This window comes from Schistocerca cancellata, chromosome 2 (genome assembly GCF_023864275.1).
Source record: "Schistocerca cancellata isolate TAMUIC-IGC-003103 chromosome 2, iqSchCanc2.1, whole genome shotgun sequence".
Taxonomy (NCBI): Eukaryota; Metazoa; Arthropoda; class Insecta; order Orthoptera; family Acrididae; genus Schistocerca; species Schistocerca cancellata.
Genome location: NC_064627.1, coordinates 1,107,492,258 through 1,107,636,436, shown reverse-complemented (window position 1 = coordinate 1,107,636,436; position 144,179 = coordinate 1,107,492,258).

Sequence of the window (144,179 nt, the reverse complement as noted above, 5' to 3'; positions counted from 1 at the left end):
ATTGCAGTAGTTCGAGCAACGAAGATTTTTGTGAGGTAAGTGATTTCTGAAAGGTATAGTTTAATGTTACTCAGGGCCATTCTTTTGCAGGGATTTTTGATAGTCAGATTGCGTTGCGCTAAATAATATTGTGTGTCAGGTTAAGCACAGTTTTGTACAATTGTTCTAAGGGGACGTTTCAACAACTCTCTTTCACAATAAATGTTATCTCTGGCCGACATATTAGTTTGGACTTAACTTTCGTCGTACTGATTTGCAATTATTCAAAAAATGGTTCAAATGGCTCTGAGCACTATGGGACTCAACTGCTGTGGTCATAAGTCCCCTAGAACTTAGAACTACTTAAACCTAACTAACCTAAGGACATCACACACATCCATGCCCGAGGCAGGATTCGAACCTGCGGTTCCAGACTGTAGCGCCCTTAACCGCTCGGCCACTCCGGCCGGCTTGCAATTATTACTAAGATGTTTGATAGCTAATTAAAAATAACCTTTCTTTCTTTCTTCCTTTATATCATGACATACTCAGTAATTATTGAAATTAATGTTCATCAAAACGTTAAGGTGTTATATTATTGTTAAAGTTGTCGTACCTGTCAGGATAACACTGTTCCCTAATATAAATTATCTTGACATACTTATTTGGGTTTTCGGGTTTCTTGGGGTGTTACAACCTGTAGAGATGCAGTAAAGTCGATAGTTAGGGCAGAATGTGCTGATAACTGGCGCCTTTGTTGAAGATCAGAGGCACCGACGCACATCGCTGTGGGACATTAATCTTAAATAGCCTCGAGAAACAGCCAGATGACCTCTTCCCCTTAAAACCCAAAGTGAATGCGAACGAAATAATAATAATACACACAGTTAATTCATTCCGGCCACCACTGCCGACATCTGACTGACGCTTTTAGCGGAATGTAAATACTCGCGCCGTCTGTCTGCTGCGAACATTATCCTGGCTCTCATCAAAATTAATTCGCGTAAAAGCCCGTCCGCGGCGCTAGCGGTCGTAAGCCCATAATTAAGAGGATGAGGGCAAGCGCCTCCCACCGGCTTAAGCCGGTCCCCATCAGCAGCTCGCCAAGGCCACGGTAGTAGAGGCTCTGCTGCGTCGAGGGAACTGCAAACACACTGACAGAGAGAGAGCAGAACCATTAAGGAAAAAAAAGAGTTGTCCATAAACACGACGCCTCCTTGCTGCAACAGACAAACTCTTGCTGCGTATCCAACTAATCATTGAATTTCCCTCTGGTTTCTTAGTCAGATATCTTTTGCGCAGTGTTGTATATACAATTCCCTTTCATTTAACAATACGTGAGAATAACAGGCTCAACACCAAACCTACAGCTAATCATCTTAAAATCTGACACGTTTCGAAAGGCACCATCACACCATTTCGTCTTTCCTTTACAAGTTTCTGTCCTTGTTCTCTTTTATTAAATTTTCTCTTCTTTGCCCTTTCGCGTTACGAGGTGGGGCTGTAAGATAACGTGAATTAGACTTGGCCACTGTTTCAATGTTTCGATACAGTGTATCGATACGTGTTCAAGTGTTTCGGAACGGCTGTGGTTCACTGTTTCGAAACAGCGGTGTTTCATTGCGCCCTTGTCTCGATCTCGAGCCAGACACAGAAACTGTATCGTTGTTTCAAAATAAGGCTGTTTCAGTCCACCTGTGCTTGGAACGGACTGATTGTATCGAAACAGTGGTGTTTCATTCCGCTCTGTGTCGGACGAGATTCGGGCTCGGCACAGGTACTGAAACACAACATACCACTTCGTGAAACACTTTCAAGAGTGTCGAAATCTTTTTGACAAGCAATAGCATGAAGGTTAAGATGTCCGAAAACAAAGCTTCGTTTCTAGCTGACTGTCCTATTCCGAAATGGAGTAACATCTGCTTTGTAAACACTAACAAAACAATAAAACAACGCATACTATTCACATTCAAAATAATAAATATGTGAAAATCATTCAGTTAAATTACACTTTTTTATAACATATTCTTTTCTATTCATGTACTGTAATCATATTAAGAAACGCAAGTAAGCCTACAACATTTTGCATAAAAAAGGCGTAGAGTGACAGTTATTAGACATATACATAAATTTGATGTAGGTATAATTGCAAGCATCTGTTTGACATATCACTGATAGTGTAATGGTGAACGGGAAGGACTAGGAAGCATGGTGAATGTATAGTAACGGTTCGAAACACCTTGAAAGACAAATTTTTTTTGTTATATTTTGTTATTTATTCGAATTATTTGGCGTTATTTGTGAGTCTATAGTGACTGTGCCTATTATCCTCAATGATTCCCTTTGTGTGCATGGAAATAAGCAGGACGGGTATATTACCCATACTAATGGAATGTGGGAACCCCAGTAGCATATCCGTTGTTTCTGCAGTTTGCTCCCACCTCCAGTTCTGTTCGTGGTGGTTCTTCTGTCTTCAGCTATGGCTGTCCTCAGCCAATCGAAAAGTATAAAAGTCACACGACACGAAAGCAGTGCATTTGCTGCAGGAAATACGAAACTGTCAAGACGCCTAAGTGATAGTTTCATACTTTCTGCGACATGATTAGTGCTCTCGCACCTCATTTGTGTTTACATGGACATACTTATACAGTAGACATTCAAGGTGATAAAATGTGTAGGTTTATTAGATTACAAAACACAAATTGTTTCACTGTTTCGAAGCAGCGTATCGAAACATTACATTGTACTGTTTCATTTGTTTCGAAACAGTTACGTGTTTCAGTTTGCCCATCTCTAACGTGAATGATGCTGTCACACAGTAAGTACACATGCGGCGAAGATGAACGACTAATAGCTGTGAAACGCGAAGCCTTCTCAGTCGAATGCGGCATCTTTATTATACACTGCCGGCCGTTGAAATTGCTACACCACAAAGATGACGTGCTACAGACGCGAAATTTAACCGACAGGAAGAAGATGCTATGATATGCAAATGATTAGCTTTTCAGACCATTCACACAAGGTTGGCGCCTGTGTCAACACCTACAACGTGCTTACATGAGGGAAGTTTCCAACCGATTTCTCATACACAAACAGCAGTTGACCGGCGTTGCCTGATGAAACGTTATTGTGATGCCTTGTGTAAATAGGAGAAATGTGTACCATCTCGTTCCCAACTTCGATAAATCAACTGGCGTGATGGTATGGGGTGCCATTGGTTACACGTCTCGTTCAGCTCTTGTTCGCACTGACGGCACTCTGAACAGTGGGCGTTACATTTCAGATGTGTTACGACCCGTGGCTCTACCCTTCATTCGATCCCTGCGAAACCCTACATTGCAGCAGGATAATGCACGACCGCATGTTGCAGGTCCTGTACGGGCCTTTCTGGATACAGAAAATGTTCGGCTGCTTCCTTGGCCAGCATATTCTCCAGGTCTCTCACCAATTGAAAACGTCTGGTCAATGGTGGCCGAGCAACTGGCTCGTCACAATACGCCAGTCACTACACTTGATGAACTGTGGTATGGTGTTGAAGCTGCATGGGAAGCTGTACCTGTACACGCCATCCAAGCTCTGATTCAATGCCCAAACGAATCAAGGTCGTTATTACGGCCAGAGATGGTTGTTCTCGGTACTTATTTCTCAGGATCTATGCACCCAAATTTTGTGGAAGTGTAATCACATGTCAGTTCTAGTGTAATATATTTTTTCCAATGACAAATCTGCATTTCTTCTTGGTGTAGCAATTTTAATGGCCAGTAGTGTATGGAGAAAAATTTTGTCTGTGTAAGAGATGTTATTTTATTTCTCCGAAAATATGGTAAGTGTAATGACAGAGCAACGAATCGTCGTGAAGTTTCATATGGAACTTAGAAAAAAACTGCCCGTGACGCCTACCTGTTATTAAAAGAAGTGTATGGCGAAAACTGTTTATCAGCTACGCGAGTTTTTGATTGGTTCCAGCGTTTCCAAGATGGCCGAGAAGAAAGTGATCATACCTCACGCCCAGGACGCTCTTCAGCCTCAAAAACCGATGAAAATATCGGTAAAATCTGACTCTATCTGACCGTCGATTGAGTATTAGATCGATTGCTGTAAATATAGGAATTGACAAAGAATGCGTAGGGCAAATTTTACATAATTAGTTTATCACGAGAGAAGCATGTGCCAAACTGGTGCCCGAAATTTTTACGATGGAACAAAAAGGAGCTCGCGAAAGTGTTCATACCGAAACTTTGAGTAGCGCTGGAAACGATCCAATTTCTTGGAAAGAGTGATAACGTGATACGAATCTGAGTTTTTCACTTATGTTCCAGGAATTAAGTGGCAATCCAATCATCGCGAAGGTCCAACTTTACCGAGACCGAAAAATGATCGAGCAAGCAAATGAAGATCCAAAGTGAAGATGATATTCATGGAATTGTATTTCCTCACTGGGTTCCTGAAAGTCGAACTATTAATCAAAATTACTACCTTGAGATTCTTTCTCAACTTCGTGAGAAAATAAGGTTCAAAATGGTTCAAATGACTCTGAGCACTACGGGACTTAACATCTGTGGTCATCAGTCCCCTAGAACTTAGAACTATTTAAACCTAACTAACCTAAGGACATCACACACATCCATGCCCGAAGCAGGATGCGAACCTGCGAGGTAGCGGTCACGCGGTTCCAGAGTGAAGCGCCTAGAACCGCACGGCCACAGTGGCCGGCGATGAGAAAATAAGGGAAAAAAATCGAACTGAATTTTGGAAGACCAAGTTATGAGTTCTGCATCAAGAAAACGCACCGTCTCATACCGCATTGTCTGTTAAGAGGTTTCTAGCGATGTATAGCACCGCACCGTTATCCCACCCATCTTATTGAAACTTTGTATATTGAGAACGATTGACTCGAGTTGTTGACGAGAGTAGTACACACCAAGTCGGAAATTATTTATTTAAAGTTTTGCGGGTCCATGCCTTACAGTCAACCAAACAAAATCACCATCTTTAACACAAGCAGCTCCACTATGTGCCGTAACATGCCACTTTCAACAATAAATGAAACCGCCTTTGACAATTCTAACTGCAGATGTATGTGAGTTTGAGGAATTTTAAAAGTGGACATGTTCACAATGTCTGTATCTCGTATTCATGTGGTTTTATATGTTGCGTTTTTTTTCAGAGTTGTGAGTGTTGTCTCCAAATTTTCATGTGCAAATGAAGTTTTTCACGATTGTAAAACTTCAATTCTTTCAAAACACTTCAAAGATTTGGTCGACAAACTAAATCTGCTCTTATGAGCCAAAAAATCGAATTAAATAGAAAATATGTCTATCTTTCCATCAAGGAGCACCTTGTGCTAAATATGCAGGCATGGAGCACGTGATGAAATTGTTGTTATGAATAGTACATTCTCTGCAGTCGCGCGAATTATCAATCTGTAAGTTGCAATTGTTTTCGATGGAACTGAACGGAGAATATCGGGACTTGATATATTACTGAAAAGTATGTTAAGTCAAGGGGCAAACCTGGAAGACTTTTCGAATTAAAATTCGCATTTGTAGAACTTGTGAAGGTTAAAAGAAAGCAGGAACGAAAATTGCAACATCCGGAATGGATTGCAGACCTCACGTTTCAAGTTGACTTGGCTGAACACTGCCCATAACACGAGACTGCAAGATGAGAAACAGCTTCTTTCTGATTTGGTGTGGATGCGTTTAAGAAGAAAATCTCCCAGTGCCAGGGACACATTCTGACGAAAAACACTGTCCATTCCTTAAGCTCACTGACGTTAAGGAAAACGCGAGGTTTGAAGAATCCATTGTGGCTTTGAAAGAATTATAGTGATAGTATTCCAAATGTTTGGAGCACACTGCCAATCTTTCACCTGTTTTAGAGACAGTTTGCCGTTTCAGATGAAAGCGTCCCTGTGTACGTATATATGGAGCTATTAGATCTGCAAAATAGCTCCCATTTAAAACACAAATTCTCTTACGTTAAAACTCTCCAGGAGGTCTATTTAGAACAACATGTGTGTATGAAAGGCTTTTTTGATCATGAAACTAAATGATTGATTGCGAATTCCTTGACTTCAACTGTATTAGGTATAGCTCTACTACAAAAATTGTGACATCTGAAAATTTGTGTAGGACGGTAGCCTTATTTATTTATTTATTGTTCCGTCGGACCAAATTAAGTAGAAGTTTCCATGGTCATGGAACGAGTCAATTACTATTAGGCTACCTGTGCACGCTCCCCCGACCGACGAACTTCCATATGTCACAGTGTCTACACCTTTCGTAGTACACTAAGAATTTAGTGGACTTCGGTACAAGGATGTGGAGACATGCGGAAGTTCGCGTGATACATTCAACAGATGAATCTGCAGTTCAGTGCAGTTTCATATTTTGAAAGTATCACTTACGAAATAAAATCATCTATATCCCATGTATGATTATGGGATCTGTGGACGTTACTCAAGTATGTCAGGGTAGTTCTGCTTTGATAAGCACTTTTAGTGCAGGTCTGGCTGGAAAATGAATGGCTACGTTGAAAACTAGTTACCAGTATGAATTAAATGTAACTGTGAGGGAAATTAAATAAAGAAATACCTTTCTTTTATTGATTATGCAATTATTCCAAGAAGGTATTTAGAATCTCTGCCAAGACGATGTTTCAAGTGCACCAATGAAACTAATCATTCACGATTATTCAGTTTTTTTAGTATTTCTTTCAAAATTAACGGAAAGAATGCGTGCTAAGTCCTCGCCCGTCATGTACAGTCTCTCTTCGTCCTGGTGTTGCTTTCGTTAGCAGTCGCAAGCAATGTTTGCTGACAGCTCAAGTTTGTTATCTTCAATATTTATTAACACTGCCGTACAAGCTGAACTGTGGTGATCGAATGCCTGAAGAATGCAACATGAACTATAATGTATTAAAACTAAAACATCTTAAAATGAAAAAGTAAACTAATAGTAGAGAAAAACATTATCTCGTACAAATGATCAGTTGTTACCAATAAAATTTCTGTCATTTCGAAAGGAAACAGGTGCCAGCAATTCCCGATAGTACAATTTATTTCACTTTGTTTGCTTTATGTGATAGTATTGGGTACTATAACCTTCAAATACAGCAGTTCTACATTTCCGAGCTGGCAGGTAAGCCATTTTCATTCATTTTTATTCTCCCCGAGATGATAAGTGCTCTTTCTGCGTCACATTTGCTCTGCTAGTTTTATTCTCGTTGTCTTTGTCGTTGCGACAAAGCAATTCATTTACTCATGTCCCCTACCTACACTGTTTCTTTACGAAAACAGGTTTATTTACGCGAAGGTAAAAAGTACTCTAAAACTGTATATATTTTTGTACACGTGGTTGATTGTTTCTCTTTTATGAAGATTCGTATTATTTTTCAGCTGTTGTGGCCGGAGTGGCCCACATTGGAAGCTTTTTGGCTTTTTGTGTTGCTAAATACACTGGAATTCATAATTCTTGACTAACAAAGAAACAGGTCCATAAATAGTAGCTATTCTTTCCTTAAGAGCAAACATATAAAATGGCCATTATCTTTCCTTTCTAAATCCTTATCCGGCATTTCTCGAAACCATATTTGTCGCATGAAACGAATTCGGGGGAAATGTGTCACAAAACCGGTTTCAGAATTTTTGTCACGTAATGAGATTTGGAGTATTGCGGCCGAAAAAGTTTGATATTGAAGTATAGTTTATTTTTATGTAGCCAGAGTGTATTTCTCGTGGACTTGTGTGACTGTTCCCGTTAGCAGAGGCAGTGGTTAATATTTACCGGGATGAACTCGAAGTTAAAAAAAGTTAGAAATGACCTCAAAAAACGTTGTGCTGGAGCAAAAAGACAACTTGATACGTATCCGTCGAGACAAAGTACGTTTAATGGTGAAAAATATTTTCTGCACCCTCTCATCACATTGATAAACATGGACTATTCGCTACAAAAACAGATCACCAACAGTATGGAAGTTTCAAGAGAAATTTTAAAATTAGCTAAATCTACTAAATAGTGCTTCAAAGCAGGTCCACTTCAACAACAGAGTCGCAGTTGCCTACGCAGACGATTTCTTTTCTCGCATCGATATATATATTCTCACATTTCCGTTAAGGTTTAACATCTAACAAGTTTATGGTATGAGTAGCACAGCGTTACAGATGAAGTGCTGCATTTATCCTAGATCTGTTTCTGGAATAAATATACAGTCACAGAAACAACAAAATCAAACAAGATACATTAGGGATAAGCATACTACAAATATTGACGATAACCTATTGCTCTCAGAAGGACAACTCACATAATTTCCACGACTGTATGTTGAGAGGACGTAAGCGAGCGCCGACTAATTACATCACAAATATGGTGAAAATGCTTGGGTATAGACACATGATAGCCGACCGTGGTGGTCTAGTGGTTCTAGGCGCGCAGTCCGGAACCGCGGGACTGCTACGGTCGCAGGTTCGAATCCTGCCTCGGGCATGGATGTGTGTGATGTCCTTAGGTTAGTTTGGTTTAATTAGTTCTAAGTTCTAGGCGACTGATGACCTCAGAAGTTAAGTCGCATAGTGCTCAGAGCCATTTGAACCATTTTGCCATAGACACATGATAGTGGTTTTATTAGGTGGACCCCCTTAGTCATAATAAAGAATATCAGTAAACCCCTATGTATAAAACAGCTTCTAACATCTGATTACTTTACAAATGAGTTCATGTGTCATATATTTGACTTTAAGCATGTAAACGTGAAAAATTTTAGGAAAGATTTGAAATTATACTTACAGTCTATTGCAGCTTAGTAAGTGCTATTATAAAACACTGATCGAATGTAGTCTGGTTCATCTGCGTTCCATTTCAAGCAAAAGATAGTTTTTCACGCATCTAAATGTTTATGACGTAATATCTCCAGAACTGCGTGTTGTCAAATGATTAACTTTTGCAAGTACTTTCAGTGCTAGATGTGGATACTGTGTGCAAACTCTATTGCGAATAGAATTAGTAGTGAACAAGAGGGACTTGTAGAGGGCAAAAACTGTAGAATAAGACAGAGGTTGAAATACATCCAGCAAATAACTGAGGACGTAGACTGCAAGTGGTGCTCTGAGATGAAGAGGTTGGCACAGGAGAGGAATTCGTGGCGGGCTGCATCAGACCAGACAGAAGGCTGGTGACTCGAAAAAAAGGTAAATATATAACAAATTAAAAAGTCATGCCTAATGCTGGAGGTTTACTGTTCGCTATTTTATTTTTAGCTAAATCTAGTTTTTCATGCATCTAAATGTTCACGACGTCGTACCTCCTGATCTAAGTGTAATGATATAACTCTGCAGGTACATTCAATAGTGTTAGGGATACGATCTGCAAATTATGTTGCAAATGGAGATAGTGGTAAAGAAGTAATAAATTAAAACATCATGCCAGACACTGATTTTGACTACATGACCAGAGAAAATGTAGTAACCAATAAACTTTTACCCTTTCGTATTTTTGTTGGGTGTGCCACCGAGAAAAAGTTTCGTGAAGGTTTGGAATTATGAGTAACGTTTGTTGAAAGTCGCTAGCTGCTCTCTTTCTCAAACCCTTTACAAACAAAACTCCCGGCACTTGAACGCCTACAGTTACCCTGTCTCACGACCAACACGCAGTTTCTAACTTTAATAACTTCCTGATTGTGTTAAATTTTTAACGTGAGATTACGGCTCTTAGTGAGTAGATTATGACAATACCTCAAATTTTTAAATTCGGTCAATAATTGCGCGAAATATTAAAAGTGAAAATTTTTTTCGCTGCTGGAGGCCATTAGATACACAACCTGCAAATGGAACCGGATTCCGGTTCAGCCGTTTAGTAGTGTTTATACACTCAGGTGACAGAAGACATGGGATAGCGATAAGACATACGCAGATGGAGGTAGTATGGCGTACACAGGATATAAATGGGCAGTGCTGAGGTTTGGACCCAGGTGATTCATGGCAAATGGTTTCCGACTTGATTACGGCCGCACGACGGGAATTAACTGACTTTGTACACGGAATGGTAGCTAGACGCATAGTACATACCATTTCGGAAATCTTAAGGGAATTCAATATTCCGAGATCCACAGTGTAAAGAGTATGCCGAGAATACTAAATTCCAGACATTACCTCGCCGCACCGACATCTCAGTGTCCGACGGCGTTCACTTAACGACCGACAGCATCGGCGTTTGCGTAGAGTTGTCGTGCTAACAGACAAGCAAGTCTGCGTGAAATGATCGCAGAAATCAATGTATTCGTACGACTAATGTGTCCATTAGGACAGTAGGGCGAAATCTGGTGAATGGGCTACAGCTGCAGACGACCGTCGCGGTTTCAAATGGTTCAAATGGCTCTGAGCACTATGAGACTTAACATATGAGGTCATCAGTCCCCTAGAACTTAGAACTACTTAAATCTAACCAACCTAAGGACGTTGTAAGTAGGCTGTTTATGTTTTCTTATTGGCAATGTTACGTAGCGCTCTGTATGAAAATCACTGGCTGTGCTGTGTGCAGTCTCTGGCTAGTTTGCATTGTTGTCTGCCATTGTAGTGTTGGGCAGCTGGATGTGAACAGCGCGTAGCGTTGCGCAGTTGGAGGTGAGCCGCCAGCAGTGGTGGATGGGGGAGCGAAATGGCGGAGATTTGAAATTTGTAAGACTGGATGGCATATATATAATGATTATTAAGGTAAATACATTGTTTGTTCTCTATCAAAATCTTTCATTTGCTAACTATGCCTATCAGTAGTTAGTGCCTTCCGTAGTTTGAATCTTTTATTTAGCTGGCAGTAGTGGCGCTCACTGTATTGCAGTAGTTCGAGTAACCAAGATTTTTGTGAGGTAAGCGATTTGTGAAACGCATAGGTTAATGTTAGTCAGGGCCATTCTTTTGTAGGGATTTTTGAAAGTCAGATTGCATTGCGCTAAAAATATTGTGTGTCAGTTTAAGTACAGTCTTGTGTAAATTGTTCAAAGGGGACGTTTCATATGGCGACCCTGCCAGGATACCACAGGGAATCTTCTGATTTTTTCTTGGAGTTTGTGTAATTAGTGTAGATTTTGTTTATTGCTAGTGCGTAATTGTAGAGAGAATCTCCTTTGTAGTTGCAGTCTTTCATTGTTGTACAGTAAAACAGTTGTGGCATGCATGTAGATTTGCACCAAGTATTTCTCAGCTGCGCTTGCAATTAACTAGATATTATTTTCAGTGCTATGTTAATGTGTTCCCCTATTTTTGCTCTTCAAATTGTGTTTTTCTGTGTTGTCGTGTGAAATATTGTGACAATAATGGCGTGTGAAAAACGTAACACTAGGCTCCAAAGTAAACTGAGAAATAATAGTGACGACGAGCGTAGCTTATTGACACCACTGTGTAGTGAATTAACAGACATTTGAAGTAGTAATTTGGTAATTGTGCATAGGGAAATGGAGCGGGCGGCAAACAATGGCGGAGGCAGTGAAACAATTAGTGAACAGGGAAGCATTATCGATCGATCGATCGGCAACAGCTCGCCTCAGGAATCCGAAATGACAGGACACAATTTTGCAAATACTGTAGATTCAGGTTTTGCATCCTCACCGTTTTCTCAAGTAAGTCAAGACACATTTTCTGCTTGTCAAAATGTGAATGTTGCCGGTGCAAATTCACTGACGAAAAGCACTGAGGAACATATTCCTGACACTAATGCATTGTTATTACAGCTAATGCAACAAATGGAACAAAATCAGAGACAAACACAGCAAAGGCTTCAAAAGTTAGACACAATGGAACAACACCAGAGACAAACACAGCAACAGTTAGACACAATGGAACAAAATCTTCAAAAGTTAGACAACAATGCAAACTAGCCACAGCCTGCACACAGCACAGCCAGTGATTTTCATACAGAGCGCTACGTAACATTGCCAATAAGAAAACATAAACAGCCTACTTACAACGTCAGACACAACCAAGCCCGAGGCAGGATTTAAAACTGCAACAGCAGCGGTCGCGCGGTTCCAGACTGTAGCACCTAGAACCCCTCGGCCACTGCGGCCGGCGTCGCGAGCTCCTTTGCTAACAGCACGACATTGAATGTAGCGCCTTTCCTGGGCCTTAGACGACTAGACAACTGTGACCCGGCCAGAAGAGTGCCGACTGCAGTTGGTAAGAGCCGATGGTAGGGTTCGAGTGACCCAAGTTGTCAACAATGCACTGTACTCGCTGTCGGTGGTTCCACGATAGTGCGAAATGTGTTTACATAGGACAGACTGGGCCCTCTGATCTAACTGAACCCATCATTGACTGGAAATGGTTATGTACTTCTACTAGGACACCATCCGCGGCAGTTCGTGGACTTCATGTTCCCAATCAATGATGGAATTGTCACTGGACGACAAAGCGATTGCTTTGAAAAATGTTCAGGTGATGATCAAGAGATTACTTCGTGCACAAAATCTTGCACCGACGACACTTCAGCAGGTATGGGCGCCTGTAGAGTCAACATGACTCAATATTTCTGCGGGGACTTCCAACAACTTGCTGAGTCCATGCCACGTCGAGATGCTGCACTTCGTTGGGAAAAGGATGCGCGACACGCCATTAAAAAGTACCCCATGTCCTCTACATCTACATCTACATTTATACTTCGCAAGCCACCTAACGGTGTGTGGCGGAGGGCACTTTACGTGCCACTGTCATTACCTCCCTTTCCTTTTCCAGTTGCGTATGGTTCGCCGGAGGAATGACTGCCGGAAGGCCTCCGTGTGCGCTCGAATCTCTCTAATTTCACATTCGTGACCTCCTCGGGAGTTATAAGTAGGGGGAAGCAATATATTCGACACATCATCCAGAAATTCACCCTCTCGAAACCTGGACAGCAAGCTACACTGCGATGCAGAGCGCCTCTCTTGCAGAGTCTGCCACTTGAGTTTGCTAAACTCCGTAACGTTATCACGCTTACCAAATAACACTGTGACGAAACGCGCCGCTCTTCTTTGGATCTTCTCCATCTCCTCTGTCAACCCAACCTGGTACGGATCCCACACTGATCAGCAATACTCAAGTATAGGTCAAACGAGTGTCTTGCAAACCACCTCCTTTGTTGATGTACTACAGTTTCTAAGGACTCTCCCAATGAATCTTAACCTGGCACCCGTCTTACCAACAATTAATTTTACATGATCATTCCACTTCAAATCGTTCCGTACGCATACTCCCAGATATTTTACTGAAGTAACTGCTACCAGTGTTTGTTCCGCTATCATATAATCATACAATAAAGGATCTTTCTTTCTATGTATTCGCAATACATTACATTTGTCTATGTTAAGGGTCAGTTGCCACTCCCTGCACGTCACCTTAGTTAACATTTAGCTGACCACAGTATATGATGACGATTCTGGGGGTAGAAGAAATGCTTATAAGTCCGTACACGGTGGATTGTGTCCAGAATGATCTTAAGGGGCTCCGGAAAGGCTCAAAATCATGAAAACTTCAATTCTTACTTTTTTTGTGTTTTCTGAATCTGCAGACTATTACCTTTTAATAGATATATAATTTATTCACTTCCGAAGACTACAACTATTTTTAAATTTTTTTTTTGAAATGTGTGCTACATGGGCGTGACCCACTGTGGCGCTGTTAAACTGCTGTCAAATGGTGTTATTATTAACGTCCGTGTTCATCAGGTACATTATAGTGATGTGAGATAAAGTATGTGTTGTGGCTAACCTGTGATGGTTCCACATATATCGCTGGTGTGATTGTCGATTGTTTCATGTTTATTTACTCGTCGTTATCTCGAAAATATTCGTAATTAATTCTGTTTCTTGAGTCTCTGTTTTGTTGAAGTATAATAATGAGTAAAATGATGGCAACATTGTAAGGTGCAAGGTATTTAGAAATATGGGAATTAAGATAGGTTCTAACATGGTACGAGCGATGCTTGCTTTAGACAAGGAACGCCTTCGGGCTGCAGATAGGGCTGTAAAGAGTCTAGAAATACAAGCAAGAGTAAACAGGAGGAGGAACAAGAGGAAGCTGGAGGAGGAGTTTGCAGAGGAGGTCTAAAACGCAAGGATGTGGGGCAGTTGGGATCACGACATTGTATCTCTTCAGCATCAATTAGAAGGACGTAGATGCAGATGAACAAATGAAGATAGAGAGACAAGTCCAGGCGCAGAACTCTGGACTGACATTCTTCGAAAAGTATTTGGGACACTCATGGAGCACATAGTGCATTGCTAGTCGTGAAAAACGGTCGCGGCATGTGTCCGCAATAATTCAGAAAGCCATAATATGAAACCCGTTCGATGGTTTTTCGCCGTTCCACGACTGTATGAAAACACGAGACTTCCTGGTGGTCAAAGGCGGGTTGTGATCCACGGGTAGGTGAGTTTCGAAGCCTACTTGTCCTTGTTGTTCTAAGAGTTTGTATCTAACCATAGAGCCGCCACATATGCAGAAACGCTTAAAATCGCCGCATCTCTAGTAGATGTGTTTACAACTAGTTTTCTGACCTTTATTTTAGGGGATGAACTTTTCTGTAACAGTTAGTCACATTAATGATACCTCATTCTGTAAATTCTAAAGATTATTTACAGTTGCGCTAATACTTGCAATGTTTTCATGCAGCAAATTAAAAATTACATATTTTCTTAATTTCAAAGTAAATTAACTTAACTAAGGTAACACTTCGTAATATCGTCAAGATGTATTTTCCTAAATATGAACATTTCCTCATCAGAAAAAAATGTAATCGATAATTTAGTAGTTAATTGTGGTAAAAAAGGATACATTTAATTATTTACAACCTTACATATACACATAATGTAATCCAAAACACTGTGCCCGCATCTCGTGGTCGTGCGGTAGCGTTCTCGCTTCCCACGCCCGGGTTCCCGGGTTCGATTCCCGGCGGGGTCAGGGATTTTCTCTGCCTCGTGATGGCTGGGTGTTGTGTGATGTCCTTAGGTTAGTTAGGTTTAAGTAGTTCTAAGTTCTAGGGGACTGATGACCAGAGATGTTAAGTCCCATAGTGCTCAGAGCCAGCCAAAACACTGTACAAACTCCTTATGAAGCCATAGCCTCATAATATCATTGTAGCATGTTTTGTAAACAAACAGTGTAAGCGATGATTTGCGTGTGTGTCATATTCTGTGCAATGGAGGAGGCACAATACCTGTGAGTAAACAAACAAAAATACCGCCAGCCGCGGTGGCCGAGCGGTTCTAGGTGCTTCAGTCCGGCACCGTGCGACTGCTACGGTCGCAAGTGCGAATCCTGCCTCGGGCGTGGATGTGTGTGATGTCCTTAGGTTAGTTACGTTTAAGTAGTTCTAAGTTCTAGGGGACTGATGACCTCAGACGTTAAGTCCCATAGTGCTCAGGGCCATTTACACAAATGCAAAAATAAACTTGTTGTAGCTGGGATTCACAGCCATAAATTTTTTTTGAAGGACGTCATCTTTACGCCAGTGGCTGTTATAAGTTTTTATCACACTATATGCAATTTCGGCCTTGGTCCTAATATCAGCACTTGAAAATGGCCTAAGGCTGAAATTGCAATAGAGTAATAAAAATTTATGACAGTCACTGGCGTAAAGATGATGTCCTTCAAATGCAAAAATGCCCTAGAAAACGAGAATTAATTCTCGAAACGCGTTGTGTTAAGCAGCAAAACAAAAGTAAATGGTGCAGCTATCATTATTTCAATCTAGCTTCTCTTTCTATCTCCTAGTAGCTTTTTTTTCTTTGTAAGAGTAGTTCTTTTTAGTGGCTGTCAGCGTCTTTGACATATGGGAAATTGGTCGCTTAGTATGCTGATCGTTCCTGTTCACCAACATTGCACCAGTGTCACATGGACAGGCATCTATGGCCAAAATCAGTGGACATGATGGGGCATAGGGCTTCTTCTCAAGTGGTTGCACGATATTGGCTGCGTGTGTGTGCGCAGGGGAGATTTAGAATAATAATTCACCTTTCCCAAAAAGCTTGCAGCTCCCGCAAGTTGGGGACGGGGAAGGGGGTCAATAACTGTTACCTTGCGATCGGTGGGCGGGATGCCTTCCTTGCTGAGCAAGTTTCGACGATATTCCATCTGCTCCTGAAAAAAACTGGCATTCGTCTAAGCAGTACTTTAATCCTATGTCACGCAACGTAGTATGAGGTTCATTCAAATGAAACCTGGTCAGTGTATCTACCTTCGCTTCACAGGCAAGGTGGCGCCACGTACCTGCTGGTATGGTGGCGCCATCTATTGGTAGAGAGATTGACGCGTGCGCACCGTTTGATGTTGCATGGTGCCAGTGTGGTCGCACGCCGAAGAGAAGGTGGTCACACAAGTTATCGTCCACTACCGAACATGCAGGCGAGTAAGCAGCAACAGCGAGGAGTTATTCTGTTTTTGACGGCGGAGGGAGTTGGAGGCTGTGAAGTGTATGGACGGGAACGATGCCTCGAGGGTCGCGAGTCACTGGAGAGAAGTTTTCCGAAGTAAGAGTGATATCTGGTGTGCCGCAGGGGAGTGTCGTAGGACCGTTGCTATTCACATTATACATAAATGACCTCGTGGATGACATCGGAAGTTCACTGAGGCTTCTTGCGGATGATGCTGTGGTATATTGAGAGGTTGTAACAATGGAAAATTGTACTGAAATGCTGGAGGATCTGCAGCGAATTGACGCATGGTGCAGGGAATGGCAATTGAATCTCAGTGTAGACAAGTATAATGTGCTGCGAATACGTAGAAAGAAAGATCCCTTGTCATTTAGCTACAATACAGCAGGTCAGCAACTGCAAGCAGTTAATTCCATAAATTATCTGGGAGTACGCATTAGGAGTGACTTAAAATGAAATGATCATATAAAGTTGATCGTCGGTAAAGCAGATGCCAGACTGAGATTCATTGGAAGAATCCTAAGGAAATACAATCCGAAAACAAAGGAAGTAGGTTACAGTACGCTTGTTCGCCCACTGCTTGAATGCTGCTCAGCAGTGTGGGATCCGTACCAGATAGGGTTGATAGAAGAGATAGAGAAGATCCAACGGAGAGCAGCGCGCTTCGTTACAGGATCATTTAGTAATCGTGAAAGCGTTACGGAGACGATAGGTAAACTCCAGTGGAAAACTCTGCAGGAGAGACGATCAGTAGCTCGGTACGGGCTTTTGTTGAAGTTTAAGAGAACATACCTTCACCGAGGAGTCAAGCAGTATATTGCTCCCTCCTACGTATATCTCGCGAAGAGACCATGAGGATAAAATCAGAGAGATTAGAGCCCACACAGAGGCATACCGACAATCTTTCTTTCCACGAACAATACGAGACTGGAATAGAAGGGACAACCGATAGAGGTACTCAAAGTACCCTCCGCCACACACCGTCAGGTGGCTTGCGGAGTATGGATGTAGATGTAGATCCTGGAAAGGCTCATCGTGTCGTCATACCGGAAATGGTTGCGGAACAGAATGCTTTAGTCTTGGACAACCGCTGAATCACCTCTAAAACAAGCTATTCGCGGACATCGATTCGCAACGGACGACGAAGTGTGTGCCTGGGTCCAGGTCTGGATCCGACAGCAGCCTGTTAGCTTCATCAAGGATGGAATCGGCGGGCGAGTGTCGCAATGGAATAAATGTGCCAACAGTTTTGGCGACTATTTTTGAGTATGTGTACTGTGCATAACTACACTTTTGAGTTAATAAAATCGTTACCGTTATTTTACACTAGTGACTGGATTTCAGTTGAATGCCCCTTATAAACCTGGTGCAGAGCTTGCGCAGTTTGTCCTGACTATACTGTATACATCTTCGATATGGTGTATCGTGAAACACGAAAAACTTCAGGTACCTGGGCTTGCGGCAGCAGCCACCATAAGAGCACCGAAATTTAATTGCGATCGAATTCACTTAGCTACGATATAATACACAGTCTACCACAAAGAATGCTCTTCCGACCACGGATGGCACTTAAGGCCTATTTACGACGGTGCACTGGTGGCGTTCGTGGTCAAATGCAACAGCAGAACCTGCCGGCTTTGCTAGCATATGCAAATATATATTGCAGTATTGAATTTCTCACGGTGTTTCCATATTTTTGTGAAGCCTCTGTTGTTTCTGTCGCGCTTCGTAATCAGTCAAAAACGTCTCCACTTTTATGAACTTTGTGTTGAGCGCCGCTTATTAGCGACTCTGTGATATCATTGTGATCATCGTACCTGTCACTACTCTTCCTGTACCGAAAATCTCTGGCCTGTTCGTTGCCAAAAGATTCAGTGAGTTTCTTTAGGCAATAAGCCGTCTCACCAACAGTTTTGGCGACTAAGTAAAATAATCTTTGATAAGGCTTCTATGAATTGACAACTGAAGTCCCACTACATTATACCTGCAGTCGCCTGCCTCTTGCGTTGCTTGGTACCCGCGTAACCGAAACTAAATTGAACTGGTTGTCACTGGAGCTGAGGTCTTGCACAAGCTTCGGCTGGCATCTCATATTTCTCCTCCTGTGAGTCCCAACTACGTCATACGTTCTGCCACAGTGTTTTCTAGGCCGCTAACATCATGTACTGGATTATCTTGTATTACATTGTTATTCCGATATCTCCTGCATGAGTCTGATGAAACATTCATTATTCAGGAAAGTGTAGGTATTTGTCTTCTCTCCCCCTCCCCCCACCCCGTCCCCCATAGTTTCCTTTCTCTACTGATGGAAGCTGGGCAGGCACTTGTAGGACATTGTTCTGTTCACGTAAATACATTAGAAGGGTGAGACTTGGTCCAGAGGGTCCCCAAATAGAAATATTTACGCAGTGCATGACGCTTCGCTAATCTTTGTAATCTTCACCACACGATTCTCAAGAATGCCTTACAAGGTACTATCATACGGACCACGTCAACAAAGACTTTTTATCGAGTTATTAATCCTAGCATTTCTCCTTTCGCAATCAGGCAATTGTGTCAGATTATGGAAAGAAGAGGCTTCCTTACGCATCCATCGATGATGGAGATGACTTGTCTAAACATTTAACAGCAACACAGGGAGTCAGAAAAGTATGTGGCCCATTGCCAAATCTATTCAACTTCTTCATAGATGATACGGTCAAGTATTGGAAACAAAATATCTCCTATCGCATAAACATGAACAGGGAGAATTTTTTTTTATATTAGACTATATGCATATCATCAAATAGTAATTCAACAAAATGAATGAAATCTTCAAAGTGCCGTTTATCATCTTAATGTATTGGCTTTTGAGTGCAACAAGAACACCACTTATGATACAGCATTCAACGGAAAATCGCCTACAAGCTCTAGAATATAACAATTAACTTTTAGTATCTCCGCTGTGAAAGGACGAATTTCGAGAACGGAGTTGACAACAAGATATTAAAATTTAGCTCAACCTGTGAAACAATTAGGAATATGCTTCAAAAATAAATTAATAAATAAAAAATTAGAAACTGCAACGAGGGAGACGCCGACGAATTTATACAAAGTCATCGCAGGAACTGCTAGTCTCTATGGATCTGAAATCTGAATTCCCACGGAGAAGGATATGGTAGGACCCAGGCTGCGGAAACGAGATTTGTCCCTACTGCTAAAGAGTACACCAGAGAATTTCTTCACAAATGAAGACATCATAAACGAATTACGAGTTGATTCACTGGTAGAAGATAACTGCAAAACAGATCGTGATAAGATGTAGATAGAATGCATGAAAGGAGACCTCCAGAACTAACTCTTGACAACATATCTGGAAGCTCAAGAGCGATGGGAAGACAACGGAATAGCTGGCTGGACGTAGATGACAAGAACAGGTGATATCACCTAATCAATGAAGGAAGGAGAAGAAGAAGAAAAAGATGAAGAAGGAGAAGAATCCAGTTTTTATTGTCCCCTATATATTAGATTAATGATGATTCACAAAATTTTTATTTTGTTGTGCTCTGACGAAAATAAATACTTTTCTTTTCTTTCGTTGTTTACCAGAGTAATTTTCGTAATTAACTAACAACATGCAGTGTACATTTCTGAATGTAAAGGAAGTATGTTCCGCGAGAAAACAACTGACGACTGTGACATTCATTTTTCTGAAGCAGCTTTCCTCATTTTGTACCGGTAACATTAAGACAATTTAAACCAGTTGGAGGCAATGTTAAAATACAGTGGTGTTGCTAGAAGAAGAAGTATTTTTTTTAAGTTAGTTCGACATACGGGCACCTTATAAGCGCAAAGAAAAAGGAGACTATCACTTTATGTCGACTGTATGTGTTCACAAGAAATTTTGATGATTAAGTACAATAAAAATTGTGTACAGGGCTACCCTATCTAGAACTGTACGTCTACATTTCACAAAAAGAATTGCAATGAGGTGACAAAAGTCATGGGATAGCCCTATGCACACATATACTAATCGAGGCAGTATCACGTACACAACGTATAAAGGGCAGTACAACGGCAGAACTGTAATGTGTACTTAGGTGATTCATGTGAAAAGATTTCTGACGTGATATGGCCGCACGACGGGAATTAACAAAGTTTGAATACGGAATTGTAGCTGGAGCTGGACGCAAGGGAAATCATTAAGTAATTCAGTATTGTGAGACACACAGTGTCGAGAGCGTGCCGAGAACACCAAATTTTGGACATTACCTCTTACCAAAGACAACGCAGTGGGCGATCGAGAGCAGCGACGTTTGGTGAGAGTTGTCAGTGCTTACAGACAAACAACACTGTGCGAAATAATCACGGAAATCAATGTGGGACGTACGGAGAACGTATCCGTTAGGACAGCGCCGTGAAACTTTGCGTTGATGGGCTATGACAGTAGATGACCGACGCCACTGCTTTTGCTAACAGCACGGCATCGCCTGCATTGACTATACTGGGCTCGTGACCGTAACGGTTGGACGACTGGAAAACAGTGACCTGGTCAGATGAGTCCCGAATTCAGTTGGTAATAGCCACGGTAGGGTTCGAGTTTGGCGCAGACCCCAAGTTGTCAACAATGCACTGTACAAGCTGGTGGTGCCTCCATTATGGTGCGGGCTGTGTTTGCATTCTGGAATAATGTGATTTCGCAACTAATACGCTTTGTAACCATGCGTCTTTATTTGATGGGAACAACTCAATACCATTTACGTCTTCATCTACCAAAAAATGGCTCTGAGCACTATGGGACTTAACTTCTCAGGTCATCAGTCCCCTAGAACTTAGAACTACTTAAACGTAACTAACCTAAGGACATCACACATATATATGCCCGAGGCAGGATTCGAACCTGCGACCGTAGCGGTCGCGCGGTTCCAGACTGTAGCGCCTTTAACCGCTTGGCCACACCGGCCGGCGTCTTCATCTACCACTCTAGGCTGAAATGCATAAAATAATATCATGGATCATGTTGTGTACGACTTCGTACACAATGGTGGACTATAGAGCGGTGTGGCAACTGTCATCAGAGAGGGATCAGAAATGATCAGTGAACAAATAACCAAGCAAACAGAAGATTTACTTCATTTGTGTTTCTCCAAACGTACCAAGCCTCATTACAAATGAAGCAACAAGAAATAGAGTGCAGCTGTCCATTTCACAAGGAAGAAGCATGATAGAAGGTGTCATAGCGAAGTGGTTTCAACCGAGAGAGGGCTGAGCGGCTGCCGCCGTCCATACAGTAGAGGGTGATTCAAAAAGAATACCATAACTTTATAATGTGTATTTAATGAAGGAAACATAATATAACCTTCTGTTATACATCATTACAAAGAGTATTTAAAAAGGTTTTTTTCACTCAAAAACAAGTTCAGAGATGTTCAATATGGCCCCCTCCAGACACTCGAGCAATATCAACCCGATACTCCAACTCGTTCCACACTCTCTGTAGCATATCAGGCGTAACAGTTTGGATAGCTGCTGTTATTTCTCGTTTCAAATCATCAATGGTGGCTGGGAGAGGTGGCCGAAACACCATATCCTTAATATACCCCCAAAAGGAAAAATCGCAGGGGGTATGATCAGGGCTTCTTGGAGGCCAGTGATGAAGTGCTCTGTCACGGGCTGCCTGGCGGCCGATCCATCGCCTCGGGTAGTTGACGTTCAGGTAGTTACGGACAGATAAGTGCAAATGTGGTGGCGCTCCATCCTGCTGAAATATGATTTGTTGTGCTTCTTGTTCGAGCTGAGGGAACAGCCAATTCCCTAACATCTCCAGATACTGTAGTCCAGTTATAGTAGCACCTTCGAAGAAAAAGGGACCAAAAACTTTATTGGCTGAAATGGCACAGAAAACGTTCACCTTAGGCGAGTCACGTTCATACTGAGTTGTTTCCCGCGGATTCTCAGTGCCCCATATACAGACATTGTGACGGTTGACTTTCCCGTTAGTGTGGAAAGTTGCTTCATCACTAAACACAATCTTTGAAACGAAAGATTCATCTGTTTCCATTTGAGCAAGGATAAAATCACAGAAATCGATTCTTTTAATCTTATCAGCTGCAGACAGTGCTTGAACCAATTTCAGACGATAAGGTTTCATAACTAACCTTTTTCGTAGGACTCTCCATACAGTTGATTGTGGAATTTGCAGCTCTCTGCTAGCTCTGCGAGTCGGTTTTCCTGGGCTGCGAACAAATGCTTGCTGGATGCGTGCTACATTTTCATCACTCGTTCTCGGCCGTCCAGAACTTTTCCCTGTGCACAAACATCCATTCTCTGTAAACTGTTTATACCAACGTTTAATACACCACCTATCAGGAGGTTTAACACCATACTTCGTTGGAAATGCACGCTGAACAACTGTCGTCGATTCACTTCTGCCGTACTCAATAACACAAAAAGCTTTCTGTTTAGCGGTCGTCATCTTAGCATCAACTGACGCTGACGCCTAGTCAACAGCGCCTCAAGCGAACAAATGTACAACTAAATGAAACTTTATAGCTCCCTTAATTCGCCGACAGATAGTGCTTAGCTCTGCCTTTTGTCGTTGCAGAGTTTTAAATTCTTAAAGTTGTGGTATTCTTTTTGAATCACCCTTTATATTGCGGCAGTAGGGGGTGCCCTTAGTACAGAGCTGCTGGAGGTGTGGCTCAGCGGATGTGCACCATTGGGTCCACCAGATATCAGGAGGAGGATATTGGTGTTTAACGTACCGTCGACAACGAGGTCATTAGAGACGGAGCACAAGCTCGGAGTAGGGAAAGATGGGAAAGGAAGTCGGCCGTGCCCTTTCAAAGGAACCATCCCGGCATTTGCCTGGTGTGATCTAGGGAAATCACGGAAAACCTAAATCAGGATGGCCGGACGCGGGATTGAACCGTCGTCCTCCCGAAAGCGAGACCAGTGTGCTAACCACTGCGCCACCTCGCTCGGTCCACCAGATATCACGCAACCATTATCAGCATCAGGTGGAAACTTGCGATTCCATTATCAACTTTGATACGCTGTTGGATGGTGTCGATACATAACACCACAGATCATACTACTCCTGTGGCTAGTAAGACAATCACCTAATAACAATAGCCGGCCGTTGTGGCCTACCGGTTCTGGCGCTGCAGACCGGAACCGCGGGACTGCTACGGTCGCAGGTTCGAATCCTGCCTCGGGCATGGGTGTGTGATGTCCTTAGGTTAGTTAGGTTTACGTAGTTCTAAGTTCTAGGGGACTTATGACCTAAGATGTTGAGTCCCATAGTGCTCAGAGCCGTTTGAACCATTTTTTGAACCTAATAACGATCATTTGTTTTGAAATAGATTTTATCAATTTCCAGATGGTACACAGAAACAGTATACAGAAACAGTGAGTGTAAAATGAGTATGTTTGAAGCTTAGTTTTAGGATCAATATAAGAAGTATGTTTCAAGTATAATCATCCAGAAAATTTAGACACAAAATCTATGGGGACTTGTCGTATTCTCTAGTTTCAGTGAATATCGACTCCATGGTCTCAGATTATCAGGCATCTTGAATACAAACAACGTGTCTACATCTACATAGTTGCTCAGCACTTCACACTTAAGTGCCTGGTAGAGGGTTCATCGAACCATTTTCACACTACTTCTCTATCATTCCACTCTCGAATGGCGCGTGGGAAAAAGGAACACCTAAATCTTTCCGTTCGAGCTCTGACTGCTTTTATTTTACTATGATGATCATTCCTCCTTACGTAGGTGGGTATCAATAAAATATTTTCGCATTCGGAAGAGAAAGTTGGTGATTGAAATTTCGTAAATAGATCTCGCCGCAAACAAGACCGCCTTTGTTTCAGTGAGTGCCACCCCAATTCGCTTATCGTATCAGTGACAATCTCTCCCCTATTGCGCGATACCACGAAACGAGCTGCCCTTCTTTGCACTTTTGTGATGTCCTCCGCCAGTCCTACCTGGTAAGGATCCCACACCGCGCAGCAATATTCCAGCAGAGGACGGACAAGTGTAATGTAGGCTGTCTCTTTAGTGGGTTTGTCACATCTTTTGTTTTGCCAACAAAGCGCAGTCTTTGTTTCGCCTTCCCCACAACATTATCTATGTGGTCTTTCCATTTTAAGTTGCTCGTAATTGTAATTCCTAGGTATTTAGTAGAACTGACAGCCCTTAGATTTGTGCGATTTATCGTATGCCCAAAATTTATAGGGTTTCATTTAGTACCGTTGTGGATGACCTCGCACTTTTCTTTCTTTTGTGCCAATTGGCACTTTTCGCACCATACAGAAACTCTCTCTAGATCATTTTGTAATTAGAATTGATAGTCTGATGATTTTACTAGACGGTAAATTACAGCGTCATCTGCAAACAATCTAAGGGGGCTGCTCAGATTATCACCGAGATCATTTATGTAAATCAGGAACAGCAGAGGGCCTATGACACTGCCTTGCGCAACGACATATATCATTCTGTTCTACTTGATGATTTACCATCTATCACTGCGAAAACTGTGACCTCTCTGAGAGGAAATCACGAATCCAGTCACACAGCTGAGACGATACTCCATATGCACGCAATTTCATTAATAGTCGCTTTTGAGGAACGATATCAAAAGCCTTCTGGAAATCTAGGAATATGGAATCGATCTGAGATCCCTTGTCGACAGCGCTCATTACTTCATGGGAATAAATAGCTGCGTTGCAAAAGAACGATATTTTCTGAATCCGTGTTGGTTATGTATTCATAAGTCATTTTCTTCAAGGTGATTCATAATGTTCGAGTACAGTATATGCTCCAAAATCCTACTGCAAATTGAGGTCAGTGATATGGGTCTGTAATTCAATGGGTTACTCCTATATCCTTTCTTGAATATTGGTGTGACCTGCGCTACTTTCCAGTCTTTAGGAACACACCTTTCGTTAAGTGAGCGGTTGTATATGATCACTACGAAAGGCGCTATTGTGTCTGAATACTCTGAAAGGAACCTGATTGGTATACCATCTGGACCGGAAGACTTGCCTTTCTTAAGTGATTCGAGTTGTTTCGCAACACCTAAGGTATCTAGCACATAGCATATGAAGCATACAGAGATTCTTTCGAAACAGTGCTGTTCTGTACAAACAGGAATCCTGTTTGACATTGTCAGTAGGGAGATACGCAATCTGTTGATTTAAAACATGTGTGGATAAAAATCCTACCTCAAGATCACAAATTTTCTTTATCGCTTACCGATTTGGGCTCATTGAGGAGACATACTCAGATGAGTCTAAAATATTGCTCAGTATGTGACAATTGTTACACATCATCGCATTGTTATTCCTTAGTCGCCCTAAAATAAAAATTCGTAGTTGGTTATGTAAAGTAATACCGTTAAATACTATCTGGTTAGTGATTAGAGAATACTCATTAGTGCTGTCAGTTTACATAACCAGCTAAGGTTTTTCATTTTAGGGCGACATAGCTCTAAGGATACGATAATATGTATTGATTGTCACACACTGAACAACATTTTAGATTGATCTGAGGATGATTCGTCAATGAGCCGTAATCGGTAATCAATAAAGAAAATTCGCGAGCTTTACGTAGGATTTTTATCCACACGTATTTTTAATTCCCTTTCATTAATTTTCAGGAATGTATGAAACGACTAACGAAGTATATTCACTGAATTTATCAGCATTAATGCCGTAAATATCGTTAATTTCCAGAGAAGGCACATTACCAGGGAAAAAATCCTACAGTTTTTGAGAAATGCGTCAGACTGATAAAACGTGTGAGCGTAAATACATTCCTGCTACGTCCGTCAAGAACTTGACTCACCTGTCGTTGTTGTTTCGTTCATGAACTCTAAGGCTAACGCTTGTCTGTAACGCATCTGAAGCATTTAAGTCAATTTTTTTATATAACTTTAGCCGCAGTTCAGTGTAGCCGTAAAGGTCACTAACTTCGTCATTTCCTCACAGCACTGAGTTCAGCAAGATGATGCCAGGCAGCTCCCTACCTGCTCTGACATCGTGCTGATTCCTTGGGCTTAAAATATGCTCCCTCGTCTTGCTGCCCCCCTCCCCAGTTTTCGGGGAATGAAATAACAATGAAGGAAAAATTGCATCAAAGTTGCAGTTCTTGTAACATATGACACACACGAGGACACCATTTTGTCTGCAGAAAGTAATCGCACTCTGGAGTCGTTTTCCATGCTACGTATGGATGACCTGCGGTAACCTAACTAGCTAGCGTGGCTGCCATTAGTTGACAGAGCGGTCAGTAGGTGTAGCTTTTGCAGGGGTCCCCTGACGACGAATTTGTGGCTGCAACGCATCATTAGCATTGCTCTGCCGCATAGGGTCGTGTTGTTCACATCTCCAGCCATTCACTGAAGTACAGGGCTATTACAAATGATTGAAGCGATTTCATAAATTCACCGTAACTCCATTCATTGACATATGGTCACGGCAAACTACAGATACGTAGAAAAACTCAAAGTTTTGTTCGGCTGAAGCCGTACTTCAGGTTTCTGCCGCCAGAGCGCTCGAGAGCGCAGCGAGACAAAACGGCGACAGGAGCCGAGAAAGCGTATGTCGTGCTTGAAATGCACTCACATCAGTCAGTCATAACAGTGCAACGACACTTCAGGTCGAAGTTCAACAAAGATCCACCAACTGCTAACTCCATTCGGCGATGGTATGCGCAGTTTAAAGCTTCTGGATGCCTCTGTAAGGGGAAATCAACGGGTCGGCCTGCAGTGAGCGAAGAAACGGTTGAACGCGTGTGGGCAAGTTTCATGCGTAGCCCGCGGAAAATTGGCTCATGCCACAACTGGAGACCGACAGCGCCGACTTCATCTTTCAACAGGATGGTGATCCACCGCACTTCCATCGTGATGTTGGGCATTTCTTAAACAGGAGATTGGAAAACCGATGGCTCGCTCGTGGTGAAGATCATGATCAGCAATTCATGTCATGGCCTCCACGCTCTCCCGACTTAAACCCATGCGATTTCTTTCTGTGGGGTTATGTGAAAGATTCAGTGTTTCAACCTCCTGTACCAAGAAACATGCCAGAACTGCGAGCTCGCATCAACGATGCTTTCGAACTCATTGATGGGGACATGCTGCACCGAGTGTGGGAGGAACTTGATTATCAGCTTGATGTCTGCCGAATCACTAAAGGGGCACATATCGAACATTTGTGAATGCCTAAAAAAACTTTTTGAGTTTTTGTATGTGTGTGCAAAGCATTGTGAAAATATCTCAAATAATAAAGTTATTGTAGAGCTGTGAAATCGCTTCAATCATTTGTAATAACCCTGTACATAACATTGTTCTTTTTCTTCCCGTTGCATGTTCTCTCGGGCATTTAAGCTTGGCCACATTCAATTCGCTGCCTACTGGTGTTTTCCTTTCCCCAGAGGAATACAATGACTTTGTCTTCTTGTAAGAAATTTTGAGTCTCATCTTTATGGCTGTCTTGCTTAGGGTGTCGAGTTAAATCTTTGCTCTTCTTCTGCCTCAGTAGGAATTTTGATACGGCGGTGTGCAAAACTTAAGGACGGAAGTAACATTCTTATAATGTGTCATTACCAAGCGACCCAGTTCGATGAAACTTAGAACATATATAAAAAGAGCTGGTACAGTAAAGTGCAAAAGGTACTGAAAGAAATACGCTATGAAATGAACAGAAATAACGTTTTATTCAAAGTAATTACACTGTAGCCTCGTGGACATTAGAAATAGCGGGAAATTGTTCTTAATACGGTGTGTGATCACTACGGACGGCACAGCATTTTTTGCAGCAGGCTACCATGCTGGTCACAGGGTTGATAAGACGTTCCTGTGGTAGGACGTTACAACTCTCAACCAGCGTAGCTGACAGCTGCTACTTGGTCACTGGTGAGTGTGAGTGTGCTACGATACGTCTCCCGAAAGCATCCCTCGCGTGTTCGATGGGATTTAAGTCAGAGGAACGGGCAGGCTAATTTATTCGCCGAATATCCTCTTGTTCCAACAGCTCCACTACCTGCGCTATTCCATGCGATCGCGCGTTGTCTTCCACAAAAATTAAATCAGGGCAGAATTCGTCACTGAAAACGCTCACAAGCGGAAGGAGTACAGTGTCGCAGTAGCGGTGACCGGTCAGTGTACCTTGTTAAAAGACTCGGAGGGCAGTAAGCCCATGAGGAATTGTGCTTCCCAACACCATTGCTCGCCGACCACCAAAACATACTCAACTGTGTTCCTGGCTGCATTACACGTTCATTTCTCTCGCCATGTGAGGGTACGTCCAGTAGTTATTGCGACTGTGTATTTCTTCCCCACGTGCGTCTTTTCAGGCTGCTTTCGGTCCTCTTTATGGTGCTAAGTACTTTCACATCAAACAGAGCGGATGGAGGAGTTCTTGGAATGAGAGCAGCTCTTGGAACGAGAGATATTCAGCGAATGGACTGGTCTGTCCCTTCCCCTGCCCATGGCCATTCCCACTAAGCACATGTTGATGCGTTGGGTGGACGTACTACAGCATGAACACTTGCGCCTGCGACCATCGGGCAGTTGGGAACCGCGCTGTGGGTGGAATGTAACGCCCTACCCTAACTCCGTACCAACCTTGTAGCCTGCGTTGGAGCACGTTGCAGAGCATGTATTGCCCTCCGTGGTGATTAGACACACTCTGAAGAACCAGCTTTTCTGCTCGTCTTTAAATATTTTTCTTAAAGTTACGTTCTGTATTATACAGTAGTAGTTCTTTCTTTTTATGGCCGAGGTTTCATCAAATGGTTCAAATGGCTCTAAGCACTATGGTAGTTAACTTCTGAGGTCATCAGTCCCCTAGAACTTAGAACTACTTAAACCTAACTACTACTTAAACCTAACTTACCTAAGGGCATCACACACATCCATGCCCGAGGCAGCATTCGAACCTGCGACCGTAGGAACAGCGCGGTTCCAGACTGAAGCGCCTAGAACCGCGCGCCCACAGCTTCCGGCGAGGTTTCATCGAGCCGTGTTATTTTGTTGTGGCACATAATGCGGAATCTACTTTCGTCTCTGAGTTTTGCACACCGGTTTGTGTAAGAGGAAAGAAACTCTTCTTCTTAATGGTTGCATTACAAGTGTTATATTCATGATGTGTCTAAGACTTCTGCGACTCAGTGGAGGCAAATGTTAATAACATAATTACGTGCTTTCTTTTCATAGATATGGGTTCAGAACGAGATTTTCCCGCTGCAGCAGAATGTGCGCTAATATGAAACTTCCTGGCAGATTAAAACCGTGTGCCGGATTGAGACTTGAACTCTGGACCTTTGCCTTTCGCAGGCAAGTGCTCTACCAACTGAGCTACCAAAGCATGATTTACCGGCCGCTGTGGACGAGCGGTTCTATGCGCTTCAGTCCGGAACCGCGCTGCTGCTACGGTCGCAGGTTCGAATGCTGCCTCGGGCATGGATGTGTGTGATGTCCTTAGGTTAATTAGGTTTAAGTAGTTCTAAGTCTAGGAGACTGATGACCTCACATGTTCAGTCCCACAGTACTTGGAGCCATTTGATTTTTGAAAGCACGATTCGCGATGCGTCTTCATAGACGTACTTATATCAGAACCTCGTCTCCTACCATCCAAACTTCATACATCCTTTCTTCCAGGAGTGCTAGCCCCGCAAGTTTCGCAGGAGAATTTTTGTGAATCTGGGAAGGTAAGAGACAAGGTACTAGTAGAAATATAGCTGTGAGGACAGGTTGTGATTCGTGCGTGGGTGGCTCAGTAGACGCCGGCACGGTAGCTCAGCGTGTTCGGTCAGAGGGTTAGTCGTTCTCTGTAGCAAAAAACTGAGTAAATAGATCCACGATGAACTTGAATGGGTGTCATAGGACGTCCACTCCGAATAAATGGAATGAACAGTAACGAACAAAATGAGGAAAGAAAAAAAAGTTGGTAGAGCACTTGCCAACGAAAGGCAAAGGTCTCGAGTTCGAATCTCGGTCTGACAGAGAATTTTAATCTGCCAGGAAGTCTGATAGCTTTCACGTTGCATAAACATAGTAATTGGGGCGTTTTTTTTTTATTTCACTCGCTTATTTTCCTACTACTATCTGCAAAGCGCACTATTTCTTCTTGCTGTAACTTTTTGCCCTGTTTGTTTCTTTGCAATTTCGCCTCACGTTTCCTATGCGCTGACCGAGGTCGTCAGGTATAATTTAGCAAACTCGCTACTTTTTTATCGCCCCACCCCACCCGTCAACTCCGTCTTGCTTTGGATGTAGATCTTCTGGTAGCGACAACGCGTGAAAAAGGTTTCATCGCGCACGTGCGAACTGGAATCGCCCTTTGGTCGCTTAAAAAAAATTGTTGACGACGCTTGAGAACAACGAGCGTCCTCCATCTGGAGTTGTATTGCAATGCTGTACGTGCCCGCGTTATGCGAATAACAGACGAGTGAACGTTAGTCTGAGTTAACAAAGAACAAGTGCGTAGAGCCTTATTTTCGTATTACATAATAAGTAGTGTAAACTGATCAAGGCACGAAGACCGCCTGAACTACACTCCTGGAAATTGAAATAAGAACACCGTTAATTCATTGTCCCAGGAAGGGGAAACTTTATTGACACATTCCTGGGGTCAGATACATCACATGATCACACTGACAGAACCACAGGCACATAGACACAGGCAACAGAGCATGCACAATGTCGACACTAGTACAGAGTATATCCACCTTTCACAGCAATGCAGGCTGCTATTCTCCCATGGAGACGATCGTAGAGATGCTGGATGTAGTCCTGTGGAACGGCTTGCCATGCCATTTCCACCTGGCGCCTCAGTTGGACCAGCGTTCGTGCTGGACGTGCAGACCGCGTGAGACGACGCTTCATCCAGTCCCAAACATGCTCAATGGGGGACAGATCCGGAGATCTTGCTGGCCAGGTTAGTTGACTTACACCTTCTAGAGCACGTTGGGTGGCACGGGATACATGCGGACGTGCATTGTCCTGTTGGAACAGCAAGTTCCCTTGCCGGTCTAGGAATGGTAGAACGATGGGTTCGATGACGGTTTGGATGTACCGTGCACTATTCAGTGTCCCCTCGACGATCACCAGTGGTGTACGGCCAATGTAGGAGATCGCTCCCCACACCATGATGCCGGGTGTTGGCCCTGTGTGTCTCGGTCGTATGCAGTCCTGATTGTGGCGCTCACCTGCACGGCGCCAAACACGCATACGACCATCATTGGCACCAAGGCAGAAGCGACTCTCATCGCTGAAGACCATTCGTCCCTTCATTCACGCCTGTCGCGACACCACTGGAGGCGGGCTGCACGATGTTGGGGCGTGAGCGGAAGACGGCCTAACGGTGTGCGGGACCGTAGCCCAGCTTCATGGAGACGGTTGCGAATGGTCCTCGCCGATACCCCTGGAGCAACATCGTCCCTAATTTGCTGGGAAGTGGCGGTGCGGTCCCTTACGGCACTGCGTAGGATCCTACGGTCTTGGCGTGCATCCGTGCGTCGCTGCGGTCCGGTCCCAGGTCGACGGGCACGTGCACCTTCCGCCGACCACTGGCGACAACATCGATGTACTGTGGACACCTCACGCCCCACGTGTTGAGCAATTCGGCGGTACGTCCACCCGGCCTCCCGCATGCCCACTATACGCCCTCGCTCAAAGTCCGTCAACTGCACATACGGTTCACGTCCACGCTGTCGCGGCATGCTACCAGTGTTAAAGACTGCGATGGAGCTCCGTATGCCACGGCAAACTGGCTGACACTGACGGCGGCGGTGCACAAATGCTGCGCAGCTAGCGCCATTCGACGGCCAACACCGCGGTTCCTGGTGTGTCCGCTGTGCCGTGCGTGTGATCATTGGTTGTACAACCCTCTCGCAGTGTCCGGAGCAAGTATGGTGGGTCTGACACACCGGTGTCAATGTGTTCTTTTTTCCATTTCCAGGAGTGTATAATGTACACGCCTCCGTAGCGCAGCGGTAGCGTCACCGTCTACCACGAAAGGGGGCCCAGGTTCGATCCCCGGTAGGGGACTGGGTGTTGTGTGTCCTCCATCATCACCGACACGCAAGTCGCCGAAGTGGCGTCAGCTAAAAAGACTTGCAATACGGCGGCCGAACCCCAAAGTGGATATCCTGGCCAATAAATGCCATATGATCATTTCATTAGGATGTAGGCTTGCTATGTAAACTAGCCAATAGGTACTTCTCTACAATGACTTTCCTTAGACGGTAGGTCACTATTTGTTGCGATGTTATTTATTTTAGACACGTACACAGCTAAATATGATGTAGTTTTAATGTAATAACTTTAAGTTTATCCTTTGTAGTTAATTCAGTGTGATAAAGTTTGTCACTATCGAGCACCCTCCTCGCGCATACTGCTAGTGCCCTCTCTCGACAGGCGTAACTGTTGGTACGTGTGTACATTTTTGAGGAAGTACCGTATCACAACATTCATGTTGCGCATGTTTTTATTTAATATGAAGGTGAAATTTTATATCCGACTGGCCCCTTTCGGCTGTATTTTAACGTACCTCTGCCACAATATGTAATCCAGTGAGCCTGGATATGCTTCTTTTGCATTGGTAAAGTGATACGATCACACACACACACACACACACACACACGAAGATACGCAAATATTTTAGATAAGGGGGGCTATGCTCCAGACTGAACGCTGAAAGGCATAATCAGTCTTAAATGATGATGTTGATGATGATGATGATGATGATTCTACAAGTAAAACTAACGAAAAAAGTTCGTATAAATATAGATTCACGAATGTTTAGTTACGGCTAAGAAAATATTTTGCCTGAAATTTAGCAACTTCGCTAATATGAAGCCATCACAAAACTGTACGAGGTTAAAGTAAAGCACGATTTCCATTTCTTTTGTTGTTGTTGGTCTGGTGAATCTAATTAAGCACGCCCCAGACGTGTATCTGCAGTAGCTTCCGAGAACACCAGAGAAGCAAAGATTACTATACCAGTAAATTTGTTTACTTTCCATTAAGAATGATGAAACGTGTATGTCATTGTTGGAAACTGTTAGTGAGCTGTTTCAGTCGTTTCCTAACCTTGAAACGAGTTAGTTTTCTGCATTGTTAAGTGAAAGAACATAATAACAACTGTGTATTTCAGTAAAAGCACATAGTAACTTTTGTAGGTGGTAGATTATTTTTAAAATAGGGATGCCTTTGAAATTTACGACTGAGGAAGACGCCAATATGGTCTTTATTTACAGAAAATGTTATGGTAATGCCACGACTGCAGTTAGCGAATATCGCGTACGTTATCCAACTCGAAGGATTTCGAATGGACGAACCATTAGTGGAGTATTTCGAGTGTTACGGGAGACAGGTTCTCCACCCAGCTTCATAATCTGGATGTTCTGGAAAACTACTGCAGATACACGCCCGGGACATGTTTTATTAGAGTCACCAGATCAATAACAACAAAATAAATGGAAATCATGTTTTACTTTAACCTCGTACAGTTTGGCGATGGCTTCACATTAGCGAAGTTGCTAAATTTCGAGGAAAATCTTTTATTATCCGTAACTTCGCAACTAAAAATTTGCGGACGTATGTTTATCTGAACATTTTTCTTCAGTTTGTCTTGTAGAATAACATATTAAAATATTTGCATATCTTCGTGAATGACCCTCTCACAGTTAACTTGCTTCCATATTTCATTCTGAAGAAGACGTTCATAAAAAACAGTGAAATCATGGTAAGGGGTTTTAGCAAACCTTCCAATTTGCAACTCGTTGGCTGTTTACTAATTCTACAAGAAGACAGTGAGAAGGGTCTGGACACCTACTGACCTGTCTGTTCATGACGTCTATGTTTTTGGTTAAGTTACTCTTGTAAAACGATCCTTCAAGAGACAACAAACGTTCTGGCCCACCGGTAGTAGAACTATAGCATCAGACCACTCTTATAAAGTTTCAGTATTGTGAAGAAAGGAATAAAAATGCTTTCAAATACACATCCTCTGTTGAGAGAAGCCGTGGACTTGACACAGCCAACTAACGAGGTGTGCTGCAACATTCCAGAAGTGTGTTCTGCGTTTGTCGGGGACGGCGCTGTCTGCTATTGATAGCTGTGTTGAAGCGTGCAACGCGGCGGGACTGCTCGTGCAATAATTACGCGGCAGACACCTGCTTCGGGCAGGCGGCGGCATCTTGTCACGCGCAGCCGCAGCCACCGGAACCTGCCCCCTGGTCGTAGTCTTGTTCGGGCGGTGGTCGTGCTGGCGGTGGCGGCCGTCCGTTTCAGAGCCGACGCCCGGGGCAGTTACACGCTCCGGCGGCGCCTCCACTTGCGGGCACTGACGTTCGATTACTGCACAGGGCCACGGCAGGGATGTGCTACACTGTGCGGAAAATGAGGCGCGAATTACCAGCTACTAGTCTGAGGACTCAAGGCAGTAGTGTGTCTGCAATGACGGAGACAGATGACCTAAACGAAAGTTGGTGAGCGTGTTACTACACTACTGGCCATTAAAACTGCTACACCAAGAAGAAATGCGGATAATAAACGGGTATTCATTGGACAAATATATAATACTACCACTGACATGTGATTACATTTTCACGCAATTTGGGTGCATAGACCCTAAGAAAGCAGTACCCAGAACAACAACCTCTGGCCGTATAACGGCCTTAATACGCCTGGGCATTGCGTCAAACAGAGCTTGGACGGCGTGTACAGGTACAGCTGCCCATGCAGCTTCAACACGATGCCACAGTTCATCAAGAGTAGTGACTGGCTTATTGTGACCAGCCAGTTGCTCGGCCACCATTGACCAGACGTTTTCAATTGGTTCAAATGGCTCTGAGCACTATGGGTCTTAACATCTATGGTCATCAGTTCCCTACAACTTAGAACTACTTAAACCTAACTAACCTAAGGACATCACACACATCCATGCCCGGGGCAGGATTCGAACCTGCGACCGTAGCAGCCGCGCGGCTCCGGACTGAGCGCCTAGAACCGCTAGACCACCGCGGCCGGCTTCAGTTGGTGAGAGATCTGGAGAATGTGCTCGCCAGGGCAGCAGTCGAATATTTTCTGTATAGAGAAAGGCCCGCACAGGACCTGCAACATGCGGTCGTGCATTATCCTGCTGAAATATAGGGTTTCGCAGGGATCGAATGAAGGGTTGAGCCACGGGTCGTAACACATCTGAAATGTAACGTCCACTGTTCAAAGTGCCGTCAGTGGGAACAAGAGGTGACCGAGACGTGTAACCAATGGCACCCCATACCATCACGCCGGGTGATACGCCAGTATGGCGATGACGAATACACGCTTCCAGTGTGCGTTCACCGCGATGTCGCCAAAGACGGAAGCGACCATCATGATGCTGTAAACAACACGTGCATTCATTCGAAAAAAATGACGTTTTGCCATTCGTGCACCCAGGTTCGTCGTTGAGTACACCATCGCAGGCGCTCCTGTCTGTGACGCAGCGTCAAGGGTAACCGCAGTCATGGTCTCCGAGCTGATAGTCCATGTTGCTGCAAACGCCGTCGAACTGTTCGTGCAGATGGTTGTTGTCTTGCAAGCGTCCCATCTGTTGACTCAGACATCTAGACGTGGCAGCCATGAGGATAAGATGCCTGTCATCTCGACTGCTAGTGATAAGAGGCCGTTGGGATCCAGCGCGGCGTTCCGTATTACCCTCTTGAACCCACCGATTCCATAATCTGGTAACAGTCACTGGATATCGACCAACGCGAGCAGCAATGAAACGATACGATAAACCACAATCGCGATAGGCTACAATCCGACCTTCATCAAAGTCGGAAACGTGATGGTACGCATTTCTCCTCCTTACACCAGGCATCACAACAACGTTTCACAAGGCAACGCCGGTCAGCCGCTGTTTGTGTATGAGAAATCGGTCGGAAACTTTCCTCATGTCAGCACGTTGTAGGTGTCGCCACCGGCGCCAACCTTGTGTGAATGCTCTGAAAAGCTAATCATTTGCATGTCACAACATCTTTTATCTGTCGGTTAAATTTCGAGTCTGCAGCACGTCATCTTCGTGGTGTGACAGGTTTAATGGCCAGTAGTGTACATCTGAAAGATGATGCCTATTCAAATTTCGCTCCAGTCGCGACTGGACGTGTGAGTTGACGCTGGTCAAGAACGGCTTTAAGACAACAAAGACGCCATTATCAACGCCTGACTGAGTTTGAACGAGGTCGCTTAATAGGCCTACGAGAAACTGGTCTTCCCTCCTGCGATATTCTAGAAATACTTGGGAGAAAAGTGGCCACTGTGCATGAATGCTGGCAGCGATGGTCACGAAGCTGTACGGTCGCCAGAGAAGATCGGGGCCCCGGACGACCACATGGCACGACCGAGAGGGAAAACTGTCGTGTTCGGTGTATGGCTCTGGCGCAACGTACTGCATCTGCAGGAGCAATTTGAGCAGCAGTTGGCGCCACAGGGACACAACGCACTGCTACAAATCGGTTACTTCAGGGACAGCTCCAAGCCAGACGCCCACTCACCCCACACCACCGCCATTTGCGACTACAGTGGGGAGGATGCTAAGTTCAACGGACTTGGATACGATGCGACGTCATTATGACGTATACACGCTATATCGAAAACGATAGAAACCGTATATCGACTATTCGACTTTTGTGAACTTTCGAGAGGTTGTGACAGGGTAGCGCTGTGCTCTGCGCCATTTGTTTAAATGTGTTTTGCGTTCCTTGCGGTTAAATCGTGTATTGCACTGTGTTTGTGTCCTGTGCGTTGTTTTTCGTTTGATCGTCTCTAATTATTGTGGCTATCCGCTCATGTTGTGATGCAATTCGTATTTTGCATAATCTTGTCTTAGCAAATAATACTGCTGACATAAACAACATTGACATGGCCAGGTACATGCTAAAACTATTGTGGTTGTATACATGACATAATATACAGTACGTCTGGTTTATCATACCACCATGGAATGCTTTGACAATGCATTCAATCATTTCATACGTCAATCAGTACTAGACACTAACCTTTGGTTAAGATTACATTGAGAAATCCACTTCCCCTCGTATTTCATCTCCAGTCGACGATTTTTCTTCAAGAATGCCTCATATTTTTCTTTTTAAGTTCGAAATTCAATCATTCTACACACCAGTCATTACTGGACACTAAGGTACTTGTCTCTGCGGTCCGAGTGTAAAATTACTTGGAATTATGGTTGATAAAAGACTATCTTGGGATGGACATGTAACTTACTTAGCTAACAAACTTGCACGAGTGCTCTTTCAGCTATATAAATTAAGAAAAAGAAGTCAGCAAGATTATGCTGCTACAATGTAATATGTACTGACAAGACCAATTGTATGAAACCATACTAAAATGTTGATAATAAATAAATATTATTTTCGGCGTAAGCATTCAATACAACAATCACACAATGTAATCTGGTCGAGACATAAGAAGACTTCACTTTTTTACGAAACGTGTTGTCCGTGGTGTTTTCAAGGCCACGGTCAGGAATATTTCTATTAACATCCAGCTCTTTTACTTTTATTTTGGCGAAATACATATACGCTGCCACACAGCTGTTTTCAGAATCGCACGTGTCAAAACAAACCACTAGCTGACGACAGTTTAGAATCTCGAACGTTCGTAAAAGTCGATAGGTGTTTTAATCGACTGAAGCGTATTACGTCATAATGACGTCACATCGTATCCAGGTTGGGTGAACTTGGCATCCTCCCTACAGTGGTGTCAAGCGGCAGCTCATTGGAGGGCAGGGTGGAGGTCCGTTGTGTTCTCTGGTGAAAACTTGTTCTGCGTCGGTGCCATGCTGGTCGTATGTCGGATAAGAGGAAGAGTTCAGGGCTGCAAGCAACCTATCTGTGCCTTAGACACACTGGACCTACACCTGAAGTTGTGGTCTGGGGCCTGGTGTCGTATGACCACAGGAACACTCTAGCGGTTATCCCAGCAACCTGCTTGCATATTTCAACCTCAGTCGGGCGATTCGACCTGTTGTGTTGCCGTTTATGGTTCAAATGGCTCTGAGCACTATGGGACTTAACTTCTGAGGTCATCAGTCCCCTATAACTTAGAACTACGTAAACCTAACTAACCTAAGGAAATCAGACACATCCTTTCCCAAGGCGGGATTCGAAACTGCGGCCGTACCGGTCTCGCGGTTCCAGTCTATAGCGCCTAGAACCGCTCGGCCACCCCGGCCGGCGCCGTTTATGAACAGCTTGTTAGGGGGTGTTTTCCACCTGGATAACGCTCGCCCACATACCACTGCTATAGCCTGACGTGCTGTACAAAGTGTCGACAACATGTTGCCTTGGCCTGCTCGATTACCAGATCGGTCTCCAATCGAGGACACATAGGACACCATCGGACGACGATTCCAGCGTCATCCTCTAACAACATTAACTGTCCCTGTATTCCAGAATGAGATTTTCACTCTGCAGCGGAGTGTGCGCTGATATGAAACTTCCTGGCAGATTCGTGCTTCGGTAGCTCAGATGGTAGAGCACTTGCCCGCGAAAGGCAAAGGTCCCGAGTTCGAGTCTCGGTCGGGCACACAGTTTTAATCTGCCAGGAAGTTTCATATCAGCGCACACTCCGCTGCAGAGTGAAAATCTCATTCTGGAAACATCCCCCAGGCTGTGGCTAAGCCATGTCTCGACAGTATCCTTTCTTTCAGGAGTGCTAGTTCTGCTAGGTTCGCAGGAGAGCTTCTGTAAAGTTTGGAAGGTAGGAGACGGATACTGGCAGAAGTAAAGCTGTGGGTACCGGGCTTGAGTCGTGCTTCGGTAGCTCAGTTGGTAGAGCACTTGCCCGCGAAAGGCAAAGGTCCCGAGTTCGAGTCTCGGTCGAGCACACAGTTTTAATCTGCCAGGAAGTTTCGTGTCCCTGTATTGGCTGAAAAAATGCAACAGGCATGGAACTCCACCCCAAAATCTACATCCGGCTCTTCTACAACACAGTGCATGCATGTTTGCGTTCAACATTTTGGCAGTTAAAGATGTTACTGATGTACCAGCATTTAACATTTGCAATGGCTTATGTAGGGCTTACAGAACCATGCGATATTTTAATGTTAATGACTTAAACGCAGTAGCTAGACAAATGTATTCACGGATTTTTATTACCCTACATTAATTTTTTTTTGGTGTTGCGATCTTTTTCCCGTCATTATAGTTCGGAAAAGCAGTTGGCGGTGGGTGATGATGGGGGGGGGGGGGGGTTGTGCGCCGATTAGCTGTCACTGGAGTCTCGATGATAAAAAGTAAGAAAGCGAGATGGGCGTAAGAAGGAGACTACCTCAGACAGAAAGAGCATTAACTTCAAGGAGCTCTCACACCACACACACTCAATGTATATTTCAGAATAAAGAAGAGTACTGCGCAGTAATTTTGACATTATGAGATCAGTGCTGGTGGTTTCCGCAGTATGTTGAAGGAGACGTGAGAGCTTTATAGCGAGCACATAAAAATACGTAGAGCAATAGTGTCTCCTGCCAAGTACACTACGTGATCAAGAATATCCGGGCACCCACAAGAACATAGTCCGCCTCTGGTTGCTAAGTGGTCAGCGTGAGGGAATGTCATACCTAACGGCCCGGGTTCGATTCCCGGCTGCGTCTCAGATTTTCTCCGCTCAGGGACTGGGTGTTGTGTTGTCCTTATCATCATCATTTCATCCCCATCGACACGTAAGTCGCCGAAGTGGCGTCAAATCGAAAGACTTGCACCGGGTGAACGGTGTACCCTACGGGAGGCCCTAGCCACACGGCATTTCCATTTTCCCAAAAAGATATCTTTTTCATATTTGGTACATTGTGCTGCCACCTACTGGCAGGTACTCCATAACAGCGACCTCAGTAGTAATTAGCTATCGTGAGAGAGCAGAATGGGGCGCTCCGCGGAACTCACGGACTTGGAACGTGGTCAGGTGATCGGGTGTTACTTGCGTCATACGGCTGTACGCGAGATTTCTACACTCCTAAACATCCATAGGTCCACTGTTTCCGATGTGTTAGTGAAGTGGAAACGTGAAGGGAAATGTACAGCACAAAAGCGAACAGTCCGACATCGTCAATTGACTAACATATACCTCGGACAGGTGCAGAGGGTCGTAAAGTGTAATAGGCGGACATCTATCCAGACTACCACACAGAAGTTCCAAAGTGCATCAGGATCCACTGCAAGTAATATGACAGTTAGGCGGGAGGTGAGAAAACTTGGTGGATTTCATTGTCGAGCGGCTGCTCATAAGCCACATATCACGCCGGTAACTGCCAAAGGACGCCTCATTTGGTGTAAGGAGCGTAAAAATTGGACTATTTCACAGCCGGAAAACGTTGTGTGGAATGACGGTACAAAACGTGGCGATCCGATGGCAGGGTGTAAGTGTGGCGAATACCGGGCGACGGTTTTCTGCCAGCGTGTGTAGTGCCAAGAGTAAAATTCGGAGGCGGTGATGTTGACGTGTTTTTCATGGGTGATGGGCGTGGGGGTTGGGGGAGGGGGCGCTTGCACTCCTTGTTGAAATATTTTGTTCTTAACTTTACATTCTTTTTCCAAGTCTGTCCAGGATTTTACTTTTGAAATATCAGCTGAAGTCTCCGGTTTAGAATATGTGACAAATTTAAAGGCATTACGCCTACTATATTTCCTCCATGGAACGCCCGAAGATCTATCGGGCTTAAGACTAAATGATCCTAGTTTGTTAGTACATGCGATTCTAACCCTTTCCAAGGCTCCCTGATCTTCAAATATTTTTTTATTGGCTCTATCACACCACAGGCCTATACTGATGTTTTTTATTTATTTATTTATATATTTATTTATTGTTCCGTGGGACCAAATTAAGGAGAAGTCTCCATGGTCATGGAACGAGTCAATACATGAAATTATAACACGATATTAGAAACAGATAAAATGAAATATAAAAAAAACATATTCAGGTGACAAGTCGTAAGTTTAAATGAAGACAATCAACAATGTAACACTGGAATTTGCTTAATTTTTAGCTCTTCCAGGAGCTCCTCGACAGAATAGAAGGAGTGAGCCATGAGGAAACTCTTCAGTTTAGACTTAAAAGAGTTTGGGCTACTGCTAAGATTTTTGAGTTCTAGTGGTAGCTTATTGAAAATGGATGCAGCAGAATACTGCACTCCTTTCTCCACAAGAGTCAAGGAAATGCATTTTACATCCAGACTTGATTTCTGCCTACTATTAACTAAGTGAAAGCTGCTAACTCTTGGGAATAGGCCAATATTGCTAACAACAAACGACATTAAAGAAAATATATACTGTGAGGGCAATGTCAGAATTCCCAGATTTTTGAATAGGGGTCGACAAGAGGTTCTCGAACTTACACCACATATAGCTCGAACAGCCCGTTTTTGAGCCAAAAATACCCTTTTTGAATCAGAAGAATTACCCCAAAAAATAATACCATACGACATAAGCGTATGAAAATATGCTAAGTAGACTACTTTACGTGTTGAAGTGTCAGTTATTTCAGATACTGTTCTAATGGTAAATAAAGCAGCATTTAGCTTCTGAACAAGATCCTGGACATGGGCTTTCCACAACAGCTTACTATCTATCCGAACGCCTAGAAATTTGAACTGTTCCGTCTCGCTTATAATATGCCCATTCTGTCTGATCAAAATATCGGTTGTTGTTGAATTGTGAGTTAGAAACTGTAAAAACTGAGTCTTACTGTGATTTAGCATCAAATTATTTTCCACAAGCCACGAACTTATTTGATGAACTACATTATTTGTTACTGTTTCAATATTACACACAAGATCCTTCACTATCAAGCTGGTGTCATCAGCAAACAGAAATATTTTTGAATCACCTGTAATTCTAGAAGGCATATCATTTATATAAATAAGAAACAGCAGTGGCCCCAGCACCGACCCTTGGGGAACGCCCCACTTAACAGTGCCCCATTGCGACTGAACATCACTACCACTCTCAATATTGCGGAGAATTACCCTCTGCTTTCTGTTCTTAAAGTAAGAGGCGAACCAATTGTAAGCTACTCCCGTTACTCCATAATGGTCCAACTTCTGCAGTAATATTTTGTGGTCAACACAGTCAAAAGCCTTCGTTAAATCAAAGAAAACACCTAGCGTTCGCAACCTTTTATGTAATCCGTCCAAAACCTCACAGAGAAAAGAGAATATAGCATTTTCAGTTGTTAAGCCATTTCTAAAACCAAACTGAACATTTGGCAGCAAATTATGTGAATTTAAATGCTCCAGTAACCTTGTATATACAATCTTCTCGATAACTTTAGCAAACACCGATGGCATAGAAATAGGTCTAAAATTGTCAAAATTATCAATGTCTCCCTTTTTATAAAGTGGCTTCACTACCGAGTGCTTTAATCGGTCAGGAAACCGACCACTCCTAAAGGAAAAGTTACAGATATGGCTGAGAACTGGGGTAACATACATAGAACAATACTTCAGTATTCTGCTAGATACCCCGTCATATCCATGAGAGTTCTTGGTCTTTAGTGATTTAATTGTTAACTCAATCTCCCTCTTGTCAGTATCATGGAGGAGCATTTCAGGTAACAGTCTCGGAACACTTTTTTCTAAGAGCGCTATATGATTCCCTGTTGGGACTAGGTTTCTATTTAGTTCACCTGCTCCTTCTTGCTTCCCGCTGTTGAAGAGCAATTTGGGGATGGCGACTGCACCTTCCAACATAATGCACGGCGTGTGGCGGAGTGGTTACACGACAATAACATCCCTGTTATGGACTGGCCTGCACAGAGTCCTGACCTGGATCCTACAGAACACCTTTGGGATGTTTTGGAACGCCGACTCTGTGCCAGGCCTCACCCACTGACATCGATACCTCCATTCCGTGAAGAATGGGCTGCCATTCCCCAAGAAACCTTCCAGCACGTGATTGAATATATGGACTATGCCTGCGAGGGAGGGCCAACACTATATTGAATTCCAGCATTTCCGATGGAGGGTGCCACGAACTTGTAAGTCATTTTCAGCCAGGTGTCCAGATACCTTTGATCACATAGTGTATGAAATGTGTGCTGTTGTGAAGGGTTCCGCCCGATTCCAGGCACCGCACGTAACACAACTGTCACGCGTAACAGCTAAGTGAAGCAATCATGCTGGAACTTTAAAGCAGGGTGTAGTATTAAGATCACGGTGCAGGTGTTGGGGAAGGAAGCGAGTGTCAGTCGACAATTTTCAGATAGTGAATCAGTCGAGTCAACAAAATCGTTGGTTCACAATTTCTGTGTTGTTGATTCGTTTCTCGATAGTTTTGGCACCGACAAAGAGTTGCAGACCAGCGTAGAGAGTGGGCTGAAAGCAATCATGGCTGCCTTCTATACTGTTTAATTCGGAGTGGTGACTATATAGAGAAGTAGGTGGAAGGTTTAACTAAAAATTGCAAATAAAATATTCTTTACTTTCATTGTGATGTCCATTTCGCGACTGATCGGAACTAAATGCCCTCGTATTGATGCTCAATAGTGCAACGTACCGTACCGTGTGAGAGTGGTATCACCACTCAATACCTGCCAGTTCCTGCCGCGACCGAGAAATATTCAATTCGCTCAGAACGACTTTCCACAAAGATTTGCGAAAGGAAATGACGAAAGACCACGAAGAGGGCTGGAAGATGATTGTAGGGACATCATACGCTAATCGGAGAAATGGAATTCCTCGCTGATCAGCAAACGCCAGATGCTTAGTTGTCTATAACAACAGACGGAAGCGGAACCGTTTATTTTACTTGTATCAGTCCTCAGAATTGACAAATGAAATCAGATCATCTGTTCAGTGTGTATACATGTCTATTTTCCTGGCAACGATTGTCACAGCACAGATTATCAAAGCTTTTAATTAATTATTGATAAATAATTGTTTTATTTTATTTGATATAGTTGTTACAGTAGCATAGAAATCAGCACATGAGCACTATAAATTACACAGTTCACTTGTTAAATTTTTAATTAGTTGTTGTTGTCATTTACGAATCTGTTCTGACGTGAATGAGGCCATGGTCCATTAAAACGACCACTGGAAGCTTCCCAGATTTGTTTAGCGCTTTCTGCATACTGCGTGCTTGTGCTTTGGGATGAGACCAACTCAGTGGAACAATTTTTTACAATTTAAGTGTTAAACTTATAGCTTCTCAACCACTCCACCCTTCTCCCTCCCTGCTTTCTTCCCACCCCCTCCCCCCTCTCAGTCCCCCTCGCTGCATTTTATAATTTCCTCATTTTATGCCTTTTACGGTTTGCACACCCAGTGTTCGACACTTTTAATAAGTTAACGATAATTTTTACATAATTATACTTTATATAATTCTAGCGTAAGATCCTCACTTCTTAAGCTCATGACTTTCCAGTCATACCTCCCACCCGTCCCCCCCCCCCCCCCCAACCCCTACTTCCACCGGATACCAGTTTAAAACATTGACTGCACTTGCAAAGCAAAGTACTCTGATATGAAGTGTCCGCAGCTCGTGGTCGTGCGGTAGCGTTCTCGCTTCCAGCGCCCAGGTTCCCGGGTTCGATTCCCGGCGGGGTCAGGGATTTTCTCTGCCTCGTGATGACTGGTTGTTGTGTGATGTCCTTAGGTTAGTTAGGTTTAAGTAGTTCTAAGTTCTAGGGGACTGATGACCATAGATGTTAAGTCCCATAGTGCTCAGAGCCATTTGAACCATTTGATATGAAGTTCTAACAGAAACACGGTGTGTTGCTGACGCAACTTCTTGGGTAAATGCTATATTTATGTACAATTGTAACCACTTATTCTAAAATAATAGACAGTACATATTTAGTTTTGCTTTGTTTTAGATCTGAAGATCATCCTGAGAGATCTAAACATGCCATGTATTGAAGAATTAATGAGAATTGTTGCAAATTCAGTCGTAATATGTGTGAGTTGCACATCGTCGAGCTGCGACATGCTCGTTATGAAGGCAGAGTCGAGACGACTTTAGATCCCTGAAAACTCGCAGCGCTGTTACCAGTTTTCAACTGAGAAGTGCTGACCGCGGCAGGCTAAAACATTATATAACGTCCCCATGAAAAATTTATACAAGACTGTGCTTAACCTGACAGACTGTGCTTAACCTAACACACAATATTTTTAGCGCAACGCAATCTGACTTCCAATAATCCCTACAAAAGAATGGCCCTGACTAACATTAACTAACATTAACCTTTACCTTGCACAAATCACTTACCTCACAAAAATCTTCGTTACTGGAACTACTGAAATACAGCGAGCGCCACTACTGCCAGCTAAATAAAAGATTCAAACTACGGAAGGCACTAACTACTGATAGGCATAGTTAGCAAATGAAATATTTTAATAGAGAACAAACAATGTATTTACCTTAATATCATCAAAAGTCATAATATATGTAATTTCAAAACTCCGCCATCTCTCTCCTCACATCCACCACTGCTGGCGGCTCACCTCTAACTGCCCAACGCTATGCGCTGTTAACATCCAGCTGCCGCTGCGCAACACTACAATGGCAGACAACAATGCAAACTATATTCATCAACTTCGACTGACTCTGCTGTGGGTTTCCTCTGTTGTGGCCCATTACCTGTCAGCATGTCAAGAGTCAGCACTGTCTTTCTGTTGGAAGGACAACACTACTTCTTCAAGACTGCATGGACATCCACTACTTCCATGTGCATTGTCTTTTACTGCTCAGACTTTGACAAAAGAAACGGAAGTTTTACAGTGATGAATGATCAGGACTGTCTTGATGGACTGTGAGAAAATTTTAGGTTTTGACCACCATTGTATTAATAAGTGTGTGCATTTGATATCTTTGTTATTGTAATTATGAAAAATTTTATCAAATCATTATTGGCCAATGGCCAAAACAATTTGTAAAATTTTTTTGTGGGGAGCATAGGGGCTATGTAAGTAGACTGTTTATGTTTTCTTTATGTAAGTAGACTGTTTATGTTTTCTTTATGTAAGTAGGCTGTTTATGTTTTCTTATTGACAACGTTACGTACCGCTCTATATGAAAATCACTGGCTGTGCTGTGTGCAGTCTGTGGCTAGTTTGCATTGTTGTCTGCCATTGTAGTGTTGGGCAGCGGCAGCTGGATGTGAACAGCGCGTAGCGTTGCGCAGTTGGAGGTGAGCCGCCAGCAGTGGTGGATGTGTGGAAGGAAATGGCGGAGTTTTGAAATTACATATATTATGACTTTTGATGATATTAAGGTAAATACAGTGTTTGTTCTCTATTAAAATCTTCCATTTGCTAACTATCCCTATTAGTAGTTAGTGCCTTCCTGGCAGAGTCGCCATATAAAACGTCCCCTTTGAACAATTTTATACATGACTGTGCTTAACCTGACACACAATATTTTTAGCGCAACGCAATCTGGCTTTCAAAAATCCCTACAAAAGAATGGCCCTGACTAACATTAACCTATACCTTTCACAAATCACTTACCTCACAAAAATCTTCATTACTCGAACTACTGCAATACAGCGAGCGCCACTACTGCCAGCTAAATAACAGATTCAAACTACGGAAGGCACTAACTAATAGTAGGCATAGTTAGGAAATGAAAGATTGTAATAGAGAATAAACAATGTATTTACCTTAATAATCATAATATATATGGCAGTTCATGCCATTCAGCATTACAAATCTCAAAACTCAGCCATCTCTCTCCCCACATCCACCACTGCTTGCGGCTCACCTTCAACTGCGCAACGCTACGCGCTGTTCACATCCAGCTGCCGCTGCCCAACACTACAATGGCAGACAACAATGCAAACTAGCCACAGACTGCACACAGCACAGCCAGTGATTTTACATACAGAGCGCTACGTAACGTTGCCAATAAGAAATCATAAACAGCCTACTTACAACAGGTCTGTGATACCAAATTATAAAATCGCATCACGTTATTGGTTGAGTTAGGCCCGGGAAGCTGCCACGCACAGTGTTATTGTGCCAGTCAGCAAAGGAGACGTTAAGTTTGCAGGTGGTCGGTAATACTGTTCATCTGTCACAGTGCCTTCGGTGCCCCCACCAACCCGTGTACGTGTCTTGGTGCATGATCCGAGCACCTCTTCGCCTGGATGACGGCGTACCCAGATACAAACGCATGTAATTCATCCACTCTTCCATTGATCCACGGTCCATTCCCGATGTTCCGTAATCACTGCAATAGTCACTGACGACGTCTTTGGGTCAATATAGGAACACGCAGGAGTCACCTGTGGCGGATCCCTTATTCTCAGCAATGCGTGCTGGAAACACGTTTGTCTGCATCAGAATCGTACCTTGTTGTCAGATATACCACAGATCGACACCTATCTTGCTTTACAGAGAGGGTCAGCTCCCCACTTCCACCTCCTGTGCTGAGATATGGACGTCCAGTGCCTTCCCACCAACTGGTGATTTCACCAACCTTCAGTCACTTTGTGTAGACGCTCACGACATAAGCACAAAACCTAAGATCTGCTGGGATTCCCCTTTGAAACACTCCTCATAGACTGGTTTTCGCCTACCTAGATTTGGATGTTACCAACCTGGCTCATTTATGCAGTGAGTACACGAGTCGTATTAGGATGTGCATGGTTGGTGAGATATAGCCTGGTGGTTTTGAGGGTGATCTCCACTTATCCCTTACAGGCCGTTCTTGTGACCCCGGCCGTTCTTGAGACCAAGTAGTATTCAATGTTTTCTCCTGTTTATGTTCAAAAATGTGTGTGAAATCTTATGGGACTTAACTGCCGAGGTCATCAAACCCTAAGCTTACACTCTACTTAATCTAAATTATCCTAAGCACAAACATACACACCCATGCCCGAGGGAGGACTCGAACCTCCGCCGGGACCAGCCGCACAGTCCATGACTGCAGCGCCCTACACCGCTCGGCTAATCCCGATCGGCCCCTGTTTATGGGCTAGAAGCTATGCTCGATCGTTACCTGGAGCATAGGAAATTATTGTCATCATCAATAAGCCCATTAGTAGCTATTTGTTCTCCTACATCTTCTTATCTACTCGTATGAATGTATATATCGATGGTGAAGATTTGAAATGTGGGTTAAATCTGACAGTCGGTGGATCGACGTCTTCTTCACCACGCCACCAGTACCCTCATGATGTTATTGAGCCATGCGGCGGTCCTGGTGCTGAAAACTGGACTTGAAAATTTTCAGTGCGCTTTTAGTCTGCCCTTGTAGCATACGGGGTGAGGGGTTCAGGTTGGTGATTTTTTTAGGCGTGAGCTTACTGTGAGAAACAATATTTATTAAAGGAAAATATTTCTTCTACAGTAAACAAAATATCAGTTATAGTTCCTGAAGTACTGGACATTAGAGCGATACAACAAAGGAACAAAAGCTTTTTCAGCACCGAGAGAAAACAATTTGAAAATAACGTCGGCCCAGTAACTCTAAAATCTGGTGCAATGAAAAGAAACTCAAGTATCTCAATACCTTCGACCTCTTGACCCGCGAATCAATAAGGACAAAATGAAAATAGATCCGAAACAGAACCAATTAATACAAACAATGAAATCGGAATACCAGCCCTTTGGCTTTATAATTGTATTTCCATACGTAGCGTGTAACTGGTGGAGGGATCGATTTGATTTAGAATTTAGTTAATTCGAAACGTATTAACTAAATTCTAGGTTTACTATCACTCCCTGCACTAGTTACACACTACTAGCAACACTATTACCAATCAAATAAAATACAACTTACGAAAAATCCGCCCGCAGCTCGTGGTCGTGCGGTAGCGTTCTCGCTTCCCGCGCCCGGGTTCCCGGGTTCGATTCCCGGCGGCGTCAGGGATTTTCTCTGCCTCGTGATGGCTGGGTGTTGTGTGATGTCCTTAGGTTAGTTACGTTTAAGTAGTTCTAAGTTCTAGGGGACTGATGACCATAGATGTTAAGTCCCATAGTGCTCAGAGCCATTTGAACCAAAAATCCGTAATCACGTTTTACTGTACAAATGGTAATCACGTTTTACTGTACAAATGTTTATATAATCTACTTTCACCGCGTAACGATTGTATCGAGATTTCTGTAGCCCTCTTTTCGATAAAACTAATTCACTGCCAGCGTGCAGGCAAACACAGTGAAACTCAACACACCACACTTCTATAATTTTACTGCTTCAGTCACTTCATTAACGTATTTAATTACATTTTTGCTTTGAAACTGTGTGGCACGCAGGGCGCAAAGCTAAACACACGATCATCACTTAGCACTTTCACGTTCAGACGCCCACGTTTCAAAGCCACTTAACTGTTAAATTTGTTTCAATTGCTAAAATAGTACGAATAATGAAAATACAATCTTTTTCTATAGGAGCATACTTACGTCGTGGTAGGTATCAAATGGCATAATTATTTGCTAGTTTCTCAGTAACATTAAGAAGCTATTTTTTTGTAATAACCGAGAAGTACCAAATTATCATGCTACTTTATTTGTGAAATGACATTACGCTTGTTTAGACAAGAATGTAATTATGACACTTCAGCTTAATGCTCATGTAGCCATAAGGCATCTGATGATAACAGCTTCGCGGTAAAAATGTCAGTAAAGAAATTACTGGAGAACTAAGAATTATCTCATAAATATGTAAAACTTTCTTAAAGTCATTATCTACACCCGATAATAAATTTTTAAGTGGTTATCTACAGCCGATAAATAATTGGAAAAAATCACCGCGACTACAGACAAGTCGTCACACTGTACCCGTGCGATGCCGGTGTGCCCCTAGTTATAAAATACTTTTTATTCTTATATGTGAGGGTTGTTCAATAAGTAATGCCCCACATTTTTTTCTCAGAACATATTTATTGTTAAGAGTCAGAATTTGGTGACAATATACATCAACATGTCTTGTCCGTGTCCTATTCTTCTACGTAGTCTTCATCGCGTTCTATGGCCGTACGCCAACATTGTGGAAGGGCATGTATTCCCTGCTGGTAAAAGCTCTTGTCCTATAGGAATTCCCATTGTCACTGCATGACTAACACTCCCGTCATCTTCAAAGTGTGTTCCCCGTAGACAATCTTTAAGCGGCCCAAAGAGATGGAAGTCCGAGGTTGGCAGGTCTGGACTGTAGGGTGGATGAGGCAGGGATGTTCAACCCAAGTCGGCGATGTGTTCCCGGGTTCTCAGATATACGTGAGGGCGTGCATTACCGTGTTGGACCAAGATTTATGCTGGATTGTTGCCCGACTGAAGACGTCGGAAAAGGTGCTTGAGTTTATTCAGTGTCTTCACGTATGCCTCTGAATTGATGTTCGGCCCTCTTGGCATCACTTCCACGAGAATGACGCCATCACAATCACAGAAGACTGTCACCATGATATTTCCGGCAGAGGTGGTTGTCTGGAATTTCTTCTTTTGCGGTGAATGGTCTGCCTTTTTGTTTCCGGCGCAAAGTGGTGCACCCTGTAACCTCCCCCTCACTTATCGACCTTAATTAAAATGAAAAATTAAACCGCGTGTACCTAATGGAAATTTGGGAAAAGCAATCGTCACCGAGGTTAATTTGTCGGTAAAGAGGGAGGAAAGGGTTACATCTATATGAAAGGAAAAATGCTAATGAAACTGGTGGAAATTAATTTTGAAATAGGGGTAAAGTTAATAAAGAAAGTAAATGTGCGGCCGTTACGTTAACAATCAACTAGCGGTAATTAGATATTTGAGATTTGGGGGAAATTACGGTCGCCAGTCCTAAGGACAATTACTATAGTAACTGAAAAAGAAAGATTATTACACATATAATTAGCACTAGATGCGTGGCAACTGAAGGTTGACAAGTGTAGTGTGAAAACTGAAAGTTTGTCAGAAGTAATAAATTTCGCTACACTCTGACTTTATTTAGCAAAAGAATTAATAAAACCGGAAAATCGAAAGTTAATTTAGTGACTGAAGTTAATAGTGAGCTTTCTTTCTGAAGCACATCGAAATTCAGTAAAATACGGTTAGTCTTGGACTACCTCAACAATCGTTTCAAAAGCTACTTGAATCTACGCAATGTAGAAATAAGATATTTAACTTTGAACTTGAATTAAATGATTCTGAACAATTAACAATAGTAAAATGTAGTATGTACCAAGCTGAGCTGCAGTCACAGGTAAGCTAAAATACGGTAACAAAACATGCACTCTTAATTTGTGCTTGTGTAATCTGAACATTGTAGCCAGCTATGAATACTTTAAATGAACTTTGAAATTAAAGCAGTGACATAGAATAATGTTGCTTTAATGCTGGCATTTGAATTTCAACGACACTCGGGTTCATTCCGGAAAAGGAAGGGACCTTCTTGGTAATGCAATTGGGACAATGAGCAACAAAGGTTCATGCTAAGTTGCTGTAATTTTGATGCAACAATTTTAAAAGTTTGAAAAGCTGAGGTCTGCCATACAGTTCTAAAACTTTACGTGCTTCCAGTCTTCCTTGTTGGTTGATTGAAGGTTTGAAGCCGTTGATCGAGGAGGTGGCGACAGTTACTCGTTGTCGGCCGTCGCTGTTGCAGAAGCTGTATGTTGGCGCGCCTTCTTCTCGACACGGTCACCAGACGAAACGGGCTCTTGATGTGCGCCAGCTAATGCTTCCCGTCCGCGACACCATGTCAGAAACTATAATCGCAAGTCTAGCGCAATTACATGCTGCCAAACCCCGAAAGCGCGGCAACTCGCGGGAGTTTCACACAACACACCTGCTCCACTCGCTACTCCAGCCAGACTCTCTCTGCCCGGGCTCCACGCGGCAGAGTTAACACTACCAAAGATACTACACACTTTGATTCTTCACACGACCTATCGATGTAATCGTTCGATAGTATAGTTTTCCCTAGGCAAGACCCAGCGTAAAAATACAAATAATATTTACGAAGCAATCCAATTATACATCGACATAACTGCATAAATATATATATACAAATAGTAAAACAATTACAATACACGAAGACACAGAAATGTTATATATTCAGGTAACAAAAATAAGGAAAACAAATTTATAGTACAATAGATGGAAATAGGAGGATATGCATTTCCGGCGTTACAACCCACCCTTCGTCCCCCGTAATGATCCTTTACAGAAAGGCCTCTCCGTCGGTCTCAAAACGCTCCAACAATGCAGATGAAATGGTCTTTCTTTGAATCTTGTGGTCCGCTTTGAACTTTGGTGGAACGCTTCGTGAGGATCTCTTTGAATATCCGAGAGTCTCGGTCATTGCAGATGCACTTCCAGTGCTGACCGACAACTGTAGAGCCAGTTGCCGAGTTGTGATGCGCCGGTCGGCCCGAATAATGGCGTCCGCGCGATTCAGCAAGTCTGGAGCAGTGGCTCTGACAGGTCGTCTCGAGCGTGGCTGATCATGGAGTTCTGTTTCTGCATTTCCTGAGGCTGTAACTTTCTTTACTCATCGCCCACCTGTACTCCTATCAACTGCAGCATCGCCATACACTGCACGCAAACGTTAATGGATGTTCACCACGGTTTCTTTTTCTGTGCACAAGAATTCAATAACAGCATGCTGTTTGTAACGCGAGTCGTACAGGGTGTTTCAAAAATGACCGGTATATTTGAAACGGCAATAAAAACTAAACGAGCAGCGGTAGAAATACACCGTTTGTTGCAATATGCTTGGGACAACAGTACATTTTCAGGCAGACAAACTTTCGAAATTACAGTAGTTACAATTTTCAACAACAGATTAGATTAGATTAGATTAGATTAGATTAATCCTAGTTCCATGGATCATGAATACGATATTTCGTAATGATGTGGAACGAGTCGAATTTTCCAATACATGACATAATTAGGTTAATTTAACAACATACTTAAGTTAATATAACAACTTTATTCATTTGTGTATTTTTTTATTTTTCTTTATTTTTTATTTTTATTTTTTTTATTTTTTAATATTTCTTTTCTTAATTTATATCTAAAAATTCCTCTATGGAGTAGAAGGAGTTGTCATTCAGAAATTCTTTTAATTTCTTCTTAAATACTTGTTGGTTATCTGTCAGACTTTTGATACTATTTGGTAAGTGACCGAAGACTTTAGTGCCAGTATAATTCACCCCTTTCTGTGCCAAAGTTAGATTTAATCTTGAATAGTGAAGATCATCTTTTCTCCTAGTATTGTAGTTATGCACACTGCTATTACTTTTGAATTGGGTTTGGTTGTTAATCACAAATTTCATAAGAGAGTATATATACTGAGAAGCTACTGTGAATATCCCAAGATCCTTAAATAAATGTCTGCAGGATGATCTTGGGTGGACTCCAGCTATTATTCTGATTACACGCTTTTGTGCAATAAATACTTTATTCCTCAGTGATGAATTACCCCAAAATATGATGCCATATGAAAGCAATGAGTGAAAATAGGCGTAGTAAGCTAATTTACTAAGATGTTTATCACCAAAATTTGCAATGACCCTTATTGCATAAGTAGCTGAACTCAAACGTTTCAGCAGATCATCAATGTGTTTCTTCCAGTTTAATCTCTCATCAATGGACATACCTAAAAATTTGGAATATTCTACCTTAGCTATATGCTTCTGATTAAGGTCTATATTTATTAATGGCGTCATTCCATTCACTGTACGGAACTGTATGTACTGTGTCTTATCAAAATTCAGTGAGAGTCCGTTTACAAGGAACCACTTAGTAATTTTCTGAAAGACAGTATTGACAATTTCATCAGATAATTCTTGTTTCTCAGGTGTGATTACTATACTTGTATCATCAGCAAAGAGAACTAACTTTGCCTCTTCATGAATATAGAATGGCAAGTCATTAATATATAATAAGAACAATAAAGGACCCAAGACTGACCCTTGTGGAACCCCATTCTTGATAGTTCCCCAGTTTGAGGAATGTGCTGATCTTTGCATGTTACGAGAACTACTTATTTCAACTTTCTGCACTCTTCCAGTTAGGTACGAATTAAACCATTTGTGCACTGTCCCACTCATGCCACAATACTTGAGCTTGTCTAGCAGAATTTCATGATTTACACAATCAAAAGCCTTTGAGAGATCACAAAAAATCCCAATGGGTGGTTTTCGGTTATTCAGATCATTCAAAATTTGACTGGTGAGAGCATATATGGCATTTTCTGTTGAAAAACCTTTCTGGAAACCAAACTGACATTTTGTTAGTACTTCATTTTTACAGATATGTGAAGCTACTCTTGAATACATTACTTTCTCAAAAATTTTGGATAAAGCTGTTAGAAGGGAGATTGGACGGTAATTGTTGACATCAGATCTATCCCCCTTTTTATGCAAAGGTATAACAATAGCATATTTCAGTCTATCAGGGAAAATGCCCTGTTCCAGAGAGCTATTACACAGGTGGCTGAGAATCTTACTTATCTGTTGAGAACAAGCTTTTAGTATTTTGCTGGAAATGCCATCAATTCCATGTGAGTTTTTGCTTTTAAGCAAGTTTATTATTTTCTTAATTTCAGAGGGAGAAGTGGGTGAGATTTCAATTGTATCAAATTGCATAGGTATGGCCTCTTCCATTAACAGCCTAGCATCTTCTAATGAACACCTGGATCCTACTATATCCACAACATTTAGAAAATGATTATTAAAAATATTTTCAACTTCTGGCTTTTTGTTCGTAAAGCTTTCATTCAATTTGATGGTAATACTGTCTTCCTCTGCTCTTGGTTGACCTGTTTCTCTTTTAATAATATTCCAAATTGTTTTAATTTTATTATCAGAGTTGCTGATTTCAGACATGATACACATACTCCTGGATTTTTTAATAACTTTTCTTAATATAACACAGTAGTTTTTATAATTTTTGATAGTTTCTGGGTCACTACTCTTTCTTGCTGTCAGATACATTTCCCTTTTCCGGTTACAAGATATTTTTATACCCTTAGTAAGCCATGGTTTGTTACAAGGTTTCTTACGAGTATATTTAACTATTTTCTTGGGGAAGCAGTTTTCAAATGCATTTACAAAAATGTCATGAAATAAATTATATTTTAAATTGGCATCAGGTTCACGGTACACCTCATCCCAGTCTAACTGCTGTAGGCTTTCCCTGAAATTTGCAATTGTTAAATCGTTGACTGAACGTACTACTTTGGAGGGCTGTTTAGTATTGCTGAATGGAGCTATGTCATATATTGTAACTAGCTGTGCACCATGATCAGAAAGACCATTCTCAACAGGCTGAGCATTTATCTGGTTAAACTTATCTTGGTCTACAAAGAAGTTATCTATCAGTGAGCTGCTATCCTTTACCACCCGAGTAGGAAAATCAATAACGGGTGTCAAATTGAAAGAACCGAGTAATACTTCAAGGTCATTTTTCCTATTACCCTCTTTCAGAGAATCTCATTGAAGTCCCCACAAATAATAATTTGCTTCCCCCTGTCTGACAGATAGCACAACAAGGAGTCCAAATTTTTCAGAAATAGATGAAAATTTCCTGATGGGGACCTATATACAGTTACAATTATAAATGTGCCTTTATTTAATTTAAGCTCACAGGCACATGCTTCTATATGTTTCTCTACACAAAACTTTTTTGTTTCTATACTTTTTGCACAATGATAACTTTTGACATATATGGCAACTCCTCCTTTCTCCATATTTTCTCTCATTACATGTGCAGAGAGCTTATAACCACTTACATTTACCTTATCTATATCAGTAACAATGTGATGCTCAGACAGGCATAGTATATCTATTTCATTCTCAGCTTCTAAATCTTCTAAACAAACCAGAAGCTCATCTACTTTATTCTTTAAACTCCCAATATTTTGATGAAATACACTTACATTATTTTTAATTATACTTTTATGAGACCCTTTCCTTATTCCAACATTTGCAGTACTCTCCTGTCTGAGTTTCTCATTGTGCTTAGGCCTAGTTCCTATACCAGTGGTCACATGGTGTTCAGAGAGGCAGTTTATGTCAACTGGGTTGGGTGACTTTAATTCATCAATGCAATTACCTAGGACTGAGATACAACTTGGTGGAGATAAAATTTCTGGTGATTGGTGAAAATTTATAATTATTTATGGCGCTGCGGTCTGGGAAACTCTATAGTACGATATTTTCCACATATCCACCATGCGTAGCAATAATATGGCGTAGTCTCTGAATGAAATTACCCGAAACCTTTGACAACGTGTCTGGCGGAATGGCTTCACATGCAAATGAGATGTACTGCTTCAGCTGTTCAATTGTTTCTGGATTCTGGCGGTACACCTGGTCTTTCAAGTGTCCCCACAGAAAGAAGTCACAGGGGTTCATGTCTGGCGAATAGGGAGGCCAATCCACGCCGCCTCCTGTATGTTTCGGATAGCCCAAAGCAATCACACGATCATCGAAATATTCATTCAGGAAATTAAAGACGTCGGCCGTGCGATGTGGCCGGGCACCATCTTGCATAAACCACGAGGTGTTCGCAGTGTAGTCTAAGGCAGTTATTACCGCCACAAATTCACGAAGAATGTCCAGATAGCGTGATGCAGTAATCGTTTCGGATCTGAAAAATGGGCCAATGATTCCTTTGGAAGAAATGGCGGCCCAGACCGGTACTTTTTGAGGATGCAGGGACGATGGGACTGCAACATGGGGCTTTTCGTTTCCCCATATGCGCCAGTTCTGTTTATTGACGAAGCCGTCCAGGTAAAAATAAGCTTCGTCAGTAAACCAAATGCTGCCCACATGCATATCACCGTCATCAATCCTGTGCACTATATCGTTAGCTAATGTCTCTCGTGCAGCAATGGTAGCGGCGCTGAGGGGTTGCCGTGTTTGATTTTTGTACGGATAGAGGTGTAAACTCTGGCGCATGAGATGATACGTGGATGTTGGCGTCATTTGGACCGCAGCTGCAACACGGCGAACGGAAACCCGAGGCCGCTGTCGGATCACCTGCTGCACTAGCTGCGCGTTGCCCTCTGCGGTTGCCGTACGCGGTCGCCCTACCTTTCCAGCACGTTCATCCGTCACGTTCCCAGTCCGTTGAAATTTTTCAAACAGATCCTTTATTGTATCGCTTTTCGGTCCTTTGGTTACATTAAACCTCCGTTTAAAACTTCGTCTTGTTGCAACAAAACTGTGTTCTAGGCGGTGGAATTCCAACACCAGAAAAATCCTCTGTTCTAAGGAATAAACCATGTTGTCTACAGCACACTTGCACGTTGTGAACAGCACACGCTTACAGCAGAAAGACGACGTACAGAATGGCGCACCCACAGACTGCGTTGTCTTCTATATCTTTCACATCACTTGCAGCGCCATCTGTTGTTGAAAATTGTAACTACTGTAATTTCGAAAGTTTGTCCGCCTGAAAATGTACTGTTGTCCCAAGCATATTGCAACAAACGGTGTATTTCTACCGATGCTCGTTTAGTTTTTATTGCCGTTTCAAATATACCGGTCATTTTTGAAACACCCTGTGTGTAGATGCCATTTTGACGCTGAACTACGGCTCTGCCATCTGCCAGGACGGTTAGAAACTTCTCCGGCGCACAGAACAAACATCAAACGTGAAGCACCGACAAGGACGTTTGTCTGTGTATATTAATGGCTTTTTTTTACAAAATGTGGGGCATTACTTATTGAACGACGCTCGTGATCGTTGGGGCTGTGGTACTTCCCCTGTTAGGTACTGCGGTATTCAAGTTGACGTTATTATGAGATAGCGTGGCTTGAGGGTGCTGTGAGTGGAACTCTGTAACGGATGCGGGACGCAACACATTCTGCACCGTAACGGCTTAGGGTGTGTCGCCAGAGACAACCCGGCCCACCGGCAGGCAGCAGGTCGTATCTCGCGCATCGCATCTGCGCGGTCAAATCGTGACGACCTCCCGCAACCGCATAGTTCCGAGTACTCGACACAGCTTTCCCCTTCGTTACCCGCTCGAGCTAAACAGCCTTGAAATATTTTCAGCAGGTCCTAGTCAACAGTTTGTAGACATACTCGTAGTTGTGTCACCGTCAGCTGCTTTTCGAAACTTTTGTTATTGGCTTATGAACTGCGAATACGATATTACACCAACAGTACGGTTACTTTAGACATGTGAAAATTGGTGCCGGACCAGAACCCGAACCCGGATTTAGCTACTCCGTCTATCGGTGCACGTCGTAGAGTTTTTATTTGACATAGTGCTCGCAGGGGGAGACCAAGAGATGAATACACTAAGCAGATTCAGAAAGATGTAGGTTGCAGTAGGTACTGGGAGATGAAGAAGCTTGCACAGGATAGAGTAGCATGGAGATCTGCATCAAACCAGTCTCAGGACTGAAGACAACAACAACAACAACAGTGCTCGCACACCGTGCATGCATGTCTGAAGGACATTTCCATCGAACTATACACAGAGTGTTAAATACAGACTTTCAAGATTTTAGGTTTGTAGCCGACTTGTCATTTTCTCCTCATACGATGTTTCGACACAATCGATAGTGACCTTCGTCTGGTGTCTAGTGCACATTTCATTGCCCGCTGTTTGGACCCAACCGTAACTGAACGGCACTCCCTACATGTCACCCTAGCTAGTGTTTCCTGGCATCGATCAACAATAAAACAGTCAACAGAAATACTCGGCCAGAAAGTAAAAAAGTTGTCTGTAAGAAAAATGTCGTAAGACAGTACATACATCGAAGCGGGCATCAGCTAATTTAGTTAGCTGGTTCGTAGTTTTCTGAGAAAAAGAATGCTAAAAGTTACGCTAGGCTGTTCGAGTTACACAAAGAGAGACGCCAAATCGTTTACATGTGGAGAAATTATAATGCTAGTCCCACAGCGTTCGACCGTGTACGTACAACTGCTTTTCATTTGTGTTAACGAGCTGCCATTTTACTTGAAGCACATTTCGTCTGGTTCGCAGATGACAGGAGCATAGTTATGACGTCGAGCAAAGAGCCATCAACGGAGAAAATAGAAAATGCTATTTTTGAGGAAGTTAGCGTCTGGCTTCGCACAGGTGAACCAACATATAACTTTGAAAAAAAAAATTGTGACCGTAATCAAAGGGGCACTTTCAAAACGCTGTAAAAAGGGAACCACTGCTCATAATGACGTCAAATTTAAGGAGCTTGTTATTGACGCAGGCCGAAACATCATGGAAAGAAAAACCAAAATTTTACTTATAGAAGACGCTGCAAACGTGTTAACGTAAATGGGGTCGACTACAAACGACAGATGAATCTCAAAACGACGGCTATGGTTTGAGTTGCACGTTACACTACCTGTGCTGTTCAACGTGATGACTGCACAAGTTCGGCAGTCAACAGTTGTGGAACAGTTAGTTAGGTAAGTCCCCCCACCCTGGCAGGGACGTATCACATCAGACGGGAAAAATCGGTTTTTAATTGCCCTGGGACCAAAAACCACACAAAAAGCAAAGTGAGATCCGTTTTTAATTGTCCTGTGGCCAAAAGCAAAATGACGTTGATGCGAAAAGACTCTCATAGCGTTTAGAAGCAACAGTATAGGAACAAGACAAGCAGGACTCATCCCCTCGGAAAATACGACCGTACGACAAACGATGCCGTCAACCCGCACCATACAGTAATCTTTGCGGAATGAAATGGTACCTGTTGCTGCGGGAGTGGATTTTCCGTTTCCCACATTGTGTAATTCTGCGTATTGACATGTCCTTGGAGATGGAAGAGAGTTTCGTCTGTCCAGAGAATATTACAAGGCCATTCACTGTCCACTTCCGTGCGAGCAAGAAATTCCGGAGCGAAAGTTTCTTTTGCTCAGCAGGAAGCAACTCCTGAACATGGGTGATTTTGTATGGATACCAATGCAGGATGTTTCGTAAGATTTTATCCACTGGGCTCGTAGGCATGTCCAGCATTCGGGAAAGTCCCCGTGCACTGCATGTTCGCACACCACCACTCGACTCCCCCCTGCAGTGCTGTGGCCAGGTCTTCGATAGACACCAGATCAACTGATTTCCTCCTACTGGTACACTGCACGTCAAAAGAACCTGTCTTTACGAATTTGCCGGCCGGAGTGTCCGAGAGGTTCTAGGCGCTACAGTCTGGAATCGCGCGACCGCTACGGTCGGTCCGCAGCTCGTGGTCATGCGGTAGCGTTCTCGCTTCCCACGCCCGGGTTCCTGGGTTCGATTCCCGGCGGGGTCAGGGATTTTCTCTGCCTCGTGATGACTGGGTGTTGTGTGATGTCCTTAGGTTAGTTAGGTTTAAGTAGTTCTAAGTTCTAGGGGACTGATGACCTCGGAAGTTAAGTCCCATAGTGCTCAGAGCCATTTGAACCATTTTTTGTTTTTACGAATTTTGTAACGATTTTGTCCCGACTCTTAACACACATCTGACCAATTCCTTTTTTCATATCCCTGAATGTTCGGAAATTCGCAGGACTACTCACGTAAATTCACCGTGGTAAAAGAGCTCTACCAGCAGCGCGCGATCCATCATGGAGACAGACATGCTGCGCGTCTCGGACGCAAAACTGAGGAACAGCTGTATGCCGCGCGTCCGTTGGCGTGCATACTCTGACGCTTACAGCGTTTTACCATCTACTGGTAAAAATGTTCATTTTTTTTTCTTTTCTTGTTCCCTGAAGTTTCCCCCTGCATCAATAATACGCTGTTCAAATTTGACGTCATTCTGGTCACTGGCTCTCTATCTACAGCGTTTTGAAACTGGAACTTTAGTTATGGACACCCTGTAAATAAAAAAAATCAAATAAAAAATGAAACATAGCTCATTCAGTGCTGAATGGTCAAAAATATCCACCTGTTAACATTGTATACCAAGAACAAAAGTCTACAATTACTTTTGAATGCATTACGGGAACAGCAGTGATCAATGTCTTGTAAATAATTACTATTAAAAACAGTCTTGATCACGATTTATTTAACAAGGTGACCGGTTTCGACCACTACTGTGGTCATCTTCAGACCATTGAGTAGGAACCCCTTTCTGTTGGAGAATCACAACTCCAACAGAAAGGGGTTCCTATTCAATGGTCTGAAGATGACCACAGTAGTGGTCGAAACCGGTCACCTTGTTAAATAAATCGTGATCAAGACTGTTTTTAATAGTAATTATTTAAAAGTCTACAATGTTTTACATTCTCAGCTGTGCATGTTCATAAGATTTAAACTAAAAATATCAGATGTTAGACATGCTTTATGGGCGTCGTTTGATGACTGCGGACGGATAGAAGGTGACTCAGAATTTTTACGTGATATGATGAGTGATGAGTGGCAACTTGGTCTAAATGAAGAAAATGTAAGTTAATGAAGCTCAGAAGTAAAAGCAGTAAGAGAATATTCAGTCGCATCGGGTAACAGGACTTCACGGAAAAAAACAAATGGACTGCCATGAAACCTGTTTCACGAAATAATAAGTTTTCTTCCGAAAACATTCAATGAGGAACGGGAAACAATATTACACGATCAGTGAAAGCCTGAGAATTGTGCCTACATACAGCGGACCCAAGTGCAGAAGGTCTGAAATGAGTGTCCTTGACACGCGGCTACTGACCGATCCGGCCAGTGTGTTCCAGTGGGTGTGGCTCTACTCGGACGCCAGCGCAGGTAGTTTGGCGTGACGTCATCTGTTGTTGACGGGGCGCTGCGCCTGAGGGTCTCTCTCGCCGTTGTCGGCCGACTGCGTGAATCAGAAATAGAATTCCCGTTACAGCGGAGGGCGTGTGCGGTCCGCTCTTCGAGAGAGAGCGGTTTGCCGCTGGCCGCGTACCAGGGACTACGAGGCGCGGGGCTGACGTAAGCGTGCGACAGTACGGGGATTCGAGCACAGGGGAAGTAATCGTTCACAAACAGCAGAACTAGTCTACAAAACATTGTTTAGAACTTCATCTGTATTTCACAAACACTGTTCCGATATGTGTGTACGGTATGTACTAATCCAACAGTCCTCTTCTCCCTCATTCCCCTTTCATTCCTGTACAATTCTCTGGGTGCTGCTTGGGAGAAAAAGATAGTCGGTACCATGCCACTGTATGGGTCTCAGTTTCCCTGCTTGGTCGTAGCCACCTTAGCATATGCACGTTTAGTCATCATTGACTGTGATAATGAACATTCTGGATCAACTATAAGGTATGCAAGGAGACACCCTTTTATTAAGGGGCTCCGGAACGCCCTATACTTGCAATGTTAAAATAACGCTTGTAAATTACATCTTTCCTCACAAAGTATTTGAGGTAGGAAGTTGAACTTTTTACAGATTATTTATTGGAGTATGGGCTACAACTTAACACAGGGATTTTACAAAATTTTAGTTCAGTTATTAAAGATGATTTTTTTTCAATTGTAATGAAAATTCGCAACATTTTTTTGCAATTTTTTATTGATATATTCAAAAATATACAGTTTTTTGGAAAAAGGCTGTGTTAAATTATGCAGAAGGTACTGTGTAACATTTACTGAAAGTTTGAAACAAATATGTTTGGAAGATCCTTAGAAAACATGTAATTAGTATGAGAAAATAAAAGTTTTGGGAATCGAGCGACAAAGATTGGATTAACTTTTTAGTGCATTCCAGGTCCATAGGATGGATTATCTTCATCCTCTGCAAACTCCTCCTCCAGCTTCCTCTTGTTCCTCCTCCTGTTTACTCTTTCTTGTATTTCTAGACTCTTTACAGCCCTGTCTGCAGCCCGAAGGCGTTCCTTGTCTAAAGCAAGCATCGCTCGTACCATGTTAGAACCTATCTTCATTCCCAAATTTCTAAATACCTTGCACCTTACAATGTTCCCATCATTGAAAGTCGCAACAGCATCATACACACCAAAGTGAAGTGTTTCTATTCCAACAAATACAGTCTTGGGGATTCTCGACCATATAACACTATTTACACTTTCATTGGGGTTTTGAGTTTTTCCGTGAATACACTTTTTCAACAGTTCAGTTATTATTATTATTATTATTAATTATTATTAATAATTATTAATAATTGGTTAATAATAACACTATTTGGCAGCAGTTTAACAGCGCCACAGTGGGTCACGCCCATGTAGAACACATTTCAAAAAAATTTAAAAATAGTTGTAGTCTTCGGAATCGAATAAATTATATATCTATTAAAAGGTAATAGTCTGCAGATTCAGAAAACGCAAAAAAGTAAAAATTGAACTTTTCATGATTTTGAGCCTTTCCAGAGCCCCGTAAGTCAGAGATTTTCTTTAAAATAGGACCCGCCTCCCTCCTTTGTGAGAGCTGGTGAGATGTGGTCGGAACCCTGCACCACCCCACCCCCCCTCGTTCCCCATGTGAGGTTACATTGATTAAAATACATCAATACAACCCGTTTTATTTATAAAGTGTACTAAACAGCGTTTTCAGCACGTGATTAAAAACACTTTATTTGAAACATAATAAATTCTAACTAGTATTCGGACGGACAGAACAGCGACACACTGACGAAGAGGCTCCACAGAAATTGTATTAACCGTTTTGACGGATCGCCAAAAATTTTACCTTCCATTCGTATATTATATGCATTAAATGTCATACAACCTTTACTTACTTTGCCGGTTAAAGACTGTACCTTCCTTTGAACTGTACGATTACGTAGCTTTTAAGTCTTTTCATTGACATGAGCATTATGAGAATTCTTGTCCGTGAACTTCAGCTTAGCTACCTTCTACAAACGTCTAAGTTCTTGCTCAAGAGTGTATTTCGATTTCTCAGCATCCTGCTTAACACTCGTATCGTAAAAATTTTGATACAAATTCATGCTGAACACGATAACACCAGCTTTATATGCGTTGCAGAATACCATGGTTACCTCACCGACACGTAGTGATTTGGATTCGTGCGGCACTAGTTTCAAATCGGGTAATACTGGGCATGCACACGTGTAAAGTGTTCGGCTTCGATCAGAGAGGCCACAAAGATTGTTGGGCACTTTAATATTGTCTATGCTCGGGATTAATTATGTGAAACAAAAAGCTATTCCTTATAATAATGTATATTCTCTGAATTAAAATGCTGACATATTTTCAGTGCTCTTCCCCCCTTATTTAACAGCACCACTCCTATCCGCTTCCCCTATTTTGAGCTCACATAACTAATGGATGTCCCCTGAGGTCAAAGCTGCATCTGAATTTCTGCCTTTCAAAGCACAGGCGCTCAACAAAAGACTACCTGATTTTAAAATTAAGAAATATAAAATAAAAATTTGATTTAAGACTGCAACAAACAGTGTCGTTATCGTGAGAGAATTCTTTACGAATTTTGTACGGAAGTAACTGTTTTTACAGAAGCTGCTAACAGATGGCGCTGTACGCTGTACGTCTTGTATCAGCGTGCATAAAAAGAACTCGTACTGTGCAAGCAGTCTTGGCAGACACATCAAAATCTTTTTAAAATGTCCAACGCTCGAAGCAGAGAAGTGGCGCAAATGAACAATGAAATTTACCGTCGTGTCTTGTAGTATCTCAACGAAAATGGACTTAGTTGTCACACACATCGCATATTCAACCTCGTCCAGCGTGGTGGGATGGTTCCGCTAGACGTGTCTTTCAGCGTGGCCCCACTGAAAGTAGTCAAGAGGAGCGAGATTCGGTGAATATGGAGGCAAATCCATGTCTGCGACAGAAAATTTGGGATAATCCAACGGAATGACTATCCCCATAGTGTTTATGAAGAAAGGGAGACACCAGTTTGGTTTGATGATGTCGGGCCCCAACTTCTATGAATCACATGGTCCCCAGTCGACTCTCCCACCCTCACTGTATTAAAATTTCAACGCAACGTTCACTACTCATCGATTCACGCGTGAAAAAAGGGACCAATAACCCGTCGGCTGCTTGGCACAGACCAAAACGTAACTATAGGAGAACACACTGGTTTTTCTCCACGTAAATGGCGTTATTTATGGACCCCAAAATCGGCTGTTTTGTTTATTCACGAATCTATTCAGGTAGAGTGTGCTTCATCTGTGAACCAGATGCAGCAAAAACCAAATCCTTAATTATCAATCACTGTGAGAGCTTCGTTCGCAATGTCAGAGAGGGCACGGGTATGACCTGTTGCCTTTGAATTAAGAACAGAAACATGTGGAGACTGTTCCTCGGTATTGTACAAGTGTTGGTGCTCTTGAAAGCAGTCTCTGTTGCAATTTTTCGGACGGATTTCCTCGGATGTTGATGACTAACTCCGGATGTTCTCAGAAGTAAGTTAAGTTGGTCTGAGGCCAACATTCCACGAGACCGTCAGCCACGCTGCCTATCCGAATGTCGCGAAGAACTTCACATTGGTTCCTGTTGGAACATTAAATTATGTTAGAAAACAGCGCCTTGTTGCCATAACACTGCGTTCTAAACTGTGGTGACTGATCGCTCGCGGCTTCAGAGTATTATTCGTAGTCAGTGCGTATTGCGATTATACCACCATCTTATAGCAGCTTTTGTAAGCACTGTTTAGAAACTTCTTACACCTTTCATAACAAAACGTATCGTTTGTTGCATTCCTCTACCGATCTTAGTTTTCACGGTAAAATCAGAGATTCCTTTGTTGGACACAGGTTGTTCCAGAGACAAAATGATCGTTATCGAATTTCGTATAAAATTACAAGCTTTCGCCGGCCGAAGTGGCCGAGCGGTTCTAGGCGCTTCAGTTTGGAACCGCGCGACCGCTACGGTCGCAGTTTCGAATCCTGCCTTGGGCATGGATGTGTGTGATGTCCTTAGGTTAGTTAGGTTTAAGTAGTTCTAAGTTCTAGGGGACTGATGACCTCCGATGTTAAGTCCCATAGTGCTCAGAGCCATTTGAACCATTTTTACAAGCTTTCGATGATTGCCTCCGTCGACGCCGTCAGCGGCTGTTTGTCGTGAAACTGTCGTAGAGGACTGCGTCTCTGTGGTTAGATTACGTCATGATGACATCACGGAGATGGCACACTCTGAAATGACGCCGTCTGAATCCACCGATGACGTTTGCCCCCGCTGTCCACCGTCGATTGCAGCGCTACAACACGCGTCAGGCGGTAAATTATGTAAAATGTTCGTTCTTTATCAAGTGCATGCTTCCATGCATTGCTAACTGGGTAGCCGTTGTCAACAGCAAGTAACGTCAGTGAATGGAACACATTTGTCTGAAACAAGATTCGAAACTCATACCGCCGACATTTGCACAGTTGCATAAACGTTTTCAGTGCAACACAGGTAATAATATAAAAGGGATCAAAAAAATCGAACGAAATAAAATTACAGGAGAAGTGACATTTCGTGTTAAGAGACGATAACGACTTATCGTTGTGGTGTCACCGCCAGACACCACACTTGCTAGGTGGTAGCCTTTAAATCGGCCGTGGTCCGCTAGTATACGTCGGACCCGCGTGTCGCCACTGTCAGTGATTGCAGACCGAGCGCCGCCACACGGCAGGTCTAGAGACACGTCCTAGCACTCGCCCCAGTTGTACGGACGACTTTGCTAGCGAAGCTACACTGACAAATACGCTCTCCTTTGCCGAGACGATAGTTAACATAGCCTTCAGCTACGTCATTTGCTACGACCTAGCAAGGCGCCATGACCAGTTTATATTGAGATTATATAATGTATCAACAAGAGCGATGTTCACCAATTATGGAATAAAGTTAAGTATTACATCAACTACGTACTTTATTTGCTATATTAACTACTTTACACTGTTCCAGACCTCACGCAAGCCTGCGTGAGCTAAGCGCGTGCATTTCGGCATCCTCGCATAGTGACTTGGCTGTCTTGCCAAGTCACGACAATCGTGAACTATTGTTTATTTATGAGACAACCTCTTTTTATGACTATCATAACCGGTTTCGACCTACAACGACCATTTTCAGATACTAATACAAAAAAATAAAAGTCTTGTATTAACACCTTAACACAGGGAAAAAATATTTACTCCATCTACTTGTGTCATTAAAATCGATTTGGATCGTACCTACGGGCACGACGTAGTGGACAAATGTTCATTTTTTATCAAACTAAACATAATACCAAAAACTCAGCGAATTAGTTTGCGCAGTTGTGCTGTGTAAGCCGCATTTTGTAGTGTACCGGCGACGGATCGGTTAGCTGTGTAGTGTATGGTGTTAACCGTGTTCGTTCAAGCACTGCTAACAATGCCATACGTCTACAGGAATGAGGAATACGCAGGTATGGTGTATATTTATGGCTTCTGCGACGGTAGTGCTACCGCTGCAAGAGAAGAATACCACAGGCGCTTTCCGACTCGACGATTACCTGATCGCAGGGTGTTTACCAATGTGTTTATCACTTTGCGTGCAACAGGCTCTCTTCCAAGTAGTCACTTTTCGTCCGAGCGTGCACGTCAACAAACTTTGCAACAACAGAAATAAGCTAACGCAAATGTTGAGCGAAATTCCAGTACGAGCATACGAAGAATGTCCCAGCGTATGAATGTCCCACATACAAGTGTATGGGAAACATTACTTGCGGAAAACCTGTATCCATTTCACATACAGCGTGTCCAAAATCTCACATTGGCGACAATGCCCAACGACTTTAATTCTGTTACTGGGTAATTGAGAATAGTCATTTGCTTCCATACTTACTATTCACTGACGAAGCCCAGTTTTACGACATGGAATAAACAACACACGCAGTAATCGTCGATGGTCACGGTATAATACTCACGCTTCAATGGTTAGCAGCTTCCAAGTTAGTTTTGCCATAAATGATTTGTGCGGCATGATCGGTAACCTTTTGATAGGTCCATTTATTATCAGTCAGCGATTGACGGGAGAGAGGTACCTGTATTTTTTGGAAAATCCGTTTGTGGAACTATTGGAAGACGTTTCTTTAGCCAAGCGAACTGGAATGTCCTTTCAACATGACGGTCACCCTCCACATGTTACCTTACGTGTGAGGGACCATCTCAACCGCACCTACCCCAGTCGTTGGATTGGCCTGGGCGCTGCTATTAACTGGGTCCGAGATCACCTGACCTTACACCTTTAAATTTCTGTTTAAGGGGTTGGATGAAATAAGAGGTGCACAAAGTGAAGGTAAATACACGAGACGAACTGCTTCGTCGCAGCATGGACGCTGCTGAATTGATTAGAAACCAACCACAGGCAACTGAACAAGCAACACAACATGTTATCGCTAGAGCGCGATAGTGCATTGACGTTCGTGGTGGGATATTCGAACTTGTTCTGTGAGCTGTACAACATAGTATGATAAGTGTTGAGGCCGTCTGTAAAAGAAGTGGTACGTCTTTTTCAACTGAATGTATGTTAACATTTCTATTGTAATGCATTATGAACTAAATGGAAATCAAATAAACATTATGTAAAAATGTGTAACATAACTGTACTTCTCTGTAACATTGTTTTCAAGAAAATCACGTTACGGTCCAGTGATATTGTGTATACGTTCACGTTGTGCACGTCAGTTCTGCAGAATCAAAGTCCCTTTCAATACTCATGCCTCCCTAACGAAGCATTTGCGGACGTATGTTCAAATGACTTCTTTGTTCAGAATTACATATATTGTCACTGTGTAAAATAGTGACCTTTTTCTCCACGAACACCCTGTATAGTCAAATGAAAACGAGACAGATGAAACAAAAGTGACCTCTTTGTTATTTCAAAAGTAATCTCCATATCTGTTACGACATTTATCCCACTGTGAGCAAAGACAAATATTTTCTGAGGCCAGCAAGTGAACACGGAGAGACTACTTGGAATGCATGGGCACGTCTTGCTGCATTTGTCGACCTGCCGCGGCAATCGTTAACGGATACAATGCCGAGCCATGGGCGTGCTGTTTCTCTCGTCAATTTGCAATGTTTAGCTTGTTGGAAAGTTGTACTGTGGCATGCTGCACTGAGTTCCTGACGCTGGCGGTTAGACACACAAGATAAATGTGTAAATTACAGACCGCGGCCATCAATCATTAGTTGAAGTTAAGAGACTAGGGCAATTTTTTGGTTCTTGTTGGGTGGCCGTCACTGTACGTTAACTAAAGAACATTTAGCAGTGCCAATTGCTTCTATTATTCATTTGATGGCTGGGAATTTTACTGGTCCCTTTTATTTAAGCTGAGGTTCTTTCATATTTAACGTGGGGCCTGTTTTGAAGTGACTGGTGTAATTGGTAACTTGATACATAAACCGTATGAAAGTGTGAGACCTGGCTCTTCCTTAGCTTATACAATGTTCACATAACTTACGGGAACGCAGAGGGGTGATGTAGTCCACAACCACCTATATTTCGACATGCGACGCCCTGCAGCGCACACACACACACACACACACACACACACACACACACTGTAAACAATAGCGCCAATACACAAGAAATGACGACAGGCGCCAGAAGTTACCGATGGTGAAAAAATTCCCTGGCACAGCCCTTAGTTGCAGTTGTTTTGCCTCGAAAATGACAGGGTGGTCACCTATCGAAATACCAGAGGCTGTCGAAGACATCACCCGCCTGCATTCCCATAAGTTATTTGATGACTGAATGACTGTATTACGTACTCTTATCGTTTTAAGGGAGTGTGGGTGTCAGGTTACTTCTTTAATTCGTTCTTGTCCTGATCTTATTCGGTACATTTTAAAAGAGCTGGGCAACTTCCTAAGCAATGGTATTTTGTATTGTTTAAATTATTGTACATTTTCGGAGTCGTTACAAAAGGGCGCCACACAGTTCTTAAGGAATGCTGTTTGTATTTTTTTAAGTGACTGCACGTTTTTGGTTCATTGTATATGGTCAGTGTAAAATTGCAGTTCTGAGGCTCACCTCTCGATTGTGTATTCACTATCATGCTTAGATTTTTGTATTATTTAAGAAAAGTTGGTTAGTTGGGAAATTTTGTAACGCACACCGCTCGAACCCAGCACCAGCACACCCTCTACCGTCACATAAATCTCAAGTTCTTCTAAAATATATAATCGTTTACTGTTTTCTACTTTATGTAAAATTTTTAGTTATTCGTCAGTGTTACCAGTATTACACAAACCCTTTTGCACGTGTGCCTGCGAAAAAAAGCTGTAAAGGCCAGACAGGCAGGTCATTTGATTGAAGATTTAAGGAGCACACCTACGCCAGCAATAAAGCGGCATTAGGTTTACGCACTACAAAAACTGGGGCATAATACTGGTAACACTGACGAACAAGTACAAATTTGACATAAAGTAGAAAAAAGCAAATGGTCAGGTATTTAAGAAGTAGTAATAAAGGTGAGACACGAAGTCACGTAGGAGACTAGCGATCATTCTAGCAAACAACAGGTTAAGAGTGACCTTATTAATGACAGAGCATGTATGACGCGTTTCTGAATTATTTCTGTCTGCAGAAATTCAAGTGCAAAGGTAGTACAAGGACAAGAGCTTTAGCAGTTGTGTGCATACCGTGAGATAACAGACCACTTACTGAGCATGTTGCGTACACAGCTGGTAGCGCTCTTGTCCTTGTGCTACCATTGCACTTGAATTTCTGAAGATGGAAATAATTCCGAAACGCGTCATGCATGCTCTGTGATCAATAGGACGTTCTTCGTCTGCTGTGTGAGTTTTTATGCGACCCTGTCAGCTTAACTAGAGATCTAGGCATAATTTAGGAGAATTTGAAACGGAAGGAACCGGGAAGACTCCTCAGTGAACAGAATCAGTTTGCAACAGACGCATTTTCCGATATTTATGACGCTCTATGCAGTTTAGGTAGATGCAGCGTGCAACATATATGCTCCAACTGATGACGCGGCCTCCCTAGGTCCACCTGCCCAGCTAATGTAAACACCTCAGAGACGGAAGAAGTTTGTCAGCCACCTACAGAAGACAGACAGCCTTCTCGTCCGTACCGTGTTGTCCAATCTGAACTTAATGTGTAGTGGCGTAAACACCTAGCAACAGTCTTACAGAGGAAGCACACAGAGTACGGAAAGAAAAGTATACTTAATTATATCAAAAAGTCAGTATAAATTTGAAAACTGAATAAATCACGGAATAATGTAGATAGAGAGGCACAAATTGACACACATGCTTGGAATGACATGGGGTTTTATTAGAACCAAAAAAATACAAACGTTAAAAAAATGTGCGACAGATGGCGCTTCATCTGATCAGAATAGCAATAATTAGCATAACAAAATAAGACAAAGCAAAGATTATGTTCTTTACAGGAAGTGCTCAATATGTCCACCATCATTCCTCAGCAATAGCTGTAGTCGAGGAATAATGTTGTGAACAGCACTGTAAAGCATGTCCGGAGTTACGGTGAGGCACTGGCGTCGGATGTTGTCTTTCAGCATCCCTAGAGATGTCGGTCGATCACGATACACTTGCGACTTCAGGTAACCTCAAAGCCAATAATCGCACGGACTGAGGTCTGGGGACCTGGGAGGCCAAGCATGGCGAAAGTGGCGGCTGAGCACACGATCATCACGAAACGACGCGCGCAAGAGATCTTTCAGTCGTCTAGCAATATGGGGTGTTTTTTTTCTAATAAAACCCCATGTCATTCCAAGCACGTGTGTCAATTTGTACCTCTCTATCTACATTATTCCGTGGTTTATTAAGTTTTTTTATTAAGTTTTCAACTTTTTGATCACCCGGTATATTATGATGTAAATTTGCACCTGAGGAATAATATCCTGACAATTCAAGCTTTGATTCATAATTAATTTCCATCACCGCGACTTGTGAACATGTGTAAATATGTTTGGTTCAAGAGTGGATACATCACAGAGCAACCTGATAAACATGAACGGCTTGTTAGTTATGTGACTGCAGAGGGACATGACCATGGCCGGGTTGTTACACTGTAACAACCAGTGCCAAGGAAATTGTAACAAATTGCCACATCACACCTCGCTGTTTTATACTCGGTAACAGACAGCATCAAATTTTAACTGTAAAGAAAATTTAAACACTTTGCCATTCACCTAAGGCTATTACTTTCATATGATATAGCACTTGTACTGGTATACGGAAAGGGTTTGCTGCCATTAAAAAAGTACTTCGAAAAAAATTTACGAGCAGACAGAGAAACAACATCGCCTCTCTCTACGTAATAGCGACAGTGTGACAGCCAGCCCTCCAATGACCGGCAGACGAGTACTGTCGTGGGCTACCATCTCCTGGAGTGGTTTATTCGTCATCCGCAAGCAACAAGTTGCCTCGTACACCAACTAGCGCGGTTCTCCCCTAATTATTAGGCTAATTTTATGGGCAGTTTGCGACCGAACCGCCGAATCTTTCCATCAGTAAATGGGGTATGTTCTCAACTGACTCGGTTGTTTTTAACCCCCTCCACTGACGGAATGACCCGCTTCCTAATTCCGTATGTATAAAACCAATACGGACTTGTAGCTGTCACGCCTTTGCGCTTACTGCTACGTATTTTAACTGTAAATAGCTCAGTCCTAATGGTAAGAGGTAGTAGTGAATTCACGTTGTTAATATTTGAATACAGCACAGCTGCCACAAGCTCAGCTCGCTTTTACTCCACTCCCACCCTCGCCATTGCACCACATTAACTAGGTGCTACGTGGACCTTTCTAAATTCACTTGCGTATACATTTTTGACCGTTACTCGCCAGTATTTACCTAATGATTAGTACACTCCTAACCGGACTATTTCCCTAAGAGCTGTGATGATTGAACAGGTTCGATCCATGGCCTACAGTGCCCTACAGTTCACACGGTAACACTGCCTACCTGACCCACTTAACTTGGTAGTGAGCTTATGTATCCAATCACCACTGCTAGCAGCAGTGGATAATCCTATCAGCACGACGAGAGCAGCAGACTTACCGTCGAATCCTCCTGAAAATACTTATAACTACGGTCGCCAACTCTGAAGGAGCAAAAGAATAAATCAATTTTTGGCTCGTTTCAAAGTGAAATGGCTTGAGTTGAATTTAAACTTAATTCTGAATATTACTATTTCTGATCATTCTAGATGATTCTACAAAGCAAATACTCTCTCAATTTCTGTGAGTTGGCTTGGTAATTACTACCAAGACAGTTTATGCAACTTGGGTTAACAAAATTCTATCCTTCAACTTATTTAATGATTTTGGATCTTACTCTTTGGACAATTGATACAGAATTAGTTAAGTGACTTTACTTGAAAGGTTACTCAGAAAAATTTAAGTAACTATAAATAGGCGACTCATTCTGGTGTGACCATTGCTCTTTTCAACATTCTTATACGCTAAAGTATTCTACAACCAAAAGAATTGTAAATGAAAGAGGCGATGGTGGCCTCAGACTGATTTCACTATACTATGTTTGAGGTTACTACACTTTACAATGAACAACATGCGTCGTAATTTTACTCATTACTATATTCTGTCCTCTGCACTTGCATAAAAGAAAAGTGGTATTCTCCTTTTACATGTATACAAAGTTCGACTCAACAATTGCAATCAGTCTTGCCTTGGGTAGACGTGTCGGTGCTGGTGGTGAGATGCATGTGGCTAATGCAGCTCTTCACGCCTCATGCCCTTAATGGCGGCTGGAACTACGAGCTGTAGCACTCGTATAAGCTACTGCACGTCCGCCATAAAATATGGGCGCAGGAACTCTTACAATCAGCCCCAGTGGCACAGAGGTGGCTTCGACAACCATTCGTCACGTTCTACTCCACAAACGGCGACGATATTCGCCTCTTCGCTGTTGCACAATCACTTTTGCGTGAGCACAGTTACGCACGTCCGATCACGTCAACACTCCCCAGGCCATTCCATTGTTCAGTCCCTGTGTCTCCAGCTGCCTCTAGCTACGCTCGTATCACCAAGAGTGGGGGCGTTCTCCTACCACCTTTTCACCGAAATCATTTAGTATTTGAGAATATTTATATTTACTACCCTGGAGTTCATACCAGTCATAATAATTTACTACTAGCGCTTTACAACATTAAATTATACAGTAATAACTTATAATTACCAAGAAAAAGAATACATTTGACTCCGAGAGCTTAGTGCATTGTCTGACAGGTAGCGCTAATTCCCAGTTTCGCCAATAGATGGCATCAGGGTGCACTCCCTGGCAGTCTCACACGAGCGCGCCCGTTTCCGACGCGCGGGCTCCAAATTACTGTCAGCCCACCATCATTTCAGTTCCGTTACAAGTTGTACGACAGTACTTTAGGTCTCGGACGTTTCGGTATCGCGAGATGGCAGAGGTGGTTGAGGAAGATCTGCGCGCCGCGTAGCCGGCAGCCCCTGACAGTGGCGTGGCGTGTTGTTGCGGCAGACGCAGCAGCAGCAGCAGCAGCAGCAGAGGCGTGGTGGAGAGGCCGCGGCTGCAGGCGCCAGTGGCCAGCGAGATGCAGTGAGGCGCCGGCCACCCGTCCAGCCATGGACACCGACGAGGAGGACGACCTCGACGACTGCCTACAGTGAGTACCGCGACGGCTGCCCGCCGCTCTCCGGCCGCGAACGCTGTACAGCACTTCGCTCTTGCTCTTCACACACTCACACACATACACACAGTAGGAAAATACGGGATGCCCGCATCTCGTGGTCGTGCGGTAGCGTTTTCGCTTCCCACGCCCGGGTTCCCGGGTTCGATTCCCGGCGGGGTCAGGGATTTTCTCTGCCTCGTGATGGCTGGGTGTTGTGTGCTGTCCTTAGGTTAGTTAGGTTTAAGTAGTTCTAAGTTCTAAGGGACTGATGACCATAGATGTTAAGTCCCATAGTGCTCAGAGCCATTTGAACCATTTTTGAAAATACGGGATGAGCGTAAGGTCTTTCTCCGATTATAAAAAAATTATATGTATGGTAGGGAAAAGTGGGTTAAGTAGCCACTATAAGTGAAATTGAGTTTTGGGCCAAACCATTGTTATGCAAAACTTGAGGAAGAAAGTAAGTTTTACGTGATGTGTCACTGCCAAGTGCAATAACTCGATGAAACTTCGACCATACATAGGAAGAACTGCAACGGCATAGTACAGAAAGTAAATTAAATATGTATGCAAAGAGATGAAAAGAAATGACATTGTGAGCGTGCGGGTGCTACACTGTCGTTCTGCACAACGGATTAATCTCAGATGTACCCTTTACCCTGTGGCTCCTGCAAGATGCAATTTCCACCCCCACACTACTACAGAAGTCAGACAGACGCTCCTAACGTTCGAAAGAGAAATGCCTGAAAAAAACATTGAGCGATAAATATCTTCTGGAGTCGTCCGCTGTAAGGAAATGACACAAAAATTCACAAAATTTCTTACGGAATTAGTGGGGTACTTGGGTACTGGAGTAGTGCTAGTTATTGTAAGAAAAACATGAAACTAACGAAAATTATTATTTATTTTGCAGAAATTCTGAGAAATCACAATGGCACTTTTAGTTATGAACTGAACACATTATTTCCGGGTTCTTTTCGGAATGTGAAGTTGCCTCTTAAGGATAGGATTCGCTAATGAAATTTCTATACAAAGTTTAAGATTGTTATTGAGTTGGCAGAATGGCTGAGAGCCGCGACTACTCAACTTGAATAATTATCCGTTAGAATGTTGCTAGGTACGGTTGAAGCTGTCGCGTGTGAAATGCAGTGAAGTGCACTGTTGTGGAGGAAATATGGGGCTCGCACGAGCTGTAACCCACAGTACCGCAAGCTGTGATGACTGCTGTCTGTGCCACTCGCTGCTGACAAATGAGATAACTCTCGTTCTATCTGGATTGACCTTCGCCAATCAAACTCTCCCTACGCCTCGATGAAGTCAAGGACTCCTATTCGCCCCTGGTCTAACTATTGGTGTGGTACACCGGTCAGATAACCAGTCCACCGCGATGCCACTCAAAAAACTCGCTCGCAGGCGTTTAACTATAACTCTGTCCGTTCACACCGCACAATAAGTGTGGCAGCCAACACAGTGAACAATGCTTAATCGCAAGGACTCAATATAGAGTCACACTCCGATTCGCTCTTGACAGAGGTGCTCTCCCAGTGAAGTACTGAGGAGAGACTTGTTCCTCGCTCTTTGAGTACACGTACAAGCGCGCACGCTCCAGTTACATGTTCTCGCTCCAAGAGCGACAATGGAACGGCCCCTCTCCACGCCAGACGTGAAGGGATATATCTTTCGGTCTCTTCCATTACTCCTTCAGCTCAAGGCATCAGAAATATAGTCTGCCAGTCAGCATTGCTCTTCTAAAAATGGAGAATGACATGTCGTTTAAGGCGACCAGTCAGGTAATCTGTAGCATTGGCGTTTGGCGTTTGCTGTCTCCCTGTGAAAATCTCTGAAACTACGTGCTATATTTGTGAAGATTGCGTAGGTGGGGCGCTCCCACACAATGTAGCGGAATTTGCCTTTAAGCCGAACACAGGGTCGTCCTTTCACTCGGGCAAACGCTGTCTGCTCTACAGGCGGTCACCGGCCGACGTAGGTAGGCTGGGACTGGCTTCCTGGCGTGCGGTTGCTCTCCCGAACTAAAAGCTCCTGTGACCGTCATGTCTGGAATGTATGTGTGTATGCCAGCCTCGAGTATTTCAACCACAGTGCTCTTACTTGTTATTTGCATATCGTTTACATGAATTCATACAAAACTGACTTTATCTTATAGAGTTTGGGTTCGAATGAAGCGTCTTGATGTGTGGAATATAATTGTGAGGGCGGAATATGTAAGCAATGAAGGTCAGGAGATCACGACGTCTTACAACATTTTTATTCAAAGACAATAATGACTCTAAAGTCACTGCAAATAGTGACGCTTCTCTGGACCTTACAAATGGCGGGACATGGTTCTTAATAGGGTGGGTTATCACTACAAATGGCAATGCATGTTCTGCAATGTACTCCGATGCTGACCACGAGGTTGGCAAGGAGTTCTTGTGGGAGGTCATTCTGTTGCTAACCAGTGCAGTTGACAAATTGCTGGATGACAGCTATTGCACATGAACATGCCGCTATACTTCTCCCCATCACATTCCATATATGCTCCACTAGTTAATGTAATTTATGATGGGGGAACGAGTAGCCGGATACATTCGCCGAGTTCCGGGAGCTCTTCCACCGACCGTGTTCGTCGCTCATTGTTATCCATAAAAATGAAGTCATGGCCAAATCCAGCCCTGAAAAGACGTACATTGGGGAGGAATATAGTGTCACAATAAGGTTGACAAGTGAGTCCACCACATTAAAAAATTTTCAAAGAGTTTGATATCAGTACGCCCATGCAGTATTATGCCTTCCGACAACATGACACCTGTAGTGCCAAAACGCTCATGTTCGACAATGTTCCTGGGTGCACTATATGGTTCCACATCACCCCATATGCGGGTACGTAATGGATACACGAACACTGTCGTACATGATCGTTTTGGCAGTCCAGGTGTTACGTAGTGCGAAGGCACAATTTTGCATGGGCGCACTGACCTCAAAGTGTTTGAACACGGTGCACTCACCCCGTTATTGTGACACTGTACTCCTTGCCAATGTGCGTTTTTCTCGGAGATGTATTCAGTCGATGATAATGCGGCTACCGCATCGAACTGCGCAGAAGGAGCAGCTCTTGGAAAGATAGGTTATTCAGCGAATGGACTGGCGTGACCGTTCTCTCAAATAGCATCGAGTACGCGAGGGATATGTTGGAGAGACGTATTTTAGCAGGTCCACATGTACTAAGGACCATCCAGCAATTGTCAACCGCACTGGGGGATCAACGGAACACCCAACCACAAGAACTCCTTACCAAACTTGTAGACAAAACGGAAGCACGTTGCAGACATCTACATCTACGTGATTACTCAGCTATTCACAATAAAGTGCCTGGCAGAGGGTTCAATGGACCACCTTCTAGCTGCCTCTCTACCGTTCCACTCTCGAACGGCGCGCGGGGAAAACGAGCTCTTAAACTTTTCTGTGCGAGCCCTGATTTCTCTTATTTTATCGTGATGATCATTTCTCCCTATGTAGGTGGGTGCCAACAGAATGTTTTCGCAATCGGAGGAGAAAACTGGTGATGGAAATTTTATAAGAAGATTCGGTCTCGAAGAAAAACGCCTTTGTTTTAATGATTGCCACTCCAATTCACGCATCATGTCTGTGGTACTATCTCCCCTATTTCGCGATAATACAAAACGAGCTGCCCTTCTTTGTATTTTTTCGAGTCATCCGTCAGTCCCACCTGATACGGACCCCAGACTTGCAGTACTCCAGAATAGGGCGGACAAGCGTGTTGTAAGCAAGTAGTCTCTTTGTAGACCTGTTGCACCTTGTAAGTGCTCTGCCAATGAATTGCAGCCTTTGGTTTTCTCTACCCACAACATTATCTATGTGATCGTTACAGCTTAGGGTATTTGTAATAGTAATCCCTAAGTATTTAGTTGAAGGTACAGTCTTCGGATTTGTGTGACTTATCGCGTAATCGAAGTTTCGCGGATTTGTCTCACGTGAATAACTTCCCACTTTTCTTTATTCAGGGTTAATTGCCACATTTTCGCACCATACAGATATCTTATGTAAATCGTTTTGCAATTCGTTTTGGTCATCTGATGAGTTTACAATACGGTAAATGACAGCATCATCTGCAAGCAATCTTAGACGGCTACTGACGTTGTCTCCTATTTCGTTAATATAGATCAGGAACAGTAGAGGGCCTATAACACTTCCTTGTGGGACGCCGGATATTACATCTGTTTTAGTAGGTGACTCATCGTCTATTACGATGAACTGTGAGCTTGCTGACAGGAAACCACAAATCCAGTCGCACAACTGAGGCGATATACCATAGGCACACAGTTTGGTTAGAAGACGCTTTTGAGAAACGGTGGGGCTCTAAGCATTATGGGACTTAACATCTGAGGTCATCAGTCCCCTAGACTTAGAACTACGTATACCTAACTAACCTAAGGACGACACACACATCCATGCCCGAGGCAGGATTCGAACCTGCGACCGTAGCAGCCGCGTGGTTCCGGACTGAAGCGCCTAGAACCGCTCGGTCACCTCAGCCGGTGAGAAACGGTGTCGAAAGCGTTCTGGAAATTTACAAATATGGAATCAACTTGATATTCCTTGTCGATAGCACTCATTACTTCATAAGTATAAAGAGTTAGTTGTGTTTCACAAGAACGATATTTTCTAATTCCGTGCTGACTATGTGTCAATAAACCGTTTTCTTTGAGGTACTTCTTAATGTGCGAATAAAGTATATGTTCTAAAACCCTACTGCAAGTCGATTTTAGTGTAACTCAGCGGATTACTCCTACTTGCCTTTTTGGGTATTGGCGTGACTTCAGCAATTTACCAGTCTTTAGGTACGGATCTTCCTGTGAGCGAGCAGTTGTATATAATTCCTAAATATGAAGCTATTGTGTCAGCATATTGTGAGAGGATCCTGACTGGTACACAATCTGTACCGGAGGCCGTGGTTTTATTGAGTGATTTAAGCTGCTTTGCTACACAGAGAATATCTACTTCTATGTTTCTCATCTTGTCAGTTGTTCTTGATTGGAATTGAGGAATATTTACTTCGTCTTCTTTGTTGAGGGAGTTTCGGGAAACCGTGTTTAATAACTCTGCTTTTCTGGCACTGTCATCAGTGACTTCGCCGTTGTTACCGCGCATTGAAGGTATTGGTTACGTCTTGCCACTGGTGTGCTTTATGTATGACCAGAATCTCTTTCGGACCATACATTGACTGCTGTGATGATTACTTTTGTAATGTTCAGCTGATAATCATGTATCACAGTGAGTTCAGTGTAATTATTGACTTCGAATAAGAGTGTAATTTGCTTTCTTCTCATTGGGTATTTCTTTCAGTTACCATTCGTACTATATTTTAGCAATTCTTTCTACGTATGTAACACAGCATGCTGAAGTTATTTTCGGTGTTGAGTTTTGCACACTAGTATACAAAGGGAAGTTCCGCCAGTGTTGCAGACGTGGACGAAAGCACATGATTAGCTTGGATTTCGAGGCAATATTACATGGCGGAAAACACGCTTGTTTCGACTGAAAGTAAATCTGAGATCTGCATCCTCATCGACATACGTCCTCCTCAGACCATCATGGTAGGAAGTGTACAGCTATTTATACAGACACTATCTTAGCACTAGCTGCTTCACTCACGTAGACTGCGTGGCCTCCAGAGCTTTGTGTGTTTTTTTTTATTTAATTGAATTTTTATGTTGTTCACAAATTGCAACACCTTCTAAACTTTTCACGCTAACTGAGTCCATATAAGCATGCTCTTTTCCGAATGTACTTCTGACCAAAAAGCGTTTCTGGTAGCTGGAGTACCTTTTTTTATCACGCCTTTCGCGTTCTTGTGGAGGTATTTCCACTGCAATTTTCATCTCCTAACAAATATTTCTTTACATCTAACCGAGAAGTGAAATACCAATTTTCATAAATTTAGTCTTAATTTTTTTAATGTAACGAAGTAGTTTTCTTCAAAATTTTCATCTCCTACTGCATTCCCTTAGAGGTTGAATTTCCAGAACCAGTGAAACACGTATTTTTTATTTCTCACTGAGAGATCAAAAACCAATTGTCACAGACGTAGCCTTAAAAATTCTTTAGTAGTTGTTTTGTAACTATTTATTTCCACAAAACTTTCACCCACTATTTTATCCCCTTACCGGTTGAATTTGCAAAAATGCAGAAACACATATTTTTTTTATTTTCTGGCTGAGAAACCAAATACCAGTTTTCGTAGCTCCAGCTTCAAAATTCTGTTGAGAGAACCATACTTTCAGAAAGCTTTTAATCCCCTGTTTCATTACCTTATGAGTGGAATTTCGGACAACCTCTTCTTAAACGGTGCCTGAAGTGTTGGCAGCGGGGAGGCCGCACGGTTAGAGGCGCCATGTCACGGAGTTTCGAGTCCTGCCTCGGGAATGGGCTTGTGTGTGTTGTTCTTAGCATAAGTTAGTTTAACTTAGTTTAAAAATGGAGGTAATCAGTCCCCTAGACTTAGAACTACTTAAACCTAACTAACCTAAGGACAACACATACATCCATGCCCGAGGCAGGATTCGAACCTGCGACCGGAGCAGGCTTCTGTTTAGTCTTCATGAATCCCACGGGAGCGTAATGCTGGTACTTCATATCAGCTGGCAATAGTTGAGCTGGGATGAGGAGCAAACATTTCTGCCACACTGGATTATACACTCCTGGAAATGGAAAAAAGAACACATTGACACCGGTGTATCAGACCCACCATACTTGCTCCGGACACTGCGAGAGGGCTGTACAAGCAATGATCACACGCACGGCACAGCGGACACACCAGGAACCGCGGTGTTGGCCGTCGAATGGCGCTAGCTGCGCAGCATTTGTGCACCGCCGCCGTCAGTGTCAGCCAGTTTGCCGTGGCATACGGAGCTCCATCGCAGTCTTTAACACTGGTAGCATACCGCGACAGCGTGGACGTGAACCGTATGTGCAGTTGACGGACTTTGAGCGAGGGTGTATAGTGGGCATGCGGGAGGCCGGGTGGACGTACCGCCGATTTGCTCAACACGTGGGGCGTGAGGTCTCCACAGTACATCGATGTTGTCGCCAGTGGTCGGCGGAAGGTGCACGTGCCCGTCGACCTGGGACAGGACCGCAGCGACGCACGGATGCACGCCAAGACCGTAGGATCCTACAAGGTGCCGTAGGGGACCGCACCGCCACTTCCCAGCAAATTAGGGTATCGGCGAGGACCATTCGCAACCGTCTCCATGAAGCTGGGCTACGGTCTCGCACACCGTTAGGCCGTCTTCCGCTCACGCCCCAACATCGTGCAGCCCGCCTCCAGTGGTGTCGCGACAGGCGTTAATGGAGGGACGAATGGAGACGTGTCGTCTTCAGCGATGAGAGTCGCTTCTGCCTTGGTGCCAATGATGGTCGTCGTATACGTGTTTGGCGCCGTGCAGGTGAGCGCCACAATCAGGACTGCATACGACCGAGGCACACAGGGCCAACACCCGGCATGGCATCATGGTGTGGGGAGCGATCTCCTACACTGGCCGTACACCACTGGTGATCGTCGAGGGGACACTGAATAGTGCACGGTACATCCAAACCGTCATCGAACCCATCGTTCTACCATTCCTAGACCGGCAAGGGAACTTGCTGTTCCAACAGGACAATGCACGTCCGCATGTATCCCGTGCCACCCAACGTGCTCTAGAAGGTGTAAGTCAACTACCCTGGCCAGCAAGATCTCCGGATCTGTCCCCCATTGAGCATGTTTGGGACTGGATGAAGCGTCGTCTCACGCGGTCTGCACGTCCAGCACGAACGCTGGTCCAACTGAGGCGCCAGGTGGAAATGGCATGGCAAGCCGTTCCACAGGACTACATCCAGCATCTCTACGATCGTCTCCATGGGAGAATAGCAGCCTGCATTGCTGCGAAAGGTGGATATACACTGTACTAGTGCCGACATTGTGCATGCTCTGTTGCCTGTGTCTATGTGCCTGTGGTTCTGTCAGTGTGATCATGTGATGTATCTGACCCCAGGAATGTGTCAATAAAGTTTCTCCTTCCTGGGACAATGAATTCACGGTGTTCTTATTTCAATTTCCAGGAGTGTAGTTCCTCTTATACAGTGTACTGTCTCTTGATTGCAATTGCTTTGGTCGGTTCCTCATTCTTCAAGGTTTCTATGGTTTTCACCTTCCGTTCAGCAGCAATGTTATTTAATGCAACGATGACTGAATTATGCGTCCATAAGTAGAGATCGTAGGTTCGTGACTATGCACAGTCGTCAGTAGTCGACGCCGAAACGCCAAGTGCCGTTCTTCTGTTTCGTAAGGACCACAGGAAAGGGCCAAGGACTCTCTGAAAGTTCAATGATGTCATCTTGCAGCATCTTCTGCACTTCCTGCTGTTCTGCCGGCGTCGCACTATATGAGCGCTAGCTAATTCTGAATGATACCCAGTGTTGATGCTGTGTTTTACCGCAGAACGTTTGGTCTTTTTTTCCACTCCGGATTTAAAAGCATCCGAAGAGTGGCACAGAAAAGCCTAAAATTTCTCAGCATTGTTCCTCCATCAGGGCAGATCCTACTGGCATTTGTCGGTAACTTCCTCTCCTGCCTTGTCTGTTGTGTTAGCGGAGAACGATTGTTCATCAATGGCATTAAGCTGATTTCGCTGGACTGGGTCATCTGTTCCTCTGCACATACCTCTAGGGATGAGTTTCGGCTACACGTGACAGTGGTACAATGTTGTCCTTGACTACCTAAGTATAAAGTTTAGGATTGTCGCTGGCATGTAGATTTATTTTGTGAACCTCAGTATCTATTTGCAGTCGATAAAAGCTCCTCAGTTTAACTGAGCACAAAGATTGGCCACTGTAGCTCGTCTCGTTGATGACGGAGAGATAACAACGGCAAACAAACGCCAACAGCAATCTTTGTTATGTCTGTCTGTTGAAACAGTTGCGTGAATCTTATGTTTCACGTTCTTGGAGTGCTTCTATGCTTGCAAGAAGTTCCATCTGAGAATAACATTATGGCAATCTTCTGATAAAACGACAGATTTGAGGAGTTGTGTGTAGCGCAGGATTTAGATGGAGGAGCGTTCGTCTTGGGGGTAGTGAAGGTGTGGACCCAATTTTGCAAAGAATCTATTGAACATAAAAAATTCTTCCTGACGATAGAGAAATTATAACGAAATTATGGCTTAATATAATTATTTGAGGCAGATCTCAAAAACAGAATAACAACATAAAACACCTTTAGCACATTGAAAACCAAATTCAGATAGATTTCGCTCCAGAAATAGAAACGTGCCACCATGATACGGCACCTGCCCACAGGCATAAAAAGACTATACACTTGGTTTCAGAAATTAAACTCAAGAGCCACAAACTGGAACACAACACGCCGTCTTAATTAAGACTACTTACAGTAGACATCAACTGAATTTGCGTGCGTCTCCGATCACTGACATCGCCAACTAGTCACTAAGCCAAAGCTCTTATCAACTGTCTACCTATAGTTTTCTCTGCAATATCACTTAAAAAATAGTTCACTCTCTCGGGATAAAGTAACGAGTGGCATAATCAAAATCAGTCAAGCTCACGATGTAATACAATGGCACATAAAAAATCAATCATTATCACAGAGTACAAACAACAAATCAGTACTGCTCATGCTTTTAGAGAAAACAACCGCACGCCAGCGTGCCATCACACCATAACGATAACATGCCACACGGTACCCACGAACCTTGCATGTGTAACATCAATGATCATCTGATACTCTCCATGCACAGCCTGTACCCATCAACGTACGCTAATTGCATCGCTAGCGACCAGAATGCTGCTGTCGGTCCTAATGAACACAGTTAGTGCTCCTCTCGCAATCTGGAAACCCCTGTCTGCATCTAGATTGAAATCGCTCTTTTCTCGACCGGGAAAAGACGCCAACCGCCCCACTGCGTTGCTTGTGTGCACATAGTGGCCTTTCTCCGTACTGACTGTTAGTGAGGTCACATAGATAGCTCCTTGGCGTTCCATCTAGAAGAAAGTTTCCCGGCTCGACATTGCACCAAATCACTGCCTCCAGCTGCTCCACGGGCAACCAATGGACTGTGTGAACAACCCTGCTTACAGTACACAAGACGTCAGGAACAGCTCTTGCTGCCCACAAGATAACTCCGGGCGGCTGTCCATTGCCGCCACCGGAGTGCAGCCCATCGCGTTCTGCCGTTCACTGTCCGAGACCAACCTGCTCTCTTTGGCTCGCGCTGGTCAGTTCAGTACCCCGGGATGAGTACTGGTCAGCCCAAGTCTCCTTGCTCCCGTCTCCCGCTCTCCCATTCAGGCTTGGAGTGTTGTCCACAGTGTCACATACGCCGCCGGATCCTCTCCCTATTCAATATATCCTTATATAACTTAACTTTTGTACGCGCCGTTTGCTGTAACAATATGTCATGTCCCATTAACATAAGTGCTCGATAGAGGGGTATTAAAGAAGGGACTATGACCTGCTCCACTATAAAATTAGAAACTATTCTATGTAAAAACAAACCTTTAATACGTATATCTCACGAGCAGAAAACATTTTATAACATAATTTGACAATGGTCAGCGAAGAATTGACAAGATAAAAATGAATCATATCCGCTATTTTCTGCTTTTCGCTGTTTGCTTGTCGCTGTACTGTGAATACACTGTATACTCATAAAAAAATCTTCTATTGCTGTAACGAATATGATTTTTTTTTTTTAAAACTCATCTGTCTTCTGACTGGTTTGATGCGGCCCGCCACGAATTTCTCTCCTGAGCCAACGTCTTCATATCAGAGTAGCACTTGCAACCTACGTCCTCAATTATTTACTGGACATATTCCGACCTCTGTCTTCCTCTACAGTTTTTGCCCTCTACAGCCTCATTTAGTACCGTGGACGTCATTCCCTGATGTCTTAACAGATGTCCTCTCATCCTGTTCCTTCTCCCTGTCAGTGTTTTCCACACATTCCTTTCCTCTCCGATTCTGCACAGAACCTCCTCATTCGTTACCTTATCAGTCCACCTAATTTTCAACATTCGACTGTAGCATGTTACCTCCCCCCGTCACTTATCGACCTTAATGACAGTGAAAAATTAAACCGCGTGTACCTAATGGAAATTTGGGAAAAGCAATCGTCACCGAAGTTAATCTGTCGGTAAGGAGGGAGGCAAGGGTTACATCTAAATGAAAGGAAAAATGCAAATGAAACTGGTGGAAATTAATTTTGAAAAGGGGTAAAGTTAATAAAGAAAGTAAATGTGTGGCCATTACGTTAACAATTAACTAGCGGTAATTAGATATTTGAGATTTGGGGGAAATTACGGTCGCCAGTCCTACGGACAATTACTATAGTAACTGAAAAAGAAAGGTTATTACACATATAATTAGCACTAGAAGCGCGGCAACTGAAGGTTGACACGTGTAGTGTGAAAACTAAAAGTTTGTCAGAAGTAATAAATTTCGATACACGCTGACTTAATTTAGCAAAAGAATTAATAAAACCGGAAAATCGAAAGTTAATTTAGTGACTGAAGTTAATAGTGAGCTTTCTTTCTGAAGCACATCGAAATTCAGTAAAGTACGGTTAGTCTTGGGCTACCTCAACAATCATTTCAAAAGCTACTTGAATCTACGCAATTTAGAAATAAGAGATTTAACTTTGAACTTGAATTGAAAGATTCTGAACAATTAACAATAGTAAAATGTATTACGTACCAAGCTGAGTGCAGTCACAGGTAAGCTAAAATACGGTAACAAAACTCGCACTCTTAATTTGTCCTTGTGTAATCTAAATATTGTAGCCAGCTATGAATACATTAACTGAACTTTGAAATTAAAGCTGTGAAATCGAATGATGCTGGCGTTTGAATTTGAACGACACTCGGGTTCATTCTGGAAAAGGAAGGGACCCTGCTTGGTAATGCAATTGTGACAATGAGCAACAAACGTTCATGCTAAGTTGCTGTAATTTTGTGAAACAATTTTAAAAGTTTGAAAAGCTGAGGTCTGCCATACAGTTCTAAAACTTTACGTGCTTCCAGTCTTCTTTGATGGTTGATTGAAGGTTTGAAGCTGTCGATCGAGGAGGTGGCGTCCGTCGCTGTTGCAGAAGCTGGATGTTGGCGCGCCTTCTTCTCGACACGGTCACCAGACGAAACGGGCTCTTGATGTGCGCCAGCTAATGCTTCCCGTCCGCGACACCATGTCAGAAACTATCATACCAAGTCGAGCGCATTTACATGCTGCCAAAGCGCGGCAACTCACGGGAGCGTCACACAACACACCTGCTCCACTCGCTACTCCAGCCAGACTCTCCCTCTGCCATCGCTCCACGCGACAGAGTTAACACTACCAAAGATCCTAAACACTTTCGTTCTCCACACGACCTATCGATGTATTCGTTCGATAGCATAGCTTTCCCTAGGCAAGACCCAGCGTAAAAATACAAATAATATTTACAAAACAACCAATTATACATCGACATAAATGCATAAATATATATATACAAACAGTAAAACAATTACAATATATAAAGAGACAGAAATGTCATATCTTGAGGTAACAAAACAAGGAAAAAAATTACAGTACAATAGATGGAAATAGGAGGATATGCATTTCCGGCGTTACAAGCACCACATCTCAAATGCTTCGATTCTCATCTGTTCCGGTTTTCTCACGGTCCATGTTTGACTACAATACAATACTGTGCTTCAAACGTACATTCACTAAAATTTCTTCCCCAAATGAAGGCCTATGTTTGATGCTAGCAGGCTTCTCTCGGCCTGAGTGCCCTTTTTGTCAGTGCTAGTCTGCTTTTGATGTCCTCCTTGCTCTGTCCGTCATTCGTTATTGTCTTGTCTACGTACTAGAATTCCTTAACTCCATCTACTTCGTGACATCAATCTTGATGTTGAATCTCTCGCTGTTCTCATTTCTGTTACTTCTCATTACTTTCATCTTTCTTCGATTTACCCGCAGCCCGTATAATTTACTCATTAGACTGTTCATTTCATTCGGATGATGACGTTATTCTTCTTCACTTTCATTGAGGATGGCAATTTCATCAGCGAATCGTACCATTGATATCCTTTCACCTTGAACTTTAATTCCACTCCTGAACCTTTCTTTTATTTCCATCACTACTTCTTCGATGCATAGGTTATACTTAGGGGCGAAAGACTACATCCCTGTCTTACACCCTTTTTATTCCGAACACTTCGTTCTTGGTCATCCACTCTTATTGTTCCCTCTTAGCCCGCATCTCGTGGTCGTGCGGTAGCGTTCTCGCTTCCCACGCCCGGGTTCCCGGGTTCGATTCCCGGCGGGGTCAGGGATTTTCTCTGCCTCGTGATGGCTGGGTGTTGTGTGCTGTCCTTAGGTTAGTTAGGTTTAAGTAGTTCTAAGTTCTAGGGGACTGATGACCATAGATGTTAAGTCCCATAGTGCTCAGAGCCATTTGAACCATTTGTTCCCTCTTAGCTCCTTTACGTTTTGTCTGTTACCCTTCTATCCCTATAGCTTTCCCCCTACTTTTCTCAGAATTTAGAACATCTTGCACCATTTTACATTATCCAACGCTTTTTTCCAGGTCGACAAATCCTATGAACGTCTCGAATTTTCTTTAGTCTTGCTTCCATTATCAGCTGCAACTTCAGAAATGCCTCTTGGTGCCTTTACCTTACCTAAAGCCAAACTGATCGTCATCTACCAAGTCCTCAATTTTCTTTCGCGTTCTTCTGTATGTTATTCTTGTCAGCAATTTGGGTGCATGACCTGTTAAGCTGATTTGCGATAAATCTCGCACTTGTCTGCTCTTGCAGTCTACGGAATTGGGTGGATGATATTTTTTCCGAAAGCTGATGGTATGTCGCCAGACTCATACATTCTACACACCAATGTGGATCACATAAACTTGCACAACACTATCCCTGCGCTGCAAACAAAAAGCTAGTTGCCACATCAGCATCATCAGGTTCGGAAAGCGGTGATCTGCACATTCAGGCTCGATTAATCACCACAGTCGATGGCTTAAGTATGCTGTAATGGTGCAGATTGTTTCTCCCTGCCGCCTATCGCTAAATGGCAACTCCCTCCAAGACATGATGCTTCAAATGGTTCAAATGGCTCTGAGCACTATAGGACTTAACATCTGTGGTCATCAGTCTCCTAGAACTTAGAAGTACTTAAACCTAACTAACCTAAGAACATCACACACATTCATGCACGAGGCAGGATTCGAACCTGCGACCGTAGCAGTTGCGCGGTTCCGGACTGAGCGCCTAGAACCGCGAGACCACCGCGGCCGGCGACATCATGCTTCAACCTGTTGTGTAGCAAGCAGTTTTTTTCTGTCTCTCCTGAAAAATTTACTTTCTGCGACGTTGATTCCTCATACAGCTCAGCGATTCAGTTATTCTCGCAATACATGGTCCGGTCGGTTGGACTTATTTCCCATTTGCGACTTTCTGTACATTCGTTATGTCATCACAGACGTAGTCTTCTATAGCTGGTGACAATAACCATTCGACAGTACAGAAAAAGAAGCCCCTGAGTCGTCTGGCACCCAAACGGGTTGGTTGTCTATGATGACGTCAATCTGTTTTCCTGACATCTTGTCGTCAATGAAGTATTTTCATCCGTGGCAGGTGACAGCCATCTCCATTGATGGTCGCTTCGCTTAGTTTTCCTGAATTCAGCGACTAGCCGAGCTTTTGGTACCTCTAAACCGGCAGTTCCCAACCTTTCTTATATCTTTACCCCTGAGTGTCATCAGATATTAACTAGTACCAGCCGTCTCTGTCCCCGCTCCCCACACGTTGTCACCAACTTCAGCACCTAACTAAACAGTAGAATGCAAGAATTTTCTTGGAACACTTTCGTTTTTAAAATGATGAGAGATATTTAGTTTTTGTGAGGGTAGGGGGTGGGGGGAGGGGGCGGAGAGGGTCTGGAGCTGTTAGGGAATTCGTGGTGTATCGCAAGTGCTACTCACAACTTCTTTTGAGATAATAAAGCTAACTATCCGAAGTGAGTGTAGATAATTGTTACAAAACTCATTTCCCCTTAAATACTCTCCATTGCAGCACTTGCTTGACCTGCCCTTTGCAACCCCATTTAAAAGCAACCAAAGTAAAATGTATGGATTGTACTTACTGTTCGTAGATCACTTGAATGCTGCGCTCCTTACTTCTGAACTGGCATAAATTGGTAGACTTCAGGCTGTTAATGCTTTGTATCTGGCCACAGCCACTAATAGTAATAGTAATAATAATACTGTGTACAGCACTATAGTACTGTTTGTTAAGTGTATGTCTGAGCAATGTACGGAACGAAGCACAACATATGTTTGCAGTGGGTGGACGACATGAGGAACCAGTAACCTCCACCATATTAATGCTACTAACTGAGGAAAAGTGCCGGCCGCTGTGGCCGAGCGGTTCTAGGCGCTTCAGTCCGGGACCGCACTGCTGCTACGGTCGCAGGTTCGAATCCTGCCTCGGGCATGGATGTGTGTGATGTCCTTAGGTTAGTTAGGTTTAAGTAGTTCTAAGTCTAGGGGACTGATGACCTCAGATGTTAAGTCCCATAGTGTTTGGAGCCATTTGAAACGTTTTTGAGAAAAAGTAATTATTGATAACGGATATAATCAATATTACAGTCTTACAAAATTGTGATAATAGTAATGATCTTTTGAAAATAATTTCGTTTTGTGACTGAAACAGAACCGAATCGTTTAGTTTCTTCAAATCAGAAAATTTCATTTTAACCCTCAGGGGGTAATTACCCCCCCAGATTGGGAAACAGCGCTCTTAACGGTGACTGCGAAGGGCTACCGCTTGTTGAGGAGCGAGCTCCAGGGTACGGCGATGGGCGTTATCCCACAGGTCGACTACAGTGGGCTGCAGGTGACGTTGTGATGTTTGATGTTTGACGTCTGGCGGCGTAGTAGTCATCGAGAATTCGACTTCTTTCTCTGCAGTAACGTAGAACATGTCTAGCAGGTCCACAGTGGAAACATACTTGCGTGTTGCCCTCTGTTCTCCAAATGTCTGTTTTTCTGGGAGGAGCTATAACTGACAGAGGAGTTTTTTGTGCCGTCGTTGGCTGGATGCTGCCTTGTCGTTTCATGACTGTGGCATGTCCTAGTTGGTCGAGTCCATTCTTCCTAGCACTTTCGACTGGTGACGGAGATGGGTGCTAGTGATCGATACTGTCTCTGTTACCTACTGCCGTACAGGGTCGACGTCCATGGGCGGTGTAAAAAGAGCTAAGGAGACAATGCCAGTGTGGGAGAAAGAGAGGACAGAGTGGCAGTGGAACATAGCTGACAATGAGATAACAACGCTAGGAAGAGAATGAAGGAAGCAGTGCCAGCGGGAGATGAGTAAAGAGATGAAGAAACTAGAAGAGCATGCGGACCAGTACTGATGAGGTACAAAGTCTGTGACAATGTCAACGAGGCAGAGAGAGAGAGAGAGAGAGAGAGAGAGAGAGAGAGAGAGAGAGAGAGAGGCCGTGAGAAGAGACAGCAGCAGTGGAACGGAATGAATGAGATAGTAGCAGTAAAAGAGAACAAGAGGAAGATACTGACAGTGAGAAGAGATGCTAGTAATAGTAGGACACAACGAAGGAAACTGTCGTTACGAGACAGGAGGCAGTGACAGAGAGACAGGAAGATAGTGATAATGAGATGGGATGAATGAATGAGTGAGAATGTGCAAGTAGGAGTGGATGGTAATGAGCCACTTACAGCGATGGGCAAATGGGTGTGGGCGAGTTACAGTTAGGAGAGGCTATGGGAATGAGAGGTGATTTTCGTGTTAAAAAGAGCTTGAATAATTTTAAAGGTGCTGAGAAAGGTTCAGACAGATGGTGCCCCATGTTTCAGTCAGTCATTCAAACAGTAGCGTAATCTCTTTTTTTGTGCTCCGATAGGAACATTTTTCCGTCGATTCCTTTCTTTTACCTGCATTTCACATGTGCTATTTTGCCGATTACGCACTGTTCTGCGATGTTTCACCGACACACAATGTTGGGACGTGTCCTGTCCTGAGTTGACGTGTTCGATGCACATAAGTAGACCTTTTTAACATGTCGCTATGCCTCCAGGATTTATAGCTGACTCTGTAAAATGATTGAAAACCTCTCTTTATAAGGAGTCTGTCTGATGCGAAAGTTAGTTCATTCACAGAGGACATGTTGTTGAAAACAGTACACCTGTCTCCATGTGAACTGCAATACCAGTCGTTACGTTCTCTTGGGGCAAGTTATGTCTACGTTAAAAGGCGTTGACATGATTACCATAATACGTGAGTAATTGTAGAACAACTAAATAAGAATTAACGTTCTGCTGCCATACGAGTTTTCTCAAGAATTTCCGATAGTGTCTTTCTAAGGAAAGTGGGTTAGATAAAATATTATGGCACTTACGTCAGACGATTACTGTTGAGAAAGTTAGAAAACTTCGCTGCTTTTATATACGTAAAAGACATTGAAGTAAATCATACACCAGATTTTCTCGAAAATATAGTGGTTTACTAAACATCGTCCATTTGGAATTCTTATATTCCTACCTTACCTGAGGTGGACTTACCAGGGCAGTTTTAGGGCCACCTACAGTTCAACAGGGAATCAAATCTTAGGGTGTCACTTGTGTTTTACGTCGTGTAGATTAAAAATTATATTTAATAAGACCCGCGTTTAGAAACAGGCAAAAAGGGCCAATCGAGGTTCTATTTCGGGAAATTTAGAGTGAAGAATTATCAACAATGAATAAATAGTTCACGAAACGTTGTGTCCGTTGGACACTAACAATCGGCCGTTCACCCCTGAGCTGTTTTGTCATGAATTACGCCGGGAGAAGTTGAAGGTACACGCTGTCCACAATGATAGCCTGGCATCATTACTTATCATAATTGTCAAAGCTGATGTGTATCGTTCACCTCTGAGTCATAAATAATTTCAGAGGAAAACAGCGTAGATTGATGTGAAGCATTAGAGGTTGTCTTTCGTACAATAGATAAGCAGTGGACAAACTGAAATTGGTCGTAAGTTGAGCTAAAAATGCAACTCTCGTCATTATACAGCGGCTTCTCAAGGCGCTGAGAGGATTTTCTGATTCGTAATGAAGCGAGTTTTCCGAGTTCACATACCTGAACGAGCTAAACTGGGACACATCGGAAGAAATGGAAACATGATGATCCAAATGCGTCGATAGCATCTCAGCCAGTAACCACGGTGAGAACGGAAGACGTGCAGGTTAGTCTGGAAGCTTTTACTTAAGCACAACAGAAAATTTACGAGTGTAAAGACGCAGATTCTTTTTGATAAAATTCTTCCATGGCGATATTGTAATTCTCACTTGCTATGCTAAGCGGTGTTGCAATTTTATAAATCTTTTTTTACAAAATTATCTTTCATTTGAGCAATTGCTTCTGGTGTTCGAGCTCATATCGGCTACATTTCTACTAATATCATTTCTACTTATACTCCGTAACTCTCTTTTCTAGTCAGTATTATTTTGGTAGCCTTGTACACTGTCGAGTCACATCAGTGTGACCACCTGTGTTATACCTGAATAACCTCCTCTTGCAGCTCATACCACTGCGAGATGCGGACGAGGTGGATCAGTGAGGTTCTGAAAGAGACCAACAGGTATGTGGAGCCATGCCGACTCCAGTACCGTGGTCAGCTGCGTTAGGTTTCTCAATTACGGATCCATTGAACGGAGAAACCGCTCGAGGTAGTCCCGCAGATTCTCGATTGGGTTTAAATCCGGGGAGTGTGGTGGTCACGAGAGTTCGGCAATCTCATCAAGGTGCTCTTCGTTCAAGCACACAAACTACGAGCTGTGTGGCACGTTGCATTGTCCTGATGGTAGATGGCATCGCACCGAGGAAAAATAGACTGCATGTACGGGTGAACAATGACAGATGGATCCTTGTGTTGATCCATTGCAACTTCCAGAAGATCACCGAGGGAATGCCTCAGGCCTGGATCCTTCTGACCATTACTGCAGAGTGTTTGCTTTCAGACGTTCCAAGCCGTACACGCCAACGGCCATCTGTCAAAAATGGGTTTGAGCACTATGAGACTTAACTGCGGAGGTCATCAGTCCCCTAGAACTTAGAACTAATTAAGCCTAACTAACCTAAGAACATCACACACATTCATGCACGAGGCAGGATTCGAACCTGCGACCGTAGCGATTGCGCGGTTCCAGACTGTAGCGCCTAGAACCGCTCTGCCAATTCGGCCGGCGGCCATCTGTCCTATGGAGCATAAAACGTGATTCAGTTGAAAAGGTTGCCACCTGTGTTCAGGGTGTGCAAATTCCTGCCTTCGTCGCTGATGAAAAGCAATCAGCATGGTTGCATGAACCAGGCGCCTGCTGTGGATGCGCATACTCAGTAACTTTCGCTGAACGGTCGTCGACTAGACACTGTTGGTAGCCCCTTGGTTCAATTAGGCGGTCAGTTTCTCAACAGTTTCACGTCTGTTAGCCCATACATATATCCGAAGCCATTATTCATCTCTGTCATCTAAGGCTCATGATGCACCAAGTTGCCTCGGTGCCAGTTTTGGAACGCACCGTTTCGCTCAAATGGTTCAAATGGCTCTAAGCATTATGGGACTCAACATCTGAGGTCATCAGTCCCCTAGAACTTAGAACTAATTAAACCTAACTAACCGAAGGACATCACACACATTCATGCACGAGGCAGGATTCGAACCTGCGATCGTAGCGATCGCGCGGTTCCAGACTGTAGCGCCTAGAACCGCTCTGCCACTTCGGCCGGCGGCCATCTGTCCTATGGAGCATAAAACGTGATTCAGCTGAAAAGCTTGCCACCTGTGTTACGAGTGTGCAAATTCCTGCCTTCGTCGCTGATGAAAAGCAATCAGCATGGTTGCACGAACCAGGCGCCTGCTGTGGAGGCGCATACTCAGTAACGTTCGCTGAACGGTCGTCGACTAGACACTGTTGATAGCCCCTTGGTTCACTTAGGCGGTCAGTTTCTCAATAGTTTCACGTCTGTTAGCCCATACATATATCCGAAACCATTATTCATCTCTGTCATCTAAGGCTCATGATGCACCAAGTTGCCTCGGTGCCAGTTTTGGAACGCGCCGTTTCGCTCAAATGGTTCAAATGGCTCTAAGCATTATGGGACTCAACATCTGAGGTCTTCAGTCCCCTAGAACTTAGAACTACTTAAACCTAACTAACCTAAGGACATCACACACATTCATGCACGAGGCACGATTCGAACCTGCGACCGTAGTATCAGCGTGGTTCCGGACTGAAGCGCCTAGAACCTCTTGGCCACAATGGCCGGCCGCCGTTTTGCCATGCACGATTTACTTTAACCGTGGTGGCACGCTAGCAATTTACAAACATAGGCACTTGGTAAATGCTTGCAGTGTAAGCCCGAAAGCCAATAATTATGCCTTTTTGGACGACAGATAAATCGCCCCATTTCCGCATTACGACAACGACCGTACTGTTACCCGTGTCTCCCCGACACGCTTTATATACCCTCCACGGCTAGTGCTGCCACTGGCCAGCTGTTTAGTGGTTATTTCACGTTGATGTCCAACGAAGGCGGAGGTCGTGTCAGTGTAACTGGATCGTGTAGAATCACGTTGAATAAATAACTCAAAAATAAATATGAAATAATAAATTCCATTTTTTGCGTGATAAGGGAAATATAGAGTGGTCACTCCGAGGACAGCTGCAGCGATGCAGATGTAAAGGCACTGGACGTCCATCCAGGAGTACTGCGGTTCACAACGCTGTCTGGCCACCCCAATATCAACAGGGCAGATTTCCGTGTCTTACGCAGGCTTGTGTTTCTTCACTAACCGCGTCATCGGCGGGGCGTTGAATCCTAAGCTAGCTTACTTCCAATGACATTTACGTGACAACCATAATAAACTGATAAGAAAACAAAAATAGCATACCGGCCTTGGGATCTAAATAGCAATCTTTCCTAGTAGATGCGACGATCTGTAAATGTTTGTCACGTCTGTTCTTGTTAAAATTAAAGCATTTTTAGACCTTTATGAGCGGCAGTCTAACAACAAATTTACGATTTAGGCAATTTGAGAGGTTAAAACTGTAATTTACCAACCTTTGTTACTGTTTAATTACAGTAAAAATTGTCTACAACCTTATGAAGTATGCTTGCATTTCAGAACACTGTTATGAAACCTCATTGCAGATTGAAATCTAAGCTGGACAGGAACTCGAAGCAGAACCTTGCCTTTGCCAGGCAATGTTCTTTAATTAGCCATCCCCCATAGCTTCAGCTCAGCCGCTACTTCTCAACTACTTTTCAGAACCATTCCGAATAGGTTATGGGTGTTATTCTCATGTGGATTAGTATTGTAATGCTGCCTTAATTTCACATTACTTGCTGTAAACGGATAACCTCTATACAGTGCCCTTCCACAATATTATGAACACGGACTCAACTGCGTGTTGCACCACGTTTGGTGTTTAAAATAACAGCGTGTTTGTGACTTGGGATGCTCAACCCTTAAGAATGTGTCAAGAGATACATGACACAATAAATATACAAACAGGTCACACAATTCCTGTAGAGTACTAAGCGGTGGTTTGTTACTTGTGATGTTAGCATTTTATGCCTTCTCAAACGCACTGGATGTTACAGACGCTCTTCAAATCCGCAAGTCAAAATACTGATTGCGGATGATGCAACGCCCTGTAGGAACGACATTTGTTAAGGGGTTCAGGAGACTAGGGATAACATTACTGCTATCTATATCTTCCATGCCGCCTTCTGAAAGCAACACATTTCGTTTCCAACACGGTAACTCTGCTGCCCTCTGCGTCTGCCCCATGATACATTTATCGAACAGCCATCCTTGGGGAAGATAACATGATACAACAGATTCACCATCCCAAATCCCTTTTCCTGTCCCGAGAATTGTAATTCTCTGTCAGTTCAGTTTCAGGTTGCTATCTGTTCCGCTTCACACAACTTTCACAACTACGACGTCCTGTTTCGTCGATGGGCTGTGGACATCCAACACGTTTCCGACTTCAGTTACTCCACAGCCGTTCGTCCACTTTTCAAAGACACCACAGGAAACGGCTGACAATATTTGACGATCCCCAGCGTTTCTGTTGTACTCCTGTGAAACTGCAGAAACATCAGGACCTAACATCGACAAAAGTTGAGAAAAATCTACATATTACCCAATCCTGTGTTCATCTGGTCTGTCCAATGATCAGACTGTATTATGGCAACATTGTATTCGCGTTTTACCTTGTATATTATCCACAGGAATTGGTTTCAGTGGTAGAGCGTGAAACGTCCCCTTAGAACAATTTATACAAGACTGTGCTTAAACTGACACACAATATTTTTAGCGCAACGCAATCTGACTTTCAAAAATCCCTACAGAAGAGTGGCCCTGACTAACATTAACCTATACCTTTCACAAATCACTTAACTCACAAAAATCTTGGTTACTCGAACTTCTGCAATACAGCGAGCGCCACTACTGCCAGCTAAATAAAAGATTCAAACTACGGAAGCCACTAACTACTGATAGGAAAAGTTAGCAAATGAAAGATTTTAATAGAGAACAAACAATGTATTTACCTTAATAGTCATAATATATATTTCAGTTCATGACATTCAGTCTAACAAATTTCAAAACTCCGCCATCTCTCTCCCCACATCCACCACTGCTGGCGGCTCACCTCCAACTGCGCAACGCTACCCGCTGTTCACATCCAGCTGCCGCTGCCCAACACTACAATGGCAGACAACAATGCAAACTAGCCACAGACTGCACACAGCCCAGCCAGTAATTTTCATAGAGAGAGCGCTAAGTGGCGGTGGCGTTACCAATATAAGAACCTAAACAGCCTACTTACAAGCGGTGTACTTTGTGTTCTGACTTATTCACTCGATCATCACCTCGCACACCGTTATTTCGTTATTAACCATTCTCAAAGTTTAGACAGAAATCAGTGTTTATATCCGCCCCGATAGGTGAATGGTCAGCGTCCTATGGCTCCGGGTTCGATGCCCGGGTGGATCGGGGAGTTTCTCAGCTCAGGAACTGGGTGTTGTGTTGTCCTCATCATCATTTCATCCCCATCCGGCGCGCAGGTCGCCCAATGTGGCGTCGAGTGTAGTAAGAGCTGCACCAAGGCGGCCGGACCTGCCCCGTATGGGGCCTCCCGGCCAATGACGCCAAACGCTCATTTCCGTTTCCACTGGCTGAGTGTTCCCCACGTAACGTATAACAAGGGCGTACAGCCCATAACCGGCATGCTAGTCTGGCTAAACCGCCGTGAGCATTGATGCACTGATGCACCAGGTTGAAGACATCCGTTTGGTATGGAAATGGAAATGAGCGTTTGGCGTCATTGGCCGGGAGGCCCCTCGCGGGGCAGGTCCGGCCGCCTTGGCGCAGGTCTTATTACATTCGGCGCCACATTGGGCGACCTGCACGCCGGATGGGGATGAAATGATGATGAACACAACACAACACCCAGTCCCTGAGCGGAGAAAATCTCCGACCCAGCCGGGAATCGAACCCGGGCCCGGAGGACGGCAATCCGTCACGCTGACCACTCAGCTACTGGGGCGGACATCCGTTTGGTAAAAATGGTTCAAATGGCTCTGAGCACTATGGGACTTAACATCTGTGGTCATCAGTCCCTTAGAACTTAGAACTACTTAAACCTAACCAACCTAAGGACATCACACACATCCATGCCCGAGGCAGGATTCGAACCTGCGACCGTAGCAGTCGCGCGGTTCCGGACTGAGCGCCTTAACCGCGAGACCACCGCGGCCGGCACTGTTCATCAACAGCAGTGAATGTCGTATTGTGACGAGCCAGTTGCTCGGTCACCATTGACCAGATGTTTTCAATTGGTGAGAGATCTGGAGAATGTGCTGGCCAGGGCAGCAGTCGAACATTTTCTGTATCCAGAAAGGCCCGTACAAGACCTGCAACATGCGGTCGTGCATTATCCTGCTGAAATGTAGGGTTTCGCAGGGATCTAAAAAGGGTAGAGCCACTGGTCGTAACACATCTGAAATGTAACGTCCACTGTTGAAAGTCCGTAACTGGCTGCTGCACATTCTCGTCCGCCAGGAATCATCGACACTTCGAGGCTTTTCTCAACGGACCGAAGGCATGACAACTGCAGGTTGAGAGATCACGACTTAGGGCGGCCATTCGAGTGCCTCCTACTTGAGTTGTCGTAACTTCTGTGTTACGACATTTGCGATATGCGGACGTGCGTTATCATGGAGCAGCAGCACCGCTTGGTGCACTGTCCCACAACGGTGGTTTTCGAGAAACGTCCTGCCCCAAACACATTCTTCACTCTCCGATGCATGGCTTACCGTTGTTTGGCTTTCGGCAGCCAAGAAAAGAATAACAGCACGTTGGTCATTTTTGGAAGTGTGGTGTCGCCGCCAGACACCACACTTGCTAGGTGGTAGCTTTAAATCGGCCGCGGTCCATTAGTACATGTCGGACCCGCGTGTCGCCACTGTCAGTAATTGCAGACCGAGCGCCACCACACGGCAGGTCTATAGAGACGTACTAGCACTCGCCCCAGTTGTACGACGACTTTGCTAGCGACTACACTGACGAAGCCTTTCTCTCATTTGCCGAGAGATAGTTAGAATAGCCTTCAGCTAAGTCCATAGCTACGACCTAGCAAGGCGCCATTAACCATTTCTAGAGAGAGTCTCACTTGTATCATCAAGAATGCTGTATACAAATGATGGATTAAAGTTAAGTATTCCAGCAGCTACGTACTTTTCTTTATAGCATTCATTACGTATCCTGTTTCAGACCTAACGCCAGCCGGCGTGTATAAACGCGTGCCTTTCGGTTACCCGTCACTGTGGACTGGCTGTCTTGTCAGTCCACAACAGGAAGCATTTGGTAATAACGTCGCCATAGTTCACGGTTCTGCATTTATGGCACGCGCGTCGAGATGACTTGAATGCCACACCACTTCCTTGCCGGCTAGTCGGTGCTTATACACTACTGGCCATTAAAATTGCTACACCACGAAGATGACGTGCTACAGACGCGATATTTAACCGGCAGGAAGAAGATGCTGTGATATGCAAATGATTAGCTTTTCAGAGCATTCACACAAGGTTGGCGTCCGTGGCGACACCTACAACGTCCTGACATGAGGAAAGTTTCCAACCGATTTCTCGTACACAAACAGCAGTTGACCGGCGTTGCCTGGTGAAACGTTGTTGTGATGCCTCGTGTAAGTGGGAGAAATGCGTACCATCACGTTTCCGACTTTGATAAAGGTCGGATTGTAGCCTATCGCGATTGCGGTTTATCGTATCGCGACATTGTTGCTCGCGTTGGTCGAGATCCAATGACTGTTAGCAGAATATGTAATCGGTGGGTTCATTGAGGTAAAACGGAACGCCGTGCTGGATCCCAACGGCCTCGTATCACTAGCAGTCGAGATGACAGGCATGTTATCCGCATGGCTGTAACGGATCGTGCAGCCACGTCTCGATCCCTGAGTCAACAGATGGGGACGTTTGCAAGACAACAACCATCTGCTCGAACAGTGCGACAACGTTTGCTGCAGCATGGACTATCAGCTCGGAGACCATGGCTGCGGTTACCCTTGACGTTGCATCACAGACAGAAGCGCCTGCGATGGAGTGCTTAACGACGAACCTGGGTTGGGTGCACGAATGGCAAAACGTCATTTTTTTCGGATGAATCCAGGTTCTGTTTACAGCATCATGATGGTCGCATCCGTGTTTCGCGACATCGCGGTGAACGCACACTGGAAGCGTACCCTCGGCGTGATGGTATGGGGTGCTATTGGTTACACGTCTCGGTCACCTCTTATTCGTATTGATGGCGCTTTCAAGAGTGGACATTACATTTCAGATGTGTTACGGCCAATGGCTCTACCCTTTCTAGATCCCTGCGAAACCCTACATTTCAGCAGGATAATGCACGACCGCATGTTGCAGGTCTTGTACGGGCCTTTCTGGATATAGAAAATGTTCGACTGCTGCCCTGGCCAGCACATTCTCCAGATCTCTCACCAATTGAAAACGTCTGGTCAATGGTGACCCAGCAACTGGCTCGTCACAATACGACATTCACTGCTCTTGATGAACAGTGCCGGCCTGTGTGACCGAGCGGTTCTGGGCGCCTCAGTCTGGAACCGCGCGACCGCTACGGGCGCAGGTTCGAATCCTGCCAGGGGCATGGATGTGTGTGATGTCCTTTGGTTAGTTAGGTTTAAGCAGTTCTAAGTTCTAGGGGACCCATAGTACTCAGAGCCATTTGAACCAGCCATTTTTGATGAACTGTGTTGAAGCTGCATGGGCAGCTGTACCTGTACACGCCATCCGAGCTCTGTATGACTCAATGCCCAGGCGTATCAAGGCCGTTATTACGGCCATAAGTGGTTGTTCTGGATACTGATTTCTCAGAACTGGGTGTTCTGGGTACTGATTTCTCATGGTCTATGCACCCAAACTGCGTGTAAATGTAATCGCGTGTCAGTTCTAGTATAATATATTTGTCCAATGAATACCCGTTTATGATCTGCATTTCTTCTTGGTGTAGCAATTTTTAATGGCCAGTAGTGTATATCGGCATCTGAGACGCGCTACGTTGCATATATGCTACAGCAGCAAACTCAGATGGAAATTTTTTCATTCCCCGTTATACTACGAATTTCTAAGTGTCTTCAAAAGTTGTATCTGTTTTCTTGATGTAACGAAACGGTAGCAGGTGTGCCCATTCTTGATAACGATAGAATATTTCACTGCACAAGTTTGCGAATCGAGTGGTTTTTTTTTAATCCAAAACATGCAGACTATAAGGATTTTACAAGTGCGGATGAAAGTCTGTTGTTTTAGACGTTAAAATTCTAGCGGATGTCATAATATCATGCCTTGGATCAAGATTAGCGAATGCGTTTCTTCAGTTGCTTAGAGGTTATTAATCGCTACCGTTAATTAAATAGGCCAGAACGGCTAAAAGCGACGAGCTCGGAAAGGTTTGAATCACTGTGTCTTAATAGGAACTATAAGGAGGATATACGTGCAACAGATTGCCGATTATTGCTATGTCAGGAGCAGCGCCGCGAAGCAACAATATCGTACCCAATTTCCGCGGAAACGACCACTCAACAGAAACGCAGTGGGTATATCAGGAAACACGAATTCTTTACAGACGAATGGACAAACTAGTACAAGCCGACCTCGGGGAAGATTAGTTTGGATTCCGTAGAAATACTGGAACACGTGAGGCAATACTGACCTTACGACTTATCTTAGAAGAAAGATTAAGGAAAGGCAAACCTACGTTTCTAGCATTTGTAGACTTAGAGAAAGCTTTTGACAATGTTGACTGGAATGCTCTATTTCAAATTCTAAAGGTGCCAGGGGTAAAATACAGGGAGCAAAAGGCTGTATACAATTTGTACAGATACCAGATGGCAGTTATAAGAGTCGAGGGACGTGAAAGGGAAGCAGTGGTTGGGAAGGGAGTAAGAGAGGGTTGTAGCCTCTCCCCGATGTTATTCAATCTGTATATTGAGCAAGCAGTAAAGGAAACAAAAGAAAAATTTGGAGTAGGCATTAAAATTCATGGAGAAGAAATAAAAACTTTGAGGTTCGCCGATGACATTGTAAGTCTGTCAGAGACAGCAAAGGACTTGGAAGAGCAGTTGAACGGAATGGATGGTGTCTTGAAGGGAGGATATAAGATGAACATCAACAAAAGCAAAACGAGGATAATGGAATGTAGTCGAATTAAGTCGGGTGATGCTGAGGGAATTAGATTAGAAAATGAGACACTTAAAGTAGTAAAGGAGTTTTGCTATTTGGGGAGCAAAATAACTGACGATGGTCGAAGTAGAGAGGATATTAAATGTAGACTGTCAATGGCAAGGAAAGTGTTTCTGAAGAAGAGAAATTTGTTAACATCGAGTATAGATTTAAGTGTCAGGAAGTCATTTCTGAAAGTATTTGTATGGAGTGTAACCATGTATGGAAGTGAAACACGGACGGTAAATACACTCCTGGAAATTGAAATAAGAACACCGTGAATTCATTGTCCCAGGAAGGGGAAACTTTATTGACACATTCCTGGGGTCAGATACATCACATGATCACACTGACAGAACCACAGGCACATAGACACAGGCAACAGAGCATGCACAATGTCGGCACTAGTACAGTGTATATCCACCTTTCGCAGCAATGCAGGCTGCTATTCTCCCATGGAGACGATCGTAGAGATGCTGGATGTAGTCCTGTGGAACGGCTTGCCATGCCATTTCCACCTGGCGCCTCAGTTGCACCAGCGTTCGTGCTGGACGTGCAGACCGCGTGAGACGACGCTTCATCCAGTCCCAAACATGCTCAATGGGGGACAGATCCGGAGATCTTGCTGGCCAGGGTAGTTGACTTACACCTTCTAGAGCACGTTGGGTGGCACGGGATACATGCGGACGTGCATTGTCCTGTTGGAACAGCAAGTTCCCTTGCCGGTCTAGGAATGGTAGAGCGATGGGTTCGATGACGGTTTGGATGTACTGTGCACTATTCAGTGTCCCCTCGACGATCACCAGTGGTGTACGGCCAGTGTAGGAGATCGCTCCCCACACCATGATGCCGGGTGTTGGCCCTGTGTGCCTCGGTCGTATGCAGTCCTGATTGTGGCGCTCACCTGCACGGCGCCAAACACGCATACGACCATCATTGGCACCAAGGCAGAAGCGACTCTCATCGCTGAAGACGACACGTCTCCATTCGTCCCTCCATTCACGCCTGTCGCGACACCACTGGAGGCGGGCTGCACGATGTTGGGGCGTGAGCGGAAGACGGCCTAACGGTGTGCGGGACCGTAGCCCAGCTTCGTGGATACGGTTGCGAATGGTCCTCGCCGATACCCCAGGAGCAACAGTGTCCCTAATTTGCTGCGAAGTGGCGGTGCGGTCCCCTACGGCACTGCGTAGGATCCTACGGTCTTGGCGTGCATCCGTGCGTCGCTGCGGTCCGGTCCCAGGTCGACGGGCACGTGCACCTTCCGCCGACCACTGGCGACAACATCGATGTATGTGGAGACCTCACGCCCCACGTGTTGAGCAATTCGGCGGTACGTCCACCCGGCCTCCCGCATGCCCACTATACGCCCTCGCTCAAAGTCCGTCAACTGCACATACGGTTCACGTCCACGCTGTCGCGGCATGCTACCAGTGTTAAAGACTGCGATGGAGCTCCGTATGCCACGGCAAACTGGCTGACACTGACGGCGGCGGTGCACAAATGCTGCGCAGCTAGCGCCATTCGACGGCCAACACCGCGGTTCCTGGTGTGTCCGCTGTGCCGTGCGTGTGATCATTGCTTGTACAGCCCTCTCGCAGTGTCCGGAGCAAGTATGGTGGGTCTGACACACCGGTGTCAATGTGTTCTTTTTTCCATTTCCAGGAGTGTAGTTTGGATGATGGTGGTGGTTGTTAGGATGTTTAAGGGGGACTAAACAGCTAAGGTCATCAGTCCCCCAAATAGTTTGGACAAGAAGAGAATAGAAGCTTTTGAAATGTGGTGCTGCAGAAGAATGCTGAAATTAGATGGGTAGATCACGTAACTAATGAGGAAGTATTGAATAGGATTGGGGAGAAGAGGAGTTTGTGGCACAACTTGACCAGAAGAAGGAATCGGTTGGTAGGACATGTTCTGAGGCAACAACGAATCACCAATTTAGTATTGGAGGGCAGCGTGGAGGGTAAAAATAGTAGGGGGAGACCAAGAGATGAATACACTAAGCAGATTCAGAAGGATGTAGGTTGCAGTAGGTACTGGGAGATGAAGAGGCTTTCACAGGATAGAGTAGCATGGAGAGCTGCATCAAACCAGTCTCAGGACTGAAGACCACAACAACAACAACAACAACATATCAGGAAACGAGCTGCCCCTGAAATAATTTACTGTTCGATGGCAGGAGAGCGCAGCACGGGCTGGCCTCAGCTTCGAGTTTTCACTTGAGTGTAGCCAAGTCTGTGACTCTACAGACCCGTCGACGGAAACGTATCTGCGACTCTTCACGGCTGCAGATCTTCACATTTGCGACTCACACGCCTGCACGATTAGACGTTGGCGACTTTACGCATCGTGGTTCAACGGTCTAGGACTACTCTCCTGTGACTCGCACATATGTGGGGAGTACGTCTGAGACTCTGCTACGGGTGCCCTGCAAGACAGCGACTCATACGCATTCAGGGCTACACATCTAAGATTCCTACGTTTCTTTAGTCTACACGTCTGTGAATCAAGTCGTCGTTTACCCCACGCTGAACGTCTGAGAATCTTTGCCAGCAGCCGCGGATTGCGAGTCTACATTATGGTTGAAATGGCTCTAAGCACCATGGGACTTAACATCTGAGGCCATCAGTCCCCTAGACTTAGAACTACTTAAACCTAACTAACCTAAGGACATCACACACATCTATGCCCGAGGTATGATTCGACCCTGCGACTGTAGCAATAGCGCGGTTCTGGACTGAAGCGCCTAGAGCCGCTTGGCCACAGCGGCCGGTTCTACATTATGCATCCACGAGTTGTAAGTGGGCTGTTTAGGTTCTTATATTGGTAACGCCACCGCCACGTAGCGCTCTGTATGAAAATCAGCGGCTGTGCTGTGTGCAGTCTGTGGCTGGGTGGCATTGTTGGAATTTGCTGTTGTAGTGTTGGGCAGTGGGCTGTTAACAGCGCGTAGCGTTGCGCAGTTGGAGGTGAGCCGCCAGCAGTGGTGTCAGTCAGTGTGTGTCAGTTTAAGCATAGTCTTGTATAATTTTTCTAAGGGGACGTTTCAGAGTCTACGTATCCTTGACTCCGCGCTACGCGTCCCTGGATCTATCCATGCATCTTAGGGCCTGCGATAAACGTCCAGGAGTCTACTCTGTGCGCCCATGAGCTGACGTGATGCTTTGGTCAGGGGAACACTGCACAGGTAATGGCAACTGACTCTATAATATAGTACGACGCCAGTCCTGATGCTACCACGTGTTGCCAGCAGAGGAACTTACGCTGGACCTTCTAGGAGGCCATGCGCCGCCGTGCTGGACGGTTCGTCGGTCTTTCGTAGGAGGGACTTCGCGGTTCGTGCTTCAGACTGTCGGGGCTGACCGTTGGCGAGTGGACAAGAAAGCGTAGTCTCATGAACGTCTAGCGTAGGCTGCGTAGCGAAGATTCGTTGACTTGTAGAGGAAGATCGCTGACGCTTGGAGCTACACTCAAGTGAGAAATTTCCTCCGTGTAAATCTGGCATCGCCCCGTGTTGTCCTCTCCTGCTGAGCTCAACTGGACTGGACTGCATTTCAGGGGCATAGCGAAGCTACTCTCCGGTTCGGTGACAGCCAGTTACGAGTCGGCCACTCTACGGGACACTGGAGCGACTTGTAACCTCCCCCTCACTTATCAACCTTAATGACTGTGAAAAATTAAACCGCGTGTACCTAATGGAAATTTGGGAAAAGCAATCGTCACCGAGGTTAATTTGTCGGTAAAGAGGGAGGAAAGGGTTTCATCTAAATGAAAGGAAAAATGCTAATGAAACTGGTGGAAATTAATTTTGAAATAGGTGTAAAGTTAATAAAGAAAGTAAATGTGCGGACGTTACGTTAACAATTAATTAGCGGTAATTAGGTATTTGAGATTTGGGGGAAATTACGGTCGCCAGTCCTAAGGACAATTACTATAGTAACTGAAAAAGAAAGGTTATTACACATATAATTAGCACTAGAAGCGTGGCAACTGAAGGTTGACAAGTGTAGTGTGAAAACTGAAAGTTTGTCAGAAGTAATAAATTTCGCTACACTCTGACTTAATTTAGCAAAAGAATTAATAAAACCGGAAAATCGAAAGTTAATTTAGTGACTGAAGTTAATAGTGAGCTTTCTTTCTGAAGCACATCGAAATTCAGTAAAATACGGTTAGTCTTGCAGTACCTCAACAATCATTTCAAAAGCTACTTGAATCTACGCAGTTTCGAAATAAGAGATTTAACTTTGAACTTGAATTAAATGATTCTGAACAATTAACAATAGTAAAATTTAGTACGCACCAAGCTGAGCTGCAGTCACAGGTAAGCTAAAATATGGTAACAAAACTCGCACTCTTAATTTGTGCTTGCGTAATCTAATATTGTAGCCAGCTATGAATACTTTAACTGAACTTTGAAATTGAAGCAGTGAAATCGAATTTGAATTTCAACGACACTCGGGTTCGCTCCGGAAAAGGAAGGGACCCTGCTTGGTAATGCAATTGGGACAATGAGCAACAAACGTTCATGCTAAGTTGCTGTAATTTTGTTATGCAACAATTTTAAAAGTTTGAAAAGCTGAGGTCTGCCATACAGTTCTAAAACTTCACGTGCTTCCTGTGTTCCTTGTTGGTTGATTGAAGGTTTGAAGCCGTCGATCGAGGAGGTGGCGACAGTCACTCATTGTCGGCCGTCGCTGTTGCAGAAGCTGGATGTTGGCGCGCCTTCTTCTCGACACGGTCACCAGACGAAACGGGCTCTTGATGTGCGGCAGCTAATGCTTCCCGTCCGCGACACCATGTCAGAAACTATCATCGCAAGTCGAGCGCAATTACATGCTGCCAAACCCCGAAAGCGCGGCAACTCACGGGAGCTTCACACAACACACCTGCTCCACTCGCTACTCCAGCCAGACTCTCTCTGCTCTGCCCGCGCTCCACGAGGCAGAGTTAACACTACCAAAGATCCTACACACTTTGATTCTTCACACGACCTATCGATGTAATCGTTCGATAGCAGTTTTCCCTAGGCAAGACCCAGCGTAAAAATACAAATAATATTTACGAAACAAACCAATTATACATCGACATAAAAGCATATATATATATATATGTATATATATATATATATATATATATATATATATACACAAATAGTAAAACAATTACAATAAACAAAGACACAGAAATGTCATATATTCAGGTAACAAAAAATAAGGAAAACAAATTTATAGTACAATAGATGGAAATAGGAGGATATGCTTTTCCGGCGTTACAGACTTTTCCTCCTGTGTCAATGACCGCTGTTGACTGGCGCCTCTACGTAATATCTGATCAGCGTCGAGGCCCCCTGAACTGCGACGAGCTGTCTACGAGCAGCTAGGCCCTCTGTTCAGACCAGGGTTTTCGGAAGGTTTTCCCCGGTTGTAAGGCGAATTCCGGAACTGTTTACCCCCTCCCATCCATCGATACAGAGATAACTCATCTAAAGAAGAAAATGTAAAATAAAAGCTATAAGCCTTACTCTGCCTCGTACTTTATTTTTGTGTAAATAGGGTACTTAGTGACATAGTCCCATTTACTGTTGCAGTAATTGCGTTTTATAGCTGCGTGACTGTACTGCAAGAAGCTGTAGTATGTGGAGAGATAGAGAGAACAGTGGACATAACCGCTATTGTGAGAGCACGGTGGGAAACGGCTTTCGAAACGCACGTAACTCACACAGAGAACGTGGCTGATATACATAAACCACTAATAATATGCCAGAACTGCAATGTTCGAAAAAGGACAGTAAAACGTGTTGTCAAATTTTTTGTACGCCCTCGTAAAATCAGTTAGGCTGTCTAATATCTTTCCCGCAAACGCATGATTCAGCGTAGCACTGAGAAACGTACAGCGCTGCTTTATAACGCCTCTCTTTCAACTGATTTATTCTGCGGAAACTTTTCGTAATATTCGACTCTTCAGAGCTCATCGAATCGTCGTGTGATACCTCTGAACTACAGCTTTCTCCGGGGGGGAGACAAGATAGAGCACCTGTGAAAAGTGTGCGTTGTACTTCTTATGTACAGGCCAGAGCGTTATCTTTTGAGAAATGTTACACTAAGTATAAGACTCCTAACGGAACTAAACGAATGTACGTCTGCGTTTACATTGTGACTGTAGCAAAGTGTTTGTGGTAGGGCTGTTGTGCAATCTGCGTTCAGCCTTCATAAACCAGTTAACTGGGGCACTGCGAAAAACAGTTTAATGTCTCTTACATTCACTCGCGACAAGGAAGAATAAGATCACACGTGCTCAAACAGAGTCAGTGGCCAGTTATTGCTCGCAGTGGTAACATACAGGGTGTTTCAAAAATGACCGATATATTTGAAACGGCAATAAAAACTAAACGAGCAACGATAGAAATACACCGTTTGTTGCAATATGCTTGGGACAACAGTACATTTTCTGGCGGACAAACTTTCGAAATTACAGTAGTTACGATTTTCAACAACAGATGGCGCTGCAAGTGATGTGAAAGATATATGGGTGCGCCATTCTGTACGTCGTCTTTCTGCTGTAAGCGTGTGCTGTTCACAACGTGCAAGTGTGCTGTATACAACATGGTTTATTTCTTAGAACAGAGGATTTTTCTGGTGTTGGAATTCCACCGCCTAGAACACAGTGTTGTTGCAACAAGACGAAGTTTTCAACGGAGCTTTAATGTAACCAAAGGACCGGAAAGCGATACAATAAAGGATCTGTTTGAAAAATTTCAACAGACTGGGAACGTGACGGATGAACGTGCTGGAAAGGTAGGGCGACCACGTACGGCAACCACAGAGGGCAACGCGCAGCTAGTGCAGCAGGTGATCCAACAGCGGCCTCGGGTTTCCGTTCGCCGTGTTGCAGCTGCGGCCCCAATGGCGCCAACGTCCACGTATCGTCTCATGCGCCAGAGTTTACACCTCTATCCATACAAAATTCAAACGCGGCAACCCCTCAGCGCCACTACCATTGCTGCACGAGAGACATTCGCTAACGATATAGTGCACAGGATTGATGACGGCGATATGCATGTGGGCAGCATTTGGTTTACTGACGAAGCTTATATTTACCTGGACGGCTTCGTCAATAAACAGAACTGGCGCATATGGGGAACCGAAAAGCCCCATGTTGCAGTCCCATCGTCCCTGCATCCTCAAAAAGTACTGGCCTGGGCCGCCATTTCTTCCAAAGAAATCATTGGCCCATTTTTCAGATCCGAAACGATTACTGCCTCACGCTATCTGGACATTCTTCGTGAATTTGTGGCGGTACAAACTGCCTTAGACGACACTGCGAACACCTCGTGGTTTATGCAAGATGGTGCCCGGCCACATCGCACGGCCGACGTCTTTAATTTCCTGAATGAATATTTCGACGATCGTGTGATTGCTTTGGGCTATCCGAAACATACAGGAGGCGGCGTGGATTGGCCTCCCTATTCGCCAGACATGAACCCCTGTGACTTCTTTCTGTGGGGACACTTGAAAGACCAGGTGTACCACCAGAATCCAGAAACAATTGAACAGCTGAAGCAGTACATCTCATCTGCATGTGAAGCCATTCCGCCAGACACGTTGTCAAAGGTTTCGGGTAATTTCATTCAGAGACTACGCCATATTATTGCTACGCATGGTGGATATGTGGAAAATATCGTACTATAGAGTTTCCCAGACCGCAGCGCCATCTGTTGTTGACAATTGTAACTACTGTAATTTCTAAAGTTTGTCTGCCTGAAAATGTACTGTTGTCCCAAGCATATTGCAACAAACGGTGTATTTCTATCGCTGCTCGTTTAGTTTTTATTGCCGTTTCAAATATACCGGTCATTTTTGAAACACCCTGTAATTAGTTCACTGTTGTGAACCACTATTGTGTATTCTGTACAGTCGTAAAGCATCGACTACACGCCGACCAGCGCAGCGCCGTGGAACGGCATCAAGAAGGCGTTATCCCATGAACCAATGGAATGAGCGTGCAGCGCCACACCTCCAGGAAGACAGAGTTCGGAGCCCCCTCTCAACGCTGATTTAAGCTGCTGCCCATCGCTGGTCACCCCAGTTTGGTCGCACACTTATAGAGCATCAGTACTGAGTAATAGCAACACGATGCTTAGCCTGCGTTCTGCAGGTAGTGATAGCGTAGAAAAGTAACTGCACCGGAAGCACAGCAAGCCACCTCATAACGAGAAGTTACGCTTCTTTCCTTTTTAGACATAAGTGTTCTATTAATCTGCAAGTGTTTTGTACTTCTCCTCTTCCTTATTTTAGTCGCTGTTGACTCCCACAGTAGCCGACACGACATATTCAATGTTTTAATTTCCAGAAGCGATTGCTCGTATAGAGCAGAGAGAACAATCGTGCCCTGTGAGTCAAGAAACTCCTAACCCGTATCTCGAATCGAATAAGGGAGTCGCATTATCGACCATTGCTCTTGTATTTTAACCAACCCACGCATCGAATCTGGGAGTTTCTCACATCGGTGCAGAACAATATATAACACTTTGACAAAAACTTTAAAGCAACGAACATTAGAACACTTTTTGTTTTCCAAGTAATACTCTTTCCTAAACTGAAATTGAAGTTCATTTTCTAGTAAAGTTTCGAAATACTCAAACATAAGTAGTCTCCTTTATATGTATGAAAAACAAGTAAATTTTACCCTGCACGTTAAGAGTAGTGGCATAACTTATGCACACATCAATAAAATGCACTGTAAAACTGTTCATGCTTTCTATGCAAAGGCCACTCTCGGATTTCATCACTTAAAGGAGAGGATCTTGCTTGGATAAGTGCATATGATGGACACATTGTTCAAACACATTTTGAACATTAGGATTATATTTTCGTAGAATCAAACACAACGTTGCTGGTTCATACAGTAATACAGTTCTGACCTTTCGTATGTGTGACGAACTGGTTGCGCAATCGTGTTGGCGACCATGTGACGGATAGGTGGTTTTCCATTGGCAATAGCCGGCCGTTGTGGCCGAGCGGTTCTAGGCGCTTCAGTCTGGAAACGCGCGAGTGCTGCGGTCGCAGGTTCGAATCCTGCCAGGGGCATGGATGTGTGTGATGTCCTTAGGTTAGTTAGGTTTAAGTAGCTCTAAGTTCTAGGGGACTGATGACCTCAGACGTTAAGTCCCATAGTGCTCAGAGCCATTTGAACCATTTGGACCATTGGCAATAATGAGCTCTAATTTCCTTCTTCTTGGCGTTGTTAATATCATTTTTAGAGCTTTTCCCAAATCGAGAGCACCATTTTACAGCCGCGTATTAAATCCGAGGCCATTCCATTCCAATTGCAGTACTATAAGTCTCACTCGGCAGCTGCGCTGCTTACTCGTCAGTTACTTGCTACTGACTGACACTCTACTCTCCCACTTGGCACCCAGACTGAGAGCCACATCCACCTTTTCCTAGCGTGCCAACTCACTTCCGTTGCAGAGGGGATCTACTTTTGGTTTCTCTTTATACAATACGAAGTCCCTATGTATGAGCCAGTTATTACATAGTTGCCAGTAAACATATTTTAAAAAATCTCATCATTTAAACATATTGAGAAGTCAACACAAATATACATAATTAAATACCACTGTTCTGCAACTAATACAAAGAACTTAACTTGCAAAGAGTAAACATATCACACTACCTTTCCACTTCTCTACAGTAGATCAAGTGGCTCTGAGCACTATGGGACTTAACTGCTGAGGTCATCAGTCCGCCAGAACTTAGAGCTACTTAAACCTATCTAACATAAGGACATCACACACATCCATGCCCGAGGCAGGATTCGAACCTGCGACCGTAGCTGTCGCGCGGTTCCAGACTGTTGCGCATAGAACCGCTCGGCCACTCCGGCCAGCACAGTAGATCAAAGAAGTTACTTAGTAAAGAATATACACTTGACATTGTGCAGAATTAATCAGTACAAATTATTAACAATATTGATTGTAGTGTTACAAATGCTGCGCTGGTTTGAGATTCCAGCTCGGATAAGCTTTTTAATGGTCAACGCTACGTGCATGCTCCAAAAGCCACGTTACGGTGTGTGGAGGACAGTAATTCTGCTACCACTACCTCTCCTCTCGCATTTGAGCCCGAAAGGCGGGTGGGAAGAACGACTGTCGCTAAAGTTCTGTATGACAAACAATGTCTCAGTTTTCCCATCGTGATCATTTCGCGAGACGTATGTGTAAGAACCTAAACCTCTCCGTGATGTGCAAGGCCTCTCTTGTAGCCTTGGCCATTGAAGATTGTGGAGCATCTCCGTATGATCCTGTAAACGATCAAACTGTTTACTATCCACGGTTTTGTGAAACAAGTACGCAGACGTGTCGATTAAGTTTGTCAAACTTGAACTAGCTGTTACCCTACACGTATTGAGTCACGAAATATTTTGACACTAGCAAGAATGGCTACCAATGCAGAAGAAATACTGTATTTCTTCAAACGACTTTGGTACTGTCTGTCAAAAAGAAAAAAAAAACAATGCAGTGGACCAGTGAATTACTTCAACTCTCTCCGAATGGATGGTCAAACTCTTAATCACTTGTTAGAATTACTTCGAAGTCACAACGAAAAAGAACACGAACTTTATGCGAAAATCTCTTCTACTTGGTCTACTGTCCGTCAGAAGAAAAGGTTCCACGAACGTCTTCCCTCTTATACCGAATGTAAGCAAACACGTAACTACAGTACGTTTCGTGTGTTTATTATCACGACTATCATACCAAATGGTCAAAATATTGGCCATGAACATTGCTTTACGCTATAATGGTCGTACTGACCCCGCCTATTAAATCGCTTACCTGCGAGAGCGTGCAGAAAAGTAACCACTACGAATTTTTTACTCTGTTCTCAATATCGGTTGAGATCATAAATGCCATGCGTATTACCCGATTGACTTACGCGATTCGCTGACGCATGTTGTAAGCCTCTGCTGCTATAGGGCTCCGAAGTGTAACGTGTAACATGGAGGTGTGTAACGTAACTATGTCGGTTGTGAGAAGCAGCGTGCTGTAATCGAGTTTCGAATTCGAAGAGATCGTCCACATTTGGACGATGCCAGACCACAGAAGAGCGCTGCGACATATACAACAATCCGACGACTTGAGTTCACTGTAATCGATCATCCACCATACATTCCCGACTTGGCCTCATTCGAGTTTCACCTGTTTCCAAAACTTAAAGAAGACTTTCGAGGATTTCGCTTTGATAGTGATGAAGCGGTGCAGGCAGAGGTGAAGTTGCGGCTTCATCAACGAAGTCAAACAGTTCGCAGCTCGTGGTCGTGTGGTAGCGTTCGCGCTTCCCGCGCCCGGGTTCCCGGGTTCGATTCCCGGCGGGGTCAGGGATTTTCTCTGCCTCGTGATGACTGGGTGTTGTGTGATGTCCTTAGGTTAGTTAGGTTTAAGTAGTTCTAAGTTCTAGGGGATTGATGACCATAGATGTTAAGTCCCATAGTGCTCAGAGCCAGTCCGCCTTATCCGCGGAGCAGCTCGGACTTGTTTACGTCCCGGCTGCGAATGTTCGCGGAAGAAGCGGTGTTTACACCGTAGTCACTCGGGTGTGCTACTGTTTGAATCGAACGCAATGGCACACAATTTCCGAAAAACCACGATACAGTTCACGTTCTGTAACGAGTATGCAAGACCGAAGGCTTTCGAAATCGAACGTTTCTTGAGGGACGAAGTGCAACTTAACTACACGGAGATTATTGGAATTCATTTATCAATCGTGAGCAGCACCCTTTAAGTGAAGATGATTGACGACGCAGCATGCGATAGGATCATTGAAGCCGCCAAACGAGGATTCCAGTTCCGACACTCCGATGGTCATATTGGCGAAGTTTTAGTCGCTCATTCGGGCATCGGCGTGCGTACGATTCGAGTCTTCGAGCTGCCTTTCGAGGTACCGGAATCATTGGTCACTGAATCGCTCCAGCCATATGGCAGAGTTATCAGTCACACGGCCGAACGTTGGACAAGTTTTAGCACGTATCCAGTGCTCAATGGTGTCCGACAGGTGCGAATTGCCCTTACGAAACATGTGCCATCGTACATCAACTCGCCCGCAGCTCGTGGTCGTGCGGTAGCGTTCTCGCTTCCCACGCCCGGGTTCCCGGGTTCGATTCCCGGCGGGGTCAGGGATTTTCTCTGCCTCGTGATGGCTGGGTGTTGTGTGATGTCCTTAGGTTAGTTAGGTTTAAGTAGTTCTAAGTTCTAGGGGACTGATGACCATAGATGTTAAGTCCCATAGTGCTCAGAGCCATTTGAAGCCGTACATCAACATCGGCGGCTGTCGAGCTATTGTCATCTATGATGGACAGCCCCGGACATGCTCCGGGTGTGGTGGTGAAGGACATCTTCGATCAGCGTGTATGCAGAGGAGACTCGTGCAACTCCCCAGCGGAGACCTCCAGAATCCGACTACACCAACGTCACTGCCGATGACTTACGTGGCGGCGCTTCGCGGGGAGATGACGCCGAGGTCGGAGCGCACTATCGAACCGACGCCGCAGTTGGTTGAGGCGCCTTCGGACCCCACTGAAGAAGGAATGGCTCCGACCAACCTCCAATCGCAGACATTACAGGTGGTGCAGAAAGAGGATGACAGCATCACAACAGGCATGGAAGCTGAAGTGGAACGGCCCCAGGGCGTTGTGGCGGCGGCGAGAACGCAGGTGATGCAAGATTCGCCAACACCAGAGGCCGAGGTTAGAGCCCACAAACAACGCTCGCCAATGCGCCGCAAGAAGTGCCAACTAAACTCTGCGGAGACGCTCCCTTCTCTTCTTGGGAGCCCAGATGAGTCTAACACTATGGACCTGACTGACCTGGAACCACAAGCTTCGGATGTCGCAGACCATATGAATTCGGACAGTGGAAAGATGTCATGTCGTTCAGACGACGCATCCGCTCAGGGGCCTGCTACCGCTTCTGCGATGGAGTCTAAAGCTGCGAAAGAACAACAGATGCCACACATCAATGCCGCACAGGAAAATTTGGAACACCCCAATAATATCAACTGGTATGAGCAGGACGACGAAATCACCAATGCGGACCATTCTACTGGTGGGGACTCTCATCCCTCCGCATCTCAAGAAACCTAATGCCGCAGGGACACGTCCGTCGGGCGACCCTCTGCGGATGTGCAAAGGGACTATCGATACGGTGAAACTTTGTCATTTTAACACCATGTGGATATGACAGCTACTCGACCCCAGGCATACAGAATAGGGACAGTGAATGTAAGTACCATTAGATCGCCCGTGAAACAGCAGTTGTTTAGGGACATGACATACGCGTCGGATGTGGATACACTGATGGTGCAGGAAATTTACATTCCTGAGTTCCAGGAAGTCCATGGATACATCTCCTGCACTTCGCCGCACTCGAACAACGACAGTGGAACGGCGATATAGGTCCGCGACGGGATTCCGGTTCGCGACCTGGCTTATCTACCTTCGGCACGAGGACTGGCGATAACTGTTAATGGAATTCGCATTCTCAATGTTTATGCCCCTTCCGGCACAGACAACAGACGGGCACGTGCGAGATATTATTCGGAAGAGATTGTGCCCTTATTTACCGGCAGATTCGATCATTTCATTATAGGTGGTGACTTCAATTGCGTTTTAGCCCAAAAAGACCAGACTCCACATTACAATACCTGTCGTGAGATGCATGTGCTATGCCGGGATCTGGAGTTAAGCGACACCTGGGACATGATTCATAGGAACCGTGAGGGATATACTTTTTATACCAGTCACTCGGCGAGCAGACTCGATCGAATATATGTTTCGGTTGGCCTACAGGATAAGGTGGTCGACGCGGAACGATGGCCTGCGGCATTTACTGATCATCTGGCTTACATTTGTACCATATCACTCCCTAGGCAAAGTGTGTGGAGAAGCCGTGGAACATGGAAGCTCAATTCGTCACTTTTGGCGGACCCCGAATGTCGTCAGAGAGTCGAGGAGGTATGGGCCACATGTCAACGCCGTCTACCAACATATACCTCCGTGCTTCAATGGTGGCTCGAGTGTACTAAGCCGGCAATAAGAAAAGCTCTCATACAGCATGGTCGGGATAAGACGAGATGGCAAAGAGACACTCTTGATTATTATTATACCATGCTTCGTGAGCTGTCATTCCAGGCGCCGTCTGCAGAACATCATGCAGATGTTCATCGTGTCAAGGCACAAATCCTATCGATCACGCGGCGACGACTGGGTGGCATCCCAATACGGGCAAGATGTCTCGACACCATCACTGGGGAACGTACCTCGATGCACCATGTGTCGCGGGAACATAAACGTTACCGCCGGGCATTGGTAACAGTGCTCCACGGTTTAGATGGCCGTCAACTGACAACACAACAGGCCATTGCAAATGAATTTTTAGAGCATTTCCGCCACCTCTATGCGGGCGGACCGTCTGGTGGGGAAAGAGATACTGCAACATCTGCAAACGACACTGACAGAGACGGATAAGGCAGCGCTTATGGAGCCACTCACAGAAGACGATATAAAGGTGGCACTCACAAAAGGAGCGGCCCATAAATCAGCAGCGCCAGATGGGATTACGCTAGAGTTTTATCAAGAATTCGTGGACATGATGATGTCACAGTTGGTGTCTATGTACAATGAGGCGATGCGTCCCGACATGCGCCTACCGTCGGATTTTGTGACGGGCTTTCTTCTTCCCATCCCGAAGATGGCGGGGAGTCGCAGTGTTAATCAATATCGGCCTCTCACTATGCTAAACACCGACTATAAAATCTTTGCACGACTACTAGCGTCTCGTCTCTAGCTGGCGATATCCAGGACAATATCCCCTGATCAGGCTTGCCTAGGGGTGCGAAGCAACATCTCCTCGGCGTTAAGTGAATACCGTGTCGTTATCGCCCTTGCGGAAACGTGTAAAATGCGAGCAGCGATGATTTCTGTGGACTTCGATCGTGCGTTCGACAGCATAAACCATGACTTCTTGGCGTCAGTCATGAGCCGAATGGCGATTCCACCTGTTTTCATCTCCATCGTTATGAGGCTAATTCGAGGGGCAACGTCGAAGCTGATTGTAAACGGTCGGGAAGCGGGCTCGATTTCTATTAACAGCTCAGCGCCGCTACCATTGCTGCACGAGAGACATTCGCTAACGATATAGTGCACAGGATTGATGACGGCGATATGCATGTGGGCAGCATTTGGTTTACTGACGAAGCTTATATTTACCTGGACGGCTTCGTCAATAAACAGAACTGGCGCATATGGGGAACCGAAAAGCCCCATGTTGCAGTCCCATCGTCCCTGCATCCTCAAAAAGTACTGGCCTGGGCCGCCATTTCTTCCAAAGAAATCATTGGCCCATTTTTCAGATCCGAAACGATTACTGCCTCACGCTATCTGGACATTCTTCGTGAATTTGTGGCGGTACAAACTGCCTTAGACGACACTGCGAACACCTCGTGGTTTATGCAAGATGGTGCCCGGCCACATCGCACGGCCGACGTCTTTAATTTCCTGAATGAATATTTCGACGATCGTGTGATTGCTTTGGGCTATCCGAAACATACAGGAGGCGGCGTGGATTGGCCTCCCTATTCGCCAGACATGAACCCCTGTGACTTCTTTCTGTGGGGACACTTGAAAGACCAGGTGTACCACCAGAATCCAGAAACAATTGAACAGCTGAAGCAGTACATCTCATCTGCATGTGAAGCCATTCCGCCAGACACGTTGTCAAAGGTTTCGGGTAATTTCATTCAGAGACTACGCCATATTATTGCTACGCATGGTGGATATGTGGAAAATATCGTACTATAGAGTTTCCCAGACCGCAGCGCCATCTGTTGTTGACAATTGTAACTACTGTAATTTCTAAAGTTTGTCTGCCTGAAAATGTACTGTTGTCTCAAGCATATTGCAACAAACGGTGTATTTCTATCGCTGCTCGTTTAGTTTTTATTGCCGTTTCAAATATACCGGTCATTTTTGAAACACCCTGTAATTAGTTCACTGTTGTGAACCACTATTGTGTATTCTGTACAGTCGTAAAGCATCGACTACACGCCGACCAGCGCAGCGCCGTGGAACGGCATCAAGAAGGCGTTATCCCATGAACCAATGGAATGAGCGTGCAGCGCCACACCTCCAGGAAGACAGAGTTCGGAGCCCCCTCTCAACGCTGATTTAAGCTGCTGCCCATCGCTGGTCACCCCAGTTTGGTCGCACACTTATAGAGCATCAGTACTGAGTAATAGCAACACGATGCTTAGCCTGCGTTCTGCAGGTAGTGATAGCGTAGTAAAGTAACTGCACCGGAAGCACAGCAAGCCACCTCATAACGAGAAGTTACGCTTCTTTCCTTTTTAGACATAAGTGTTCTATTAATCTGCAAGTGTTTTGTACTTCTCCTCTTCCTTATTTTAGTCGCTGTTGACTCCCACAGTAGCCGACACGACATATTCAATGTTTTAATTTCCAGAAGCGATTGCTCGTATAGAGCAGAGAGAACAATCGTGCCCTGTGAGTCAAGAAACTCCTAACCCGTATCTCGAATCGAATAAGGGAGTCGCATTATCGACCATTGCTCTTGTATTTTAACCAACCCACGCATCGAATCTGGGAGTTTCTCACATCGGTGCAGAACAATATATAACACTTTGACAAAAACTTTAAAGCAACGAACATTAGAACACTTTTTGTTTTCCAAGTAATACTCTTTCCTAAACTGAAATTGAAGTTCATTTTCTAGTAAAGTTTCGAAATACTCAAACATAAGTAGTCTCCTTTATATGTATGAAAAACAAGTAAATTTTACCCTGCACGTTAAGAGTAGTGGCATAACTTATGCACACATCAATAAAATGCACTGTAAAACTGTTCATTCTTTCTATGCAAAGGCCACTCTCGGATTTCATCACTTAAAGGAGAGGATCTTGCTTGGATAAGTGCATATGATGGACACATTGTTCAAACACATTTTGAACATTAGGATTATATTTTCGTAGAATCAAACACAACGTTGCTGGTTCATACAGTAATACAGTTCTGACCTTTCGTATGTGTGACGAACTGGTTGCGCAATCGTGTTGGCGACCATGTGACGGATAGGTGGTTTTCCATTGGCAATAGCCGGCCGTTGTGGCCGAGCGGTTCTAGGCGCTTCAGTCTGGAAACGCGCGAGTGCTGCGGTCGCAGGTTCGAATCCTGCCAGGGGCATGGATGTGTGTGATGTCCTTAGGTTAGTTAGGTTTAAGTAGCTCTAAGTTCTAGGGGACTGATGACCTCAGACGTTAAGTCCCATAGTGCTCAGAGCCATTTGAACCATTTGGACCATTGGCAATAATGAGCTCTAATTTCCTTCTTCTTGGCGTTGTTAATATCATTTTTAGAGCTTTTCCCAAATCGAGAGCACCATTTTACAGCCGCGTATTAAATCCGAGGCCATTCCATTCCAATTGCAGTACTATAAGTCTCACTCGGCAGCTGCGCTGCTTACTCGTCAGTTACTTGCTACTGACTGACACTCTACTCTCCCACTTGGCACCCAGACTGAGAGCCACATCCACCTTTTCCTAGCGTGCCAACTCACTTCCGTTGCAGAGGGGATCTACTTTTGGTTTCTCTTTATACAATACGAAGTCCCTATGTATGAGCCAGTTATTACATAGTTGCCAGTAAACATATTTTAAAAAATCTCATCATTTAAACATATTGAGAAGTCAACACAAATATACATAATTAAATACCACTGTTCTGCAACTAATACAAAGAACTTAACTTGCAAAGAGTAAACATATCACACTACCTTTCCACTTCTCTACAGTAGATCAAGTGGCTCTGAGCACTATGGGACTTAACTGCTGAGGTCATCAGTCCGCCAGAACTTAGAGCTACTTAAACCTATCTAACATAAGGACATCACACACATCCATGCCCGAGGCAGGATTCGAACCTGCGACCGTAGCTGTCGCGCGGTTCCAGACTGTTGCGCATAGAACCGCTCGGCCACTCCGGCCAGCACAGTAGATCAAAGAAGTTACTTAGTAAAGAATATACACTTGACATTGTGCAGAATTAATCAGTACAAATTATTAACAATATTGATTGTAGTGTTACAAATGCTGCGCTGGTTTGAGATTCCAGCTCGGATAAGCTTTTTAATGGTCAACGCTACGTGCATGCTCCAAAAGCCACGTTACGGTGTGTGGAGGACAGTAATTCTGCTACCACTACCTCTCCTCTCGCATTTGAGCCCGAAAGGCGGGTGGGAAGAACGACTGTCGCTAAAGTTCTGTATGACAAACAATGTCTCAGTTTTCCCATCGTGATCATTTCGCGAGACGTATGTGTAAGAACCTAAACCTCTCCGTGATGTGCAAGGCCTCTCTTGTAGCCTTGGCCATTGAAGATTGTGGAGCATCTCCGTATGATCCTGTAAACGATCAAACTGTTTACTATCCACGGTTTTGTGAAACAAGTACGCAGACGTGTCGATTAAGTTTGTCAAACTTGAACTAGCTGTTACCCTACACGTATTGAGTCACGAAATATTTTGACACTAGCAAGAATGGCTACCAATGCAGAAGAAATACTGTATTTCTTCAAACGACTTTGGTACTGTCTGTCAAAAAGAAAAAAAAAACAATGCAGTGGACCAGTGAATTACTTCAACTCTCTCCGAATGGATGGTCAAACTCTTAATCACTTGTTAGAATTACTTCGAAGTCACAACGAAAAAGAACACGAACTTTATGCGAAAATCTCTTCTACTTGGTCTACTGTCCGTCAGAAGAAAAGGTTCCACGAACGTCTTCCCTCTTATACCGAATGTAAGCAAACACGTAACTACAGTACGTTTCGTGTGTTTATTATCACGACTATCATACCAAATGGTCAAAATATTGGCCATGAACATTGCTTTACGCTATAATGGTCGTACTGACCCCGCCTATTAAATCGCTTACCTGCGAGAGCGTGCAGAAAAGTAACCACTACGAATTTTTTACTCTGTTCTCAATATCGGTTGAGATCATAAATGCCATGCGTATTACCCGATTGACTTACGCGATTCGCTGACGCATGTTGTAAGCCTCTGCTGCTATAGGGCTCCGAAGTGTAACGTGTAACATGGAGGTGTGTAACGTAACTATGTCGGTTGTGAGAAGCAGCGTGCTGTAATCGAGTTTCGAATTCGAAGAGATCGTCCACATTTGGACGATGCCAGACCACAGAAGAGCGCTGCGACATATACAACAATCCGACGACTTGAGTTCACTGTAATCGATCATCCACCATACATTCCCGACTTGGCCTCATTCGAGTTTCACCTGTTTCCAAAACTTAAAGAAGACTTTCGAGGATTTCGCTTTGATAGTGATGAAGCGGTGCAGGCAGAGGTGAAGTTGCGGCTTCATCAACGAAGTCAAACAGTTCGCAGCTCGTGGTCGTGTGGTAGCGTTCGCGCTTCCCGCGCCCGGGTTCCCGGGTTCGATTCCCGGCGGGGTCAGGGATTTTCTCTGCCTCGTGATGACTGGGTGTTGTGTGATGTCCTTAGGTTAGTTAGGTTTAAGTAGTTCTAAGTTCTAGGGGATTGATGACCATAGATGTTAAGTCCCATAGTGCTCAGAGCCATTCCGCCTTATCCGCGGAGCAGCTCGGACTTGTTTACGTCCCGGCTGCGAATGTTCGCGGAAGAAGCGGTGTTTACACCGTAGTCACTCGGGTGTGCTACTGTTTGAATCGAACGCAATGGCACACAATTTCCGAAAAACCACGATACAGTTCACGTTCTGTAACGAGTATGCAAGACCGAAGGCTTTCGAAATCGAACGTTTCTTGAGGGACGAAGTGCAACTTAACTACACGGAGATTATTGGAATTCATTTATCAATCGTGAGCAGCACCCTTTAAGTGAAGATGATTGACGACGCAGCATGCGATAGGATCATTGAAGCCGCCAAACGAGGATTCCAGTTCCGACACTCCGATGGTCATATTGGCGAAGTTTTAGTCGCTCATTCGGGCATCGGCGTGCGTACGATTCGAGTTTTCGAGCTGCCTTTCGAGGTACCGGAATCATTGGTCACTGAATCGCTCCAGCCATATGGCAGAGTTATCAGTCACACGGCCGAACGTTGGACAAGTTTTAGCACGTATCCAGTGCTCAATGGTGTCCGACAGGTGCGAATTGCCCTTACGAAACATGTGCCATCGTACATCAACTCGCCCGCAGCTCGTGGTCGTGCGGTAGCGTTCTCGCTTCCCACGCCCGGGTTCCCGGGTTCGATTCCCGGCGGGGTCAGGGATTTTCTCTGCCTCGTGATGGCTGGGTGTTGTGTGATGTCCTTAGGTTAGTTAGGTTTAAGTAGTTCTAAGTTCTAGGGGACTGATGACCATAGATGTTAAGTCCCATAGTGCTCAGAGCCATTTGAAGCCGTACATCAACATCGGCGGCTGTCGAGCTATTGTCATCTATGATGGACAGCCCCGGACATGCTCCGGGTGTGGTGGTGAAGGACATCTTCGATCAGCGTGTATGCAGAGGAGACTCGTGCAACTCCCCAGCGGAGACCTCCAGAATCCGACTACACCAACGTCACTGCCGATGACTTACGTGGCGGCGCTTCGCGGGGAGATGACGCCGAGGTCGGAGCGCACTATCGAACCGACGCCGCAGTTGGTTGAGGCGCCTTCGGACCCCACTGAAGAAGGAATGGCTCCGACCAACCTCCAATCGCAGACATTACAGGTGGTGCAGAAAGAGGATGACAGCATCACAACAGGCATGGAAGCTGAAGTGGAACGGCCCCAGGGCGTTGTGGCGGCGGCGAGAACGCAGGTGATGCAAGATTCGCCAACACCAGAGGCCGAGGTTAGAGCCCACAAACAACGCTCGCCAATGCGCCGCAAGAAGTGCCAACTAAACTCTGCGGAGACGCTCCCTTCTCTTCTTGGGAGCCCAGATGAGTCTAACACTATGGACCTGACTGACCTGGAACCACAAGCTTCGGATGTCGCAGACCATATGAATTCGGACAGTGGAAAGATGTCATGTCGTTCAGACGACGCATCCGCTCAGGGGCCTGCTACCGCTTCTGCGATGGAGTCTAAAGCTGCGAAAGAACAACAGATGCCACACATCAATGCCGCACAGGAAAATTTGGAACACCCCAATAATATCAACTGGTATGAGCAGGACGACGAAATCACCAATGCGGACCATTCTACTGGTGGGGACTCTCATCCCTCCGCATCTCAAGAAACCTAATGCCGCAGGGACACGTCCGTCGGGCGACCCTCTGCGGATGTGCAAAGGGACTATCGATACGGTGAAACTTTGTCATTTTAACACCATGTGGATATGACAGCTACTCGACCCCAGGCATACAGAATAGGGACAGTGAATGTAAGTACCATTAGATCGCCCGTGAAACAGCAGTTGTTTAGGGACATGACATACGCGTCGGATGTGGATACACTGATGGTGCAGGAAATTTACATTCCTGAGTTCCAGGAAGTCCATGGATACATCTCCTGCACTTCGCCGCACTCGAACAACGACAGTGGAACGGCGATATAGGTCCGCGACGGGATTCCGGTTCGCGACCTGGCTTATCTACCTTCGGCACGAGGACTGGCGATAACTGTTAATGGAATTCGCATTCTCAATGTTTATGCCCCTTCCGGCACAGACAACAGACGGGCACGTGCGAGATATTATTCGGAAGAGATTGTGCCCTTATTTACCGGCAGATTCGATCATTTCATTATAGGTGGTGACTTCAATTGCGTTTTAGCCCAAAAAGACCAGACTCCACATTACAATACCTGTCGTGAGATGCATGTGCTATGCCGGGATCTGGAGTTAAGCGACACCTGGGACATGATTCATAGGAACCGTGAGGGATATACTTTTTATACCAGTCACTCGGCGAGCAGACTCGATCGAATATATGTTTCGGTTGGCCTACAGGATAAGGTGGTCGACGCGGAACGATGGCCTGCGGCATTTACTGATCATCTGGCTTACATTTGTACCATATCACTCCCTAGGCAAAGTGTGTGGAGAAGCCGTGGAACATGGAAGCTCAATTCGTCACTTTTGGCGGACCCCGAATGTCGTCAGAGAGTCGAGGAGGTATGGGCCACATGTCAACGCCGTCTACCAACATATACCTCCGTGCTTCAATGGTGGCTCGAGTGTACTAAGCCGGCAATAAGAAAAGCTCTCATACAGCATGGTCGGGATAAGACGAGATGGCAAAGAGACACTCTTGATTATTATTATACCATGCTTCGTGAGCTGTCATTCCAGGCGCCGTCTGCAGAACATCATGCAGATGTTCATCGTGTCAAGGCACAAATCCTATCGATCACGCGGCGACGACTGGGTGGCATCCCAATACGGGCAAGATGTCTCGACACCATCACTGGGGAACGTACCTCGATGCACCATGTGTCGCGGGAACATAAACGTTACCGCCGGGCATTGGTAACAGTGCTCCACGGTTTAGATGGCCGTCAACTGACAACACAACAGGCCATTGCAAATGAATTTTTAGAGCATTTCCGCCACCTCTATGCGGGCGGACCGTCTGGTGGGGAAAGAGATACTGCAACATCTGCAAACGACACTGACAGAGACGGATAAGGCAGCGCTTATGGAGCCACTCACAGAAGACGATATAAAGGTGGCACTCACAAAAGGAGCGGCCCATAAATCAGCAGCGCCAGATGGGATTACGCTAGAGTTTTATCAAGAATTCGTGGACATGATGATGTCACAGTTGGTGTCTATGTACAATGAGGCGATGCGTCCCGACATGCGCCTACCGTCGGATTTTGTGACGGGCTTTCTTCTTCCCATCCCGAAGATGGCGGGGAGTCGCAGTGTTAATCAATATCGGCCTCTCACTATGCTAAACACCGACTATAAAATCTTTGCACGACTACTAGCGTCTCGTCTCTAGCTGGCGATATCCAGGACAATATCCCCTGATCAGGCTTGCCTAGGGGTGCGAAGCAACATCTCCTCGGCGTTAAGTGAATACCGTGTCGTTATCGCCCTTGCGGAAACGTGTAAAATGCGAGCAGCGATGATTTCTGTGGACTTCGATCGTGCGTTCGACAGCATAAACCATGACTTCTTGGCGTCAGTCATGAGCCGAATGGCGATTCCACCTGTTTTCATCTCCATCGTTATGAGGCTAATTCGAGGGGCTACGTCGAAGCTGATTGTAAACGGTCGGGAAGCGGGCTCGATTTCTATTAACAGCTCAGTCCGACAAGGGTGCCCACTCTCCTTGATGCTGTTTGCGATAGCGCTTGAACCGCTGATGTGTGTTATGAGGCACTCACTTACTGGGATAGCGCTTAATGAGAACTCTTTCGTTTGTCGCGCATATGCGGACGACCTGATCCTTCTTGTCAGATCAGGACATTAAGTGCGTCAGGCTGTTGAACATCTAGACTCTTACGGGACGGCGGCAGGCAGTGTCGATAACATGACGAAATCGAAAATTATGCACATCGGACGGGGTCTGGAAGACGTACCGGGACCGTTTCAGACGGTGGAATCGCTGAGTTGTCTGGGGATTACATTTACCCGTTCACTACGGCGGTCAGCGGCGGCCAGTTCTCGGCGGCTTCTGCAGAATGTTCGTCTGACGATACGCAACAACTCACTGAGAGCCTTTGACATGATGGCATACACCATGTGGCATACACCAACGTGCACATAGCGTCACAACTGCCCCATTTAGCGCAGATCCTACCAATACCGAAGGGTATTGCAGACCGCCTCATGGCTTCCTTTGGTTACTATGTTAGTACTGGGATATTATTTAAGATCAAATATGATACGTTAACGCTACAGTTCCGGAACGGTGGCGTCAACCTCAAAAACATGCGAAACAAAGCTCTGGCGCTTTACATGCGAGCGATGATACGAAATTGGCAACAAAGAAAGCATACCATAACGTCAGCTCTGATAGAAGTACCTGTTCCGCTTTCGTACGAACCCCCTATTGCGGTGGGCAATATTTCGCCTTCTCTTGTACACATTGCCTCATTTCTTGTTGATTACAGTTATGTTGGTCTGAAAGTACCTTCGACGAGAATACCCACGACTCGGGAGATCTATAGATGTTTGATGGATCACCATGACCGCAACATAATGGAATTCAAATACCCGTCGAGAACGTGGAACCACATTTGATGTGCAGTGCATACTCCATTCCTGTCAACAGCAGCGAGATCGATGTGGTATATTCTTATAAACCGTAAACTTGTGACCAGGAGTCGATTACATACAATTCATATGGTCGATTCTCCTCTTTGCACAAACTGTGGACTGTTAGCAACGGAAGAACATGGTTTAGTGTGTGGCGCAGCGAGGGACGTCTGGATGCTGACGCGTCGAATACTGGCCTTCCTTCGGCGCACTGACTACACAGAAATCACATCGGATGTACTTTTTTCTACAGGACAAGACCTTTTTTCCCCAAACAAAAGGCATATGCGGTCAATTGGATCGCTGGACATGCGACGAAATATTTGTATTCGTACGATATTAACTCCGTGACGGATCATTGGATGTATTTACAAGAACAACACGAGCTCATACGGAGTCATACGAAATACAGGACTTACTTTTCCAATATTTTAGGAAGTGTTTTTCACAATCCGCCCCACAGCTGGGGTGTCCCAGAACTGAGAAGACTCCTGCAGCAGAACGACTAGAGACAGTACTGCGCGGTTCAATTACGTTGGCATATAGCACACTGAGAAGAAAACTGGCCCCTACCTGTTGGCGCCAGTTATGACTGGATTATGTTAAAGTGAAATAAAAAAAATAAAATAAAACACACACACACAACGATGATAAACACCGAAACCGCCTCAGGTAATGGTGCTGCAGGGATTATGACGCAGATGATAACTTCATTTTCACTCCCGCCCGTGACTAGGATTGTCATTTACTTTACTCCTGTCACAAAAAAAAGAGGGTGGCCTTTGCGTTGATTTTATGGTGTCCAAATTGTTTTTGTTGTCACGATACTTTTCTTATCCCTAGGACAGCACAACTGTACGAATAAATATTGTTTGTTTACCCTGCCTTCCTGTTCCCAAAAAAAAAAGAAAAAAAAAGAAGTGGTCGCGTTGTTGGACCATAAAACGGAGGAACCGCGTTTTTATTTTTATTTTATTATTTTTTTCCTTACAACATAAAAAAGAGCCATTTGAACTTTTTTTTTTGAAGTCAAACATTCTACAGTGACACTATCAACAAAAATGGCCTCTCGTTGGGAGAAATGTGATCGTCGCTAGGGTAACTATGTTGAGGAATAAATATACAGACATGAAGAATTAAGATGTAGAACGCTGATAAACTTCGTTCTATGTAAAGAGCGTCAAGAATTTTCAAAAATGGTTCAAATGGCTCTGAGCAGTATGGGACTTAACTTCTGAGGTCATCAATCCCCTAGAACTTAGAACTACTTAAACCTAACTAACCTAAGGACACCACACACATCCATGCCCGAGGCAGGATTCGAACCTGCGACCGTAGCGGTCGCGCGGTTCCAGACTGTAGCGCCTAGAACCGCTCGGCCACCCCAGCCGGCTAGGAATTTTCACACAAACAATTCGGAGACATTACTTTTCAGCATGCCATCGTATAATGAGATCATGATCATTTGCATCCAATCCATTTAAAGTCTTGGAACATCAGTGTAGCAGTAGAAATTCCAAAAGCCGCAGTTAATTTCACCTATTAGAAGCCTATTAGAAGCCGTATCCGCGGAGATGAATTCCAGGAGGGACCACGAGACCGCTGTGGGAGATAGGTAGTGTGCGGACCTCCACTTGACCAAGAAGTGAAACGCTGAGTGCACACTGCTAGAATTTATTCTTGCATTTTATCGAACTTACCCTTCCGTATGTAACACCGTGTGGGGAACAACTTACGGTATCAGTATATTTACACTGAAGCGCCAAAGAAACTGGTATAAGCATGCGTATTCAAATATAGAGGCACAATTCGGCGCTGCGGTCGGCAACACCTATGTAAGACAACATGTGTCAAGATTTAAGTGAATTTGAACGTGGTGTTACTGTCGGCGCACGAGCGATGGGATACAGCATCTCCGATGAAGTGGGATTTTCGTGTGCGATCATTTTACAAGTGTACCGTGAATATCAGGAAACCGGTAAAACTTGAAATCTCCAACATCGCTGCGGCCGAAAAAAGATCCTCCAAGAACGGGACCAACGACGACTGAAGAGAATTGTTCAGCGTGACAGAAATGCAACGCTTCTGCAAATTTCTGCAGATTTCAATGGTGGGCCATCAAGACGTTTTAGCAGGTGGACCATTCAACGTACCATCATCGATATGGGCTTTCGGGGCCGAAGGCCCATCGTGTCCCCTTGATGACTGCACGATACAAAGCTTTACGGCTCGCCTGGGTCCGTCAACACTGACATTGGATTGTTGATGACGGGAGGAGGAGGAGGAGGAGATTAGTGTTTAACGTCCCCTCGACAACGAGGTCATTAGAGACGGAGCACAAGCTCGGATTAGGGAAGGATGGGGAAGGAAATCGGCCGTGCCCTTTCAAAGGAACCATCCCGGCATTTGCCTGAAGCGATTTAGGGAAATCACGGAAAACCTAAATAAGGATGGCCGGAGACGGGATTGAACCGTAGTCCTCCCGAATGCGAGTCCAGTGTGCGAACCACTGCGCCACCTCGCTCGGTGTTGATGACGGGAAACATGTTGCCTGCTCGGACGAGTTTCGCTTGAAATTGTATCGAGCAGATGTATGTGTACGGGTATGGAGACAACCTCATGGATCTGTGGATCCTGCATGTAAGCAGGAGACTGTTCAAGCTGAGGAGGCTGTGTAATGGTGTAGGGCATGTGCAGCTGGAATGCTATGGGACCCCTGATACGTCTTGATACGACTGTGACAGGTAACGTGTACGTAAGCATCCTGATCACCTGCATCCATTCATTTTCGTTGCGCATTCCGACAGACTTGGACAATTCCAGAAGGACAATGCGACACCCTACACATCTATAGTTGCTACAGAGTGGCTCCAGGAACACTCTTCTGAGTTTAATCACTTCCGCTGACCACTAATTTCACCCGACATGAACATTAGTGAGCGTACTGGGGATGCCTTGGAACGTGCTGTTCAGAAGAGGTATCCACTTGTAACCTCCCCCTCACTTATCGACCTTAATGACAGTGAAAAATTAAACCGCGTGTACCTAATAGAAATTTGGGAAAAGCAATCGTCACCGAGGTTAATTTTTATGTTAAGAGGGAGGAAAGGGTTACATCTAAATGAAAGGAAAAATGCTAATGAAACTGGGGGAAATTAATTTTGAAATAGGGGTAAAGTTAATAAAGAAAGTAAATGTGCGGCCGTTACGTTAACAATCAACTAGCAGCAATTAGATAGTTGAGATTTGGGGGAAATTACGGTCGCCAGTCCTAAGGACAATTACTATAGTAACTGAAAAAGAAAGGTTATTACACATATAATTAGCACAGAAGCGTGGCAACTGAAGGTTGACACGTGTTGTGTGAAAACTGAAAGTTTGTCAGAAGTAATAAATTTCGATACACTCTGACTTAATTTAGCGAAAGAATTAATAAAACCGGAAAATCGAAAGTTAATTTAGTGACTGAAGTTAATAGTGTGCTTTCTTTCTGAAGCACATCGAAATTCAGTAAAATACAGTTAGTCTTGGACTAATAATCATTTCAAAAGCTACTTGAATCTACGCAATTTAGAAATAACAGATTTAACTTTGAACTTGAATTAAATGATTCTGAACAATTAACAATAGTAAAATTTAGTACGTACCAAGCTGAGCTGCAGTCACAGGTAAGCTAAAATACGGTAACAAAACTCGCACTCTTAATTTGTGCTTGTGTAATCTAAATATTGTAGCCAGCTATGAATACCTTAACTGAACTTTGAAATTAAAGCAGTGAAATCGAATGATGCTGGCGTTTGAATTTCAACGACACTCGGGTTCATTCCGGAAAAGGAAGGGACCCTGCTTGGTAATGCAGTTGGGACAATGAGCAACAAACGTTCATGCTAAGTTGCTGTAATTTTGTGATGCAACAATTTTAAAAGCTGAGGTCTGCTATACAGTTCTAAAACTTTACGTGCGTCCAGTCTTCCTTGTTGGTTGATTGAAGGTTTGAAGCCGTCGATCGAGGAGGTGGCGACAGTCACTCATTGTCGGCCGTCGCTGTTGCAGAAGCTGGATGTTGGCGCGCCTTCTTCTCGACACGGTCACCAGGCGAAACGGGCTCTTGATGTGCGCCAGCTAATGCTTCCCGTCCGCAACACTGTGTCAGAAACTATCATAGCAAGTCGAGCGCAATTACATGCTGCCCAACCCCGAAAGCGCGGCAACTCGCGGGAGCGTCACACAACACACCTGCTCCATTGCACCACCCCAGCCAGACTCCCCCCTGCTCAGCCCGCGCTCCACGCGGCAGAGTTAACACTACCAAAGATCCTACACACTTTGATTCTTCACACGACCTATCGATGTAATCGTTCGATAGAAGTTTTCCCTAGGCAAGACCCAGCGTAAAAATACAAATAATATTTACGAAACAAAACAATTATACATCGACATAAATGTATAAATATATATATACAAATAGTAAACCAATTAAAATATGTAAAGACACAGAAATGTCACATATTCAGGTAACAAAAATAAGGAAAACAAATTAATAGTACAATATATGGAAATAGGAGGATATGCAATTCCGGCGTTACACACTCCGTCGTACTCTTACGGATTTATGGACAGCCATGCTTGATTTATGTTGTCAATTCCCTCCAGCACCACTTCAGACAGTAGACGAGTCCATGCCACGTCGTGTTGCACTTCTGCGTGCTCGCGGGAGTTCTGCACGATGTTAGGCAGGCGTGCCAGTTTCTTTGACTCTTCTTTGACCCTTCAGCGATCCTTTGAACTTCTCCATAAGAAGAGCCCGGTAAATTTCATTTTTCTAATGAACTGGAGCGCCACGACTGACAGTGGTAGCAGAAGTGACCACAATCACTCACCACAACGTGCTGTGTCGTGTATAGATACAGATTAAGATATCACTCAAGATGTAGCCATTTCCACGAACAGTCGAGTAATGTTGGGAGTGTAGTTATAGACAAGTTTTGCAGGAAGTAGCATTTGTAATGCCATTCAGGAGTACACACTACAGAGATAAGGACAGAGGAGAGACGTGCTTGTAGTCGCATTGTTCGCCACCAGTCGCGCTTCTATTGACAGATGAATTACAACAAGTGTCACAGATCGCGCTGACGGCACAAGTGCCTCGTTGGAGAGGCGGACTGGCGGCGGTTCTAGCGGGCAAGTCTCGCGTGGGCGTTGTCTCCCTGTGGAAGGGGGGCGGGGTGAGGGAGGCTGAGCTGCCACTCTGCTGTCGGGAAGTTGGAGCCAGCAGCCAACCCAAGAGAAGGCGCGCCCAGCCACTTTCGCTGGAAGTGCTCTACGTTCCAGAAGTTCCGATTCATCCAGCTCCCTCTTATTACCACGAGAGGCAACGTGGTCAGCCTCGACAGCTTTACGAAACTTCTCTCATTTGTAGCGAGCAGTCAATTGGGTGGATTGCTTTATTTTTCTCTTCAGGTTTTCCAGAAAGCATATTTCTTTTTCTTTTTCTTTTTTTTTCAAGTGCTGTTCCGTGATTTTTGCACCGGTACTTTTCTGTGAAACAGGCGGAGAAATAGTTGGCATGCGAAAGCTGAACAAAGCGTTGGCTCTGGCAGAACTTGTCGAAAGGAAAGTTGGCGAGAGGAAGGCAATATTAAGGAACAGGAAACCCAGGAAGGCAAACGATAATCGGCAGATGTATTGGATGCCGAGAAAGGAAAAAAAAATTGTAACTGTGACAAAATGAATACAAGACTTTGTCAATTGCTGTTGAGCAACTGGATACAAAAGATGGAGAGACGGAAATAATTGCTCAGCGCTGACAAGAAAGGAAGTGCCCGAGAACATGAACACATCATGTGCATCAAGGGTTAAGTTATAACGGTAATTGAGGGAAAGATGAGATGCATGTACAATAAACATATATACATATAAATGGATGTATAACAAAGATAAAATAAAGAATACGTACAATAAAGATATATATGACAGCTATGTGCTGATTATCAATTTCAAAAAAAAAAAAAGAAAAGGGAAAAACAATGGACCAACGATGCGATTCTAGAAAAACTGCAGCACCCGTTCGTTGCTTTCCACTTCTCTGTCAGCGTGGATTTTCAATTGACTTATAGTGCATACTGTGATCATTCCCGATTAGCCAGTGGCTTGTAAACGAAATTTTCCACAGAGACGCCGCATCTTTTTGCAGTCTTCACAGACACGGTTAGGAGAAAGTGGAATGTAGTGACGAATTCCGTTGGGATGTAGTGTGCGTGGGACATTCCTCTGGGTGGTTCTACTCAAAGACGCAGGCTGCCTCATTGTGAAATGTCCGTGGTGTATTACCACTGCTAAGATGTTGCTTTTCTACCATCAGTTTCTGTTCTTTTTCAATAGCGTATTTTATGCGTCATAGTTCGACTTTCATGAACCTTTTTATAATTGTTGAAAGACATAGCATGAAGGGTTGGGACGGTCCGGATACTGGAAAATGGAGCTGGGGGTGTTATTGCCAGACAAAGAAAATATTTGTCCCAAAGGTGCAGTTGGCTTTATTTTTAAAGCCAGTACTGCGTCCACATAATAAACTCTGCACAAAAGCCTTGACGCTTAGCAATATAACACAAGGAAATAAGTCACATATTACCTCGGCACTTAAAGAATTTATAGAACTTAGCTTGACGCAAGAAACTTACGACCAGGAGCTGGCCACTGTTACTGGGTTTTGCACTCTGGCTGGCAAACACAAGTTCTCGCAGTAACTGTGAAACTTCTTAGTTTGAGTTTACTGAAATAACTGAGTAGGTGAAACTTCTTTGTGTTTACTTAAACTGTTGAGTGAAACTGAACCTACTGTCCCTTATTTTTATCATTTCAACACTGACCTGCGGAATTTTCCCTGACAATGACAACTCAAACTATTAATTTATTACACAAAATATACAAGCGCAACGCAATTTGACTGCTCTGCAATACAACATGACTTCAAATAATTAACCCAAAAGAATAACCCGAAATTGGGAAAATCCTAACAATAACCCACGTCTTTCATAAGCCACTTACCTCACAGAAAATCTTCATAATACGAACTACAGCAATTACAACAAGCAGAAACTAAAGCCAGCTAAATAAAAAGATTCTAACTACTATAGGCTCTAACTACTAGGAGGCACATGGTTAGAAAAAGAAAGATTTTTGTTGAGAAGCAAACAGTGTAGTTAGCAGATTTTACTTTACTCATGTGACATCCAGTTCCACAGATTATATAGTCGTCAATAATTCCACAACCCAAACATCACCAACTACATCCATCATCACTTTACAATGCATATCTTATCAACACTGAGTCCCCACGAAGGACATATATCCAAGACGTTCGCTCGCTAATTGTTAACCGCTAGTCCGTCCAACCACAGTGCCTCTTATCGAGGGCTCAGAGCGCTGTCAGCGATATCAATTACAGTCTATAGCGCTGCCAACGCACAAACATATAAACAGGCTACTTAAAACTGACTGTAAGTAACAAGCAGATACTTCAAAATGCAATTCTCACTAAACATGTAAGTGAATGAAAAAACACAATAATAAAAATATGAATACAGTGTACCGCAGATTACATAAAGCTCTTCATATACATTAATAGAGATCTGATAATATTGCGTGAAAGAACATTACATTCAAGAACCATTTAGCAATCAGTAATCAACGTTGAATCCAAAGCACAATGAGGCACTTGCCACCTGTGTAAGATGGGTACAACACTCGGAAATTACGCCTCAGGAACACACTCTTGAATTACATACCTAACGTTCTTGGATATATGGGAGGGTATCCAGAAAGTTTTGGTATTAAAAACGAAGTATAGGAAAATAGACATTTTAATCATATGAAAGCGACACGAACAGGGTGTTTCAAAAAAGACCGGTATATTTGAAACGGCAATAAAAACTAAACGAGCAGCGATAGAAATACACCGTTTGTTGAAATATGCTTGGGACAACAGTACATTTTCAGGCAGACAAACTTTCGAAATTACAGTAGTTACAATTTTCAACAACAGATGGCGCTGCAAGTGATGTGAGAGATATAGAAGACAACGCAGTCTGTGGGTGCGCCATTCTGTACGTCGTCTTTCTGCTGTAAGCGTGTGCTGTTCACAACGTGCAAGTGTGCTGTGGACAACATGGTTTATTCCTTAGAACAGAGGATTTTTCTGGTGTTGGAATTCCACCGCCTAGAACACAGTGTTGTTGCAACAAGACGAAGTTTTCAACGGAGGTTTAATGTAACCAAATGACCGAAAAGCGATACAATAAAGGATCTGTTTGAAAATTTTCCACGGACTGGGAACCTGACGGATGAACGTGCTGGAAAGGTAGGGCGACCGCGTACGGCAACCACAGAGGGCAACGCGCAGCTAGTGCAGCAGGTGATCCGACAGCGGCCTCGGGTTTCCGTTCGCCGTGTTGCAGCTGCGGTCCAAATGGCGCCAACGTCCACGTATCGTCTCATGCGCCAGAGTTTACACCTCTATCCGTACAAAATTCAAACGCGGCAACCCCTCAGCGCCGCTACCATTGCTGCACGAGAGACATTCGCTAACGATATAGGATTGATGACGGCGATATGCATGTGGGCAGCATTTGGTTTACTGTCGAAGCTTATTTTTACCTGGACGGCTTCGTCAATAAACAGAACTGGCGCATATGGGGAACCGAAAAGCCCCATGTTGCAGTCCCATCGTCCCTGCATCCTCAAAAAGTACTGGTCTGGGCCGCCATTTCTTCCAAAGGAATCATTGGCCCATTTTTCAGATCCGAAACGATTACTACATCACGCTATTTGGACATTCTTCGTGAATTTGTTGCGGTACAAACTGCCTTAGACGACACTGCGAACACCTCGTGGTTTATGCAAGATGGTGCCCGGCCACATCGCACGGCCGACGTCTTTAATTTCCTGAATGAATATTTCGATGATCGTGTGATTGCTTTGGGCTATCCGAAACATACAGGAGGCGGCGTGGACTGGCCTCCCTATTCGCCAGACATGAACCCCTGTGACTTCTTTCTGTGGGGACACTTGAAAGACCAGGTGTACCGCCAGAATCCAGAAACAATTGAACAGCTGAAGCAGTACATCTCATCTGCATGTGAAGCCATTCCGCCAGACACGTTGTCAAAGGTTTCGGGTAATTTCATTCAGAGACTACGCCATATTATTGCTACGCATGGTGGATATGTGGAAAATATCGTACTATAGAGTTTCCCAGACCGCAGCGCCATCTGTTTTTGACAATTGTAACTACTGTAATTTCGAAAGTTTGTCTGCCTGAAAATGTACTGTTGTCCCAAGCATATTGCAACAAACGGTGTATTTCTATCGCTGCTCGTTTAGTTTTTATTGCCGTTTCAAATATACCGGTCATTTTTGAAACACCCTGTAAATACTACCTAACAACACAGTCTCCGCATAAGTTTGGTAACTTCTTATGGAAGCGAACACGCTCTGAAATCCCATTGTCACAAAATAGTGTCGCCTGAGGCTAATCAGTTAATCACGCCCTCCGGTAGTCGTCAAAGAGCTGCGTTGCGCGCGGGTCTTCATCTTTAGAAAGAGATGGTAGTCAACGGGTGCAAGATCTGGACTGTACGGCGGCATCTCGAGTGAGATTTGCCATGTGTGGTCGAGAGTTGCCGTCTAAGAACAAACTTTTTGAGCTCAACTTCCCTCTACGGTTATTCCGAACTGCCCTTCTTAAGTTTTCGAAAGTTTGGCAATACCTCGCAGAGTTTGTTGTCTTCAGCCTTGAATCATCAACCCTTGCGACCAGTTCATCAGTCTCAATGCTTGGCCGTCCACCTCCTCCTCATAGTGAAAAATAGTTCGTTCTCGTTTAAGGGGCTCCGGAAAGGCTCAAAATCATGAAAAGTTCAATTTTTACTTTTTTGCGTTTTCTGAATCTGCAGACTATTACCTTTTAATAGATATATAATTTATTCAATTCCGAAGACTACAACTATTTTTAAATTTTTTTTTGAAATGTGTTCTACATGGGCGTGACCCACTGTGGCGCTGTTAAACTGCTGTCAAATGGTGTTATTATTAACGTCCGTGTTCATCAGGTACATTTTAGTGATGTCAGATAAAGTATGTGTTGTGGCTAACCTGTGATGGTTCAATATATATCGCTGGTGTGATTGTCGATAGTTTCATGTTTATTTACTCTGTCGTTATCTCGAAAATATTCGTAATTCTGTTTCTTGAGTCTCTGTTTTGTTGAAGTATAATAATGAGTAAAAGTAAAGTTGCTGTTGCGACTTTCAATGATGGCAACATTGTAAGGTGCAAGGTATTTAGAAATATGGGAACGAAGATAGGTTCTAACATGGTACGAGCGATGCTTGCTTTAGACAAGGAACGCCTTCGGGCTGCAGACAGGGCTGTAAAGAGTCTAGAAATACAAGCAAGAGTAAACAGGAGGAGGAACAAGAGGAAGCTGGAGGAGGAGTTTGCAGAGGATGAAGATAATCCATCCTATGGACCTGGAATGCACTAAAAAGTTAATCCAATCTTTGTCGCTCGATTCCTAAAACTTTTATTTTCTCATACTATTTACATGTTTTCTAAGGATCTTCCAAACATATTTGTTTCAAACTTTCAGTAAATGTTACACAGTACCTTCTGCATAATTTAACACAGCCTTTTTCCAAAAAACTGTATATTTTTGAATATATAAATAAAAAATTGCAAAAAAATGTTGTGAATTTTCATTACAATTGAAAAAAAATCATCTTTAATAACTGAACTAAAATTTTGTAAAATCCCTGTGTTAAATTGTAGCCCATATTCCAATAAATAATCTGTAAAAAGTTCAACTTCCTACCTCAGATACTTTGTGAGGAAAGATGTAATTTATAAGCGTTATTTTAACATTGCAAGTATAGGGCGTTCCGGAGCCCCTTAAACATAATCCACTTCCCAGAGTTGCCGATAAATTTCAGTCGGTTTATGGTTTTTGCCAACAAAATTCGTATTAGTGATCGCACTTCACTACCCGCGGGATTTCCGATTGAGCTACGTACTTACAACTTTTATTGCCAATTAACGGGAAACGACTCGAAGGTCACGCTGGCGTGCCTGCATGCCGATGGATCTAACAATATGGCCGCACTAGCCTCGCCCATTGTTGCTGCAGGCGAAAACGTAACCTACTTTCTGGATAACCCTCTTATACACAGAGATGACCAAGGTCATAGGTTATCTCCTAATGTCGTGTCGGACCTCCTTTACCCAGTTTATTGCAGCAAATCGTCATGGTATGCACTCAGCAAGTCGCTGGATGTCCCCTGCAGAAATACTGAGCCATGTTGAGTGTACAGCCGTCCGTAACTGCGAAAGTCTTGCCGGTGGAGGTTTTTGTGCACGAACTCATCTCTCGATTTTGTCCCGTAAATGTCCGATGGGATTCATGTCAGGAGATGCAGTTGGCAAAATCATTCCCTCAAATTGTCCAGAATGTTCTCCAAACCATAATTGTGATCCGGTGATAATTCCATCGTTGTTTCGGAACGTGAAGTCCACGAATGGCTGCAAATGGCCTCCAAGTAGCCGAACATAACCATGTCCAGTCAGTGATCGGTTCGGTTGGACAAGAGGACCCAGCCCATTCCACGTAAACACAGCCCACACCATTATGGAGCCAATGACCACCTTGCACAGTGTATTGCTGACAACTTGGGCAGATGGCAGGGTGATTCAAAAAGAATACCACAACTTTAAAAATGTGTATTTAATGAAAGAAACATAATATAACCTTCTGTTATACATCATTACAAAGAGTATTTAAAGAGGTTTTTTTTTCACTCAAAAACAAGTTCAGAGATGTTCAATATGGCCCCCTCCAGACACTCGAGCAATATCAACCCGATACTACAACTCGTTCCACACTCTCTGTAGCATATCAGGCGTAACAGTTTGGATAGCTGCTGTTATTTCTCGTTTCAAATCATCAATGGTGGCTGGGAGAGGTGGCCGAAACAACATATCCTTAACATACCCCCATAAGAAAAAATCGCAGGGGTATGATCAGGGCTTCTTGGAGGCCAGTGATGAAGTGCTCTGTCACGGGCTGCCTGGCGGCCGATCCATCGCCTCGGGTAGTTGACGTTCAGGTAGTTACGGACAGATAAGTGCCAATGTGGTGGCGCTCCATCCTGCTGAAATATGAATTGTTGTGCTTCTTGTTCGAGCTGAGGGAACAGCCAATTCTCTAACATCTCCAGATACTGTAGTCCAGTTACAGTAGCACCTTCGAAGAAAAAGGGACCAAAAACTTTATTGGCTGAAATGGCACAGAAAACGTTCACCTTAGGCGAGTCACGTTCATACTGAGTTGTTTCCCGAAGATTCTCAGTGCCCCATATACAGACATTGTGACGGTTGACTTTCCCGTTAGTGTGGAAAGTTGCTTCATCACTAAACACAATCTTTGAAACGAAAGATTCATCTGTTTCTATTTGAGCAAGGATAAAATCACAGAAATCGATTCTTTTAATCTTATCAGCTGCAGACAGTGCTTGAACCAATTTCAGACGATAAGGTTTCATAACTAACCTTTTTCGTAGGACTCTCCATACAGTTGACTGTGGAATTTGCAGCTCTCTGCTAGCTCTGCGAGTCGATTTTCCTGGGCTGCGAACAAATGCTTGCTGGATGCGTGCTACATTTTCATCACTCGTTCTCGGCCGTCCAGAACTTTTCCCTTTGCACAAACACCCATTCTCTGTAAACTGTTTATACCAACGTTTAATACATCACCTATCAGGAGGTTTAACACCATACTTCGTTCGAAATTCACGCTGAACAACTGTCGTCGATTCACTTCTGCCGTACTCAATAGCACAAAAAGCTTTCTGTTGAGCGGTCGCCATCTTAGCATCAACTGACGCTGACGCCTAGTCAACAGCGCCTCAAGCGAACAAATGTACAACTAAATGAAACTTTATAGCTCCCTTAATTCGCCGACAGATGGTGCTTAGCTCTGCCTTTTGTCGTTGCAGAGTTTTAAATTCCTAAAGTTGTGGTATTCTTTTTGAATCACCCTGTATTTTCTACGCCACACTCTAATCATACCATCAGCTCTTACAAACTGAAATCTGGACTCATCTGGCCAGGCCACGATTTTTTGGTACTCGCGTCGGTAGTCTATTACCATAGCCCATTAACGCCAGATTTCGCCGCACTGCCCTCAGAGATACGTTCTTCGCATGTCCTACATTTGTTTCTGTGGTTATTTCAAGCAGTGTTGCTTGTCTAGGGAAACCCCTCTGTTCTCGGTCGTTAAGTGAAGACCGTCGGCCACAGCGTTGTCCGTAGTAAGAGGCAGTGCCTGAAATTTGGTATTCTCGGCACGTTCTTGACACTGTGGATCTCGGAATACTGAATTCTCTAATGGTTTGCGAAATGGAATGTCCCATGCCTCTACCTCCAACTACCATTCCGCGTCCACAGTCTGTCGATTCCCGCGGTGCGGCCATTATCACATCGAAAACCTTTTCACGAGAATCACCCGAATCCATATGACGGCTCCGCCGATGCACTGCCCTTTTACCCCTTTGTATACGCGACGCTACCGCCCATTACTTACAACACCAGTCTATATATACAGGGTGTGTCTCCTAAGAGTTGCCGTGCGCATTTTGTCTGGTGTTTGGCAGATATTTTGCGATTTAGTTTTTGCGATAATATAATGGTATCAGTTCAGAACCGGCCGGAGTGGCAGAGCGGTTCTGGGCGCTACAGTTTGGAACCGAGTGACCGCTACGGTCGCAGGTTCGAATCCTGCCTCGGGGATGGATGTGTGTGATGTCCTTAGGTTAGTTAGGTTTAAGTAGTTCTAAGTTCTAGGGGACAGATGAACTCAGATGTTAAGTCTCATAGCGCTCAGAGCCATTTGAACCATTTGTCAGTTCAGACAATTACTGATCACATCTTTCATACGACCCCAATCGATGACGGAGAGCGTCTGGTTGTTTCCTGTTACAAACAAAATTATTTTGAAAGTGCAATTTTACGTGGTCGTTCAATAGAGCGGTCACAAATTGGTCTAGAGCGATATTCGGTTTATGGGACAGGGGCAGGGACGATAAAACACGAAGAATAACCATTTCTAGAGGAGGATATTAGTGTTTAACGTCCCGTCGACAACGAGGCCATTAGAGACGGAGCACAAACTGGGATTAGGGGCGGACGGGGAAGAAATGCGGCAGTAAAAAAAAGGAGGATATTAGTGTTTAACGTCCCGTCGACAACGAGGTCATTAGAGACGGAGCGCAAGTTCGGCTGAGGGAAGGATGGGGAAGGAAATCGGCCGTGCCCTTTCAAAGGAACCATCCCGGCATTTGCCTGAAGCGATTTAGGGAAATCACGGAAAACCTAAATCAGGATAGCCGGAGACGGGATTGAACCGTCGTCCTCCCGAATGCGAGTCCAGTGTGCTAACCACTGCGCCACCTCGCTCGGTAATGCGGCAGTGCTCTTTCGAAGAACCATCCAGCCATTTACCGTAAGCGATTTAGGGAAATCACGGAAAACTTAAATGGGGATGGCTGGACGCGGATTTGAACCATCGTCCTCCAGAGTGCGAGTCCAGTATGCTGACGTCTGTACTACCTCGCTCGGTAATAACCAGTACTCCAGCAGTGACAGCACCACCCTGGCCCACGCTGATCGCTACCGCAATGGAACAGCACTGCTCAGTCCCAAGTCGAATCATACCAGTGTTGAGTTAAGTGTTAACCTATATTTAGCACAGTACGTTGCCGCTCCACCGAAACGAGAAGTGATGCACTATGAGAGTGAGAAATTTGTGGGACGTCCTTTCACCTGACGGTAGAACAGAAACTTGCAGCACTGTTATCATATTGCTACTTGATCAGGCTGCATACGTGTTATGTTGTTTAAGTAATCTCCAAAGACTTTCCCCAGTCACCGAAACGAAAAGTGTTGTGTCACGAGGAAAAAAATCAGATGGTTATCAAATGTAGTGCAAATGTTCATCGCGCAACGGGTTTTAAGCGATTAAACATCCATTCCATTTGAAGCTGATCTTTATCAACAACATAGTACGAATTGCGACCCCCACGGGCACGAAAACGCTTTCGTATTCGTGTGGCTATGACGCAAAGAGCTTCTGAACGTCAATCTAAAGCATATCTTGTCATGTGAGTCTTCAGTTTCTCCCAGCGTATCTCTTGCTCGAACAGTCCACGGGTGTACTCTGCCGGTCCATAGTGTCCAACGGGCGCAATGTTTCGGCGATCAGACATGTCGCCATCTTCAGGTGCGCTGACTAACTGAGCTCCTGGGGGCGGACGGCCGTTAGAGAGGCTATCGCAATTCGTACCAGGGGACGAACTCATCAACCGAGATTGCGGCTACAACCTCAGCAGGGCATGGGAATCAGCATTGAGTCTAATTAAAAAGACGCTCAGCAAAGGAAACGAACGGGCGACTAGGGCGGACGAGGCAGTTACACCGACGCCACCACAGACGCCGACGCCAGCGTGTCACCGACCGCTGAGGCGTGGGTGCGGACCGCGGAGAGAACGCCTCGCAGGGGGAGGGGATTTAAGACGGCCGCCCGCCCCCAGCTCCTCAATGCTGAGGAGGACCCAGAGGACGATCCCATAATTTTTGCCCCCGAGGACATGGCAAGAGTGATCAGGTCCCTCCCTACAAAAAGGCACCAGGGCACGACAGTGTCACTAATCAGTTAGTCAAAAAACTCCCACCCACAGCAATCACACACCTCGCGAACGTCCTCAACGAGATTACTCGACCTCGTGTTTTCCCAGCTTGCTGGAAACATGCGGAAGTGGTCGCGATACACAAACCAGGGGAAGACCCTCTATTCCCGCAGCACTACAGGCCGATTAGCCTCTTGCCAACTCTCAGCAAGATCTATGAGCTGCTCCTGCTAAGACCCATACAAGAACATATTACCAGAGAGCAAATTCTGCCGGATTTCCAATTTGGGTTCCGACAGAACCACTCTGCCCCACAACAGGTCATGAGAATGGTTGAAGCAGCCACAGAGGGCTTCAACCACAGAGGCTACTGCGGGATAGTGCTACTAGACGTAGCCAAAGCCTTTGATTCAATATGGCATAGAGGGCTGCTCTACAAGTTGTACAGACAAGGGTTTCCCGGGAGTATAGTTCAGCTGATCAAGAGCTATCTCACGAATAGGACTTTCTCCGTCAAAGTAGAAACTGCCACCTCCACCAGAAGGCGTATTCATGCCGGGGTGCCACAGGGATCGGTCCTGGGGCCCGTATTGTACAGTTCGTACACTGCGGACACACCAACGGCCCCCCTGGTGCACACTGCACAGTACGCTGACGATACAGCCTTCTACACGAGAAACGCGAACAAGGACCTGGTCATCCGTAGGCTACAAAAGGTTTTAGATGACACAGAAACTTGGGCCCGTCGCTGGCGCATCACCGTCAACTCCGAGAAGACGCAGGCAATGCTGATTACCCGCAGGCTCGGAAGGCGCGAACCTCCTCAACGTTCCCCCCTCCACCTTCACCTAAATGGAACCCAACTCCCCTGGCGCAGAACCGCCAAGTATCTTGGCGTAACCTTGGACTCTCGTCTTACGTGGAAACCCCACTTAGACGAGGTCCACAGGAAGGCCTGCGCCAGAATGTCCATCCTATACCCTATCCTGAACACAGCCAGCTCCCTTCCCTGCCCAGTAGCAGTAAATGTTTACCAAGCCCTGATCCGGCCAGTAATGGAGTATGCGTGCCCTGTCTGGGGATACGCGGCAAATCAGCACCTGGACAAACTCCAGAGGCTGCAGAACCGCGCCCTCAGAAGGGCACTGCACCTACCTCTTGGATTCCCCACAGACGACTTGCACGCCGCAGCCGAAATCCCACTCCTGAGAGAGCGTTTCCAGGATCTGGCAAGGGCCTTCTATGAGGGTTCTTCACAGATCTGGAAACGCACTCATCCACTCCTTAAGTCGGTATGACATGTCCCGCGATAAGCATAAGCGCCCTATGACGATCTTCGACGCTTAAGTCGAAGAAAAAATCCCAATACCCAATCCCTAATCCAGTTCCTTCCCATATAACACCAATCTTTTCGCCTACCTCAGGCAAGTACCAGACTCACTCACAACAATCATCACAAATCACAGACACCAAAGAACTATAGAAAAATCACAAACACACGTTCACAGGGGAGTAAAAGCCGA